The 144,179-nt window shown below is 37.4% G+C and overlaps 1 protein-coding gene and 1 long non-coding RNA gene across 2 annotated transcripts; one reads left to right on the plus strand and one right to left on the minus strand.

The window, feature by feature from the left end:
* Positions 1-26,622: 26,622 nt before the first annotated feature.
* Positions 26,623-97,247, minus strand: cdh10b (cadherin 10, type 2b (T2-cadherin)). The gene is made up of 12 exons (XM_065262559.2): positions 97,025-97,247; positions 90,289-90,621; positions 55,875-56,169; positions 47,370-47,489; positions 45,708-45,875; positions 44,704-44,891; positions 43,768-44,021; positions 38,224-38,360; positions 35,757-35,875; positions 35,546-35,654; positions 34,047-34,298; positions 26,623-27,804 (listed from the first exon to the last, which is right to left on the minus strand). The coding sequence occupies exons 2-12, from the start codon at positions 90,484-90,486 to the stop codon at positions 27,314-27,316; spliced, it is 2,331 nt and encodes a 776-aa protein (XP_065118631.2). The 5' UTR covers positions 90,487-90,621; positions 97,025-97,247; the 3' UTR covers positions 26,623-27,313.
* LOC135758884 (uncharacterized) lies at positions 80,796-82,874 on the plus strand. Its single transcript, XR_012337928.1, has 2 exons — positions 80,796-80,900; positions 82,381-82,874. It is a non-coding gene; the product is annotated as an uncharacterized lncRNA (long non-coding RNA).
* Positions 97,248-144,179: the final 46,932 nt, after the last annotated feature.

Here is a 144,179-nt window from a genome sequence, read left to right on the forward strand (position 1 = left end):
TATCACTCGGGGGTTTCACTCGGCCGGGGCTGAGAGAGATGCTATCACTTGGGTGACCTTGTAAAAGTTTCTCAAGTCACTTTTAGGACACTTCTGTGTAAGTTTAGGCATTGGATCAACTTGATCGAAAAGTATAAAGGCACATAATAGAATACAGACCGGTTTGTGTTGTTGTGACCCTGATGTCCCTCTAGAGATTGACTTCAAGCTAGGATGCTTTGAGGCTCACGGGGAGAGGTGCTCTCCTATTGCCTTTGAAATGACAGGGGGGCAAACTCTTGGTTAAAAAGCATCCTGTATTTTCTGAAACCTTGCAGGGAATAAAGTGATGGGCTTTTATTTTACTAGAAGAATTCGTCTTTTGATGATCCCCTGTCTAATCCTGAAGGATTGTACATATGATAACAGTAAAAAGATTGTCTGATCTTTTTATACGTATTGCCTTTGATTATTTTCATAAACGTCCAGTGGAGTTTACTGAAACTCATCAACTATAAATGTGTGACATGTTTTAAAAGAGAATCATTTTTCTAACATGATTTCGAGATCAGATCTCTGCGTGAGCCATAAAGTCCATGCGGTAGTACTTGTTCATACAAAAATCACAATTATTGCAACAAAGATTTCATGCAGAGACACTAAAGCAACATTTAATTATGTTTTTTTTTTATGGAAGGCATCTAATGCCCCCCACTAGTAACTTTATTTAATTATTTTTTATTATTATTGCATGCTTTTTCGTGACGTAAAACTCTTGTTATAACATTACATCAGTGAAGCCCACAGAGGATTTTACAGTAGATTAAAGGGCATTAAGAGGTGGAGTACACTGTAGGTTACAGATCTGGGATGATATCCAATTGCTTGCAGGTTCAGACATTACAGAGGGCATTTTACTCGCCTATCACCATTGCGTCCTTGAGTAAGACACTTAACCGGGTTGGGACTGCCACTGTTGTAAGCCTGACAGTACAGTAGTTGCTTGGGATAAAGTCTCTGCTTAATAATAAATGACTATTCCCTGTGAGATAAATTAAGCACACCACGTAGTGTTATCACATTGCGTTTTTTTTTTAAATCACTAAAAATATAGAGAGATAACAAAACAAAACAGGAGGCCTGGCGAGTTACTGCAGAAGAAGCAGCTGTTGGCACCTCGCAGAAAGCATAATTTCTTTTCAGCCTCGATCCGTCAAGATAAAAGACTGTCATAACCCATGGCCATGGCCCCTTGAACCTTTCAAGTTGAAAGATTGCAGAGCAATATTCATGAATGGTTGGGCACAAATCTATTGAGGCACTTCATGAAATGAGAGACCTGCTTTCTAGGTCAAGGAGAAACCTAAATTCATTCTCATCAAGGCGGTGATACTAGAAAGCCATCAGGAGGTCTCCTAAATGTCTGCTTTAGAAAGATTTAATTGATCTATTTTTTGTCATTAGCCATTAATTTCTCTGAGCGGCTTTGTGTGACTTTCATTGTGACAAGTTATTAATTTATTTTAATAATCACTATTCTGTCAAAACTGAGAATGTTCGTCACTGTCACATGAGAGTCGGTCTGGGTTTATGACGTTACAGATGAGATGATCTGCCGGTTTGTGTGGGTTTTGTTAGCAGAATTTTAATAATTATAAAAAGCAGTTTTAAAAGAATTTTAAAACACATGTGGACGGAAGGATGGATGATGAATAGGTAGGGTGGTTTTGGAGTTGGGTAGGCAGACAGACAGATATTATAGGCAGGTAGACAGACAGACAGAAAGACAGATTGATAGACAGATTGATGAATGGACGGATGGGTAGACAGACAGACAGAATCTATCTGATGGATGGATGTTAGGTAGGCAGACATACAGATAGATACTATGGATGGATGGCTGGGTAGGCAGAAAGACAAACATACAAACAAACAGACAGATAGACACAACGGATGGATGGATGGATGAATAGGTGGGGTGGTTTTGGAGTTGGGTAGGCAGAGAGACAGATATACAGACATATATTATAGGTAGGTAGACAGATAGATAGACATATTGATATTATGAATGGATGGATGGGTAGGTAGACAGACAGACAGACAGATGAATGGATGAATTAATGAATGGATGGATGGCAGGTAGGCAGACAGACAGATAGATACTATTGATGAATGGATGGGTATGCAGAAAGACACACAGACAGACAAACAGACAGACGGATAGACATGATGGAATGATGGATGGATGGATGGATGAATAGGTGGGGTGGTTTTGGAGTTGGGTAGGCAGACAGACAGACAGACAGACAGACAGACAGACAGACATAGATAGATAGATAGATAGATAGATAGATAGATAGATAGATAGATAGATAGATAGATAGATAGATAGATAGATAGATAGATAGATAGATAGATAGATAGATAGATAGATAGATGGATGGATGGCAGGTAGGCAGACAGATAGACACAATGTATGGATGAATGAATGGATGGCTGGATGAATAGGGGGGTGGGGTGGTTTTGGAGTTAGGTAGGCAGACAGACAGACAGACAGACATAGATAGATAGATAGATAGATAGATAGATAGATAGATAGATAGATAGATAGATAGATAGATAGATAGATAGATAGATAGATAGATAGATAGATAGATAGATAGATAGATGGCAGGTAGGCAGACAGATAGACACAATGTATGGATGAATGAATGAATGGATGGCTGGATGAATAGGGGGGTGGGGTGGTTTTGGAGTTAGGTAGGCAGACAGACAGACAGACAGACAGACAGACATAGATAGATAGATAGATAGATAGATAGATAGATAGATAGATAGATAGATAGATAGATAGATAGATAGATAGATAGATAGATAGATAGATAGATAGATGGATGGCAGGTAGGCAGACAGATAGACACAATGTATTGATGAATGAATGAATGGATGGATGGCTGGATGAATAGGGGGGTGGGGTGGTTTTGGAGTTAGGTAGGCAGACAGACAGACAGACAGACAGACAGACAGACAGACAGACAGATAGATACAATGGAAGGATGGATTAATGAATGGATGGATGGATTAATATGTGGGGTGGTAATAGATGGATGGATAGATGGACAGATGGATACATAGATATAATGGATAGAAGGAAAGATAGATATTATGGATGGATGGATAGATGGGTAGATGGATAGATGAAAAGATAGATATTATGGATAGATGGGTAGGTAGGCAGATAGACAGAAAGAGAGATAGATAGACACTATGGACAATTTAAGAACGTGGATTTATCTTGTTGAGTTAATTTTCTCTGTATAGAAAGACACTGATGTTTTTTATTATTTTAATTATACTTACCCATTCAACATGTGTATGTATATTTTGAATTTAATATAAAATATACATGGAAGTCTTGAATGTGTGATACTGCAACAACATGCGTATGGCATTTCATTTTGTGCAATTTGCAAAATATTAATAAACCTCAGTCAAACCCAGGAAATGAGATTAAATGATAAATACTGAAGAACTTTGTCCAACAAAGTTTGAAGATGTACCAGAAAGCGTTTTAACATTTAGCCATATGTCAGCAATGTTTTAAATCATCTTCAACAGCAATAGCCTTCATTACCTGTCTGTGATAATCCCAGCAGATGTTAATCGATACAAGAACGCTGCGTTCTTCTGATAAAAGCTCAACAATTGATTTTTTTGTCGTTTTACTTGAATGCCAAGTTACTGAAATGACCGGAGAGTGTAAGTACCGCCCAGGACTCGGTAGCGATGTTTCCAAGATGTTTCATCATCTGTGTGGCATTCTCTCATGGTGCCAGATGTTCTTGTGTCCTTGGTAAAGTCTGCATTTGTTTGCACACCAACACTTCTTAAGACGCATTCACCCTAATAGCCAACGCTGAACTCAGCATGAGAATTCAAGGACGTACAAATCTGTTGTGTGCCTTGTATTTTAATGCAATATTTGTTCCCACTAAATTATAACAAATCCATGGAAATGTATGCAGGTTAAAGGGTGAAAATAACGTGTGGTAAATGTGATATATTGAACAATTACAGAATATAAAGTTTCTAAAGTAAATGATCAGATAATGTGCATGTAGCACTCCAGTATTGATAGTGTTGTTTACTTTTACATTCATTCATTTAGCAGATGATTTTATTCAAAGCAACTTACAAATGAGAGAGTGTTTAACATTTTTGTCTAAGAAGCCTATACTTGGTAGTAGATAGATGGACAGACAGACAGGCAAGCAGACAGACAGATAAATTGACAGACAGACAAGGTAGCAGGTAGAAAGCTATGTAAATAGACAGGCAGACAGTTAGGTAGATAGACAGTGAGGCAGGCAGACAGACAGACAGACAGACAGACAGAGAGACAGACATACAGACAGACAGGAAGGTAGGCAGGCAGGCAGGCAGACAGACAGACAGATGGCTAGGTAGATAGAAAGACACACAGACAAGTAGACAGACAGAAAAAAAATAGATAAATAGGCAGGCAGTCAGGTAGACAGACAGACAGACAAGCAGACAGGTAGGCAGGCAGACAGGTTGATAGATATACAGACAAATAGGTAGGCAGGCAGTTAGGTAGATAAATAGACAGACAGACAGACAGACAGACAAATAGACAGACAGACATGTAGACAGACAGACAGACAGACAGACAGACAGACAGACAGACATGTAAACACAGACAGGTAAATAGACAGACAGAAAGGTAGGCAGGCAGACAGACGGCTGGGTAGATAGATAGACATACAGACAAGTAGACAGGCATAAAGAAAAATAGATAAATAGGCAGGCAGTTAGGTAGATAGATAGACAGACAAGCAGATAGGTAGGCAGGCAGACAGGTTGATAGATGCAGTATACAGACAGACAGGTAGGCAGACAGACAGTTAGGTAGATAAATAGACAGACAGACAGACAGACATGTAAACAGACAGGTAAATAGACAGCCAAAAAGGTAGGCAGTCAGACAGACAACTAGGTAGATAGATAGATAGATAGATAGATAGACAGACAGACAGACAGACAGACAGACAGACAGACAGATAGATAGATAGATAGATAGATAGACATACAGACAAGTAGACAGACAGAAAGAAAAATAGATAAATAGGCAGGCAGGCAGTTAGGCAGTTAGGTAGATAGATAGATAGATAGATAGATAGATAGATAGATAGATAGATAGATAGATAGATAGATAGATAGATAGATAGATAGATAGATAGTTAGATAGATAGATAGATAGATAGATAGATAGATAGATAGATAGATAGATAGATAGATAGATAGATAGATAGATAGATAGATAGATAGATAGACAAGCAGACAGGTTGATAGATATACAGGCAGACAGGTAGGTAGGCAGGCAGTTAGGTAGATAAATAGACAGACAGACAGACATGTAGACAGGCAGACAGTTATATTAAGATATATACATGTAACCAGACAGATAAATACACAGACAGACAGGTAAGCAGACAGACAGGTATACAGACAGACACACAGACAAGTAGACAGATAGACATACAGATAAACAGGCTGGCAGGCAAACAGACAGACATACAGTTAGATTGATATATAGAAAAGCCAGACAGATAAATACACAGACAGACAAGTAAGCAGACAGATAGGTAAGTAGACAGAAGCACACACAGACAAGTAGACAGATAGACATACATAGGCTGATATGCAAGCAGACATGTAGACAGAGATAGAGAGAGACAGACAGACATTTAGACAGATAAATAAACAGACAGATAGGCAAACGGACAGACAGACAGATAAGCATACATGTAGACAGAAAGACAAATAGACAGAATGAAAGGTAAGCAGGCAGACAGTTAGGTACAGTAGGTAGACAGACAGACAGAACGAAAGACAGACAGACAGACAGACAGACAGACAGGTAGGCAGCAGTTAGGTAGATAGTAAGGCAGACAGACAGTTAAATAGACAGATAAGCAGACATGTAGACAAACAGATACATAGACGGACTGAAATGTAAGCAGTCAGACAGTTAGGTTGGTAGCCAGTGAGACATACATATAAATAGGCAGGCAGGCAGGCAGACAGACAGACAGACAGACAGATAAATAGACAAACAGACATGTAGACTGACAGAGAGAGAGATAGACAGAGAGATAGACATGTGTGCTCTGTTACTAACTTCTACAGCTACATTTCAAAGATAGGACAGAAAATCTTCACCACTAGATGGTGCTATGCTACCAGACATCAGGAGTTGTGTTGTTTCTAAGGGAAATAACTGCAATAAACCATAAACCATTTAAAGACTTTGTCTTTACATTGACACACACACATAACAAACAAAGACATGTCTGTATTATCTAAGTGGAAAATGTTGTCAAAAACAAATACTCCAGCACACTCTCTATGTGTTCATAAAGCAGGTATCAACATAATAGTTTGACTTCCATGACATCTAATCCATTATTTAAGATGCTTAAGGCTTTTAACCTGTTGTAGACTGCGTACGCACTTTTACTTAAGACCCTGATGTTTCATTTATGAAGCCATAGCCTCGCATCCGTTTAAATCCCACAAAGGTGTATCAAAATAAAAACAAGCTTTGTCATCTCAGAGCTATTTACCTTCTGCTGTTTGCGAAGCCCCCGCATGTGCGTAAGACACTAATGCCAGGCTTCGGTTTGGCAACCGAGACTGCAATTATCCGAATCAGACCTTACCACAGTCTTCTCCTTCCTAAACCTCCCAAATTACGCATGGAGGAGAACGTGCCATCAGCGGTGAACTGGGACTGACATGACTGGCACCTGCAGCTCTCGTAATCACGGGAGAGATATGATGGATGCGTATTACTGCTGCTCAAAAGAGGCAGGCAACCCGCATTCAAAAAAGCCAATTACAGTTTTCCCCCAAGAAATTCACCCAGATGGAGACAAAATATACAACAATTTGCGCAACCATTAAGACCTCCCAGAATTTTGCCTAAAATGGCCCTTACAATTATACTGTATAGTGCGGTGTACGCTTTCGTTTTAAATGTTCAACGTCATTTTGGGGTCACACGATTGCTTTCACATAAAATGATGTTTTGATGTGGCTCATTTTTTTCTTTTTGTATAATGAAGCTTGTGATAACATAAGTGCTGTGTGTGACTAAGACTTGCCAAGGTTGGGGTAGATGGTACGCTCTTAAAAACTGAAATACAGGTTTTCTCATACATATTTTTAGACGGTACTTTCATCCACGGAGTAGGTCAGAATCTAGTACCTACGTCAAGGTCTCCGAGACCTCACAAATCTACTAAAGTGCCAAATATAAACTCTTTTTATGTGCTAAGCCAGATAAAGTTACAATGCTTTCTCACTTTGGCAAGCGGTTCAACCGCACGTTTTATGGAGACGCTGAGTGCTTTATCAAAATGCATTTTCGCCAGTGCTCTCTAAGGGTCTGCATCCACTGAGTAATTGCCAAGTTCTCTGTAAATTCAATTTATGGACTTTTATGGAATAAATTGCATTTTAAAATGACCACGGTACGATATTATCGTAACGTTGTGTCTTCAAAGGCGTTCTATTGCATTTAGTTTTATTTTACATGTTTTAAACGTATCACTTATAAGTCGACAACTCTTAGCGGTGCCCACAACAAAACCGCTACTTAGTGCCAAGAAGAAAAAAATTTAACAGTCTGATATGAATGTATAACCGCTAGACCTTTTTGAGAGTCTGAAAATCCATCAAGCTGTTATCCCAAATTGGTTCAGAATCCCACAACGGCATCACCGCAACCTGCCGTGCCCTGTGTAGCTTGTTAGGCTGCTATCTTCATATCACTACACCTCCAGAGCCCCTACCTGACTATAACCCTCACGGTCTCTGGAGACCCGCGCTGCTTTTAAGAAAGATTTTAAAAAAGCAATAAGTACATCCTGTGGGACATTTGTGCCTGTGACTCAAATTATTAATCGTACATCTGGGTGTTATTTCACTCATCACGTCCTCTTGAGCTCACACTGAGTACCTGTTTACTGCCTGTGGCACGACCCTGTAAACGTCACAATCACTTCTTTAATCTTTCATTTATTGTCTTTTATTTCTCGTGAAGATACCCGTTTCGTCGTGGGTGACTAAACTGTCTTGACACATTAAATAAGACTTGCATTATGTATCTGTAATCTGCCTCTGCCTTCTCCGTCATCATTGTGTGGTAACGTGCATTTTTAAGACCATCCAGCAACACGTGTAGTGGTGTTTAGCAACATGTGCACCTTTTACTGTAAAATGTTGGGTAACAATCTCATTTACTTGTGTACCCGATGCAAACAAGATTGCAATTTTTAACAAGGATTAAGTCTGGGTAGATCCGTAAAAAGCTTTTGTGTTGGGCACGCTGCATTCTGGCATCATTTTAATCATTTTCTGGCGTGGCGCGGCATGTGGAGGCTGCATATTTTTGCTCTTGAGAAACGCCCTCAGAACAGCATTGTTATTGATTTTTCAAAAATATCCTAAAGAAAGACTGTATTGCTCAAATGTTGCTCTTTTTGTAACTCAGGAGAGACATAATGGGGCTTTCATTTGTCTCTTTGAAGAATCAGCGGTTTTCTAGATGAAGAGAAAATCATTTTAGGAGAAAAACGAAGTGACATATAATACAATAAGAAGATAAGTTAATGTGAAAGCAGATGATTTGGTATGATGGTCTGATATCTCAATTAGGGATGTTCTTATTGACCGGTTAACTGTTAACCAAAGGTAAGAATTTATGACCAATTCATATTATCATTATCAGTTCAAAGAAAAAAAAATATGGTAACACTTTACAATAAGGTTCATTGGTTAACATTAGTTAATGTATTAACTAACATGAACAAACCATTAGCAATACATTTGTTACAGTATTTATTAATCTTTGTTAATGTTAGTTAATAGAAATAAAGCTTTAAATTGTTTGTTCACATGCATTAACTAAAGTTAACAAGATTTTAATAAAGTATTAGTAATTGTTGAAATTAACGTTAACAAAGATTAATAAATGCCATATAAGTGCAGTTGATTATTAGTTCATGTTAACTAATGTAGTTAACTAATGTTAACTAATAAACCTTATTGTAAATTGTTACCAAAACATTTTGTTTACACACAGTGCGTGTCGACACAAGCCTACAGACATTACGGCACTTTTCTGTCCTTACTTTGTGAATGGCCTGTAAGTGACACAAATTATTGCTGCCCTAAAAATTTGTCATTTGTATTGCATATATTGAGTATGATTTGGAAGCTGGTGTCCATACCCATCTCGCACGCGTCCGGGCAGACCTTGGTTGATCGCCTCTGTCCTAGACCCTGACCATAAACATCTCTCTTTTTGCACAAATAGAGAAAGACGACGCATCACTGTCAGAAAAAAAAAAGGTACAAAACTGTACCTTTTTTGTCGCTGGGGTGGTACCCCAAGGTACCGTTTGTACCTTTACAGGTATATAAACATAATACAATGTTGTACCTTTTGGGGTACATTACTGTTCCTTAAGGATTGATTGTGTACCAAATGTACAGTTAACTGTTTTGTACCCCTAAATGTGAACTGGTACAAAATTGTTCCTTAAGGTACACAATTGGTCCTTAGGGTATAATATTGTACCGCATAAGGTGCAGCATTTTAATGTGTTGTATACCCATACAGGTACAAAAAGGTACCTTTTAGGGTACCTCCCCAGCGACAGAAAAAGGAAGATCTTTGTACCTTTTTTCTGACAGTGAAGAGCAAAACTTTTTGAAATGTGTCCTGCTTTAGAAAAGGCCACTGTGGTAGATAAAAAAGAGACAATCCGCCCTCTTAAGATATTAATCTACTGGATTTATTGGGTGCTCTTTGATAATGTATGAATCCTGGACCTGTTGTTGATCTGTTGCTGCTGTCCGTCTGTTTATCTGTCTGTCTACATGTCTGCTTGTCTGTTTATTTATCTGTCTGTCTGTCTTACTTGTCTACATAACTGCAATGAAATTTGGCTCCCCTTGTGATGTCAGAAGGGGATAATACCACCTCTTAATCTGCACTATTGAACCACAGCACTGCCATTTAGTGCATAGAGAGAGAGAAATAATTGAGTTTCAATTTCAACAAACCACCATTATGGTGATCAGTGTTTGCATTTCATCAGTTCATTTGCATTTAAAAGAACACATATTTTTGCTAACACCTTCAAAGTGGCAATTTTAACATGCTTTAATACATTATCTATATGAGTTAAAACTTCATATACATACTCTGGGGAAACCAAAATTTATTTTACATTAAAAAAATTGAAATGTCCCCTTTATCAGATAATGTTCAGTTAACAAACCTCAAGTGACGGTCGAAAAAAAAACTGAAATGAACATCCTGAATTTCAATATAACTTGTAGACAATGTAGACTAGTATATTGGCAAATGTACTGTAAGCACAGTGTTACACACTGCTGTCTCTTTTGAAACTCTCGAGGACACACATGATGTGATATCAGTGGGTTTTATATTTTTATGGAAAGAAATCTGTCACTTAAGAAAGTCACTTAAAAATTAAAAACACATCTTTGATCAAATTTCTTTCCATTGTCACATAGTGTCTCCTGCAGGTTTTTCAGTAATAAACCATTATACAAGAATAGTGTTTTTAAACATTCCTTTTATAATGCAGGCAGTGAAAAGTTTAACTACAGTGAAATATTCATGTTCAGCAGAATAGTTGTATTTAATGCCTCAAAGAGAAAATCCTCAAAACGGTAGCAGATAGATCCAGCGCATCTTACATCAGAGCCTGAAGCCTTTGAGATGAGAAGAGACATTGTATGTGAAACGCTGATGACACTGTTTTAAACTTAGGCAATATCAAAGAGATACATGTCAATCGATCTCTTTATAGCCTGATGGGTCACGACCGCACACCTGCCGTTTCAGACATGCTTATTTCGAAAAGAAATAAAGCTGACGCTACCGAATCCCGTAACTGAGCAGAGACGATATTCGCTTCACACGTTTCTGTCCTTGCTGACTGAACAAGTTATAGCAGAACTCCGAAATGGCCTCCAGTAATGGAAACCTACATTAAATCTAATCCTCCAATCAGATTACGGCTTGCCATAATTGACATCTTATTGAACGCGTTTGACCGTCTTTAACTCTGGGACTACCGACGCCACATGAATGAAAAGTCTTGATGTTTTATTCCACATGATGTGCCTCTCGGGAACAAACAATATACAAGCCGGTTAGCTTTGTTCCAGCGCGATCTCTCCCAGCGCTCTCTAGCGTCGAAATGATTGATGTGTGTGAGGATCTTTCATGCTACGTTTTGGAGACCACGCAGGGTCCCTTTGGACCGGAGGCGCTTTCCCACAGTTCATTGCAGTCTATGGGTCATTGGTCTTTCCAAATAGCTCCCCGTGTGAGGCTCGGTTCCCCGCTCACAATAAACACCACGATTAAAGAGTTTCTAATACAATAAGACGTCGAGTTTTACCCAGTCAGTGGCAAATATCCAGAGAAATCAAAAAGTCGTGACTTTGACAGGCATTCATGTGACGTAGCCTAACGGCGTCTTTCTCTTGTGATTGAAGAATTAATGATTCCACCACATGTGTTTTAAAAGCTTTTAATGTGACACTGTCTGCTGCTCGATATCATTAAGGCTCATTTAAAACGTTATCGAAGACAAATGATCTCAATTAGAGACAAAATTTACGACTGCAGAACTTTCCCTGTTGTCATTACGTTTAAAATGGTCTCGAGTCTTATTCTGGCACTAGACTGTTCGATGATTAGGGGTTCATGAGAAATAGACACGGTCGGCGTGAGCAGAGAGTCACATTCCAACATCCATTATAAGCACATTACCTTGGAGCGCTGCGGAGAATGGCTGTACCTCTTTGAAAGATAAGGGCACAAGAAGGAGGATGTTGCTTGGTCATTTCAGATTTTAACGACACATTTCTGGCACCAGACTGCCCGATAGTTCGGGAACGCTCTTAGATCATCGGTCGAGGCTAATCTTCGCTGACAGCCTGTCTGGTTTGCGTTCACCTTGACCTCGGGTTTAATTTACAGATATGGTCGCGTCAGGTCGCCGTGTGCCCTTTACGAGCACAAAATACAGTTCAACCGCACAAGCAGAATGCACCAACAAACCCTCCAGGTGTGACGGCTCTCTCGTGACTCATTGGTCACATTCAAATGTTGTGCAAGGGTCAGGCATGCTGTGTTTTTTAATTCGGATATACGGTTTCATTATTTCCATAATAATCTTGTACCTTTTACAGCAATGGACAAATGTTTTGCGGGCAGATTAACGTTGCATTGGTATTTGAGTCAGAACATTAAATTGCAATGATATCATGTGATTTGATGAAATGGCCTCCATTAGTATGATTGTGTTTAAAGCCTGCTTGCCTTTTCACGGGTTAAGAAGCACACTGAGACATCCAATTCGGAGGTGTCCAGTGGGGTTAATAGTTTGATAGTGTTTTATGATTACATTAATGAGTTGGAGATCTCGGCGAGGATAGTGGAGACAGGGACCGGGGCAAGTTGTCACATTTAACTCCAGTAAATACTTTTCAGGGTGGAAATGCGGGAGATCCACTACGTAAGCAATATACAGTATATATAAAATAAACATTAAGAACTACTGTATTTAAAGATCATCTAGGAAATATTTTGACACAACCTATCCTCCAACCCCTACAACTGTCTTGGTCATTGGATTCCCCCAAATACGATCAACAGATGCGTTTACTAAATTAGCACCTCTATCAGCACCAGGTGAAACTTAATATTTTAGGGTATAAAATTATACATTGGAATATAATTTTGCAACAATGACATGCATTGCAATATGATTTTCAATTTAAACCGCCAGGATTCATTGTATTTATATTACACATTACATTATTCAGGCTTTTAGGGCAAATAATGTACCCATTTATTCATTATATGATACGAAACGGGCAAAGCTTTTTCAAAATTACTTAAAATATTTCAAGTGTACGGAAATCAAATTACCGATTTATATGAAGAAAAGACGCTATCGTTATGACAATCTGCTGTAAATATCAGATCCGGGTAGGCTAGACTTGTTCAAAAACTGCACAAGGAAAAGTGATGATTCACCATCTTTGATTGTGAATTAGCACTGGCATCATTACGTTAGCTAAGAATGTAAAAACGCTATTGGTTGTTTTGAACGATTGCGTCATGCTCTAATGTTCCGGTTTATGTTTGAATGACATCTGATTCATTAATGATGGGAGAAACAAAGCTTTTCGAAGCTTTGAATCAATTGAACCAATTGCTTCGAAAAATGATTCACTGTTTCGAAGCGCTCGAAACACCTAAATTTGGCGCCACCTGATCTCAGTCCAAACACTTTTTATAATGTAATTCAGAAGGTGTTTCTAAAAATACGTTTTTAAGAAAAATAAATCATTTAACTTACATAAACGTGCATAAACTACAACAAAGTGCATTCTATGTTTTATCACATTTGTGATCAAATCCCCTAGTGGTGAACAATCAGATTTTTCGGAACGTTTCAAAACAGTTAAGGGCTGTTCACATTATAAGTTAACTATAACGATAACTATTTTAGCATCCACATTAGCAAACAATAACTTTGTTAATTTTCTCACGCGTGCGGCAGTCACGCTACATATATTTTATATATTGTTTTCTCTTTTTTTCCAATTTTTAAATCATTGTCGCTTGGGGTTAGATTTGGAGTTTGGAAAGTTTTTTTTTTTTGCTTTAAAACTATTCTCACCTGGAGTTGGGGTTAGAGTTGAGGTTTGGGTTAGAAATGTGATTCTAACCGCAACCCCAAGTGACAATGGTAAGAAAATAGGAAACAACTCGTAAGAAAACAATACGTAAAATGAATAAAAAAAGAAAGTCGTGCATCTGACATGAAAAACTATTTATAGAAATTCATTCAAGTGACATGAAAAAGACATTTATGCTCAAGGCACATATTTTCATATTTTTTCATGCCTTGAGCATGAATGTCTCTTTCATGTCACTCGTGGACACAAATAAATTTAATTTTGCATGGCTATAACACGACTTTCCATGAGATCGCTCTGCTACTGTCACAGTATGCGATTTCAGTTCTATGTGTTCATTTACTCTAGCAAAGCTTTGGGTTAAAAGGATAAACCCAGCCGTTGGGTTAAACTAACCCAGAAAATCTTTCTATTTGACACAATAATGGTTTAAAATGACCCAGCATTTTGGTTAAAAACAGCCCAGCATAGGTTAAATTACAACCCAATGAGATCCTCTCATCTTGAAAATAACCCAGTATATTACGCACGTCTCTGAGCGAGACGTAATTCTATACAATGGATGTTGTAAGTGGCTCTTTCTGTGAAATGGATATATTTCTGCATTTCTGTTCAATTACGACTGCAGGGGAGATTGTTTTTTTTTTTCAAGAGACTGCAGAAACACAAGAACACTTTACAACTAAAACGGCAGAGCCGCTCTGTGATTTTGCCGAGAAAATATGTTCACAAATGGCCAGTCAGGAGTTATTGATCAAATAAAAAGTTGATCTTGTTTAGTGATATCACGCTTTTGATGCATTACTGGAAGTGAAGTGAAGCTAGATTTACATCTCCTGCCAAAATTGAGTTGTGGAGAGAGTAGAAGAGGTAAATGACTATCGCGCCTCCTAAATCTTTTCACCGTATGTGAGGCAGGAGTGAAGATGTGCCGCTACGCACCTGCATAAACCTAAGTGCACCTGCAACCATGCACAGCATGTCATCTAAGAATAGTGACCGGGAAGAGCAAAATATTTTTTCTAATGTATTTTTTTATTAGCTCCCAATTTAAATGTCCTAAATATGCTGTATTACCTGTATCTTGTTACGAGGAAAATGCCTGTTTCCACACAATAATTTAGTCATCAGCGAGTTGTTAGGGCACTCTTAGGGTAACCCTTATGTTTTTGGGTTACCTACAATAGACTGAAATAAAAGCAGCATTAGTTTGGGGTTGTTAGTCGTAATCGAACTTTAATACAAATATTAATACAAAAAAGTATAAGGTGTCACTGGGCAGTACCCTTTAAAAAGATCCTATATATGTACCATTTAGGTACAGACCTGTATACATTTGGTACCAAAATGTACCTTCGAGGTACTAATATGACCCCAGTAACAGCATTTGTACTTTTATCTGAAAGTGCACCTTGACATCATGTGAACAAGATACTAATCTAGATTAACCCTTTCATTTTAATACCCAAATGGTCGTCATTATTCTGAATCATTGCTTTTGTTGTGCTTACACTGTACCACCCCAATCTAATGATATAAATGCTGGTCTTTTAACATTGTGGTGAACTTAAATAATATCATTGACCTTTACAGACCATGCATTCTGTCTTAAAAGCTTCTGATGTATAATAATGCTTTTCTGCCTTTTAAGCAATCCTCCTTGTATTTGAAGGGCGCAAGTAGTTTCACCAATAGGAGATCGGGGAGGTGAACTCGGTGAACAATGTTTTGGTATGAAAGGATAAAAGCGTGTGGCTCTGCTACACTATTATGTGCAAGCGCAAGCAGAATGTCTTTATTTCTGCCGCTGCTTCTCTCAGCAGTTTTAAGCTTTCTGTGCTTTCATAATTAGTTTATCACACGGATTGTAGGGTAGCTTTTGTCTTTCAATTCGGTTTTTGGTTTGTTTCTTATATTTGTTGTATTGTGAAGTAACTTGCACATGTACTATGAACCTGCAAACTACATTCAAGAAAGTGGAAGCTTTGTGTCATTTCATTATGCATTTTTCACAGCACACAAATGGGCCATTTAAATTTTTTACTTTTCAGCAAAGATTTCTATACACTGGGAATTGCCGGTTACCAAATAGACATGAAGGTCACAAATTTTACAGTTCCTCTGAGGGAAAAGCTGAATGTGGGAAATGCTTTGGCATTACAAAAAGATTGTAAGTTACATTGTCGAAAGAAAGATTTTTATTATTGAACCTTTCAAGGTCAGAATGTAAAATAGGGCAGCACTGGTTCTAATAGATGCTTATTTCTCTGTTAACCTTACCCGTGTAATAGCGGTCTCGAGTTAATGAAATAAAATGCCAATTATATTTTGCCTGGGCTCGGGCGTGACTGCAGTCAGAGGTCTTTACACACCGATGAGAATGGACATGCTGGAGCTTTGCCTGTGGATAAACTGATATCACAAACTCAATCTTTCATTTCATCGTTTAAAATGATCTCATGGCAATATGTACATATTTTGAGGTTTCTAATTTGTATGAATTCATGTGACCAAATTAGTTTTTCTACAATTTGCTTTCACCCCCCCCCTCTTTTAGTAGGTTTGGGGCATTTTTTCTAATAATTCAGCTTAATCTCTCGAGAATTCGTATATATATTTACCAGTTGGCTAATTTGTATGAATTCATACGAAGTTAAGTGTGCAAAAACTTTCGATTTTCATAAAAAAACCAACAACAAAACCAAACCCCTAACCCTCGCACCTTACCCCAACGTCACAGGGGTCATGGCAAATCGTACCAAAACATACAAATGTGGTCATATGAAAATATGTACGAATTCTTGTGAGATAGCGTTGAATAATCATACGTTTTACGTAACATTCACTTCGTACAAATGTATACAAATACTCGTAAAATATGTACGAATTCCTATTAGATTAGGCTACATAATTTGTTAATTTCTTAACAAGAATATCATTTCGAAAAAACAACAAGCATTTAAATGAAGCTTTAAACACCAGGTGGATGCCAAATGTGGGTGCTTGCAAGCGTTTCTTTAGCTAAGCGCTTTGGTTGCTATGATACTTCCATTTTGTTTATTACCAGTTGGTTTTTGTGATATTTGTCCCACCCCTCATCCACTGTGATTGGACAAGTAAACAGTGACATTGACGATGTGAGCGTTTTACCCAAAGTTGAACATGTTTCAACTCTGGGCGCTCAGCGCTAAATGCGTAAAAACGCCGAGCACTGGCACGGACAAAACCTGCCAACTGCTTGCGTTTTGGAAAAGTGCCTGATTCAAAAAAACTGCGCAATTAAAACATTGCAAATAACAACAGAAGTTACAACTAGATATGCAATTCCCAAGGAATTACCAGTGCATGAAAATGCAAAAAGTTGATTGCCAGAAATGTAAAAGAAATTTAGTCTAGTAGTTTACCTGGCTGTTGACATGTTTTAGTGTGAAGCTAGCATGATTTAAAAAAGTTATCATGATGAAATATGATGCTAGCATGATTAGCATGATTCAGCATGACGTTAGCATGATGCTAGCATGATTAGCATGAAGCTAGCATGAAGCTAGCATGACTAGCATGAAGCTAGCATGATGCTAGCATGATTAGCATGAAGCTAGCATAAAGCTAGCATGATTAGCATGAAGCTAGCATGATGATAGCATGATTAGCATGAAGCTAGCATGATGCTAGCATGATTAGCATGAAGCTAACATGATGTTAGCATGATTAGCATGAAGCTAGCATGATGCTAGCATGATTAGCATGAAGCTAGCATGATGTTAGCATGATTAGCATGAAGCTAGCATGATGCTAACATGATTATCATGCTGCTAGCATGATTAGCATGATGCTAGCATGAAGCTAGCACGATGCTAGCATGAAGCTAGCAGGATGCTAGCATGATTAGCATGAAGCTAGCAGGATGCTAGCATGATTAGCATGAAGCTAGCACGATGCTAGCATGATTAGCATGAAGCTAGCACGATGCTAGCATGATTAACATGAAGTTAGAACGTTGCTAGCATGATTAGCATGAAGCTAGCACGATGCTAGCATGATTAGCATGAAGCTAGCACAATGTTATCATGATAAACACGAAGCTAGCATGATTAGCATGAAGATAACACGATGCTAACATGATTACCATGAAGCTAGCACGAAGCTAGCATGACTAGCATTAAGCTAGCATGATGCTAGCATGATTAGCATGACGTTAGCATGATGCTAGCATGATTAGCATGAAGCTAGCATGAAGCTAGCATGACTAGCATGAAGCTAGCATGATGCTAGCATGATTAGCATGAAGCTAGCATGATGCTAGCATGACTAGCATGAAGCTAGCATGACTAGCATGAAGCTAGCACGATGTTAGCATGACTAGCATGAAGCTAGCACGATGCTAGCATGATTAGCATGAAGCTAGCACGATGCTAGCATGATTAGCATGAAGCTAGCACGATGCTAGCATGATTAGCATGAAGCTAGCACGATGCTAGCATGATTAGCATGAAGCTAGCACGATGTTGGCATGATTAGCATGAAGCTAGCACGATGTTAGCATGATTAGCATGAAGCTAGCACGATGCTAGCATGATTAGCATGAAGCTAGCACGATGCTAGTATGATTAGCATGAAGCTAGCACGATGTTATCATGATTAGCATGAAGCTAACACGATGTTAGTATGATTAGCATGAAGCTAGCACGATGTTATCATGATTAGCATAAAGCTAACATGATGTTAGTATGATTAGCATGAAGCTAGCATAATTTGCATGAAGGTAGCATGATGCTAGCATGATTACCATGAAGTTAGCATGAATTTAGCATGAAATTAGCATGATCCTAGCATTATTAGCATGATGCTAGCATGATTAAGATGATGCTAGCATGACTAGCATGAAGCTAGCATGATTTAGCATGAAGCTAACAAGATTTAGCATGAAGCTAGCATGATTTAACATTAAGTTAGCAAGATTTATTATAAAATTAGCATAAAGCTAGCATGAAACTAGCACGAAGCTAGCATGACTTAGCATGAAGCTAGCATGAAGCTAATATGACCCAAAGACCCAACCCCCATGTCTCTATGATGTCCGGATCCAGAGATATAAGGCTTTGTTTATTATGTTGCTAGGCTGCTCATATTTGGTTGCTAGGGGCGTGGCTTAATACCTCAATAAGGATGGTGAGAGACTGATTGGATGCCTGAGTAAAATGAGCCCACCCCCATGTCTCTGTGACACTGTGCTGCAAAGATATCCATCTGGGCATTTTATAATGGCAGTCTATGGGAGATGTTGCTAGGGTGCCCAAAATGGTTGCTAGGGGCGTGGCTTGATAGCTCAATAAGGATCCTAAGGGACTGATTGGATGCCTGAGTAAAATGAGCCCACCCCCATGTCTCTACGACACTGCGCTGCAAAGATATCCCATCTGGGACGTTTTTATTTCCTTATATGGGCATGATTCCTGCCCCATTATAAGTCTATGGGGAAATTTGGGGGCCTCTTACACCCCAGGGGTACAACTTACACCCCATTGTGAGGTATGTTCTTACAGAGCCTGCCAGCCTCTTCAAATGTGGCAAGTCACAAGTTTCTGTGAAATTCTAGGTCTGAGCTACGACTCGTCAAAGTTTGTCTCCATGTTAAGTCAATGGGATTTTTCGGCTGCTTTTTCGCCCCTGGGGCGAAGACCGTACCCCCGATCGCTTATAAAAGTCATAGCCCACTATTCCCGAATAGTCCGCACGTTTGAGAGTTTGAATGAAGTTTCTAAGTTAAGCGGTTCGAGCCGTATTAATTGCCGAAATTTGGTTGGAAGAATAATAATAATAACTAGATATGCAATTCCCAAGGAATTACCAGTGCATGAAAATGCAAAAAGTTGATTGCCAGAAATGTAAAAGAAATTTAGTCTAGTAGTTAACCTGGCTGTTGACATGTTTTAGTGCGAAGCTAGCATGATTTAAAAAAGTTATCAAGATGAAATATGATGCTAGCATGATTAGCATGATTCAGCATGACGTTAGCATAATGCTAGCATGATTAGCATGAAGCTAGCATGAAGCTAGCATGACTAGCATGAAGCTAGCATGATGCTAGCATGACTAGCATGATGCTAGCATGATTAGCATGAAGCTAGCATAAAGCTAGCATGATTAGCATGAAGCTAGCATGATGCTAGCATGATTAGCGTGAAGCTAGCATGATGCTAGCATGATTAGCATGAAGCTAGCATGATGCTAGCATGATTAGCATGAAGCTAACATGATGTTAGCATGATTAACATGAAGCTAGCATGATGCTAGCATGATTAGCATGAAGCTAACATGATGTTAGCATGATTAACATGAAGCTAGCATGATGCTAGCATGATTAGCATGATGCTAGCATGATTAGCATGATGCTAGCATGAAGCTAGCACGATGCTAGCATGAAGCTAGCAGGATGCTAGCATGATTAGCATGAAGCTAGCACGATGCTAGCATGATTAGCATGAAGCTAGCACGATGCTAGCATGATTAGCATAAAGCTAGCACGTTGCTAGCATGATTAGCATGAAGCTAGCACGATGCTAGCATGATTAGCATGAAGCTAGCACAATGTTATCATGATAAACACGAAGCTAGCATGATTAGCATGAAGCTAACACGATGCTAGCATGATTACCATGAAGCTAGCATGAAGCTAGCATGAAGCTAGCATAATGCTAGCATGATTAGCATGAAGCTAGCATGATGCTAGCATGATTAGCATGAAGCTAGCATGATTAGCATGACGTTAGCATGATGCTAGCATGATTAGAATGACGTTAGCATGATGCTAGCATGATTAGCATGAAGCTAGCATGAAGCTAGAATGACTAGCATGAAGCTAGCATGATGTTAGCATGATTAGCATGAAGCTAGCATGATGCTAGCATGACTAGCATGAAGCTAGCACGATGCTAGCATGACTAGCATGAAGCTAGCACGATGCTAGCATGACTAGCATGAAGCTAGCACGATGCTAGCATGACTAGCATGAAGCTAGCACGATGCTAGCATGATTAGCATGAAGCTAGCACGATGCTAGCATGATTAGCATGAAGCTAGCACGATGCTAGCATGATTAGCATGAAGCTAGCACGATGCTAGCATGATTAGCATGAAGCTAGCACGATGTTAGCATGATTAGCATGAAGCTAGCACGATGCTAGCATTATTAGCATGAAGCTAGCACGATGCTAGCATGATTACCATGAAGCTAGCACGATGTTATCATGATTAGCATGAAGCTAACACGATGTTAGCATGATTAGCATGAAGCTAGCACGATGTTATCATGATTAGCATAAAGCTAACATGATGTTAGTGTGATTAGCATGAAGCTAGCATAATTTGCATGCAGCTAGCATGATGCTAGCATGATTACCATGAAGTTAGCATGAATTTAGCATGAAATTAGCATGATCCTAGCATTATTAGCATGATGCTAGCATGATTAAGATGATGCTAGCATGACTAGCATGAAGCTAGCATGATTTAGCATGAAGCTAACAAGATTTAGCATGAAGCTAGCATGATTTAACATTAAGTTAGCAAGATTTATTATAAAATTAGCATAAAGCTAGCATGAAACTAGCACGAAGCTAGCATGACTTAGCATGAAGCAAGCATGAAGCTAATATGACCCAAAGACCCAACCCCCATGTCTCTATGATGTCCGGATCCAGAGATATAAGGCTTTGTTTATTATGTTGCTAGGCTGCTCATATTTGGTTGCTAGGGGCGTGGCTTAATACCTCAATAAGGATGGTGAGAGACTGATTGGATGCCTGAGTAAAATGAGCCCACCCCCATGTCTCTGTGACACTGTGCTGCAAAGATATCCATCTGGGCATTTTATAATGGCAGTCTATGGGAGATGTTGCTAGGGTGCCCAAAATGGTTGCTAGGGGCGTGGCTTGATAGCTCAATAAGGATCCTAAGGGACTGATTGGATGCCTGAGTAAAATGAGCCCACCCCCATGTCTCTACGACACTGCGCTGCAAAGATATCCCATCTGGGACGTTTTTATTTCCTTATATGGGCATGATTCCTGCCCCATTATAAGTCTATGGGGAAATTTGGGGGCCTCTTACACCCCAGGGGTACAACTTACACCCCATTGTGAGGTATGTTCTTACAGAGCCTGCCAGTCTCTTCAAATGTGGCAAGTCACAAGTTTCTGTGAAATTCTAGGTCTGAGCTACGACTCGTCAAAGTTTGTCTCCATGTTAAGTCAATGGGATTTTTCGGCTGCTTTTTCGCCTCTGGGGCGAAGACCGTACCCCCGATCGCTTATAAAAGTCATAGCACACTATTCCCGAATAGTCCGCACGTTTGAGAGTTTGAATGAAGTTTCTAAGTTAAGCGGTTCGAGCCGTATTAATTGCGGAAATTTGGTTGGAATAATAATAATAATAATAATAATAATAACTAGAAATGCAATTCCCAAGGAATTACCAGTGCATGAAAATGCAAAAAAGTTGATTGACAGAAATGTAAAAGAAACTTAGTCTAGTAGTTTACCTGGCTGTTGACATGTTTTAGTGTGAAGCTAGCATGATTTAAAAAAGTTATCATGATGAAATATGAAGCTAGCATGAGGTAACATGATTTACCATGAAGTTAACATGATTTATCATGAAGCTAGCATGATTTATCATGAAGCTAACATGATTTAACATGAAGCTAACATGACGTTAACATGATTTAGCATGATTTAGCATGAAGCTAGCATGAAGCTAGCATGATTTAACATGATGTTAGCACGATTTAGCATTAAGCTAACATGAAGCTAGTAAGATTTAGCATGAAGTTAACATGATGCTAGCATGATTAGCATGAAGCTAGCATGATGCTAACATGATTAGCATGAAGCTAGCATGAAGCTAGCATGATAAGCATGAAGCTAGCATGAAGCTAGCATGAAGCTAGCATGATTAGCATGAAGCTAGCATGATTAGCATGAAGCTAGCATGATGCTAGCATGATTAGCATGAAGTTAGCATGATGGTAGCATGATTAACATGAAGCTAGCATGATGTTAGCATGATTAGCATTAAGCTAGCATGATGCTAGAATGATTAGCATGAAGCTAGCATGATGCTAGCATGATTAACATGAAGCTACCATGATGCTAGCATGATTAGCACGAAGCTAGCATGAAGCTAGCATGATTAGCACGAAGCTAGCATGATGTTAACATGATTAGCACAAAGCTAGCATGATGTTAGCATGATTAGCATGATGCTAGCATGATGCTAGCATGATTAGCATGAAGCTAGCATGATGCTAGCATGATTAGCATGAAGCTAGCGTGAAGCTAGCATGCTTAACATGAAGCTAGCATGATGCTAGCATGATTAGCATGAAGCTAGCGTGAAGCTAGCATGATTAGCACGAAGCTAGCATGATGCTAGCATGATTAGCACGAAGCTAGCATGATGCTAGCATGATTAGCATGAAGCTAGCATGATTAGCATGAAGCTAACATGATGCTAGCATGATTAGCATGAAGCTAGCATGATGCTAGCATGATTAGCATGAAGCTAGCATGAAGCTAGCATGATTAGCATGAAGCTAGCATGATTAGCATGAAGCTAGCATGATGTTAGCATGATTAGCATGAAGCTAGCATGATGTTAGCATGATTAGCATGAAGCTAGCATGATTAGCACGAAGCTAACATAATGCTAGCATGATTAGCACGAAGCTAGCATGAAGCTACCATGATTAGCATGAAGCTAACATGATGCTAGCATGATTAGTATTAAAGCTAGCATGATGCTAGCATAATTAGCACGAAGTTAGCATGAAGCTACCATGATTAGCATGAAGCTAACATGATGCTAGCATGATTAGTATTAAAGCTAGCATGATGCTAGCATAATTAGCACGAAGCTAGCATGATGCTAGCATGATTAGCACGAAGCTAGCATGATTAACACGAAGGTAGCATGAAGCTAGCATGATGTTAGCATGATTAGCACGAAGCTAACATAATGCTAGCATGATTAGCACGAAGCTAGCATGAAGCTACCATGATTAGCATGAAGCTAACATGATGCTAGCATGATTAGTATTAAAGCTAGCATGATGCTAGCATAATTAGCACGAAGTTAGCATGAAGCTACCATGATTAGCATGAAGCTAACATGATGCTAGCATGATTAGTATTAAAGCTAGCATGATGCTAGCATAATTAGCACGAAGCTAGCATGATGCTAGCATGATTAGCACGAAACTAGCATGATTAACACGAAGGTAGCATGAAGCTAGCATGATTAGCACGAAGCTAGCATGATTAGCACGAAGCTAGCATGATGCTAGCATGATTAGCACGAAGCTAGCATTATGTTAGCATGATTAGCACGAAGCTAGCATGATGCTAGCATGATTAGCACGAAGCTAGCATGATGCTAGCATGATTAGCACGAAGCTAGCATGATGATAGCATAATTAGCACGAAGCTAGCATGATGCTAGCATGATTAGCATGAAGCTAGTATGATTAACATAATGTTAGCATGATTAGCATGAAGTTAGCATGATTAGCATGAAGCTAGCATGATGTTAGCATGAAGCTAGCATGATGTTAGTATGATTAGCATGAAGCTAGCATAATTTGCATAAAGCTAGCATGATGTTAGCATGATTACCATGAAGTTAGCATGAATTTAGCATGAAATTAACATGATGCTAGCATGATTAAGATGATGTTAGCATGATTAGCATGAAGCTAGCATGATTTAGCGTGAAGCTAACAAGATTTAACATGAAGTTAGCATGATTTAGCATCAAGTTAGCAAGATTTATTATGAAATTAGCATAAAGCTAGCATGAAACTAGCATGAAGCTAGTATGACTTAGCATGAAGCTAGCATGAAGCTAATATTACCCAAAGACCCAACCCCCATGTCTCTATGATGTTCGGATCCAGAGATATAAGGCTTTGTTTATTATGTTGCTAGGCTGCTCATATTTGGTTGCTAGGGGCGTGGCTTAATACCTCAATAAGGATGGTGAGAGACAGATTGGATGCCTGAGTAAAATGAGCCCACCCCCATGTCTCTGTGACACTGTGCTGCAAAGATATCCATCTGGGCATTTTATAATGGCAGTCTATGGGAAATGTTGCTAGGGTGCCCAAAATGGTTGCTAGGGGCGTGGCTTAATAGCTCAATAAGGATCCTAAGGGACTGATTGGATGCCTGAGTAAAATGAGCCCACCCCCATGTCTCTACGACACTGCGCTGCAAAGATATCCCATCTGGGACGTTTTTATTTCCTTATATGGGCATGATTCCTGCCCCATTATAAGTCTATGGGGAAATTTGGGGGCCTCTTACACCCCAGGGGTACAACTTACACCCCATTGTGAGGTATGTTCTTACAGAGCCTGCCAGCCTCTTCAAATGTGGCAAGTCACAAGTTTCTGTGAAATTCTAGGTCTGAGCTACGACTCGTCAAAGTTTGTCTCCATGTTAAGTCAATGGGATTTTTCGGCTGCTTTTTCGCCCCTGGGGCGAAGACCGTACCCCCGATCGCTTATAAAAGTCATAGCACACTATTCCCGAATAGTCCGCACGTTTGAGAGTTTGAATGAAGTTTCTAAGTTAAGCGGTTCGAGCCGTATTAATTGCGGAAATTTGGTTGGAAGAATAATAATAATAATAATAAAAAGCCCAGTAAGAACAGTACAGCGCATTTTCAATGCACTGTAATAATAATAATAAAAAGCCCAGTAAGAACAGTACAGCGCATTTTCAATGCACTGTAATTAATTTACCTACACATCCTAAAGATTAATCTTGTGTGACCGATGCGCTGTAAACCGTGATTTTGTAAGTAGTCAATGACGCCCTCTGCATCGTACCAAGATGGCCGCTCGAACTCGGTGCTGGCTTCACCACATGCTGTTACGTTAAGCATTCTATGCGCAATCCAGTCATTTATATAGATCAGTGTTTTTTTTATTGTTTTTATGGGACGTGGGTATTATGTGCTGTTTATGTATGCCGAACGCCCCACGTTTTTGACGGCTGCCGCAAAGTGCTTTTTTGCAAGATGTCTCTGAAAATATGAAAAATATTAACAGCAAACCAAAGTTTCAAGAGAGCTCACGCTTCAGTATTTCATTGACATGGCAGGTGCAACGGTGATTGCCTAGCAATAATAAAAAAAAAAACGCACCGCACTGCTCTTTTCTGAAGTAAATCAAATAAAGACAGTGCTGTCTTTATTTTAAAATATGTTTCATGTGAGTGGCTTTAACAACATTTTGAGAATTTGTATGACTTATGCCAAGCACTTACAGTAAATGCAACATGTTACAGTATATTTAGTTTTAATTTTATAACTTTAAACTGATTTTAAGCATTGAAACTGCTATAGAGAAATCTGTTGGTAAAAGTCATTTTAACACTGGGATTATATTGGGTGGGTTTGAAAACCATGTTTTTAATTTAAGTAATAAAGATAAACCCTCCTTTAAAAATTAATAGCCACTTTGCATAATTATGCATGGCTTATACATTATACTTATCTATAAATGATACATTTTGAATATAAATTATCCGTTGATAAGGAAACATAAAGGGAAGAATGTAAAAACTAAGCACAAATTGGAATTTTATGCATTTGGCAGATGCTTTATCCAAAAGCGGCATTGCAAGTATTTGTGTTCTCTGGGATCGAACCCATGAGCTTTATTCTTTGCTAACATAATGCTCAACCCATTGAGCTACAGGAACACAGTAAAAACCCAGTGATTTCTTAAAATTGAGAACATGCCATAAAGAGAAAAGATTTTACAAACTTTATTATCAAAATAAGTATAAAAATATAAATACTGTATAAAACAATGCAACATCATTCAAACAACATGAACATAATGACCGATAATCTACAAATACACAATTTGTTGTACAGTTCTAACTCTATGAGCTGAAATGAATCCACGGTTTGACAGAACGCATATAAACCTTCCACAGGAAAACCGCCTCTTAAACAGAGATATCAAGTAGTTTACATAATGATCATACTTGTAAAACATATTATACACATACTGCACCTATTTTAGACTTGGTCTGTAATAAAAGCTTAGCTTTTTTTAACATTTTCTTAAGATTTTATTTTATTTTTGCCATAAACATCGATAGTGTAGAAAGCTACTACCAGTCACCTTGGTTAAAAAACACATTGTCCACACCATTGATTACAACAAATTCCTACTCGTAAAAGGCATCTTTACTGATTCTTTTGATGGGGGAAAGAAGAAGAGATAGACCAGAAGTTATAAAAGACATAGAATGTAGGACCAGTAGGAGAAAAAAGGACATGTTTATGTGAAAGGTTCCCAGTATTTCAAGTTTTGTTGACTTTATATGCGTCACACAGCAGAGAACGGGGGAGATTTCGGTATGTACGTGTTCAGTTAGTGCTCTGAGATCTTTAAGTGCGCTGTGTTGCATATCCAATATTAAGTCTCTCTCTGGGTTTCTTGGCCTATATACATATCCGCCAGTTTTTTGAACTGTGGCCCCCAGTGACTCAGATATTCAAAGTCCTGGTCCCCTTCGGTGGCGGCCGATTCCAAAGAGCTGAGAGATTCGGCCAAAGAGCCGTTGCCTTCGTAGGCGTAGGTAGCCAAGGAGTCATAAGGGGGCGCGGTCGGGTCGGAGTCGTTTTCTTGTAGACGTCCGTTGATAAAGTCTCTAACATCCGTGTTGTCCTTCAGGGGGGACGAGCGGCGAAACGGAAACAGCATTTCGGGCATTATGTCCCGACGGAGTTTGTTGGTATCGATGACCTCGGGGTTGCGTAGGGTGCCGATGTCGAACGCCTGCGTGTCTTCCTCTCCGCCGCCCTCGTCGTTGTAGCTTACCACGTTGTCCCTCACGTCCTCTTTGGAGATGATCAAAGGCTCCTTCTTCTTTTGTCGCCGGAGGGCCGCAAACAATACCACGATCACTATGGAAACAGAGATGGACGAACAAAACGACATTATCAACCTTGGTGTAAATAAGACAGAACAAAACTATGTCATAGTCATGCATCCCCAAGGCCAGCGAGACATTCAATACCACGGTAAAGCATTGTTTTTCACAGTATTGTGTATTTGGGGAATTCCTGTCATACTAATTGTTTTTTTTTTTTTTGGTTGTTGCTTTAACTAGTACTATATTTATATGTAAGTTAAATCATCTGCAAGTTACGGTTTTAAATGAGATTAATTTTGTTATGCTGCTGTGGCAACAAGTATAGGGTGCACACCGAGAAACCGAAAATACTTTATGATTAAGTTTTAGTTAATTCGCTCAAGGAGTGGTCAGGCAATCGATGCACATTGACAATGAAGTTGACAAAAACAGAAGCGCAGAGTCAGCTGAAAAAACAAACAAACGGCCGGGCAAACGCTTTGGATGTGCTAGTTTTTACGGTGCTCAGAGAAGCAGATAGAGACGGCGAAAGAAAGCGTGCATAATCTCAATCACTGCAGAGAAGAAAGAGCCGCTGCAAAATCACAGGCTGTTCTTGGATGGCTAAAGCAGAGCACAGATAAGACGCCCAGTAAAAACTGCACAGCACCACAGAGAGCTTAGCTGAAGATACTAAGCAATGTTTCAAAAGGTGTCATGCGCTTAGGATACTCATGAATACAGAGAAGAAAGACGCTCTGTAATGTAGATAAAGGCTTCATAGTGCCTGGAGCGATCACCTTGCCGTTTTAAAACTGTGAAAGTAATCAAAAAAAAGGTTCCTCGTCTCTTCTCTCACACGTTACAAATTTGCAGCGCTTCAAAGGGAATGTACATTATATATATACATACACCACAGAGAGGCTTCCCTAATACATTTTTTAAATATTTTTTTATATGGTCACTGTTAGCCAAGACTTTCATCATAGCTGCGAATTCAAAGGCAATTGTACGACATGTTGAAATTGATATTTTATGAATGGACTTATTTGCATACAGTATATGCTTTTAGTGGATGCTTTTATCCAAAGTGATTTGGAGTCCATTACAAGGTACACTTATGTGTCAGTATGTGTGTTCCCTGGGATCGAACCTAGGATCTTTTGCACTTCTAACACAATGCTTCAAGCTACAGGAACACGTTTGATTTAATAAAGCTCAAAACAACAAACAAGTAATAAATATAAGGTTAAAGGGATAGTTTACCCAAAAATGAAAATTCTGTCATCATTTTCTAATCCTTATTTTGTGCTTATTTTTGTTACTAAAATTACATATTAAGGAAAGAACTATATAGGTATAAAAGGTTAAAATTCCCCCCAGACCCAGGCCGGATCTGCACTGGACCTGGGCCGAAGTCGGCAGGTCCGGAATGGATCCGGTGCAGATCTGGTCCTGAGTCGTCTGCTGTCTGTAATCGCTCCTTTGCATCTTTACCAAAAAGCATGGGGATGGTTAATGGAGATTAGCCAGACCATAAAGTCCCCAATGTTCATATTTTGAGCTAGAAGGCGGCGAGAAGAGAGAATTATGTCCATAAAAAGGGAACAGGTGCTGTAGTTTGCAGCTTGTTTTTCCTGTTCAGTGACTGCTGTCTCTTCCCAGCAGGTGAGAAAGCTCGACCCAGCCTCCCACTCAGGTGTTAATTATGAAGAAGACACAATGGGGGGGCAACACGCTGTGTTCTGCCCAACCCGGGGCCTGCGGTGCGAGCAGGGCTCATTCTGTGATCAGGAAGACTAATGCTGGTGGAAGAGTCTGGTTGTGGAAATCTGTTGTAAAACTCAAAACCTACAGTGGAGTTCAGGGGAAACCGGTGCAACGGAAACAATGTAAAACAGATGGGTAAACAGAGAGAGTAAGAAGAAAAACAAAAAAGAAATGGAAAACAGAAAGATGTGATATTTTGTTCAGCAAGCATGGCTGGAAAGGTTTGGTCGACTGTATTATAAGCTGTCAACTCAGCTCCGGTGGATGGGTTTAGGGAAAGAAATTGAAAGTGGAGAAGGGGACGGGGTAGGGTGTCTTGTCTCAGTTTGCTAAAGAGAGGATCAGTGGTGGACTAGATGGTGCCTGAGGGGTGAACAGCGGAATATGAGATGGCTGAAGAGGTCTGACACACGGTGAACAGTAGTCTACACGGTGTAATAGGTAGAAGCTGAGTGAAGCATAGGCGTACGTAAATTAATTTTTGTAGACATCAACAAAACAACTGTTAAAGGAGCCATGTTCTTTAATTTGCATATCGTTTTTAAATGCGTACACAGTCAAGGTTTTGTGACTGGAAACAGGCACAATTTATTTTAACATTAAGATTACTTTTCACCGTTATTTTCTTAGAATTTAAAAAAATTCTATAATAAGGGGTTGTGTACACCAAAACTTTTACGCCCGCGGCCGGCGCATGTTTTCAATTGTTTCCAATGGAAGCTCGGCGTTTTTCAAATAAGCCAGCAGCTAGCGGGTTTTTTCCACGCTGAAAACCGGCGCTCGGCGGTTTTTCCGCGCTCGGCGCTAAGCGTCGAGAGTTGAAAGAGATTCAACTTTGGGAGAAAAGCTCCGCTCGTCAATGTCAGTTCTCACACGGCCACCCAATCACAGTGGAGGAGGGGCGGGACATTACCACAGCAACCAACCGGCTCGCAGCTGAAGTATCACAGCTACCAAAGCGCTCAGCTGAAGAAAGCTGGCACTCAGCTGAAAAACAGCTGGCATTCGGCGTCCTCAAGGCATTTTCAGCCGCGTTTAAAAGTTTTGGTGTGTCCAGCCCCTAGTAGTTTTTATTCTATACTATTCAGGTTATGATAGACAAAATCAAGTAGGGGAGAGCGGGGGCAAAAGTAACGCGGAACGAAAGTAAAAAAAAAGATTTTCAACATTTGCATCCCAAACTATGACAAGCATCTTCAGCATGCAACCCTTGACAAAGCTGACAAATTGCATTATTTCAATTTCCAGAAAGTTGTTTTCAACCATAATAAGTAAATTCCTTAAGCGGTCATTTTGTTCTTATAACGCATTGTATTTCTTGTTTCATGTTTCAAGTACTGATCAATCTACAGGTTATTTAGTGCTGTAACAAATCCTGAAGTTTGACCTCTCAGAGTTTTTCAAAATAAAAGTATTTTGGGTTTATGTGTTAGGAGATCCTGTCGGGATGAAAGTAACACTTGTGCTAATACTGTTGTATATGTTGAAAATGTATATTTTTCTAATTTGATTTAATTTAATTTTCATAGTGTTCAAACTGTTGATTTTTTTTATTCTCTAACAATTTAAGTTTGCACTATTGGTTGCTTTTGAAACATTTGATAAAACTGAAATTTAAAATGAAAATGAAGTTTTATTATTTTTACAAAGATAAATTACAAAATAAGTTTACAGTTACATATTAATGAGGTCATAGTCATGTATATTTAATATAAACAAGTGTAACACAAAAATCTATCTTGTTTTGTTGTGTTACTTTCGTCCAGCTGACAGGATCAAAAGTAACAATTTACTACTTATGTTCAAAGTGAAATTATACTGAAGTCATTTTACATTTTTACAAAATTCCACCTGGTATTGATACTGTAGACTACACTTGTGAGTTACTGACCACAAACAAAAAAATATCTCTGTCTAAAACATTATCATTTAAAATTAAGTTTTTCTGAGAATTTTTACTTTTGCCACTGCTCTCCCCTACCGTCCCAAAATTGTTTTTTTTTCATTTGATGTCCTGTTACACTTGCGGAAATAAAATGAATTGTTAACTATGGTTGATGTGAATTTGAAGATTAGCATATGTTAATTAACTGTTTTATGCTTGGATATCACAAAATTGGATATCTTATGCATTTAAGATTAAACTTATGCATCGTATTGCGGCTTCACTTTTCACCAATGGAAGAGAGCGAACGGGCGTCATCCATCTTTTTTTTAAGTCTATGGTGAAAACCAAGTCAATTTTTAAAATGTATTTATTTTTTTTTTATTTTTACATAAAATCCTCCTACAGGCTTTAATGTAAAGAAGATTCTGTGAATATATAACCTTGATATCTTAAACAAGACTGAGTGTGAAATCAATTTGTGAAATTAAACTTTGATGCCCTAATCTCATTATTTTATTACAAGGCTTTAGCCAGGATTTCACAGTCTGGGTCAAATATTATGGGTTTAAATGCATAAGATTTAAATCATGTTTTGTTCTTTTGTGATATCCAAGCATAAAACAGTTAATTAACATATGCTAATCTTCAAATTCACATCAACCATAGTTAACAATTCATTTTATTTCCGCAAGTGTAACAGGACATCAAATGAAAAAAAAAAATGTTGGGACGGTAGGGGAGAGCAGGGGCGAAAGTAAAAATTCTCAGAAAAACTTAATTTTAAATGATAATGTTTTAGACAGAGATATTTTTTTGCTTGTGGTCAGTAACTCACAAGTGTAGTCTACAGTATCAATACCAGGTGGAATTTTGTAAAAATGTAAAATGACTTCAGTATAATTTCACATAAGTTGAACATAAGTTCACATTGAACATAAGTAGTAAATTGTATTTTAAAAACAAACACTTGAATTTACATTAGCGTGATAAAAATTACAGTAAATGACCGAAACCAGCTTCGGAAAAAAGATAATTGAAGTGTAATTAAATTGTTTAGCTGGTCTCAAGTCCCATTGAATAACATAGGGGAGGCGGGTTTATGACCAATACTAGGAACACTTTTCAGTGCTTGTGCGGCACACTTGGTTTTATGTCTCCCAAATGTCCCCCAAAATACCTTTCCACAAATCAAACAAACCGAAACTGCTTTGGCCAACATAAATAATGAACAGCCACATGTTTCTAAACTTCCTTAAAATCATGCCGTTTAGGTCTTTCATAAGGAGGCAGACAGACGAAAATGTTAACGGATTGCTTGGGGTTAGATTGGGGACACGAGAGATGCACTCAGCAGTTTCAAAAATTACTTATTGATGAATGTTTTAACTTAAGCACAACATATTTTTCCTTTCCTCAGAAGCAACGCAGACGCACGCTGTTTGTGACCGGCCGTTTTTGAAAGCGCATTACTTTACAAAGAAGCACAAGTGGCGTTTACGACGTCAGGAAGAAGCGAGCGACCTACTTAAACCTCCGAAGAACACAAAGGCCTTTTTGTCAATTGCATACATTTAATAATGAAAGCTATTTTTCCCCATCGCTGCACTTTTCGAGCAAAGAGGCAAAGAGAGCACCCACAGTATGTAATGTTTTAATGGAGTGGCCTACTTTTGATTGTCTGGAGGAAATATTTGGACAAATTTACCAAGGAAAAATGAATAAGTAACAAAATATACAACAGAAAGGATGATGCGCAGCCCACACTGTGCTGTATCATCACAAAAGCAGGACTTGAGGTCAAAACACGTTACGCCCGGCTCGCTCAACGCTGTACAATGTACAGTGTTTATTTTTGGTTCACTGCTTCAAAAAATGTTCTCGCTGTATCTTTGTGTGTGGTTCTGAGATGACCAAGTATAAGAACTGGGAGTGCAAACAGCCCATGTTGGCCTAGAAAATAAATCATTATTATCCATCGTGTCACTCTCTTTGAAAGAGTGTACGCCTCCAAATTTTCCAAAACTTTACTCCTCAAGGCTACATGATGTAGTGTAGGGCTCAGCTGGAGTTACTAACATATTCTTAGCTTTAGTTACAGTCAGACACATTTCTTTTTTAACCATTGCCGTGCTTAAGATGCGATTGGGTGTGATCAGATTTCTGCAGGTTAACAAACACCTGTCATATTCAATTGAGACCGGCAGCACTACCACCTTTTTAAAACCCTTTTCCACGAATTAACTTGTCAATTAAGAGAAAACGCTTCGCTGACAAAGACGAGATTTCCGGCCCCGCCCTTACGTCTTTCTCGTGATCAGGCTTTATTTACCCACCCAAAAACTTAATATCAAAGCCAGCCTATAGACAAGCAGAAAGACCTTGCAATGTTAAAAGCAACACGCTTCATATGGAAATTCACACAATATATCAAGAGATGTTAATGGGAGAAATTGTGCAAAATGTGGTTGGAGGTTTCAAATCACAGATCACAGCTAATGCGTCCAAACAGTGCTGTAAGATCAAAGGTCCTACAAAAGATTGCATAAAAACATGGCCATACATTTTTTTTTTTGCAAAGACATAGAGACAAAAGCGAGTTAATGCATAGGACTCATAACATGCAAGTCAATACTTACTAAGAAGTATCAGAATGCAGAGCAATATGGCTACCAGAGCTCCTGTGCTGAGACCGGCAGATAGCAGCAGGGCTTCTGTGCTGCACGTCTGCACGTTTCCACCGCTGTCGCAGGCGCAGACCCTGACCGTCAGCGTGCTGGTGCTGCTCTGTATAGGGTAATCATTGTCCGAGATGACCACAGGCAGCAGGTACGAGCTCATCTCTCTTCTGTTGAAGCCACCCCTGCGGGTCAGGATCCTCGCTGTGTTATCTAAAAAGACAATGAGGCGGTTACTTCAGATACTGAAACTGGTCGGTGATTGATTGTGTTATTCGCAAAGCTTAAATATAAAGTTGTTTTTTTAGGTAAGATATAATTGTTTCTCAGTAATGTGCGCATGTGGTGGGTAAAAACACGCTGCTGCTCTGGAATATCCAGGTAGTTGAAATATATATTAAAATGTAAATGCAAAATTAAATCTGAGTCTTTATTACTTTAGGAGAGGACCCAAGGAGGTATTAATACACATTTATGATAGCAACTACACCACTGCTATGAAAATAATAGTATGTCCATTTGGAAAGCACCCAATGTAGGTATCATCTGTATGTTGCTCGTCAAACCAACATGATAGTTGTCTTAAGTGTACCAGACACCAGTTGTGTCTACAAATGTATAACATTTCTGTGCAGCCATTTTCACAAAGTACAAAGAAAAATGGTAAAAAAGGTCCCAAAGGCAGTACCTTTTAAAACATTTCCTAATAAGTACCATTTTGGTATGCATGTATAAATTTGGTAGCAATATGTACATCTGAGGTAAAGGTCTTCACAGGTCCACTTAGATCTGAAAACCAAAGGTCCGACCCAAGCGGATTCGGTCTAAAAGTGTGCCTCGGACATTGGTTGGGTATAATATTAGTGGCTTCTGGTCATTTTAAATAGTTTTGCCGAAGCGGGATAAATTGGTTGCGAGGCCACCGGGTTTTCTTTCTGTCTGACTGGTGGTGCCGGGTGCTGACTGCACTCACGTCGGTGCCATTTACTTTCGAGTACAGTCCGGTTAAAATAAAGCACCACTAGCTTGGGTTGGACTAGGGTCTATTTTTGTCAATGTTTTTTGGGGGGTTGGGTCTTTCTTTACAAAAAAAAATCATTATGTATGCATGTCAGTTTTGGGTAAAAAGAAATTCGGGTCATTTTGGGTCGTGTATATTGCTTTAAACCAGAGAACACCTCTAATCTGGGATCCTAATAATATTAAAGGTGTTTTTTTAAAAGGGTATCAGCAGCATACTATCCTTTAATCAGACAAAGATATAGTGCCGCCCCCAAACTCATGCCATTGGTTGAGTCAGTGTTGCTTATCCTAACTAGTTAGAATGCAAACAGAGCAATAGTTTAAAAGCATTGATTGATGCCTCACAGTCTGCTTTTTAAGCTGAAATGGGGGAAAGTAATTTAACATTGACAAATTACACACGTCAAATTTCATTATGTGTATTCCTGCTGAAGTACCTTCGTTGTCGAAGACGGTGAAGTTTGGATTGGCGATGCTTAGGCTGAAGACAAACTTGTGGCCGACGAGAGGTTCATCCGTATCCACTGCGCTTATGGTCTGGATGAGCTAGAAACAAATTACAGACAATGATTTATTTCTAATTCTATTTTCATTTTATTTTATTAATTTCACACAACAGTCTATGAAACAACAAATAAGCCTGCATACCTGACCGGCTCTGACGTTCTCGCACACGAAGGTCTCGTAGTACATGGCGAACTCGGGCGCGTTGTCATTCACATCTCGTACTTTGATAAACACCGGCACTCTGGTTTGCAGGGCAGTACCTAGATGTCAATGATAAATGTGTTTCAGCAATCGAGGGAGATATTCAGTTTGCATTCAAGAGACTAATTTCACGTCTCTAAGTTTGTCTGTCAGCTCTTTACCTCAGGCGTGTGTTCTTCTACACAGGACGTAGAAAACATGAATTAAACCACAACCATGATGACAGTTTGATTTCTGTCATCAGTCATTTACAGCCGTGCTGCGATTTCAGCCGAACGTCTCGAGGCTTTAGAAGTTTTAGTCCATCTAGGATAAAGTTATCGCATTGTTTTTAACCCTTCTCAGAGACCCGAAGGCCATTTTACAAGCTTAAAAGGTTTTTCGTCACATTTATGTATCAAGGTTTGTGTACCTTCATGACTTTATAATATTATTATAGCCATGCTACAGTATAAGCAACATTCCAAGCTTTACTATTTCATATAGGGAGACAAAACATGCAATGCAATTAATCTTTACTTGTGTAGTGTAGAGATACACTCCTCACAATTGTGTGTATATATATATACACACACACATACACACACACACACACACACACACACACACACACACACACACACACACACACACACACACACACACACACACACACACACACACACACACACACACACACACACACACACACACACACACACACACACACACACACACACACACACACACACACACTCACATTAAAGATTATTAGGAACACCTGTTCAATTTCTCATTAATGCAATTATTGTATCAACCAATCACATGGCAGTTGCTTCAATGCATTTAGGGGTGTGGTCGTGGTCAAGACAATCTCCTGAACTCCAAACTGAATGTCAGAATGGGAAAGAAAGGTGATTTAAGCAATTTTGAGTGTGGCATGGTTGTGGGTGCCAGACAGGCCGGTCTGAGTATTTCACAAACTGCTCAGTTACTGGGATTTTCAGGCAGAACCATTTCTAGGGTTTACAAAAAATGGTGTGAAAAGGAAAAAACATCCAGTATGCTAGAGGTCAGAGGAGAATGGGACGATTGATTCAAGCTGATAGAAGAGCAACTTTGACTGACATAACCACTCGTTACAACCGAGGTATGCAGCAAAGCAGTTGTGAAGCCACAACACGCACAACCTTGAGGTGGATGGGCTACAACAGCAAAAGACCCCACCGAGTACCACTCATCTCCACTACAAATAGCAAAAAGAGGCTACAATTTGCACAAGCTCACCAAAATTGGACAGTTGAAGACTAGAAAAATGTTGCCTGGTCTGATTAGTCTCAATTTCTGTTGAGACATTCAGATGTTAGAGTCAGAATTTGGCGTAAACAGAATGAGAACATGGATCTATCATGCCTTGTTACATCATGCCTGTGCAGTATGGTGGTGGTGGTGTAATGGTGTGGGGGATGTTTTCTTGCCACACTTTAGGCCCCTTAATGCCAATTGGGCATTTTTTACCTGAGCATTGTTTCTGACCATGTCCAGCCCTTTATGACCACCATGTACCCATCCTCTGATGGCTACTTCCAGCAGGATAATGCACCATGGCACAAAGCTATAATCATTTTAAATTGGTTTCTTGAACATGACATTGAGTTCACTGTACTAAAATGGCCCCCACAGTCACCAGATCTCAACCCAATAGAGTATCTTTGGGATGTGGTGGAACGGGAGCTTTGTGCCCTGGATGTTCATCCCAGAAATCTCCATCAACTGCAAGATGCTATCATATCAATATGGGCCAACATTTCTAAAGAATGCTTTCAGCACCTTGTTGAATCAATGCCACGTAGAATTAAGGCAGTTCTGAATGAGAAAGGGGTCAAGTATGGTTTTCCTAATAATCCTTATTCATATTATTATTATTTGTTATATTTGTACCACAGTTGGGATTTAATTGACCCATAATACTACTGGAATTGATTCGGTCACATTTCTAAACTAGTGTTTGTCTATTCAATATTAATTTACTTCAATATTATCTACCTTGGTTCAGAGTAACATACAAGCAATAATAAAATGTTAATTTTGAATTTAGCATTATTTTAAAAAGTGCATTTCCTGGACTTCAGACAAGAAAACAGTGCAACTAATCTAAGCAGAACAAGATATTTAACAGCTTTAAGTATAAAACATTGAAAATGCTTTATTTATCAGGCCCGATTTCATGATCTAAATTCATAAAACACTAAAAGGGAAAGATCTCTTGGCATTGCTAAAAGTATGCTTTGCAACAAAAGGGAACAAAGAGAGAACAATTTGGCTGCATTGAAACGCAGATTACTACCCAATCAAGGGTGAACATTGTCTCATTTCAAATCAGCAGTTATTCCTACTGATCCAACAAAAGCTCACAATACAAACTTACTGAGCTCTGTGGCCAGAACGGAGATGTTGTGCCATTTGGATGTCTCTCTGTCCAGAGCCTGGAGTGTGCTGATGGTTCCATTGTTGGAATCGATGTTAAACAGCCTTTCCAGGTCTGTGTGCCGATCAATGGTGTATCTGAAACGAGAATGACTGTAATGAATGCGAGACAATAGAGAGCTGATTATGCCAAGAAACAAGGACGGAGCGTTCTGTGTTATAAGACGTTGTAAACACTGCACCCAGGCAGTAAAAACGGGTACTCTACACACCCGATAATAAACACAACCTGATCAGACAACCATATAAATTAGCACAGAGCAGTTTAATGGGCCTTCGGACTTATTTCGACATCATTAATAGGAAACAACTTTGCAACTTTACTTCATCAAATGTATTGAGGTCGGTGACCCGGCAAGCACAAGAACCCGGACCTAAAAGTGTATCTCCGGCAAGGTACGTCAATGGCAATAAGTGCCAGTTTTTAAGTAATCAATTATGCGTTATACATCGAACATCCAGCTGCGGCGAACCGCGTCTTAGCTCAAGCAACTATCAATTATCTATAACCACACATTGCGTGTTGTGAATTCTGAAGTGGTTGATTTGAAAGAGGCTGAATGCTAATCGCTCTGTTGATCCCCTGCCTTTTGTTTTCACGAAATAAGAAAAGGAAATCTTTCCTATTAAACCCATTTATCAATGTCAACTTACATATTCCACTGACATTTAAATATGCAACTGAGTACGGTGTGCTTGAGGGAGCCAGACGGACGGGCTTTTCAGACGATCGCTCATAGCGCGAATGCGGACAGGAGATGAGAGAAAAGGCAGAGTCTTTCGCATCAAGATTTTGACTTATAGAAATCAGAATTGAGAAAGGGTGGGGGGGTGTAAAACAGCGCTTGTATTCATCTTGCCTAACTTCCGCAGGGAAATCACCAACTGAGGCCACATGAATAATTTGCTTCCCCCTGCTTATACACATACATACACACACACACTTGCACTTTTGGGGACATGTTGATGGATTAGATTTAACCGAGCACAAAACATCTGATCAGCAACCAAAATGTAAAGGGAGAAGATACGTTATGCTTGATTCTCTTACTAGGATGAATAGGTATGAGAATAGCAATTCTTGGATTATGTTTGATAGAAAACCGTAAATTAAATCTATTTTAGCTATGTTAGCTATGAGGGTATCTACTTTGGAAACATTTACATATATGCATTTTGCAGATGCTTTTATCCAAGGTGATTTACAGTGCATTGTTTGTTGAATCAAACCCATGACCTTGAATAGCTGAATTGAAACCCATGAATAGCAAATTGAGCGTTTCCGCGGGGAAACGTGCAAGTTGAAAAAAGTGAACTTTGGTGTAAAAACGCGCCGCGTTAACCAATCAGGAGCTTTCTCTAGTAGTGACGTAATTACAGAAAGCGAGCAGAGTTGCAGAAGCCCCTCCCATGACGCAATTTTCGTGTGAATGTCTCGATAACTAGAATTTCACGTGTGAATAAAGCGCGTAAACTCAATGGGCCCTATTTTAACGATCTGAAACGCAAGTGCGAAACGCAAAGCGCAAGTGACTTTGTTGGCGGATCTTGGGCGCTGTTGCTATTTTCCCGGCGGGAGAAATAACTCTTGTGCCAGGCGCAAATCAATAAGGGGTTTGTCTGAAGTAGGTTCATTATTCATAGGTGTGGTTTGGGCGTAACATCAAATAAACCAATCAGAACGCTATCCAACATTCCCTTTAAACGCAAGGGCGCAAGTTCCATGGCGGGTTGCTATTATTATGACGGATTTACCAGGCGCACGCCAGGAGCGGTTCACAGCCGAGGAGACCCACGTTCTTGTAAGAGCAGTCAAAGACAGAGAAGTTGTTTTGTATGGGGATAGGAGAAACCCGCCCAAATCAGCGTAGGTTAAACAGGCATGAGAGGAAATAGCCACAATTGTATCATCAGCTGGCATCCCCATCATTGTGCCAAGCGCTACAATGATGTCAGGAGACGGGGGAATCCCAAACTTGCCAGCATAAATCGGGCACGCTGTGTAACGGGAGGTGGATCTGCCTCTACACAGGACCTGACGCCAGCAGAGGACATCGCTGCGTCCACCCTCACCGCTGAAAGGGTTTGGGGGCTTTGAAATCGGACCCAAGAAACGCAAGCAAGGTCCAACCCCAAAGTACACTTACAAATGAAGTTCATATACATTAAGGTTTCTTATGAAAACATTGTAATTATTATTTACATAAAATAAACGCAATACAGCCGCACAACAAACTTATGAAAATATTTTAATCGTTATTTGCATGAGAATTTTTTAACGCAGCCACAAAATAAATAAAAACTATCCCCACAATGCTCACCACTATGATTCCCCTTATCTCATGTGTTAATATTTTTATTGTAACAATTTATGATTTGCAAAAATAACTGTTGCATCTGTGTAGATTAGATAAGCAAAGTGTGTGCGTGTTGTGCACGCTATAAATTATGGTCAATCATGCGCCCTTAAAATAGCATAATGAACCCACAGTAAGACTAGGGCTTTGGTTTGTCTTTACTTTTTATTTCTTCCAGCTATTTTGGCATTAGAAAGAACCAATAAATATAATAAACAAATATTTTTCTTTGAACATGAAACAGTGTAATTGTCCACGTTTGTGTAGAACAGGTTCCAGTTACACAGAATAAGGTATTACGATGCAAACAATAACAAAAAAACGTGATGTTCACGTATGTGGACATCCATGTCTTAGGAAGTTAATTTAATGTTTCGACTGAAACGTCACAGTTGGTGTTATGTTGACATTGGTCTGTTTTCCAGCGGTCTTTGCATGCACAAGGTTTACATAAGAAGGAGGAAACAATCATGTTTGAGGTTCATGATATGTCATTACCATGTTCAGAGCTCTTATTATTAATTTATGCCTAGGTAAATACATTTGTATGTTCTACGGCACCTTTAAATAATAAAAGAGAAAAATATGCACATCCAGATAATCTTCAACAGCTGCAGGATGAAAAAGTATTATTATAGACAAGGGAAATCCACACACAGACATTTTTTAGCTCCCTTTGTTCTTTAAAAAAATAAAAAATAGGACAGCATCTCCTTAAAACCACTGACAAGCAGGTAGCAAATCACGACTCGTTGCTGTTATGTAACTGAAGCCTATTTAGGCTGTTTATAAAAAGGGATCCCGTGATTTATCAAGAATTTGTGAGGCTTTATTAAGCTCATTTCTTTGCGTCTGTCTTATTTTGCAGCGTCTAATCTTCTACTTTCATTTCATTTAGGTCAGACTGCAAACTAACAACAACTTTAAGTTGAATTTTCCTGTTTTCCTGTTTTGTTTGACTGTCTCACATTTTTATTTGCCCTCGTAGAGAAAAGACCCATTTGTTTTGTTAGCTTGATATTCAAAAGCATTTAATTAGCATGTCCCTGTGTTTAAATCTCTACTGGACCGTTAAATTTGCTGTTACAATAGCCATGATTATCTGTTGACAGAAGCTTCCCTATTAGCTAAACCAGCCTGGAGTTGGTAATGAAACTAATATAATGAGTGCAATAACATTGAAAGCGAGTGCAACACAAAGCTGGTATAAACCTATCAATTTCACAACATAAAAACATTAAAGGAGTTATATCCTTGATCTTTCAAAATCATTGATCTATAAAAACATGAACTTTCTTAACTTCTTCCCCAGTGTAATTGAGTGTTTACTGAAACCGAGCTGCAATATGTGAGGCATAAAAATGATTTTACTGTAAAAAGAAAACAAAAATTGTAAAATCAAATGATTTGGGGGTTTATATGCTTCTTGCAAAAAAATAATAATAATAAATAAACACACTCTCATATCTCGGTAGCTCGGTACACTCTTAGAAGAAAAGGTGCAAAAGCTGTCACTGGGGCGGTACCCTTTAAGGGGGACATTTCACAAGACTATTTTAAGATGTAAAATAAATCTTTGGGGTCCACAAAGTACATCCAGTATGTGAAGTTTTAGCTCAAAATACCATATAAATAATTGATTATAGCATGTTAAAATTGACACTTTGTAGATGTGAGCAAAAATGTGCAATTTTTGTGTGTGTCCTTTTAAATGCAAATGAGTTGATCTCTGCACTAAATGGCAGAGACGTGGTTGGATAGTGCAGTTTAAGGGGTGGCATTATCCCCTTCTGACCCACATGGAAAGAACCTATATGTGGATATATGTGCATATATGAAACCTATATGCAGCTTATATGCACATATATGCTGCATATATACAGCATATATGCGCATATATGAAACATATATGCAGCTAATATGCACATATATGCAGCACATATACAGCATATATGCACATATATATAGCATATATGCACATATATGAAACCTATATGCAGCTAATATGCACATATATGCTGCACATATACAGCATATATGCCCATATATGATAATATATATGCTGCATATATGCAAAATTGAGGTGCATATATGTGCATATAAAGGCCATAAATTATGTGAATTATTAAATAAAGTTATGATGTCTGCACATTTAAAACATTTACAAGATCTGTCTAGGACATGTATAACAAAATGGTTTAATTTAACAGCTACTGTTCAGTGTTATTTAACAGCGACAGTAGTGCAGATGGTAGAGCAAGTTGTCTAATGATCAGAAGGTTGGGTGTTCGAATCCCAGCAGTGGCACGTGGGATTGCATTTTTTTTGGTGATCGGAAGGTTGGAGGTTTGAATCCTCGCTCCTGCAGGTGCAGACTGTCATTGGTTGGACCTTTATTTATGTTTAATTTATTAGCAGCTACAGATTTTAATAATTTTACCAATATATAGGTTAACATATATGTGCATATATGTACATATATGTACATATAATATAGGAAAACGGCCAATTTTATATATGTCACATATATGTAAAACCTATATCAAAACCTATATTGAAACATATATGTTTATATATGTTTTTTCCATGTGGGGACATCACAAGGGGAGAATGGTTTATCAAAACTTAGTTACTGGGTTGATATTTTTCACATTTTCTAGGTTGATAGAAGCACTAGGGACCCAATTGTAGCACGTAAACATTGAAAAAGTCAAATTTTTTAAAAATGTCTTCTTATAAGGTACCTGGAAGGTAGTATTTATCTGTGAGGTACTAATATACTTTCTTTAGGAACAAAATGTGTACTTTTTGACAGGTTACTGGCCCTGGTTGTACTTTTTGGACAGTGTTAAGCTTTTTTAGCTTTATAATGGGTTCGATCCCATGTATCCCAATGTACCTTGAATGCACTGTAAATTGTGTTGGATAAAAGTGTCTGCCAAATGCATAAATGTAAAGGTCTACACTTGGCCATCGCTTTTGCCTGCATGATGTTTACTAATTGCCAAAGCTAACCAACTAAACTGAATAAAACCAGTTTGGCAAAAAAGTATGCTATGAATCCATCAACATCAATATCTATTTCAGTTTATAACTTAATTTTAATAAATCAACCAATGGTTACTCACTTGACCAGGTGATTGATCATATCAGGGTCTCGGGCCATTACACTGCCAACCGAGCTGCCGGCAGGGGTGTCCTCATCGACCTCAAAAATGTACAGGGCTCGACTGAAGACCGGAGGTTCGTCCACGTCCGTGACTGTGATTCTGACCACCGCCGTGTCGCTGAAAGGGCCCAGGTGCTCGAAGCGTCGATCTATGTGCGTGTTGGTCACCTGCACCCGCAGCGAGTACAACCTCTTACTCTCGTAATCCAGTGGCTGAATGACAAAAGGTCACACGAGAAAAGATAAGATGTTAGGCATGTCCTCGTGTCCTGTTTGAATAAAAGGAAGGCTTACATTTCAGATCTGTTTCTATTCGCTCCCGGATTAACAACGAGCTCCGGCTAAACTTTGCTGAATCTAAACCCCATCCGTTTTCGATACTTTTATTGAAGAGCGCTTATCACTGCCCCTTTTCTTTCGAGCTGAATGTCTTTTTAATAAAGGCAGAGCATCGTCCATTTAATGCAGCCTTTTAATTATGAAACGATTAAAGGCTCAAGGTGTGATCTTTTACCTCTCGTCCATTCAGACATGCTTCCACAGCTCTCTTTCATTCCAGTTTGAGCAATAAGATTAGCATAATTGCCTAAGTCTCATCAAAGCCTGACCCAACAGAGAGTGGATATAAAGCTATAGGCAGATTTCAGCTGGCAAATAGATCCCGGCACTACACAAAAGGGACTTTTCGGAGGTGAATAGAATTAAGCACCTTTGTAAAGTTGATAGGACACGAAGGCTTCGATTTAGGGGATTACTTTCTAAGCACGTCGCTTTGTACCAATGCAAAGTGTGTGTTTAGGGAGAATGAAAAATAAGAAAACGACGTAGAATGGTGCGGATTTTATTTAAAGTTAGAGAATTTGATGTATAAAACATGAGATATAGGCCTGTTTACCCGTTTTACAGTTATAACCCCTTCCTGGCTGGTTCCGTCTGTGATTACGTTGAAGACATCTTGGCCATCTCCATCCAGGATGGAGTACCACATCTCCGCATTCTCTCCGACGTCCGCGTCGAACGCTTTAATCCGGCCCACCGCCGAGCCGATATCTGCCGACTCGGGAGTGGAGAGATGGTAAGTACCTGGAGACGAGGGAAAAATGGATCAATTGAGTAAACAGTCAGGTGTTTGCACGAACTCTTTGTTCTCAGCAGATGCGTTTCGGCGTGTATTTGTCTATTTATTTATCCGCCTCTCGGTGGTTATTCTTTAATAGAATTTCAGCTCCGATGAGGCATTGGAGGAGGTTCCTTTTAAACCCAAACTGTTTCTGATGTGGCTCTTGTATTGGATTTGAGACCGTGGCAAAAAGAGGGATTATCACCCCGAATGAAGCTCCTGTTGTGAGCTCGCTCTCTGTCTTCATCTCTTTCTAGTTTTCAGCCTCCTCTCCAATTCTAAAGCCTCTTTTTGTAGAAATGTTGTTCTGGATTCATGTTGTGATTCAGCTCGGTCAGATGAAGTAATGGCCGTACATATTAGATGAGTTTGCGCTGTACTGTGTCCTTTGAAACATAACACAGAAATGCAAAACATCCAAACAACTTCATTCAACAGTCTAATTCCATATGCAGATGATGCTGATTTGATGTCTTTTTTCAAGCGTTGTGGAGTACATAAACATCTTGTCTGCATAAATAATCAATAGTTTGACACATTTGATATAGACCTTGTTTTAAAGCATCCATTTTCCATGCTTTTGGTAGTTTTCTTATCTGACAATGTCTTAATACTTTTATTAAAAAATGGGTTCAAAAGTTACCAATGGGTTCAAATCCCAGGGAACTCATGACAGCCAGTTCCTTTTGATAAATGTGCTTGCCAACAGTGTAAATGTAAAATAAAATGCTATACCACCTTATGACACAGCATGCGCATGAATCGAAAGGTTTTCTTACTATGGGGAAATCGAGGAGGACTGTTGTTGACATCCAACAGGGTGATGTTGACTGTAGCGGTCCCAGAGAGACCCCCCATCTGTCCGGCCATGTCCTTAGCCTGAATGACCACCTGATAGTGCTCTCGGTTCTCTCGAATCATGTTTGGAAGGGCCGTCCTTATGACGCCTGATAAAACGAATGGACACAGGTTTTGTTAGGTGCAATTTAATGAGTTTTCTGTCTTCATTATTTATATGTTAATGTCACGCCAAAAAAAGTCAGGTGGATAAGGAAAAAAGCTAAACCATGGAAATTAATTGTATGCCTTAGGGTATTTTAAAGAACGAGTTTTAATTGAGTAGGATGTCAATCTTTAAATCAAGGTTTTGATAAGATTATTAGTGGAAATGACATCACAAATCTACACCCCGGTTTCCTACAATAAAATAATTCACCGCCAATACCAGATTGATAAGAATCGGCTTAAAAATATATCTTCCGCGAACACCTCACCTCCTAATATCTTTTCTTTTTTTCTATTCTTATCTTTACATTCTCTGTAAAAAATGACATACCCTTGGCTATGTATACTGTGTTAAACTTGATGAGTTCTAGTGCACTTATGTATTGCTGTTCTTGTGTTGCTCTAATTGCTTCTATTGTTACCTCATTCGCAAGTCGCTATGGACAAAAGCGTCTGCTAAATGACGATATGTAAATGTATTTAGTGAAAAGTACCCGGATGACCTACAACTTCTGGCAAAATCCCAGAGTGTTCATTCAATCAGCACTGTCTTTGCTATAACGTGATCCCCAGTAGAGAAGTTATCCAACGAAGACGACGACGGAGGGGTGTTGTTTTATTCAAAAATCCAGAAAGCGGTAGAGCAGCTCTATTCAAATGCAAATACATATATTAAATAGCTGTCTCTTGTGTCTTAACCTTATGAAAATTAACCATGGCTTTATTGTGGTAAAAGTATAGTAACCATGTTTCCAATTCCAAGTGAATTGTGCTTGTTTATGGCGTATGTCACGTGATGTATCAACATGGCGGATGTAGTACGTTCGAATTCATTCATACCATCCATATTCATAAAATATAGCAGTGGCGGCTCATGACTGCTCATCCGAGGGGCGCAAATTCAAAATAAGTGTTCGGATTGTCATGTGTGTTGCTTGTGTTTTCCACATATGTGTTTGTTGTGTCATGTAAACCATGTGCATCACGTGTTTTGCCAAAATAAGTGCCTGCTGCACACGCGTCAAAACCGTTTATGATAAAAGAGATGCTCACGTTCACAAAAATACACGCAACACACTCCCTTAACAGTAAACTCTGATTACGCATGAGATGAGCAAACGTGAGCGTCTCTTTTATCATAAACCCTTTAGACACATCTGCAGCAGGCACTTATTTTGACAAGAAACGTGATACACATCGGATCACTCGACGCGCAGAACACATATTTTTTTAAAAAAGGAACCACGCACATGACGGGCTACATACATCTTGTGACGAACTTCGCATTGAGCGCCCTCGGAAAAAGTAAGTCACCTGCCACCACTGCTACAGTATATAGTACCTACTATTCAACGGTCAATGTAAATGTCCTTCATCTAAACAGTACGCGAATTCAGACCCAAGTATGCTTGCTCTCTAATATCTGCTCAACTTACCAGTTTCAGGTTCAATTGAGAAATACGGCTGGCCCTGCAGTATGCTGTAAACCAGCTTGGCACTGTTTCCATATGCTTCATCATCTGCATCAGTGGCAGTGACTCTTATTACAAATGCACCTAAAGAAGAAAGAGACAGAGAATTATAGAGATAGATTTAAGTTATGCACAAACATTACCGGATTTTCAGCACCAGTAAGCCCCAACAAATCTGTAAAACATGATTCATACATGATTCAATATCAAAACCTGAACCTTGATTGAAGTAATCCATCCTAACGGTGCACCATGAACCACATGTATCTAAAATATGGGTTGTAAAACATATGAATATATATATATATATATATATATATATATATATATATATATATATATATATATATATATATATATATACAGGGTGCGATTTGTGAAAAAAACAGAGGGGGGGATGTTTTCATAGGCGTTGATTTGGGTGACGGTGGGTACCCACCATATTTTGTCATGAGTCATTTTGTACCTACCACTAGTTTTAACTTTTTTTAACTGTTTTCAGTGATTATGAAGAGCAATATAAGAGAGAAATTTGGTAATCATTGTCCGACCTAACAAAAATCCATTATAATATTATTATTATTTTATATATAATATTCAGAAATGCGCTCTCCGCTCACGAGCTCTGATCGGAACAAACCCGAACCTCACTGTATGCTGAACTTGCGCAGAAACATCAAAATATAACCAGCTTTTTAAAATGATTTTAAAACTAAACATTTAGACTATTTTAGCACAAATTATGAGCTTATTGACGATTGTTTTTATAATTCTTGACATAATGCGTCTCTGTCCACAGCACATTTCAAAACATTTTAATTCATAAAAATAAATCATGAGAACTTGAACTCATCACTGCATTTGCAGGAATTGTAAAAAAAAATTCTTATTAACTCATGAAGCAGCCTAACGCAAAATTTTTACTCTAATAGCTTATTTTTCCCCACACATATGAACTGTGATCATGCACAACGCAAAAACACGCAAGAATTAAATCTTGAATGGCAAAACTATGGCACAACGTAGTGTCAACTTAAACATAAATATGAACAATGGATTGGTTGCAAAGTTAAACCATTACAGTAGAAACAGTTTTACTGCTGCTTTTAAAGTTATAACGTTAATTTTACACCCCGATGGTGAGCTACAGTGAAATTATAGAAAAAACAGATGCATTATTTGTTAGTCAATTAGCCTCATTTGTGCGAACTGGACGCGCCCGCGCCTCGCTAAACCATATGTGTAACTTCGGCCATTCTCAGTGGTGTGACTGGGACACTAACTCTGGTTGTCATCATAAACAGATAATCAGATTGTGATGTTTATTCCCGCCTTATTGATATGCGCCTGAATAATATGCTGCTGAATGCTGCGTTCCTTCGTTTGACACACAGATCCACAACCATCTCGCAAGTGTTGATAGGCTATTACTCGTGAGGTGTAACCGGGTGTGTAACCAATCAGATAGCGCCGTGGGCGGGACATTGAGCAAGTCTTCAGAGTGGTGAATACAGAGAGGCTGCGCGGCAGCTGTATCAGAGCCAGCTAAACTAGCGCATTTTAAAATAAAATTGACTTTAATCACACCACGGATCTGTGATAAGTTTTGTGATGCGTCTCGCCACTAGTGTAGTAGCACTGATCACTTTGAGGGGGGGATACATTTATCCCCACCGGGGATAAAAATAATTAAGCAGAGGCAGGGATACATTGACCAGAAAGGGGGAAATCCCACGCATCCCCCCCGGCAAATCGCACCCTGTATATATATATATATATATATATATATACACACACACACACACACACATCGCCATCCCCCAAAACCCCCAATGGGATCAAGGGTAATGCATGATCACTCCATGTGTTTTCATCTTCCTTATCTTAGCGTAGTTCTTATCTAAATCCTGTCTCATAATTACTCCAGCACCACGGTGGGATGGATGCGTCTTTAATTGTAGGTTTGCTTCTGCCGGCTCGCTCGTTGGGTCATCCCATTCATTTTCCGCTCTGATGGAATCTACCTTATGTTACAGAGAAACTTCAAGCTAATAATCCCCTCAAAACACACTATAATTACACAATTTAATCCAAAACTAACATGAATTTAGGAGGAGGGGGTTGTTTTCAGGTCGAGACTACTTTGGGCTGCTGTAGGATGACGTGTCTGTGATTATAAAATGTTCTTCCAAATTTTACTGCAGTTTAAATGTAATGTTTAAATAAAGTGATAAACCATTACAGTGCTAAAGGGAACAACTTATATATATTACAGTAAACATGAAGTGTTCCCCTAGCGAACAATTTTGTGTTTAAAAGATGTCTAATTGATGTCCAAACACAGCCCAGACGTCTAAGAACAAGGCAAAATTTGGGCTGGCAGTGAAAATGTATAAGACGTCTAACCATAGTCAAAAATAAATAAATAAATGAAAGCAAACCGCTTGTAATCACTGTTGACTTTGCTTACATGTCGGAATGTCATACATCTCACAAGTTATTTTTGACAAAAATTGCATTCAAGTTTTTTTTGGCTGGGTACTCATAGCTGGACTTTATAGTATCTGGTCTATAGTTAATCTAGACCAGGGGTCTCCAACATTTTTGTGAGCAAGGGCTACCACAATGGATAAATTTTTATATAGTCTACTCAAAAAAAATTTACCTGTTTATTTTATTTTATTGTTGATATGTTTTATCATTGCATAAAAGAAGCCAAGCTAATATAAAAAATATGTAATAAATACTAAAATTGAGGCTTTTAATATAATGTGCTTTGGCGGGCAACTCATAGGCTATTTCTCAACAGACTTGCATTCTCGTGGAGATCGGTCTTGCCAGGCGACCTTGGAAGAACCAACTCAGAAGGTCGCGAGAACACAGAACGCACTTGTGAGAATTGAGATTTGTGCGAACTTCCTCTTGGTCACCTGATCTCCGCCATTGTTTTGCCGCAATGTCTTCTGGGGCATAAAGAGATTACAGCATGCAAGTCTGCACTTGATGCATCCTCGATATCAAGAACGCATCCGGGTATTTGCATGCGTTCCCTGTACTTGCGTTCTTGAGAAATGGAATTAAACTTTGATGGTTAATGATGACGTAGAGCAAGAACACAAGGAAGCAAGATCGCTGAAGAACGCATATTGAGAAACAGCCATAGACTCTGTGCTGGCCACTGAACTAGATGGTGAAATCCTTTTTGGGACACTGTGAGGTCATAGGCATGCTTGTATGACAATGTACAACAATTTAAAAATGAGCCTTATCCATCCAATCAGATATTTGCTGAAATGTGAGATGCTTCAGCAAGATCCTGAAGCATCAAAAAATCTTTAATGATTTTGATGTGTTGTGTACAGTACCATGTGTAACAACAACTGCAGTTTGATCTTGTGCTGTTTATAGATAGAAGAACTTTTGTCCAGCAACGTCAAGGACAAAATCACTCCGCATTCCTGTTTGCCAACAGCCTCGCTTTCCATTACAATCACGGCTTTCTCGGGTCGCTTCCTCCGAGGTCGCTCTTTATTTCATTTTTGTACTACTGACATCTTACTGTTGTGTCTTCTGATTTACTTTAGAGGTGACTTTACGTTTTCTCATTCTGACCTTTTGAAGGTGGACCGAACGCCCGTGTTGTTTCTGCCATGGATCAGTGGCGTCCTTGGCATCGACAAGACCTCAGACGAGCGACGTTCGCTCTCCGAACAACTCTGAGAATACTAATGAATGAGGAAACATCTGTCTCCCTCCGATCCCATTTAGAAAACACGGAGAGAAACGGAGTCTCTGTCTTCATGGATGGCCAGACCTGATTAACGGCAGGCACGTTCACAACACATGGCCAGTTTGTTCGGTTTAAATGTGAGTACCACCGTGACCCCTCGGTTTGGCAAGCAGAGGCATTCGCGAAATCATACACAGCCGGGAGAAAGAAAGAGGCAAAGTGTCAAATGAGCACAGCGTCCCATTTATGTTTGAGGACCGTGGATGATGTAACTTTGAACCCAACAGAGCAATGAAAGGAAGAACAAGCCTTCCGGAAAATAAAGACGTAGCTTGGGTTTCAAAAGCCTTGGGGGGAACTGTGGTCCGTTTACAAGCCTTCTTTTTCCAGATTGTGTTGAATAAATAACGCCTCTACCCAGAGTCGAAGATGCAGTAATACTCCACGCTTTTACGTTTGAGGAAAATGAGAATCAGTAGTGACAGTGCAGGAATAAATCTGCCATTTATCATGATAAGAATCACTGCATGTAGTCAGCTTGTAAGACACAGGTACTTTAAGAAACCCAACGGAGGAGATCGGATGCTGTAATGTAAGAACCAAACAGAAAGTCCCTGAAGCTTGAGGGGTCTGAAAAGATGACGTCTAGTGTTTCAAGCCTGAGAGATCTCTCTTTCAACAAAAACGACAGCAATAAGATCTACTCTCCAAATAGAGATTTTATTGAATTATAAATACCTCTTGGTTTTAATGAGGATGTGTGAAATCAGAAGTCTATTTGATTTCCCCAGAAAGTGTAAACAGTGCTGATCTGTGGATAGAAATCCAATTTGATAATTCACCAAATAAATCTAGCAACAAACTCAAAAATTGAAAGTATCTGAACATATTAATTTAATTTTGGCCAACGTTTCACACAGGCTTTGTGTCAAGCGTAAAGCGTCCTCGAAAAAAGCCTTATGAACTGACAGACACAAAAAGGTTCACCAAGATATACACAAGCACTTGAAGCACAATTTCCTTGTGATTAGTCTTTGATTCATTTGCCGGTCAAAATGATTAAGATCCACAATGATTATCTTATCATAGCACAAAATCTTTAATCAAAACCGGCTGCCTTGTTTTTGTCGGAGCCGCAAATGAGTTTTGATTCATTTGAGATAAACCTGCGGGTTAATTTGTTGCTCCGTGAAGAGTAATTGATTTTTACTCGCAACATCCCGTTCATTTACTTTCGCTACTGATTCTCTCTGCTTCTCTAAATGGGGATAAATGCGCTGATAATTGAAAGAATTTAAACGGAATATTGCGAGATCTTTATCCTTTCTGCAAATCATTTGAAGTTGTTCGTTTGTCATAGTTATAATCAGCGCTGATTAAGTGGCTGGGTAAAGTTTTCTTCTCAACAAGCAATTATTCTGAATTATCCTCTGTGGAAGCTTTTCAGCCCGGTTTGTCCAGAGCTACTTCCATTCGGCCTGGATGTTTACGTGGCATAATTTGGGTTCTTGTGTGAGTGAGTGTGTGATTGATGTTAATGATGCAGTACACTTGCAAAAATAACTTGCACCTAGGTCGATGTAAAAACACGACATAAATGTTTTATGCAATAGTTGCACTACATGCAAATTGTCATTAAAGGGATAGTGCACCCAAAAATGAAAATTCTGTTATCCTAATTACTCCCTCTCTTGTTGTTACAACCTGTATAAATGTATTTGTTCTGATAAACACGAATGAAGATATTTTGAGGAATGTTTGTAACCAAACCGATCAGTGGCCCCATTGACTGCCATAGTAGGGAAAAATAATACAAAGGAAGTCATTGGGGTTCGGACTGGTTTGGTACAGGTTTGCAACAACATGAAAGTGAGTAAGGGGCTGTTTACACTTGGTATTAAGATGTGTTTTTGTCGATCGGATCACAAGTGGAAAAACGTTTTGAGCTCGTCCACTTTCAACCACATTCAGAGGTATATGAAAATACTTTTGATCTGATTGCTTTTGTGGTTTAAACGCGCATGTGGTTGAATGTGTTTAAACAGCCACATGGACCGCCTTCTCCCCGCCTACTTATGTAATCTGAGGTACTGAATACATGTTTTTACGTCTTTTTGAATTCTAGCACGAACACACGGTGTACAGCGCTATCTTTAGGCTTTCATTGTTACATCTAAAGCGGCTGATCTCCGCATCTGTCATTAGTTTTACTTTGCGAGCATGTGAAAGTTGCGCAATCTTATTTTATGAAATGCGCTGAAAAATCGGAGAAAGCTCTTACATATACATGAACAAAACACTCTGCAGCATGTTTACTAACAACACAAGCAGCGGACTCCGACATAATATTAATTATGTCTCCACAGACCCTCCCCCCAAAGTCTCCACAGAAAATCCCCAAAAAGTAATCAAGACAGAAGTGGACGAAAGTGGACAAAAGAGACGGATTTAAATACCAGGTGTAAACAGAATGTGTCTCTCTCGTCCACTTGTGATCCAATCGACGAAAACACATCTTAATACCAAATGTAAACAGCCCCTAAATGATGACAGACTTTTCATTTTTGGGTGAACTTTTCCTTTAAAGGGCACATACTTCATTGCTAAAAAACTGTTATTGTGTGTATTTGGTATAATACAATGTGTTCGTGTGGTTTATGATAAAAAAACACATTATTTTCCACATACCGTACATTATTATAGCTCTACACTGCAAAAAATGATTTTCAGGAAAAAAAAAATCTTAGTATTTTTGTCTTGTTTTCAGTAAAAATATCAAAAAATAGCTTTTTCATGATGAGCAAAACGACCAAAGAAAATAAGTCTAGTTTTTAGACCAAAAATATAAAATTTTGTGCATAAAACAAGCAAAAAAAATATATATATATGCCAATGGGGAAAGCAAAAAATCTTGAACATTTTTCTTAAACACTAAATTCAAGAAACATTCAAGAAAAATTAGCTTACTCCATTGGCAGATTTTTTTTGCTTTTTCATGGATAATATCTTTTTGATATTTTTTGTGTAAAAACTTATTTATTTTCTTGGGTCATTTAGCTCATCAAGAAAAAACATCTTAATTTAAGAATTCTTTTGATATTTTTACTGAAAACAAGACAAAAATACTAAGATTTTTTTTTCTTAAAAATAATTTTTTGCAATGTACATTTTGTACAAAAGTCATTGATTTGAAAAGCACTGTGTCCCTGATTGGCCAGCTAATCTGTACATTGGGATTGGTCTAAATACCTTTGACATCAGTGTGAAATCTGACGCTCCTTACCATGTTCGAAAGATTCACACACAATGCAATACTGACAGGAGTTAACCTACAGGCTGTGAGTCCGAAGGGGAGGAATTATGATAATGTCGGTCTTGTCTACATCACCAATCCCAGTAATTAAACTGTTGCCTACAATCCGTGTGTTTGTTGTAGTCCAAGAAAAGCGATTTACTTTGGAGACTCGTACTTTGGGGTATGTAACTTTTGCATATCATTAAGTAAGGGATAATGTAGAGGCAGCCGGTAGTTATCGGGAAATAAGCCCCGACAGTGTGATCAGGACCCGACGCGAAGCGGAGGCTACTTATTACACGGCTACTTGTCACATAAGAAAAAAAACTGGACATGAATATGAATTTGAAACATTTTATTGGCATATTTGTTTTAAATTAACATTTTTATCCTTCCGCGAAACTTTGCACAGATGCATAAAATGATCGTAATACCTTATTAAGATCCTCTGCTTCATACTTGTCTGTCTCCATTTTTTTCTCTTTTAGCCAGTCTTTGAGAAGTTTTAATGCCCATTCTGTATTTTTTTGTGTGTTGGCTTCGTAGCTGTCATGCTCTATTTTGTCAAGTTCAGTCTCAGTAAGCTCTCTGTGTCTTGTCGTGGTTGTCCAGTGTTTGTCACAAGATGGCGCCAAACAAACAGTAATCTTTATTGGCGCGGAGCGATCTTACTCGTAAAAGTAGTACCGGCTATGCGTAATTATTTTGGAGCGGTTATTATTCGAAAAGAACGAACCTGCAAATGTCTCAACTGACCAATCAGAATCAAGCATTCCAGAGAGCCGTGTAATAAGTAAGGGATAATGTAGAGGCAGACGGTAGTTATCGGGAAATAAGCCCCGACATTCTTAATTGTGGTTGTCCAGTGTTTGTCACAAGATGGCACCAAACAGTAATCTTTGTTGGCGCGGAAGGATTTTAAACATACAAGTAGTAACGGCTATGCGTTATTACTTTGGAGCGGTTATTATTTGAAAAGAACGAACCTGCAAATGTCTCAACTGACCAATCAGAATCAAGCATTCCAGAGAGCCGTGTTATAACATGTAATAATACACACTAACACACCAAAGGAAACGTACAATCGTGAATCGGACCCTAGGTGCCCTTTAAGAAGACACTTAATGTAAGCTATTCCCTAAACTGTAAAAATGCACAATTTTGTTAAATCAACATATACTTTTATTTTACTTTAACTTAACCAATTAAGTTAAATTTCAACTTGTAATGTCAACTGATCACAGGTCAACACTTAAAATAGTAGGTGAAATTGACTTGCAAAACCAAGTTGTTTTAACTTCATGCTAACGTAACTGTTAAGGAAATTGTTCAATCTGGAAAAAAACTACCCTAGTGTCTATTCCCAATACTAAAACAATAAGCATTTCTAGAAAATGTAAGAAAATTCTTGAACCAATACGCAAAAAATCTAATTTCCACTCACCAACATTAGACATCTCTGATACACTGGCCACATACGTGTCCTTGGCAAACTTTGGCTCATTGTCATTAATGTCGTGAATTTTGATGACGAATTCCGAGGCCCTTTCAAGATCCCGTCCAGATGTTTTGTTAACGGCTTTGGCGCTAAGAGTGTATGAAGACCTTTCTTCCCTGTCCAGCCTTCTGGTCGCATGGATATCACCTGAATTCTCATCGATCTCAAAAACGGTTCCAGCCCCGTCTCCGGTCAGCACGTACTTTACGCTACCATCTTCAGTATCCATGTCTGAGTGGAGCTTGAAAAAAAAACAAAGGAGAAGACGTAAAAATTGACATAATCATTATAGTGGAATTAACAGTTCCTAAATCTACTGTTTTCTTAGTGTGTGACTGGCAAATTGTTCGCAAATATGTTCAGTCTGTGTAGTCGAAATGTTCAGCTACCGGCCTTAAATCTTGTGCAAACAGAAGCAGAAGTTAAACCATTTGCTAAACACAGTTAAATCCTTTCTGGTGGAAGTCAGAATGTGTGTCGTGAGCAATGTTTTTAAATGAGTTATGAATATGTGAATATGAATTTGCTCAAAGGCCTGGACGGTTTAATTTTCTTTGTGCGTAAAACTAGTGTTTCATTTGGATCGGCATCAGTAATAACTTCAAAATTCTTCTGGCTGTCTACATGGGTTTTCTTTTTTGTGTTATTCCTTTTGAACGGCAAACACAGCACCGAATGGTGATCAAGTCATTATCTGCAGAGCACAGACTTGAGAAAAAGCAGAAAGGCCCGTGCTTGCTATGGTTGATAGCATACGCCAGATATCTCTAAAAACTGTCAATAGAATCCTGTACTTTCAGTGGAGGAGAGATGTTTTTCTTCAGAACAGTTACAATTACGCAAAACACTACTTCAGAGCAGAACTTTCATTTTACACCTGTCTCTTAGCAACAGGAGGAGGCCAGGCAGCACTCTTCATCTGATTGACTTCCTTTTTCCTGATGAGGATTTTACCTGAAGAGGCCAGACCTGTGACAGCTCATACAACACCGGACAAAATATCCAATCAGTTTAGAGACTGTACATGTGTCAGAATCAGAAATGATCAGGCAACATCAAAAGCAGGGACTCGTTTTAAAGAGCACCTATTTCATTGCTAAAAAACAATGTTATTGTGTTCGCGTGGTTTATGGTTAAAAAACATTATTTTCCACTAGGGGTGACCCCGAATAGTCGAAGATTCGATGCATTGATAGGAGAAGCCTGATTCGACTACCAATCTCACAGTCGAATCGTCACAGATGTGTTATGAAATGAGGATCATTCAATTTTTGCCGTATATGGGTGCACACATTATCTGATTTCACATATAACAGCTTTCTCACAATATATTAATATACTGCATATTATGATAATGCTGCAAATAATATATGAAGTAGCAGCTTTTAATAAATATTTTAAAAAAGCGTTAATATATCCAACAACCCCTGTGACCGGGCTACACGTCCATAAGAGGTCTCTATGTTAATAAACCATTGCCTCTTTGTTTCTACATTTAAAAGACAAAGCTGGCAAATTATATTATGCCTTTAGTTCTTTTAATAATTTCTATATTTTATTTTATTTATTAATCACTTTGGGTTATCTGATTTAACTATTTGGCTTGTGTTTTGTTTCCGTGCACTTGAGGCATTTTGCATATTTGTTCTGCACTTTGTTTTTTTTTAATTGTATTTATTATAAATGTAAATTCTGATCTAATTTAAGTATGTAAATTTTGGATAGCTTTTCGTTGTATCGATGTTGTGCTATTGCATGCTGGCCATGCTTGCGCATGTAATTTAGCCGAACGGGCTAGGTGCTCTGCGTCTCATTTTTAGGAGTTCATCAAACTAAACATTAAAAAAACGGATGTTTTTCGACGAGTATAAGTTTTTTAAATGTATTTAAAACAGAGTGGTTATCTTTTCAAAAGTTAAACTACAAAACAGGTAAGCCGTTTTTTTTTTCGGTGATGAAACGGAAACTAGTATCTGCACCGAACCTATTTCTGCTTGACACGAATGTCTTTCTTGTGATTTAATATTATGATCGGTCGGTGTTCACTTTCAAATGATAGCAAAGAGATTCCTGAAATAAATAATAGCATCCGGTCTTTCTGTATCTAAAGTGAATACAGAGATGATCAAAGTCAAAGCAAGCAAGCAGGTATTTCTGTGCTAAATAATAACGCGTAGTGTCTATAAAATCATTAATTTCAGTGTTTGTCTTGTTATAAATTAACGTTTAATGAATTGTATATAAAGATTAGTTTTTATCAATTACAGTCACAATCACAAATTATTTGTCATTTCTCGGTTTTTTTTTTGGTCATGACTGCTTTGACGCGCTATCTCCAAATTAAATAAAAACACTTAATTGTAGCCGGAGTTTCCAAGGCAGAATCACCTATGTTATTTTTTTTTAGGTTTAGTTATCAAAATGTATTTTTGTGTGATGTTCTGTAGATCGTGGCTTTAAAATGTTATGAGGAATAATTAAACAAATGTTGCCTTACATTTTACCTTAAAAAAATATATATATATATATATATAAATGCATCGTCAGTTTTGTCTTTGTTTATTACTTGAAAGACAGTTTTGATCACTTTATCAGCCAGTTGTTTATGTGTGCTGCTTGTGAAAGAAAATAAATGTTACCGATTTGTACCTGGTCTGGCCCCCTCCCAACCCATGCACACAAACATAGATGATTCGACTATCGGTCGACTATGGAAAGATTCGACAATTCTGATTTGAATATGTAAATCCTTAGTCGAGGACACCCCTATTTTCCACATTCCATACATTTATGTAGCACCAGATTTCACTCTCTTCCTGAAACGCAAAGATTTCACTGCAAAAAAAAATATTTCAAGAAAAAAATGTCTAGTAGTATTTTAGTCTTGTTTTCAGTAAAAATTTCGAAAAATTCTTAAATTAAGATGCTTTTTCTTGATGAGCAAAACGACCCAAGAAAATAAGTCTAGATTTTAGACCAAAAATATCAAATTTAGAGTTTTTTTTTTTTTTTTGCATAAAACAAGCAAAAAAAATCTGCCAATGGGGTAAGCAGATTTTTCTTGAATTCACTGTTTAAGAAAAAATTTCAAGATTTTTTGCTTATCCCATTGGCAGATTTTTTTGCTTGTTTTATGCACAAAATCACTTAAATTTGATACTTATGGTCTAAGAACTAGACTTATTTTCTTGGGTCGTTTTGCTCATCAAGAAAAAGCATCTTAATTTAAGAATTTTTAGATATTTTTACCGGAAACAAGACAAAAATACTAATAATTTTTTTCTTGAAAATAATTTTTGCAGTGTTGAAAAGCTCTATGTCCCTGATTGACCAGCTAATCTGTACGTTGTGATTGGCCTGAATACCTCTGACATCAGCAGGAAATGTGACGCTGCATACCATGTTTAAAAGATTCAGTTGCTGACAGGGGTTAACAACCTGAAGCAGGAGGAATTATGATAATGTCGGTCTTGTCTACATCACTAATCCCAGGAAGTAATCTGTTGCCTACAATTAGTGTGTTTGTTGTAGTCCAAGAAAAGAGATTCACGTTGGAGATGATAGCTCGTGTCATCGTTTACTTTTGGCGTTTGTAAATTTTGCATATTGTTAACACGTACTAATACACACTTACACACCAAAGAAAATTTTAAATCTTGAATCGGACAAAATGTGCTTTTTTAGGTTCCAGGAATCATGAATTCTTGATAACAAACGAAATAAATAACAAGTACACTGCAAAAAATTACTTTCTTAGTTTGTATTTTTGTCTTGTTTTAAGCACAAATATAAACAAATCTCAAGTAAAGAAAATAAGTCTAGTTTTAAGACAAAAAAATCTAATTAAAGTGAATTTGTGGATTAAACAGGCAAAAATCTGCCAATGGGGTATGCAAAAAATTCTTACTTAAACTTTTTTCTTAAACACTTAATTCAAGAAAAAATTTAAGAAAAAATTATTTTTTTGCTTGTTTTATCCACAAATTTACCTAAATTTGATAAATTTTGTCTAAAAACTAGACTTATTTTCTTAGGTAATTTTGCCAATAAAGAAAAAACATCTTGATTTAGGAATTTTTAGATATTTTACTGAAAACAAGACGAAAATATTAAATAATAAAGTTTTTTTTTTTTTTTGCAGTGTAGATTACCTTTTAAATCATAGTTAAAGCGTATCAAAAACGATATTGAGCTAACATTACTGTGTACAATTAATGTATACAATGTCAACTACAGATTGTCTGCCAAACCTCCCTTCACATACAGTAGCGGTGATTCATGATCGTCGTCTCATTTCGTCTTTAGAAAGTCAAAACATTTGTTCTTTTTGACAAGATATTTGGCCACTAGCCAAACAGAGACTGAAAGTTAAAGATAAAATAATCATTTCATAATTATATATGAAAATAAAAAGAAAAACTGTAATTTGTTTAGGAATATTGTGGTATTTTTTTTTACAAATTATTTATCTGTGAGCTTCATTATTTTTTTTTAAATCCATGTGCCCTCATAATCTTTAATCAAAAACGCAAATCTCCCCCCTTCTCAAAACAATCTCTCCTTACTTCCGGTCATACGGTATGGCAGGTGGTCCGGGAGAAGATCGCTGTGATTAGCATTAGCAACACGACCCAACTTCACAGATCCAATCAGATCTTCATAGACAATTTCAAATCCCACCCTGCCTTATTTTATTTCAGAAGCTTCACTCGAATATACATCACCACTGGGAAAATAAGGTAATCTCTACTTCTGTTTCATGCCGACTTTAAGCTCCGTCCAGACATGTAACCGCGACAACGTGTGTGCGAACGGAAAACATTTATTTATTGAATGTGTTATAACAACAATGCTATAAAGTTAAATAAACATATATTTACATATAAAAGAAAATTATTTTGTTAAATAATAATAAATAATATTTAAACTCTCATAAAGCTACATTTATATGATTCTTGTGTATAACATTACATATGACGGATGAACTTCATGTAGGGTGGCCATTCGTGCCATTCATGCCAGTTCCGCCGGACACGTCCCGAACAGGATTTTGGGTGCGTTTTCCGGAAGTCGCGTTGCTCGACCGCATACGTCATCAAGGTTCTCACAAATTTTGATTTATTTCTTTTAAGACATACAACCATTGTAGTTTCATTCTTACCTTGAAATGTAACAATTGCTTTTCTGAAATTGAACCTGAAATATTAAACCTTGATGACGTATGCGGTTGACTTACGTGATTCAGTTTAACAGTATTTCTGATTTGAGGGGTTTTCCAGAAAGCTGGTTATGTGACATACCTGGGTATTTTTGAAATTGAAAATGTCTTTATGAATTCCTCGTGTGCATGCATTAACTCTAGGTTACCAGTAGAAGGTTGATTCAACTAACTTTTATCAATCAGGGGTTTTGGAACCGACATGATAAGGGTAAGCAGGTTTAATCATGGAAAAATTCAGGGTTTTGCCGAAGATAAGTTAACCCTGCTTTCTGAAATACACCCCAGGTCACAATAATTTATCCATAGTTTCATTTTTAATTAATTGGTAAAGCATTGCGTTAGCAGCACAGAGGTCATGGGTTGAGCCCCATACTGATAATATGCATCATAAGTTGCTTTGTATAAAGCATCTGCCAGATGCATGAATGCAAATATTTCCGGCATAGACAAATTGTTCATTACAGTTTTTGTTGCTGGTGCCCACTTCATACTGCATGGAACTAAATATCTTTGAGAAACAGCTTTGAAATATGCACAAGACAACTGTTTCTGCAACATGTGGCAGGTTTAACATGTGTGCGTCCAGATGGTGTATATGAAAAATCCACTTATTTTGTTCCAATGTTATTAAAAGCTAGATCAGAGTTTGTTTTGTGGTTTTCATAACATATTCTGCAGAAATCTAATACATTTTGAAGAGCCTGCACGTGACAACTGACAGCCGTACGTTTATTAACATCAGTGTAGAATATTTTCCAGCAAGCAATTTTGTGTTTAAAATACTTCCAGTAGCCATCCAAACATCTAGGCTAAAACAAGGCAAAATTCTACACCCAACCATAGCCCAAAAATAAATGAAACCAAACACCTTGCAATCACTGTTGACTATGCTTACATGATGGAATTTCATACATCTCAAGTTTGCTAGTTATTTTGGCAAAAGCAACATGTAACCAAATCCAAGTTACTATATCGGATGGATCTATAGTTAACCTAGATGGTGAAATGATGGCTAGTGGTTGCTGGTTTGGTTTACATTGTTTTATGGTAGGTGAAAGACAAAATGTTGGAGTATTAAATATGTCAAAGTTATGTTTGTCTTTGCGGTTTTTACCAATGAGTCACAGCCAAATAATGCAGAAATGTATTTTATTGAAGAATATGTAATTTTTTGTGGAAAAAAATACAGGACTGCATGCAGTAACAATGGGGTAAGATTTTAATTTATTAGCAGTGTAGAATATAATTGCCAAACTAAATGCTTTGCACAGAAGAAGGAATGCAGCATTTTTGATGCAGGCACAAGCAGCAAGGGTATAAAGACGATGTCAAGCCACATATACCGTATTTTATAAAAGTCGCTCTGGAGTATAAGTCGCATCAGTCAAAAATGCGTTTTGAACAGGACAAAACATATATATAAGTCGCACTGGACTATATGTCACGTTTATTTAGAAAATGATTTCACAAAATCCAAGCCGAGTCATTCAAACTGAAAAGGCAAGTTATTCAACTAAACAATAGCATACAGAACATACCTAAGAGGCTGAATATGCTAAATTAACATGACAAGCCAAATCAAGTTTAAAAAGGTCCCAAAGTCATTCGACATCACCGAGTTCATTGAATTACATAAATACAGGAGCAGCATAGAGCGGACTCTCGCACTGTCGACGTTAATGGTTTCTCTTGGTTCATATGAAATAATTTTGATGTATAAGTCACACCTGACTATAAGTTCCATGACCCACCAAACTATGAAAAAAGTGTGACTTATAGTCCGGAAACTACAGTATTGGAAAGACAACTTTAGCAGAAACAGCCAGACTGTTCCATGCGTTCAATGTTCGTTATGTCATCGTTGCGTTTCCATCTCCCATTATTCGCGTTTACTCATTAATGCATAATTAAAAAAACACCTCAAGTGAACGTAAAAAAGTTTTTTTTTAACTTTTTTAATTTTTATATCACATTCAAAACATGCATAAAATCGTGGTGATGGGCATTTGGTGATATCACATCAGGTGGTCTGTCTCATGAATATGAATGAAGTCATGTTTATGCTACTAGGTAAGTTTCTGGACTTCCCAGTCATGTAAATTATAATTATTCATGAGCGAAAATTTGTATAGCCTGCCTTGTAGGAGTACCATGCCATGCAATATCAGACCAACGTTGTTTGCCCAGAGATTTAGGGTGTTTTCACACATGTTGGTGCGCACAAGGGTGTGGCCTCGGAATGCACCAAAATACATTGTATCATTTTTCAGTTATTGCGGTTCGTGTTCACATATGTTGTTTTTACCGTAATCGAAACGCCGCACCGTACACCATGTGACAATGGTCAGTGCTGTCAATGGTCTCTGAAAGCGCTTACCCCCATTACCACCCCCCACATTTCCACGACAACCAGCCTGACAGGAAGACCGAATCTAGCAAGATATGGAGATAAACAATGCACCTCTTTGCAAAGTTTCTTGATGCCAAATTGTGCAACTTCTCTATTAAAGCCCTTTTCACGGAGCTGTTTGCTAAAAATAATAAAAGTGTCACTATTTTTTGTGTGTGGAGGACAGCTATGCATTTATGAAATCATCTGCTCACGCCGCCAGGACACATTGAATATCTACAACGGACCAAGATGGCTTTATTTGTTGTTTACCCACAATATAACTCAAGGCTCATGTCACGACGGAAGCCTAGTGGCTCAAACATGTGGAGAACTTCCTGTATTTGGTGCGGCCTGAGGTCGCGCAGAATTCACTCCACAAATGGGTCGCATTGGAGTTGCAGAGACCACCTGTTTAGAGCAGTCTCGGAGCGGCCGTTTAGTGTGCACCAGACTGCGGCTGTTGTGTTCACATTGACTCAAACGAACCATACTCGGACCCACACGTCAATTGGGCCGAACTAAACAGTGCACGTGTGAAAGTACCCTTAAAAAAAATCACTGTGCTGATAAATACATTTTGGTTAACATATCATCATACTGCGAATATGTGTTCATAAGACATGGCTGTAATGTCATTCCCAACACTTCACAGTAAGTTACATAAAAATGATTTATTGCACTAGGTATCATTAATAATAATAACTAATATTTAAAATATATTTAAAGTCCAAATGTGTATATATTTAACCCTGTCTGTGAAATCCAGTTTAAAGTCTCATAATTGATGAGATTTGAAGCGTTTTGATTTAATATTAATTTCAATATAAATTAAATATATCAAGGTTATATTTTCACAAAATGTTATTTTAGATTATGGATGATTCTATGTAGAAAACAGTCAATCACAAAAACACAACATGTAATGGTAACATAAACAAACTTTTGAGTTAACAACAATAATGTGTAACATATATGTAACAATAAAATAAAATTACATTTTAGATCACTTAAGTCGATGTTCATTGTGATACTAGTTCAGGGGCACATGATTCATGGACATGCTGTTCACCCGGTCTATTTAAGGAACATTTTCTCCTCCGTATCTTTCTTTATAAATCTCACTTCCCCCAGCCTTTTGTAGACTTACTGAATAGGAAAGAACATGTTGCTTGTATACGGTTTGCTGTAGACAGACTATGAAATGTTGAAACGTTATTACTTTGAGGCCTCATAGCAATATAAAATGTTAAATGAAAGTAGCATGGCACACTTTATGACAACAACCTTTGTCTCTCTAGTGTCCTGGACTTTATAGCTGTAAAGCCATTGTTTTTAATCAACCCTATGTATGTTATGACAAAGCCACAGTGTTTACCATCACTGAGACAGAAAACTCCAAATAAATAAATCCAGAATTTGTCAGTCACAGAAAGGAAATGGGTTGGGGGAGTGTCTGCATTCGGCTCAAAGCAGCTAATCTATGCAAACATTAGCATGCGGATCATTAGCATGTGGTTAATGAAATGTTTGTGCGTTTCTATCTCGCGGGTCCACATCCTCCTGAGTGACAATGCGACTGAGGGACACAGCATGCCGTAAAGCCAAACTAGATATAAATAGCTCAAGATAAGATCTAATTATTTTCCACATATTTACAGGAAATAACTTCAGACCCAAATGATGTGAGGGGAACAGACTTGTTTTGGAATAAAATGACAGCATAAAATGCTTTTTGTTAATTTATTTGATGATGGAAATGTCAAATTGGTTTTAGGTCAGTATGTAGAAATGTTTCAAACACCGAAAATGCTTGTTTAATAGTTTTGGTTGGCGAACATTTGGTGCATGCCTATTTTTGAAGTAAAAAAGATTTAAACATACAAAAAAAAAAGATATATTTACCTGAGAAGCATGCATGTTTGCATGATGCAACTGGTTGTCAAATCTATCTTGAACTGAGATTTTGTTATGGCAAGTTTTTTTTAAGGTTTGAAGCTTAAAACGGAAGTGGGATTAGAAAAGCAGCGAATATAAAATTGTTATATGCTTCTTGTTTAAAAGAAGGTTTAAGTAATTTTACTTAAAAACAAAACAAGAAGACCGAATCAATGAAATGATTTGTCATTGCTTCAGGACTGTGTTGTTTTTTAGGCTAACATTTAAGACAGACAAAAAGCTGTGACAGATGACATTGGCCACAGTCTGAAATCTACCCATGTATAACCTTGATGTATCTACAAAATGACAAATGAACAGCTGGAGGCCTTTACGTTGAATGTCAATGTTTGCTATACCCACAGCTGTGTCTATGATAAACAATGTGCGCATTTATCACACATTATAATAAAGAGGCAGTGCGCAATTCCTTTTCTTTCATTCGAGAACAAAGCATACCGTACCTACAAAGCTTATTATCAATAAAACGCCGCGCTTTCATGTCGGTGTTGACCAGAGCAGCCGGTATGAAGATGTAGATTCCATTTTCGTCCCGGCTATGTATAAAATCCCTTGACAGCACCGTAATTAGTCTCTCTACGTCCTTTATTGTGAAGAAATCCTTCAGCACTGTCATGGCCCACACAGATGAGAGTTTGAAATCCATAAAAAGACATCTGAGACAGAGACATGCAATGAAAGCAGACAGCCGCATAAAGGCAATACAAACCCCGGCTTCTCCGGGCTAATTGGTATTTGTCAGGCGAGTGTCTGCTCTCGCTTAAAGGGGACACATAAAAGCATCACATTAATATATGAGGTAAACACACGCTCGAACCACAACGACAGGCTTCGTTAGGTCATTAATTTGAGGTGAACTGTGCTCGAGATGAAATTCTCCGCAGGAACGGAAGGTGATGCATGAAATATGTTTTTTTGTGCCTGTTTAGGCCAGATCTTGTGTATCTGATTTTAACAAACCTTGAATACTTTTAACAAAATGCTGGGTTATTTTCAACCTAGCGTAGGGACGAACCCAGCTGTTGGGTTAAATAAACTAGAGCCCGACTGATTTATTGTTTTGCGGATATTGGCAGATTATGAACCATGCAGATATATCTGTATCAGCAGATATGCCACAGATATTGCTCCATTGTTTGCTATTGGGTCTCTTGTTTAGGCAGCGGCAGTCAAGCATTTTTTTACACCTTGTTTTAAGATGCATTTTGGTCAACTGCATTATAAGACACATTCCCTTTAACACTTGGTGTTTTTAACCCGTCTCTTTTGTCCACTTGCGAGTTGTTAAAACGCGAGCGAGAGAAATGATGCACACTAATATTACAGTATGTGAGAGCAGGGGTGCACGGTGCAAAAACTAATGCGGGGTTAGTTGTAACACGGACTGTTTACATTGTTGCACAGGGTTGAGTGATATTTTTTCACGCTGCCAAAAGACGAGTTATTCATGAAAGAGTGTTTTGGTGGCATGTAAGTATATTTGTTCATCATATGTTTTTTTTCTGGTTTGTGAATTGAGTGTGCAAGACACCAAATCTAATGCTATGTCATATTAATCAGTGTCTTGTTGACTAAAACATAGCATCATTTTGAAATATGTCTGCAGCTCTTAGCAACTTTTTTGGTAGGTTTGAAAATATTTTCACCGAGTTGTGTTAATTGTAACGCTGTGTTACAACTAACCCCTCAGCACTTACGATATGAAAACCGCTAATGTTAGGCTACACACGAATGATTGCTGGCTGCCAACAAAATAAATGTGCCTGTCTTATCAAAAATCGTGTGTCAAATTATTTTTTTGTTCATATCTTAAATATTAATTGAATAAGGTTACGTAAAAGATTGAAATCATAATGAAATGAATGGCTTAAATCTGACTTTGATGCTCATTATCTCAAAATTTGATTTTGAAACTGTAGTATGGTTATTACAGACAGGGTTACATATAAAATAAATGTTTTGTCATAATTGTGCTGCTTTTTCTCACATATTTAAACATTTGTATCCATTTATAATTGAACTATTGTTAGAAAAGGGCTGGATGAATGAATACAGTGTGGATACCTGTCTATTATAGACAGATATATAAACAATATCCACTTCAAGTATATAGACAAAATAGTATTGAAATATTTGCCTGCAAACTTAATTTTTATCAAGTGTTACAACTAACCTCCTGCCTGTTACAATTAACCCCACCTATGGGGTAAGTTGTAACGTCTGCACTTCTGTCACATTTGGTGTAATTGTCCAAGAATGGTAAGTACTAGAAACAAACTTCAAATCTTCATTTGTAGCAGAGATGTGCGTGTTGCTTATGTAAAAATATAATTAATCAAACTCAAATATTTTTTGAATGATTGAGCCAAAACCAAAAAGCGTTAGATTGTGCCCCGCTATGCCCTGCAGCTGCTTGTGTTGATACTAAACATGCTCATTCCTCACACCTTTATTTATCAGAATGTAAGGACTTTCTCAGATATTTCAGGCCAATAACCTTGTGCTACTTTCACAACCTCACAAAATGAAACAAAAATGAAAGAGGTACTGAATAGCAGCCGCTTTAGTTTTATAAAAGTCTAAAGTCCACACAGAACACTGTGGGTTTCCGTTAGAAGTCAGGACTGATATAAAAACTTTGTGCAGTACATTTGTTTTTGTCACATGAAAATGTCGCGGGTTACGTATGTAACTGTTGTTCCCTGAGAAGGGAACGATACGCTGCGTTTCCCTTGCCATACTTCCTGCGTCCCTGCAACGCCGTTTTTGGCAATATTTCAGATAGTGAAATACTTCCTGGCTCCCACGTCACCCTGTCTTTGTCGTTAAGCCTCACTATTGGTTGAATTTGATATACAAATTTGATTACCCCTTGGAGGCGTCCCCAAAGTCTCACCGCAGTGACGCAACGTGAGTTCCCTCAAAAGGGAACTGTAACAATGTATCTTAAAAGGTAACACAATGTATCTTTGCTCTTACTTGAAATGTGTCCCCACATTTAGTCCTTGTATTAGAGGGTATTGGACCTGCAAAGTACTGTGTGTTTACTGTACTATAATATATACATAAAGAATATCGAACGATATATCGTTATAAGACATTTATTTACTCCGTAATATCTGTATCGATCCAAATAAAACATATTGGTCGGGGTCTAAAATAAACCCAGAAAATCCAATAATGGGTTAAAACATTAATTTTTAATTGAAACGGGTTGGGTTCATCTCTTTTTGACTCAATTCTAGGTTGCATATAACTCAGCATTTTATTTATTTTTATTTGATTTATTTATTTTATTTAATATGGACAGAGCAATAACATTGGACGAACCAGGTGCATTGTTTAAAGTGTTATATTTTCAACACCTGTCTATAGGAGACTTTTACAAACAAACAAAATCACATTGTTAAAAAAACAAGGCACATTTTACACATGAGAACAACTTTGACTATGTTGTTAAATCTGCAGTTATTCAGAGAATGAAGCGATGTACATTAACACTATATACCCACGCTGTTAATATCATTTACACAGTTAACACAATTCTAAATATAAAGCGCAAAAATATCAATGTTTGCCGTGTGGATTGTGTGCTTTCTTGTGCTAAATGCAAACAAATTCAGGCAGACTTGTTAAAAGCAAAGTGTGCCCTTGAGAATACAGGTTTTATATCAAGAAACAGTACATTACAGTTCAATTAACACATCAAAATTTCATTGAATCTAAAAATGAGAAACGGCTACAGCATTGCGAGGTACTCAATGTAATTGCTTTGTTGGTTGTTTTTCAGCTTTGGACGCAATTCATTGCATGTCATGTACGAACCACACACATACAATTTTTTATTGCTACAGGCACATTAGTAACTTGCCTAATTGATTGTAAACCCCGTTTATTTATTTATTTTCCAACAGGTCTGTATCACAATACGCCAGATGTGTTTTTTCCACTGCGTAGCCAATGCTTTCCATTTGGCTGCTCATTGGAAGCTCACTGGAAGACACGGGGTGTCCTAATTACTGCCAGCTCAAAAAAAAAGAAAGGAGGAAAACAACAAAAAATGGGAATTGAGAAAAATGAAAGTAACCCTCTAGGGACAAATTAAAAGCCATTTCAGAATAACACGTCTGTCGGACCGTGCAGCGGCCTTTTATAGTGACTCATGAAAAATAGCAGCAATTTGATTCGTCCTTATAGATCCTGATTCAACAGTCTTTCTGTTCATTTCAAATGCACTACAGGGAGAATGCCGCGCGTGGCTGGGAATACTGATCGCCCGCTCATTTACTCGGGGAGCACTTTTTGGCATCACACCCCACGCTCGGCGGCATCAGCAATCCTGCACAGATACCCTTTGTTTATTGGCAGGAACGTTTCTCCGGTGTGAGGTTGCCTAAATAATCTTTGCCAGTCAAAAATTCGACCAGCTCCCTAAAGAGGAAACATGGAAAATGTGTGTCGCGTGCCAGCGTTCCAGGCATAAGCGTACTTTATTTGTACTTTCTTTTTTTAAGGATGTTCTTGATTATAATGAGCTAGAATGGTTGAATATAAAGTCAGTGTGGGTTTATCCCGGCCTTGCTTTCATTTGCCTTTGCTAATTCGCGTAGCACAAAATTAGCCTTTGACTCAGAGCAGCTTTAGGAATTAAATCCCCTGCACACACACAGTGGGATTGTCAACCGAGCAGGAGAGAAATCATTGACAATTCTTGTCAGGTCGGTAGTGAACACTTGCTTACTGCTGCAGAGAGAAGATTGTGGAAATGAGAGCCCAAGCCCAGAATGAATACAGAATAATTATGTCCCCCTCCCGTTTATTTCTTTGTGCATATCTTGTGTGCACTCCGAGTATAAAAAAGACACACTCAAGTTGACTAACTCAACACGAACGCGCAGTCTCTCCAAAAACCAAAACCCTTTTTGCCGTCTCGCTGTTTTGCGTTAATCATAAGGCCTGCACGGTTCGATTGCCAGCTTTTTACTGTCACATGTCGAGGTTTACAACAGATTTCATCGCATGCAGACTCTCTGTAGAGTTGAAAAGCTCGTGAACTCAGAATCAGCAGAGCTCTCTCTATCACGCTCTCTCTCTCTAATCTCCTTCGCTGGCTGTGGACTCCGAGTGGATAAGGACACGTAGTGGAACTGCTTCCATAGCCGGATGTTCCTGTGAGGCCTGACTTTGCTGTGATGGAAAGAAAGAAACATCTGCGAGATGTCTATCGCTTTCTGGCAGACACGTTTTTGCGTGTTCCTCGGCAGATTTTCTGCACTGTATTTGCATGGTATAAAACAATCATTCAAACCCTGTTGCAGACGAGCTATAGAGAACTGGAGTGTGCGTCTGTCGATGGGGACGTTGCCGCGGGGAGCGTCGCTGTCTTTGCTTATATCTTCTTCGCCCCTGGTTTTAAAAATTTTTTTGCAGTGATTTCGCAATGAACGGCTGCTAAGAAAAAATGTTGTTAAGGGCTTGTAACAGTTTTGTATAGTCAAATCATTTCGTGTAATAACTTTGTGTGCCATTGTACCTCTTTACCATTTGGGGCTGTCTAGATAAGAATTTTAAGTTGCTATTTATTAGCCTGGGTTTCCCCATGCTGCATTGCACGCAAATTTATTTACGTTGCAGGGCTAGCATGGAAACTATAGAACTTTGATTGAAACAAGGAACCAATCAAAGACAGGGAGGGGGCAGCATGACGCCGTCTATGCGACACACCAACAAGTTTTGTTCATCCAACACGGCAGCAGACACAAAGTTACTCTTCAATGAAGCCTTAGATAGTGTTCAAAGTAGTTTAAACAATTTCATATCCAAGAAGGATGTTTGGATGGCAAGACATGATAGCTACAGAGTTTTATAGGACCAACCTGCTAGGCAGTGTTGGGAACGTTACTTAAAAAAAGTAATTAGTTATAGTTACTCACTACTTGTTCCAAAAAGTAACTGAGTTAGTAACTGAATTACTCTATAATAAAAGTAACTCGTTACCAGGGAAAGTAACTATTTGCGTTACGGTTAAAAAAAAGTTGCTATATGTCAAAGAATTTGTATTTTTTTTAGCAGTTTTCACATGTCAGTTGAAATGAGTAGAACAGACAGGTGTTCATACATAACTTTCCATATTTATTGCACGTCAACAGACAGCAAGAGTTTTATCCTACACTTCAAGTATTATCTTTGTAAGAAAAGTAAACAGTTACACCATATAAAGTGCATTTAACTTCAGCAAACTAAATTAAATAAAACTCTCTCAAACTGAGACAACTGGTCAAGTAAACAGCCTGTACTTCCAAGTGTTTTGTTCACAAAAAGTTAACTTTTAAACAACAAAAAGTGTGTTTGCTCTGTAGTCGTATTCTTAATTAAATAAATCAAACTCGCAATGTCAGACAACTGGTCTGGTAGACATTCTGTACTTCAGGTATTTTCTTCAAAAGTAAACAGTTAAATAATATAAAGTGTGTTTGCAATAACTGTAGCAAATTAAATAAATCAAACTGAGATAAATAGTCTGGAAGACATAGGCTGCTGTATTTCGTTTTCTTCATTAAAAAAGTAAACAGTTTAACAATATGATTCATTAAAATAGAGTTGCTTACAACGGATGTCGACAAAGTCTTCGCTCCCGGACATAATGTACACATTACATGCACGTTCTTGCTTTGACCACAATGAATTTGAAGTAGTGCTTATATCTCCACCTTGAAAATGCCAACTTTCCATCGGATTGCTCCTCCTGACTCGCCATCTCTTCTGCTGCCGCGAATCTCTGTTTAGCTGTTGCGTGTGTGTGGGTAAATTCCAAATGCCGTTTGTGCGCCCTTGAAGGGCACTTCGCGAAGGGGATGTAAAATCCAAATAAACAGAAAAAGACGCTGTATTTTATCACCAAGTGTATTTTAATTAGCCACACTATCAGACAACATTGCGCAACTTTATCTAGAGTTTATACATCAAGAGATTTGATCTTCGAAGGGAATAGGGCATAGTGATCATCACTTTCGATTGGAATTCGCCCTGTGTGTGTGTGTGTGTGTGTGTGTGTGTGTCGCCGCAGGCGCGTGCGCTGGCATGTGAATAACAACACTGGCTCTGATTGGCTACCATGAAACACATTACTCTGCCTTAGCCAATCATAATCGCTTATCACGTTATTAACCTACCTCCTCACTAGCTGTGTGAGCCAGGGTTGTGTTTGGATCACACAGGTTAAGTCAGTGCATAGTAACGCACCGCATTTAACGTCCGGTAACGTTAACGGCGTTGTAACGGCGGGAAAAGTAATTAATTAGATTAGCCCGTTACTGAAAAATGAACGTCGTTACGTAACGCCGTTCTTTTAAACGGCGTTATTCCAAACACTGCTGCTAGGCAACGTCGTCGACGAAGTCCATTTAACTTATAAATGGTAAGTGGTATTTATTAATATCATATTGTCATTATGCATGTACTGTGGTTGTCACAGTGCCACTAAATTGTGTTGCTTTTCAATATCAATATACAGCTACCGGTTTAGTTGCATAGCTTTCAGCTGTGTGCACACGTACCGATAAAAGTGGTTTACGTTTGAATTCATGTTGCTCTACATACGTCATCTGGTACAATTGAAACGATTGGCTATGAGCTACGTACAGACGCATTTGATAGACATTCGTAGTGCACAATAAACGGCTCTGGGCATTCGTAAACCATGCCTCAAGTACGAGAAAATGAACATATGGTTCCCAGACCACGTTTCATTCTCTATGGGACTGGTCTGGTGTTAGCCAGGCTAGCTATTTATAGCTCAACGCTTTCACCGCCATTGACGAGATATCTCGTCAATTAAGAGAAAACGCTTCCCCGCCAATGACGAGATTTTCCGTCTTTCCGCAATATCGCTTTTATCCACCAGGTGCCCTTCCGCAACTTTTTAAACCCGGAAGTATTGCCCTATGGCAAGCGGCTGCATGTCCGTGTCTGTTTTAAAGATCGCTCTGAATGGGATCTCTATGAAAAGTCGGTCACAAAAATGGAATTATCTCTGCTTTTTGCTCAAAATGTGGTGTTTTTGCAGAAACCTACCCATATTCAAAAGCTGATTACAAAAGAACCACTGAGGGTAGGATGAAAGGTTTTTTTTGTTTGAAAGCAGAGGGTCTGTACTTTCATTTGGTATATTGTATGTTTATATATTTAAAGGTGCAGTGTGTAATTTTTAAAAGGATCTCTTGACAGAAATGCAAAATAATATACAAAACTATATTATCAGGGGTGTATAAAGACCTTTCATAATGAACCGATATGTGTTTATTACCTTAGAATGAGACGTTTTTATCTACATACACAGAGGGTCCCCTTACATGGAAGCCACCATTTTGTGCAGCCATGTTTCTACAGAAGCCCTTAACGGACAAACTTTTTTACTAAGTTGTCTCCAACGATGACATGTTTGTCCGGTGGTGGCTACCGTAGCTTCTCTATGTGTTTCAAAAGCAAGAGGTGAGCAGTGGACTGAGCCGTTGGTTGCAATTTGCAACCTCACCACTAGATGCCGCTAAAATTTACACACTGCACCTTTAAAAAAGAAAATTTTCTGGAAGCCATTAAACTTTGGTGAAAATCATGAAAAACGCTGGCGCTGGCTGGCAACTTTTTTTTAAAACGCTGGCGGTGAAAGAGTTAATGGAGTTAAATTAAATAAACTTCTCTAATTAATTATTAATTTTGAGTCAGATGTTTTATTTAACTCTTTTTGAGTTATCTCATCAATTAAGAGAAAACATTTCCTTGCCAAAGACGCTTTCCCTGCTAGTTTTTACGGTAATCTGTAATTCCGCTAATATCCACTAGATGGCCTCTTACCCAATTTATAAAAAACTGAAGCAACATTTTAAACTCTGTTCTGAATCTGATCTCTAACAAAATTCCTTGACAAAAGTGCAATTATTTCAACTTTTTGCTCAAAATGTGGTATGTTTTAAGAAACCTACCCATTTAAGAGGTTATAAAAAGAGAACAAGATGCACACCAGTTAGGGGTGTGACGGTCATTATATAACCGTGAGACCGACGGTTATAGTTGAACACCGTCATTAGAACTCTACAACCGCCAAAACCGTGTTATTAAAATTAAATTAAATTATTAAAACATTTTTTATCATAAAGAATTTTTAAATACTAATTAAAAACAATTGTTAACAGTCTGTGTTATACGCCCCCTCACGTTCTCACGCAGTGAAAAATACAGAGCGGAGCAGACACTGACAACGCGCTGACATACAGGACAGACCAGGTTACTTTTCGGTTACTTTTGAGATTTAACATATTAAACAAAGTCTCACCTTTCAAATCATCTCTTCCTTCTAGTTAATTTATAGCATCAAATAAACATGAATGACCATAAGAAGGAATGTTGTTTTAACCGCGGAAAGGCGTCAGTACACTCCGCTTTTCAAGTTCAAATCCTCCCATGCTAATCTACTAACTCTCTTGAACGCACATTCACTGCTTGCTGTTAATTTTAAAGAAACGTAGAGCAAGTAGCTAATCAGTGTCTAGTTTATTCAAACGCCGGGTGAGCACTGTGCAGCGCGTCTGCGGAGAGCGTTTGCTGCGCATGGCCATTGTGCTTTTACACCGGCTGCGTTTTATAACAATCTCAAGTTCATATTACTTTCTTTTACCTGCGCTTTTTTTGAACAAAACCTCTTCAATACGATTTTAATCCACATTGTTTTCGTGCTGTTCTGGTCCGTGTAATGACAGATATAGACACAATTACAGACATAAAAAGCCCAATGCACAAATATGTTTCTCCGAAGATTATTAAAATAGATGATAGATAGAGGATTAATTTATGCTGGGCAGAGAGTGACAGCGCAGTCTTCTGGCAACCGTGTGTTTTTTTGAAATATTTCATTGCTTTCTGTTAAATTGTTCAAAGTTATTACTGTTTAAAACACACTTGGCATCACATTCATGATTTTATGGTAAAATGACACTTTCCCGTCAATCCACGAGCATTTAAACGAGCAAAACGCCCCCCACTGACGGTTATGTGACGAACCGTCACATTTGACTCACGTCATCACCAATTCTGAAACCGGCACACCCCTAACACCAGTATTATTTTTTTGTAAGGTTTGTTTGCAAAAACTACTGAAATGTCCTAATATAACTAAGGCCTAGTCCTGGACTAATCTAAACCCTGTCCGGGAAACTGCCCCTATGACTTTTAATTGACATTGACATATAGTTAGTTTGAGACATTGATGAGACCTCTTTAGAACTGTAAAATAAGGAGAGGAGCCATTACTGTTGTCTTTTTTTCTTTAAAGGGTACCATCTCAATGACCAATTTTTGTGAGATATTGAGATATTTTACCATATATTGAGATATTAGCATACTAGATATTCAATGTGCATGCAATCCAAGGTTCTTTCTCTATGTGGACTGGACACTTTAACATCCCCGCTGCTACACAAGCTCAGCAGGAAACATGTCTGCATTTACATACATTACATACGTATGTATGTATTACATATTTTTTTATAATACCCTTGTGTCATTTTGCATCGTTTACATCTGTGCTGTTTGCCTAAAATTTTCTCTTTGCACTGTTTTCCTATAACTGCATTAAATGTGTATATTGGGTGCATATACATGCATAGTTAAATTCAGTTTTAGTTAAAGGGGACATTTCACAAGACTTTTTTAAGAAGTCAAATAAATATTTGGTGTCCCCAGAGTACATACAATATGCAAAGTTCTGGCACTAAATAACAGATAATTTATTAGACCATGTTAAAACTGCCACTTTGTAGGTGTGAGCAAAAATGTGACGTTTTTGGGTGTGTCCTTTAAAATGCAAATGAGTTGATCTCTGCACTAAATGGCAGTGGCGTGGTTGGATAGTGCAGAATAAGGGGTGGCATTATCCCCTTTTGACATCACAAAGGCAGCCAAATTTCAGTGATCTATTTTTTCACATGCTTGCAGCGAATGGTTTACCAAAACTAAGTTATGATGTCACCACATCTCTTGAAATGACAATAAAGCTTACCTGAGCTTGAAAATGTCTCGTTTCCTCTAACTTTAGAGAAGAAATATTTTAGTTCATTTATCATTTAGAAATGGTGTTTCAAATCGTGTAATTAGTTGACATTTCCAAAAGTGCCCCACTGTCAGATTAGCATTCAGACACGTTTCCACTTTCTCCCTTCATCGCGTGGTTCTTCGCTCAAATGACTTCATTATTCTGGCGAGCTCTAATGAACCTGTGCTAAATATTTAAACACTCAAATGTGAGCCATCATTTTCAGCTTTTTTATTGATGCTCACGAAACGACCGAGATCGTGTCAGTCTGTTTATTTCTTTCCATTAAGGGGGAGTATTTACGTGAAAGGGATCAAAAGGCCGATGCAGAGAGAGGAAGTGAACACGGAGAGAAAAGAGGACAGTATTTGCGGGTTTATTTGCACAATGCATTATGGGGCACAAAGAAGGTTAATAGGATTTTATTCACATCAATAGAGCTGATGTAGCGCCACGCGAGTCTCTGTCCTCACATCAAACTCCTGACGAAATTCATGAAGGCCCTTCTGGACGTCAGAGTCTCTATGCGTAACAGAGCTGAGACTCCTGAACGACCCTAAATACCGGTGGATGGCCACAAGTTTCCATGTACTTAATGGGTTTTTGATTGTCTCTTTTATTAATAGATATGTTCATGCAGTTCAAATATGAGTTTTTTAAGCTTGAGTCATAAAAAAATTCTGTTAGAAATCTGTTTCTTTAATCCTTCTTGTTTTGCATTCGCGCCTTGTGCTGGTTCATGTTAAATCAAAGCAGTAGCTGTTTCTCACATGACATGAACTAAATGAATTATATATGATGGTGTACTTTGCTCTTTTTATGCTAAGATTTCTTATTTTTTTATATATTCATTTCTGTTTCAGTTGTACCATAATGTTTCTTAAAAAGACACAAACCACAAAAGTCAACATTTTGAACACATCTACTGTATGCTATACGTTAAGCCTTTTTCACACAGAGATTACAGAAATTTACAGAAAATGCGTCTGTGATTTTTCCGGGATCATTTAATTTTTGGTTCACTCACATTGCCAATGATTTTCCGGAATCTGTGCGTGGATTCACACACATCACATAAAGATCGTTTTGACAAAAGTGTTATGCGCTGTTCTGTCATGTTGGGGAATGATCTTAGCATCAACATGGACGAGATTCCTGATCTCGGCTTTAGTCCAGTTTGCAGACATTTCTCGTTGTGAAATCCGTGTGTCAAAGAGCTACACCATAATTTCTTGTTGCGATGACACGTGTGTCCTTAATATAACATGCATGCCCCTTACGGCATTGCCTCTTGTTGGAATGATTTCCGTGAATGTTAGGGCAATGTTTCTAGGTCCTCTTTACAGGAGCGATCCCAGAACTTTCACAGGACATGTTTATGTTCACAAAGAAGCCTCTCTCCCAATTTTACAGAAATGTTTTGGGGCCAAAGTGCTGTGAACACAGGTTTTCAAAATCCGCTCAACAAATCACAGCGCACCATCCCACCCATTGTAAACAACAATGGTTGTGTGTTGAATACAAACGGAATCCTAGTTTTCATAATCTACTTTTTTACTTCGTGATCAACAAACAAAAACAAAATAATACTTTTGATGGCATTGATAAACCTGTGGTGGTTTTCTGTGGTGGCGAAGAAACCTAAACCATCAACATCGAATAATTTACGCGAGAGGCACTCGGTAGAAAGAAAAATGCCGGCTGTTGTTTGTTCTCACACGACAGCATCAAGCTTCTGTCATGCTAACACATTGACCCCAAGGGGATCTTATGAAAAACTTTCCATTATTTTACTCGAAGTCAATGAAAATCGAGCAGAACCAAAACATTTTACAGCTGAACGCTGTCAAAAAAGTTTAGCGAAGACGTTCCAAGTATAACAGCGGCAATGACGGTGTTCTTAATATGTCAAAATAAGTGTTTTTATTAATGCCATTAATGTTTATTTTTTAATCGGTGTATACCACTAGTCAACTAAATGAATATAACATGGCAAAGATGAATGCACAATTATATATTGATTCAATAGATTTATAGCATTTTGAAAAAAAAAATATCAGTTCTTATAAATCTTTGAAAATCAAATTATGGATTTGAATTTTTAATGTTATTATAACCTAAAGATGCTATGTGAAAGTTTGTAACAGAAAATTGTGGTTTTCATCTTGTGTTTTCTATACCAAGAAAGTGACATTTTACCCAAAATAGTCAAAATGGATGTATTGCGCTTTGGAACCAAACTCTTCATTTGTTAATTTATCTTCATCCATTCATCTTCAGCACCCATTCATAAACGTTTGTTTGTCTGCAAAACCACACTTCAGATAAAAATTTAAAATCACAAGAAAAATCAATTCAAGTGTGTCCGGCCTTTTGACTTTTAGCTCCTTATTTCTAAACGCAAACTACACACTATAAACGCCTTGTGGGGCTGTTGTTTTATTGAAAATATTCTTTCTATTTTATGAATTGTTTCTAGCCTCACCCTGGAAAATAAATCCTCTTTAAGGGCTTGTCTCTGACAAGAGGGCAGTGGAGGTCGTGGCTGGTTAAAAATAAATACGGTGTCCCACAAGGCTCTCTAAAGGTGCTGTATTATCTTTATGAGGAGAACCATCAATGGACTTGATGGCCTCTCGCTGGGGCTTTAAGTACTCATCCATCGGGTTGCACAAGTTCTCACACGCCACACTATCTCTCTCTCACACACACAGTAGTAAGAAATAGGGGAAAGGAATACAAAAAAATTATCAAGTCGCTCCACAGTGCTCGACCCAAAACAGCATGTGGCCGTTTGCTCCCCCTCGGCCTCCTGCAGTATTTATGGGAGCCCTGTGTCTTTCTGGCACTTTAATTGGGAGCGAGAATGGACGCTGGATGAGAAGAGGGCCAAAACCATGTGATAGCTGTCATGCCAAAGAAACACAGCAGCCAGGAAAAGAAGAAGGGATAGAAAGAGAAAGAAGCATGAAAGCTGGGAAGAGATCCAGATATCTGCTGATTCTGACACTTTCTTAACCAGCAGACTCTTTGCAGTCAGGGTTGTTTTGTTGCCTTGTCACGTCAAACTTGATGCTCCGAGAGGCCTGAATTACAGGCTTTTGATGTATTGACGTCATTCTCATTGTTTATTTTTTGAAAATCATAGTATCTTGATTATTATGACTTTTGGTTCCGGTCTCTTAAACATGCATGGGTAACATTGTACTAAAAATACTCTGACAGTGCTATTCTTGATCCTGCCATTAAATAAAAACTACAACAAATCTTCATAGTGAATTAAAAAAAAAATTTTAATCATGTACAGCAGATATTTAATTGCATAAAATGTAATGTTTCTGTAGCTCAAAGCATGTTGCTAGTAACATCAAGGTCATCAGTTTGATTCCTCAATAGGGAGTGGTGATAGGCCAATATATTGCAGAGGGCGATTTATCGGCCAATATTTGGATTTGTTTTATTATCGGCATCAGCGGATAAATATTTTTTAAGACGGCCATGAATTTTCTATATTACTTAAATGTGATGTTTGTAATGAAAAGACAATCAGTGTCATTCAATTTAAAGCCAAAGTCTGGCAGACAGTTAAATGACCAATCATTATTCACTTTTGAACATGAAGTTATGTTGTGTCACACACAACATCATGCTAGTTCAACACACTTATTTAAACAGTGAGATGTCAGATCCACATTAATTATGTCTTGTAAAGTACTTTAAAATGGTATATTTATAAATGATATGCATAACAAATGTTTATTAAGTTTCACTAATTTTAGTTTGCCTCATATTTACTGTAATAAAATTTGTGTTATATCAGCCTCATATCGGGCATACAGCTTTCTTAATATCCGTATTGACCATACCCCCCCCCATATTGGTTGACCACCGGTACAGATGCATCAATATATCGGCAAATAATCTGTATCGGGCGGGGGGTTTTTTTCCACACTATCGGCTGATAATTGATAAACATACAATATTCATGCCGGTATATCCTGCACTGAAAAAAATGATTATGGCCCCAATTAAATGAAGCATAATTCAATTTAGCTAGTTTTAATTATTTTATTTAAGTTTTTGATTTTAATTAGTATATATTAATAGGTTTTAAGCGAATTGTATTTGCTTTAAATCCAAGTCATTATAATTTATTAAATTCAGTTTAAAAAAAATAGTTTGGTTCTTTGCGCATGCGCACAAATGCACATTTTCCCTGGTGCTAAAAGGAGTTTCCAGTTAGTTTCACGGTGACGGTGGGAAAGGAAGACGGGATATTTCAGCCCCGGAGTTTTGCTCAGTCGGTCTATTTGCACAGTAAGTAATATTTCATGTAATACAGCACCTTTTTTTACCGTGAATATTTTTATATACTTAAAATACGCCGTTTATAAGAGCTCCTCCAGGCAGAGTGCTGGAGGCAATCACAGCCGTGACGATATAAGTTAACCAAATACCACACGACTCCGAGAGCGAAATTGCTTTTATACAACAGTTCGACGGCACACGTTTGAAAAACGAAAACTAGAAAACAACAACAGAGTTATTTTAAAAGCCACTTTGTTTGGGAACTACTTTCTTCCGCCACGGATTTCACTCGGCTGTTTTGAATCTCATAACAAGCCGTTTCTTAATATTAGCGTTTCTTTGTCACAAGATGTAGTTTTAAGATTAGTTCAGTCGAGAATATATATGTATAATATTCAAATATTCAGTCGATAAGTTAAGAGAGCGCCTGTTTGAACGTTTGCTTAAGGAAGCTACGGTACGTGAGAACCAGAGAGCGGACGTCAGTGTTTACTCGCCCCACTGACCACCGCCCTCTCTGGGCTACATCTCTGACAGGAATTCCCTGGCTCTGATGTTGGCCTTGTCTGTTATTAACTCGCTTAATATGAGACTTTGTGCTTGCCAGTACTATATAAAAGTTTTTTTAAAAGTGTCAGAGAGATGTTTTTGCATGCTGCTTATAAATATATCAGTGGCGATATCTCATAACGTGTTTTAATATTCACGTCACGATAAATTCGTTATCAATTGTCCAAATTTAAAAGCTGCAGTGCTTACCTGCAGTTCCACTATGTTTTCGCTTTCTCTGAGTTGCTTACACACACACACACACACACACACACACACACACACACACACACACACACACAAATATATATATATATATATTTGTGTGTGAGTGTGTGTGTGTGTGTGTGTGTGTGTGTATATATATGTATATATGTGTATATATATATATATATATATATATATATATATATATATATATATATATATATATATATATATATACGCACACACACACACAAAGTGCCCTTCATAAATATTGGGATATGTTATTACATATGTAAAAATGTATTTCAGGGCCAAATATAATGGGACAGTTCGCTTAAAAGTTGTTTTATGGACGTGAATTGTGTATATGATGTGTGTTTACAGCCACAGCGTCCAAATGCCAAACTTCAACTTTAGATCACAACATGCTTCATATATGAGGAAATTATTTAACAAATACAAAATGCATGTCCATTACAGCTCAACTGTCCCATTACGTTTGGCCCATTTAAACGACTGTAATTCCTAAATCCTAAAGACAAATTGGAATTTGTGAATACCCTCTAAATACAGCTCAAAGTGTGCACTCTGTCCCAGTATTAATGGAGGGCACTGTATAATATATGGGCAACAGGGGTGTCATAGTTTTTGTAATTACCCTTGCCTGTAGACTTGTCAAAGTGTTATGAATCAGAACAATCTCTAATAACAGCTTATTTTTATTTAAATGTAGGACAGTCAACAAGATGACTTATTGAAAGACCTGGAAAACATCACCATGGACATATGTGTAATCAAAAAGAAAGAAGGTGTTCTTGGCGACTATGACGATATTGGAGTCGTTGTTGGAGTGATGATTCTTGAGCAGCTCAAATCTGTGGCACAAGCCTGCATTGATGCTGGGTACAATCTATGTGCTTAATTTGGCGTACCCCAAAGAACTAAAATACTACTTTTTTTGAAATTTTTTAGAAATTCATTATGCAGATGGATTCTAAAGCTCTCCCCAAAAATTCAAGGACTGAAAAGCAGACATGTATGTGCATGCTCAGCATGAAATGTTAGTCCAGATGTCACAGTCTACTCTGTTTATCATTTAAGACCTGGGAATCCGTAGTTTTAAACATTTTAATAATGCTTTTAATGATTCATAACTGTTGTCTGTAAAAATGTAACACTTTTTTTAAAAATAATTATTGTGCAATGTGTGAAGTCAGCACTACTGTTTTTGACTTTTGTGCTGTTTTATTGATTCACAAACATTGTGGCCTCTTTCCATCTGTGTTTTTTTTATTTTATATTTTGTGAATGTGCAGTGAGCACTTGTTTTAAACACTTGTACACACAAAGAAATTATTGAACATGCACTACATTTGCTGAATAACATTAAACTTACCACTTGGTGTATTTGCAAAGCCATTTAAGGGTCATTTTTATATATTGTTTTTAAGGTTAGTGATTGCAAACAATTTCCTTAAAAATGTTGAAAGTTAGTCAATGAAATGTGTTTATTTAAATGTAGCTAAAATAAATTGATTGCAACCACTTACCTTAAAAAAAAATATTAAATTCAATTAATAATTTTTCATCAGTCATAAATAAATAATATACGAGAATGTAGCACAATTAAATATGGCAGAAATTACTAAGCTTTTTTATACTAGGGTTACTAAATAAAATTGATTAAGTTCAACACATTTTTTTTGTTTAAATGTAGCTTAAATAAATTGATTGCAACCGCTTACCTTAAAAAAATTGATTAAATTGAATGAATCATTTTTTTCAGTGTGTCAATTAAAAGATAACAGGCAAACACAATGAATTTGGGCTCTGTGTATAGAAAATGTAAAGAAAAATCACCAGTTTAAGGTTCGATATTAATGGTCATTATATAAATTAATAACTTTCAGAAAATTTAATCTTCAGAATTTAGGCAATGTAAGTTAATATAACTACCAAACTATCGTTATCGGCAGATATCAATCTGAATAATCAGCTACTGGTGCAAAAATCGGTGGATCTCTATTACTCAGGAATGTACTTACTGATATAGTCACTTTAGATACAAGCATCTAAGAATTAAAGGGGACATGTCATGAAAATCTGAATTTTTCCATGTTTAAGTGCTATAATTGGGTCCCCAGTGCTTTTATCAACCTAGAAAACATGAACAAGAACAACCCAGTAACTTAGTTTTGGAAAATCATTCTCTGCAAGCATGTGAAAAAAAGTAATTGAAATCTGGCTCCCCTTGTGATGTCAGAAAGGGATAATACCACCCCTTAATCTGCACTATCCAACCACGGCACTGACATTTATTGCAGAGATCAGCTCATTTGCATTTACAAAGACACCCAAAAGGCACATTTTTGCTTACACCTACAAAGTGGCAAATTTTAACATGCAATAATAAATTATCTATATGATTATTTTCAGCTAAAACTTCACATACAGTACATACTCTGGGGACACCAAAGATTTATTTGACATCTTAAAAAACCCTTGTGAAATGTCCTCTTTAAACCAATTTGGCAAAAGGCTGTTGAGGGCAATGAAAAATTTCTATCCAAAATCATTAATTGAATTATTGAAAACTTGAATTGTAAAAATAAACTATAATTATTGAAACAGAAATCCTTTAGATTCCCATCATTTTTTTCTAGTATCACAGTCTTAGGTATGTTGAATATCTGCAAAATTCTCCAAAGTCAGTCAACATACATAAAGAAGAGATGTTGATCTGTCTACAGTGCTCTCTACAACCCCTCTCTCACATTAGACTTGTTTACTTGCACAAGATAAAGGCAGCAATGAAAGCCAGCATTTTTGTCGTAAAATTGGCCGTCGACAGCCTCTGCAGCCCCCCCCCCCCACCCGCGTAGCAGAATTGTAGCTGCCGCTGTAAACTACTGCTGTCTGTGCACTTGACAAGCGTTCTCCTCTGATCTGACGCAAACTGTGAAGAGCGGTTCACTTGTCTTGATTTTAACCGAATCTCGTCTCGCCGGCAGGCCCACCTTTAAAACAGCATGTTGCACAGAAGCGAGCTACAGTACTTGGCGTGTAGAGGTTTGACTCTCGACACAGGGAGGAGCATTTGTTTTGCTTTGCACCCGATCATTGGGACTGGTTGTATTTCTCAGAGGTTGATCTTTCAGAGCTCAGGGGATTTAAAAGTTTTCAGCTATGAATCATTTTAATGGTCATCAATTTTGTCTTAGCATTTTCTGAAAAATCGTAACGCTTTACAAAAAGGTTGTTTTGGTTAACATTAGGTAATGCATTAGCTAACATAAACTTAGAATACTTCTACGGCATTTATTCATTTTAGTTCATGTTATATTCAGCCTTTAAAATTGTCATGAATAATTGTATAGGCATTTACTAACATGAACAAAGATTTATACATGCTGAAAGATTAAATTGCTCAGTGTTATGATAGCTAATGCATTTACTTATGTTAACAAATACACGCTCATTGTAAAGTGTTACCTGAAAATGTATTTGGAAGTTTATATGAGGTAACAAATGAACAAATGATGCAATTGCTGGCTGACTTAGCATTGGTCAGACAGTTTAGTTTTGGGAGGATTTAATTTGTATATCTGAGGATATTTCATATATTTGACAAAAAATTTAGTTTATTATATTGTATCTGACTTCTGAGTTCAGTCATTTGGAACAGAGGACAGTAACATGGTTGACATTTCTTCAGAAACTCTAAGGGGGTGTGCACACTAAAGCTTTTAAATGCATCTGAAACATCAGACGGACCCAGACTGACAGCTTTTTTTACATCCGACTGCCAGATTTCTTAAGCTGAGTGCTTTCGTTGCTGTGATACTTCTGATTTGTTTACTAGTTGGTGTACGATGGGCAGGTTGGTTGTTATGGTATTTGTCCCTTTCTCTTTGATGAGCTGAGCTTCTTACTCAAAGTTTAATATTTTTTACGTCTCGGCACTCAGTGCTAAGAGTGAAAAAACCACCAAGCGGCGGCTTTCAGGGCGAAAAAGCCAACTGCTGGCTTTTTTGAAAAATGCTGTGCTTTCATTGGAAACTCTGAAGTGCATGCCCCCCTAAAGCAAACCTTCTCTACAATGTCAGAGTCTCTCTCTCTCTCTCTCTCTCTCTCTCTCTCTCTCTCTCTCTCTCTCTCTCTCTCTCTCTCTCTCTCTCTCTCTCTCTCTCTCTCTCTCTCTCTCTCTCTCTCTCTCAACTTCTGGGATAAGATGTCAGTGTGGGAAGAAAGCAGAAACTTTTGGCCTTTGCTTATGCCATTCACCACTCCACTGAACTCACAAGACACAAGACAGAGAAATTTGTGTGTAATGTACTCAAAAATAGTGTAACAAAGTTTGCTAAGAGTGGCCAGAAATTGGAGTTTAGTTCAGTGGTTCCCAACCATAGGTGTCATTTACACTGGGGACGCTGGGGACATGTCCCCACAACTTTTTGAAATGGCTGATTTTGTCCCCACCACTTTTTGAAAGCATTTGGTTAAAATGTTCTGAAAAATCAAACAATACCTGTGCGACTTACACAGCAAAAATGACTTTCTCACTTAGTATTTTTGTCTTGTTTTCAGTAGAAATATCTAAAAATTCTTAAATCAAGATGCTTTTTCTTGATGAGCAAAATTAAAGTGAATTTGTGATTAAAACAAGCAAAAATATCTGTCAATGGGGTGAGATTTCTTTTTTCTTAAGCACTTAATTTAAGTAAAATTTTCCCACCCCATCGGCAGATATTTTTGCTTGTTTTAAGCACAAATTCACTTAAATTGTATTGTTTTTGTCTAAAAACTAGACTTATTTTCTTACGTCATTTTGCTCATCAAGAAAATACATCTTGATTTAAGAATTTTTAGATATTTCTACTGAAAACAAGACAAAGAAAGGCAGATTTTCAAGAAAAAAAGAATTAGTATTTTTGTGTTGTTTTCAGTAAAGATATCTTAAAATTCTTAAATTAAGATGCTTTTTCTTGATGAGCAAAAATCTAGTTTTTAGACCAAAAATATCAAATTTAAGTGATTTTGTGCATAAAAAAGCATCTTAATTTAAGAATTTTTAAATATTTTTACTGAAAACAAGACAAAAATACAAATAATATTTTTTCTTAAATCATTTTTTGTAGTGTACAACTGGTTTTGTGGTCCAGGGTCATATATGTTGCGTTGTGTGCTTATAGTGTGTTTTCTTTTACATATATAATGAATTTCATTGTAATCATTGACTTAACGTGCTGCTGTTTTCTACAGTATGGTGCTTTGGCTCTGTTCGGTTGAGCTGGTGTTTCTGGGACTGTTACATGTGCAGTCGACATTGTTAAGGGTTTTATGCTGAGTATTTTTGTGTTGTTGACACTATGCCCATTTTTGATACGCTGTTATTCCATATTTTTCCCATCCTGCTGTAATGTTTTTTCATCTGATCTTTTGTCCCCACCACTTTTCAACACAAACTGACGCCCCTGTTCCCAACCTTTTCTTGGCCTCCCTATGTAGGGGAGAGCGGGGCAAAAACTTTTGGCTTCGGCTGTATTATTCCAAAAATTAGTTAATTTAATCATTTTTTTACACAATCAACACAAACATTTCTGATACAAATGAACACTTAGGGCCCTATTGTAACGATCTAAGTGCATTGTCCAAAGCGCACGGCGCACTGCCTAAATGAGCGTGACCGATGCCACTTTTGCTAATTTAATGACTGTAAAAATGGTTTGTTCGCCGAGCGCACTGTCGAAATGGGTTGCTCATATTTTCCTAATGAGGAATGGGTGTGTTTTGGGTGTAACGTGCAATAAACCAATGAGAGACTTATCTCTCATCCCCTTTAAAAGCCAGTTGCGCTGGCGCTATGTCTAATCCCTATTTAGATGACGGACTTTATAAACTGAAAATCCAAGCGGAGGAAGAAGACCCCCAGTTTAAGAATAATGTTAAAAAAATGTGTTGTGTCATATCCACAGGTACAAAGTTATCATATACAATAAATCCGTAGGGTAGCATTAAAAAAAAAACATTTAAAAACAGATGTATTTGTTTAAAGGTGAAGCTGCTCTTTACGTCTCCTAATCGGTCTTCATTGTCCAAGAGACTCAATAATAATCTTTTACATTTCAATCCTTTTATCTTTCATATTTAAAAGCGTTTTTTTACTGCTGCGCATTCATGTATGTGATAAGCAAACCCGCTTTGTTGTCCTGTTTATAGGCGCATATTATTAACGCGCTCTTTAAATAACAAAAAAGATATTGCGCCATTGACTTTAGACCAAGTTTAATTGCCTCAAAATAGCAATTCGCCAACAATGCGCCTGAACACACCTCGTTTTCGGACCAGAACGCCCATGGGCGCAAAATTGGGCGCAAATGCATTTGCTATTTAAACAACGTGGTAACACTTTATTTCGATAGTCCACTTTAGACATTTTACTAACTATAAGTAACTTTGCAACTACTTATCAACTACCATTCTTTAGCGAATTAGTAGAATGTCTGCTTAATATCTACTAACACTTTATTGTGATGAAATCTCAACAGACATTCAACTGTCTATAAGTATCTTTGCAGGTGCATGTCAACTTATTCCACTAACCCAAACCTCTTCCCTAACCCCAACCTTTACAGTCTACTAATACACTAATGACAGTTAGTTGATGTATAGTTGCAAATTATTGAAAGTTAGTTGACATGTAGTTGCAAAGTTATTTATAGTTAGTAGAATGTCTAAAGTGGACTATCAAAATAAAGTGTAACCAACAAGGGGGCACTAAACATGAAAATGATCATTGCGCCAGGTTGAAATTAGCAAAAGACACTTGCGTTGCGCATTGGGTGTATGATAGAGCCCATAAAGTTTATTTGTGGAACCTACCGTTATTGTAAAATTACAATGAAAGTAAAAGGAGTGCAAAAGTTACAACTTACCCCATATGTGAGGTTAATTGTAACAAACAGAGAGTTCGTTGTAACACCTGCTAGAAAATTTTGTTTAAATACAAATAATTTTATAAACTTCTGTCTATAAACTAAAGGTGGATATTGTTTATATATCTGCCTATAATAGATAGATATCCACAGATTCATCCATCCATGATTCTTCATCTAACCATCATTGTTTTATGCATCAATGCATATAGATTTTATTGAAAGGGTTGCACAAAAAAATAATGTAATTGTGAGTTATTTCCTCCAAAATATTGTGTTAACGGTTTCATTTTTATTAATAGTATTTACATTGTTTTATTATCATTGTATACCTGAGGTTTAATTGTTACAGTACACTGTGTGACAACTAACCCCGCTGTGTGAAAATGTTTTCAATCCCAGCTATCAGTTACTATGAGTTGCTGACGTGTTTTAAAATGCTGTTATGTTTTAGTTAACAAGACATTGATTAAAATGTCTAAAAGGTTGGATTTGATGATTTACACACAGAAAAAAAACATAAGATGAAGAAATTTACTTCCATGCCTCCCTTCAAACTCTCTTTGTTTAATATCTTAACCAAAACACATCAAAACCTTTCACAAATTCGCAGGAGATTATCTTCTGACAGTAAAACAAAAAGACCAAAAGCACAGATTGCTTGGCCCTGTATAAATATTTAAAGTAGCTGCGTTAAAAATAACCCTGCGTTAGTTTGTGCCCCGCTCACCCCATGTATGACAATCTGAGCCCCCAAACACTCTAGCATATACTTGAATACTAATAATAAACATTTTACATAGGGCTGGGCAATATTGACCAACATTCATATCAGTATTTTTTTCCTACAATTGTTGAAAAAGCCCTAATTTTACATAAAATCCTTTAGATAATATTGCACACTTTACATAACGAATGTGTCAGGTCTCAAAAGACCAATTGAATCCCCTCTTACCACTCACATTTCACCAAATCAGATTTGACTTTGGATTTTAAACTTCACATGACCACACCCATCAATTGCTTGTTTGCGTGGTGTTGTGCTAGCCAAACTACAAAAACCTTGAGCATTTTTTTGCTTTGTCGAAGAGCCTTTCAATGTTTTTTTAGCTAAGAATTTGTTGTGTACTCATGTTGAAAGCCTGAACATAACAGTTCTTGTTATCAGGTCATGGTTGTAAGCTTCCGAGTTAATCAATCGCAACCATTTCAATTTTAGACCGTCAGTGTCATTAAGGGTTATTATTGCACTTTATATACCCCAAATTGATTAATACTAATAGCTTACATCTTTACTGATTTTGTCGTAAAACATTATCTGTTTTAATGCTAAAAGCATCATCAGCTAGGTATGAGTTCATTTGATGTTTGTGATTCACGTTTATAACTAACCCTTGGCTCATGTTTTAAGCTTATTTTGCTTTAATGGAAGTCCAACAGACATGTTACTCACACTTTATGTTGGTGTGCAACTAATTCGAGCATGGTGCTTGCAACACGAAAGGTCACAAATTCGATTGGCAATGAACACATACAGTACTGACGAAAAAATTGCAGTGGAAGTTGTTTTGGTGAAACATATGGATGTGTGTGTATCATAATTTTTATATGTTTTATGTATAACATACTTCATAAATCAGGATATTAACTTCTTTGCAGCCTTTGTAATAGCCCTAAATATTTTTTTTTATAGAAATGGCCATTACCTTTCCGACATACTGCTTTCCTGTTCCTGTCCACTCCTCTAAGAGAAAGAAACTATTCCACATCCATCCTCGTTTAGTGCGTTGCAGAGTCCGTCCATCCCGATCCGACGTGCTAATTCCAGGCACGGGACGGATCAGTGCACCGCTCCAGCCCGGCAAGCAGAACAGCAGGAGGAAAGTAAGTTGATTGATTAGCATTGTATCCGATCACTCCTGGAGAGTTCACGATAAGGAATCAATTAAGGAACAGAGCTGTGTGTTGAAGATACTGCTGAATGGTGGAACAGACAAAATGGGACATCTTATCCTTAATTTGCTTCAATTGTGTCAGGCCTGTGAAAGAAAGAGGAAAAAACATTAAGATGCAATATTAACTGCAAGCTTCATTAAAGGCATAGTTTGTCTTGTCTAGTTTGCCTTAGGGGTGGAGTTGGACAGATTAGCACAACACTTTATACATTCATGGTAGCTGACAAAACTCATTCTGGCTAACTAGAAAAAGAGTCGATAATATTGATTGAATAGCATACACAAAAGAAAGGCCAAGGATGCAAAGACAAAAGGTGTTGGCCAGCATATATTTGAAAGACTCAAGACGTCTAAGATGTTTCATTCGCACACAAACCCACGCACAGTAAAGTGACTGCTAGGCACTCTTTCCAGTTGTGGCACACTTGACGACAAGTCTGCATCTAGTCGCATTTCTTAAGCGTCTGTGACAGGCACCAGGGCTTTTTGGCGCAGGCCGATTAGCTTTAGTGTCGTAACGTGCACGCTTGGCTTGAGTGACTCAAAATTAAGAGTAGCTAGCAATTTGCGCAGACCCCGAGCTCTGTAAAGAGCCCCCAGACGCTGGGTGGTCTCTAATTGATGGACTTTATTAGCCTGAACATCTTTAAACATTTGCTTTCCTTGCTTAGATCTAGATTTGTGGTTTGCCCGGAGGATCCCAGAACGCAGGGATAGTCAAAGAGTCAATAGAGAACCCCGTGTGCGCGAAATGCTAATTACGTAAACCTTGCCGGCACAAACTCGCGTAATAAAAGGAAAAGTGCCGCTTGCTGAAACAGTCTGTCCTCTAGGAGTAGTTCTGATAGGTAATTTGGAGGGTGTATGCATAATTTATTGGCTTTGGAAGTTAATCCTAATAAATCTTTCCTCCCTCATTTGACGAGAACCCATTTTGCAGGAGTCTGTTGGAAAGGCCACAGAGTCAGGTTAGCCTGACAGGCATTCATTACGGTCCTCATCTCCAGGGGCTTCGCAAGCAAACGAGGAGCAGATTCATAATGTTGCGCCGTTTTTTGTTTAACGATCCGAATCAAAGGGAAGAAAGAAAGGGGCGGCAGGGGAAAAGCGAAAACGAAAGAAATAAAACACACAATGTGTCAGTGGGGCCATCTGAGAGAACAAAGCGATTCCATTCTTTGTCTATGAGCAAATTAGGGCTTTGGTTCTGTTTGATGTGACTGAAGCTATGCATGTAAATGAACATTATCTTGTGAATACGAATCAAATAATTTACTTAATGAGAGATGGAAGAAGTTAGGAATTATTCACTAGGCAACGTTCGTAAGTGTGCCGACTACCGCTGGAATCGCCGGCTCTGCTAATGGCGCTAATGAATCCTGTCAGCCGTGGCTGAGGAGGTCTTTTGTGCTACAATCTTCCATTTAGACGGATGTTTCAATGCAGATCGGGGTTGGCGAGTAGGGGAGAACTTTGACAGTCAGAAGGTCTTCATGAATGAAACATGAGTTTTTTTCACAAGAGCTGGCTTTGACTTCGCCATCCGGTATGAATCACACACTGGCACTTATTTAGATTGGGACTCTTAGGTTGTGTATGGAAAGCTCCCCCCACGTTTCGGTCCGGCCTGATGGTCACGCTGACGTTACTGACCACGCAGATGCATGTAATCAACAGCTGGCTTTTAAAAATCTGCTCAAGTCTCTGCCGTGACCTTGACCGACAGAACCAGATAAACATCCATCTGCCAGTGTCATGGTCCACAACCGTGTTGATTGATTTAATGGTTTCTATGACACGTCTTGCATCTGCAGTCTTGCCACAAGGGCGAGCATGGACGACGGAGAAATACAATCGAGATTTGTGCGTGCTTATCCAAACTTTTTCCAACATTGATGAAACCTGCTCAAATGATTGGTGGTTCAGATTGTTCACGATTGACATCCGTCTTATTAGAAGCTGTTTCAAAGCTCAGGCGATTTATTGAAGTTCTCAGCTGTATCAATTTTGTCTCAGGTGTAACTAAACTGGTGCAAGGCAAAGGTCATGAGCTTGAACCCAAAAGAGCACACACACTGATAAAGACATGTATAGATTTAATTCACAGTAAGTTGCTTTGGATAAGGTGTCTTCCATATGAACAATCTTGACTTGACTACGTTTCCCAATGATTGGCTGTCGCCCAATATTTTTCCCTTGATATTTCTATAAAGTAGAGAAACTAACAAACTTTTTAAAGTCATATTTTAGGGGCTTTTATGGCTTTATTTGGATAGTATAGTAGTAGAGAGTTGACAGGTAAGTGTTGGATGGAGATAGGGGAGCGGGAGCGGCAAATGACAGCAAAGACCGGAATCGAACTCGGAGGTTATATGTCAATGCACCAAACAAAGGGCTTTCAAAGGGCCAAATACAAACTTTTTGACGTTCTACTCCTAACGCTTTTTCTGTTCCGCTGTCAGACCCACGATGCAACACAGCAAGCATAAAGTTTACCTTCCAAATGAATGAATTGAAAATCCTTGCTAACCTACGCCTGTTTAGCACCAGTGGACATGTACCGTAACTTGCAGACGACTCTGGGCCGGATTGGCACCGGATCAGCGCCAGAGCTGTTGACTTCGGCACAGATCCAGAGCGGATCCGGCCCAGAGTCATCTGCTGCCTGGGATTGTTGACATGGGCGCCGAAATATTATGCACTGCTTTCGCAAGCAGTGTGAAACCGGAGTTGTCCATGCATTTATTCATTGTCCAACCATGCAAAGTCTACTCAAACGATCTGTTTGAGAACTGACAATCTGTTCCTTAGGGTGCTTTTGTTTTATTTGCCCGAAGATCTGCGTTATCAAATCACACTCCGTACAAGATTTTTACATAATAATGGAGTGCGAGGCACTGCTTATATATCCGTGGAGACATTCAAACTGAAGTGTTGAGACTTGCCGAGAAAGGAGATTGTGTATTTTAGTGATGATTGTTTGGTTTACAGAGTGACAGTAAGCCAGATATGTTTCTGTTTCTCCTGTTATCACTTGCGCTGTTAGTTTAACCCCTTCACATCAACAACATTCTGGAAAAAATAACCCAAAAATGTGCACGCCAATTTATGCGTGGTGATTCTCATGATTGCATTTTCTAATTATCATTCAAGGCTGTCCTTGAGATTTAATAGCATTCTGGATATTAATCTTTGATGCTTCGTGCCTGTTAAGCATTGGTCCAGCGTATCTTATTTTTAAAATGCCTCTTACCGAACAAAAGGAGCAAACATTTTGCCAGATGTTTAGGACGGTCACTTCATTGTATCACTTTGATTAGCGCATTATAAAGTTGTTTGTAAGACGGATAGAGGGAGGATCTGTGATTTAAATCGAATGAGGAGAAATGCAACCAGGGAATCTTCTCACATGTCCTATGAAGGGCATCTAATTAGTGTGTATATGTGAATTTAAGCGAGCCAGTTGAGGCATAATGGGGTAATGCTATATAATTATGAATTAATTGGTAGAAAACTCTCCACAGCTGACCTCTTGATCTGCGCGACACTGAAAAACATTTCACACTGTTCTAGTGGCAATGGACGAATGACAAAAGTTCAGCAAAGAGGATTTTCGTAATTTGCCACCCTGATGGACAGTGATACACCGCTCAAGTCTGCAGGATCAGACCGCTACACACAACACAGGCCCGTGACAGTCAGTCTATGTAATTGGCGTAGTCCTGTCTGCAAGGTACCGCTGTATTTCTCCTGAGATTTATAAAAGCAGTCTGGGGCAGCGTTGTCTTTAGGGAATACATCTGCCGGAGTTCAACTCGGCCTCGTTCACTCATGCTATCTGCCTCCAAACACCTCTCTCTCTCACTCTTGCTCACTTGCTCACCCACTCGCTCCCTAGTATATTCCCCCTTAGACCATATCAGACACGGATCATTTAGGGAATCTGGGTTATTTCTGTCCACACCTGACTGTGTTCTGATGAATGTCTGGAGCCATATGTGGGGTACAGCCGCTCATCTCTCTGCATCTGTTTTACTTATTGCTGGAGGAAAGTTTTTTTGTTCTGCTTCTGTTTTATGTGACCTTGAAATCTTTGAGACCTGGAGCATTGAAGGAATGGGACTTCATTCCTAAGTGGAGATCCTTAGGAGTACGTGCAACAGACTTGCCTTCTGGTACCAAAAAAAAAAGTATGTTGACTGTATAGAGTTTTAACGGTTGAAATATTGGCCCAGTATAGTCTGATATGCATTTTACACAACCATCTGACAGCAATCTGGCAAGGCAACACAGACTTTGCTGCAGTCATATAGGGATGTATGGTTGGTTTTTAAGATGTACTGTATGGTAACAGACCTCATCCATCACTTGAGAATAAAATTATAATAAATATCTACCTGGAGTTTTGCCAGTGGTATGTATCTGTATAGCAGATATACATATGTAAGCAGGTGCGTGTGTGCATGTGGATTTATTAGGGTCTTAAAGGGTTAAGACCATTCAGCTTCATAGCTGCTTAGCATTGAATTTTGTGCCACTTGGTGGAGCTAACTCTCTCTGAGAGAATACAGTACAGTATAAGTCTCTCTTTCTATCTCTCTTTCTGTCCTTTTCCTGTGTATGTGCATGCATATCCTCATGTGTCTTCATCTAAAATTATATATCGTTTTTTATTGCACTTTAAAGATTTTCTTAAATGTATAATTTGTATTTTTGCCCATAAAATACAAAAAAAAAAAAAAACATAAAAAATCACGTAATACTGTTTTTAGTGTAGACTTTATTAAAAAAATCTATAGGCATAAAGCTTTGCCTTGAGACAAAACTATTGGGAAAAGTGGGAAATTTTTGTTTAAATTTGTTGTATTTCTTAATATATTTGAACTTGAAAACAAGATAAATATACTCATTAAGAAAATGCATGATGATATGATTTAGGAAATGTGACATAATGACCCATGTTGAAATATCATACAATCTAAAATTAATATTTTTATCTGAGGTTTCACCATCATAACTGATTTAAATTCTTGTCATACAGTAACATTATAAAATTAAAAGCGCTGTTTTATATGAATGTGCATAGCATAGCTCAGATTATTTGGCCTTGGATCAATTTGGTAAGAAATCAAAAGAAGCACTCGTGACTGTTTTGTCTCAAGAGGAGTTATGTGATGTTCCTTCTCCCAAAAATACAAAGAGCCGAACTTAAATTTTTAGTCTCAATTTGCTCGCAATTGTATCCCAATGGAGAAAATATAGATATTTTAGGAGATCTAATTAATTACTTACTCATCTTTAGCCAAAAATCTATAAACATTATCTATAAGACCTTGATCTTGATTGGTGAAGTATAAAGCACAAAAATAAAAAGCTCATTGTCTGTTATTAAGGTCTGTAATTATCTAGATAAGGGTGCGTATGTGCTGTATGTGTGCCTATTGGTGCATGTGTTGTCAGTGATGGATTCAGTGTTCACGAGCTTCCGCGTGTGTTTCCAAGTGAATCGTTTTGCATGGAGGGATGTTATAACTGCGACTAATTTAGAAACAGCCATTAAATGCTGAGGAAATGTAACAGGCACTTTAGAGGTTAATCTGTGTTGGACAATAATGACTGCTCACTAATGACCTCCAATATAGAGATTCACTTCATCAGATGTATTAAGAAAGCAACACTGTGTGTGTGTGTGTGTGTGTCTTTTATGTTTGTGAAGAGTGAGTGAGTGACTAGATACTGTAGGAGATGTGGGGTAGACTCTTGCCTTGTCCAATTCAATACATATTTATGAAATATTTCAGCATCTCTTTCTCCCATGCACGCGCACACACCTGGAGAAGGAGAGTTTATCTTTGGACTGAGTAAAACCGCTACCAAATGACACACAGGTCAAGGCAATAATCTGCTTATCAGAATCAAGCAAAGCATTTGTATAATTGGAGAAATCATATCAGAGTGATATTCAAATCAAATTATAGCCGAGCAATACAGCAGAGCCTGAAGTTCACAGACTGTTTGGTTACATTAAGGATTTGAATCACATCCTTCATCCCTTACCAGAATATCAGTATACCTGGACGAAACAATAGAGTTGCAGTTTTAATTTTAATCTTATTGAGAAATTATTTTTTATTTTATATGATCCACCTTTATAAAAGCAGCAACAAACCACCTGCCAATCCGACCCAAGAAGATTTCTCGCAGGTACAACCATGACTTCTAATATCACCACCAAAACATTTAAATAATTTCAGCAGCTCAAAAACACTTCGAAGTCCACCCAGGATGCTCTGTAAATTAATCTCAGTCACTTTAAAATCATCACACTGCTCATTCTCCCTCATTACGCACAGTTCAGAAGGTCCTTGAAAGGTAACATCACAAAGAGAGACATTCACAGAAAGACACTGAATCATCTCATAGCCGTCTTTAGTGAGCTTCTCCATTCAGCCACCTGTGAAATGAAACTAATAAACCATCTACTCACACTCTTTCTATCCCTCTTCTGCGTCTTTATCAGTTGTTTTAAATCCGACTCTGGCGCACTTTAATCAGATATTTCCCCCAGCGTAAAATGTTCTCCACGGGAACCGTTCCAAACGGGACAGTAACGATAACCTTTAGATTCGGGGAGCGAGAGGGAGAATTACGTACGTGACTGCTCTCTTTCCGGACTCTGCTCATCCGTCTGAGAGAGAGCGGAGGACCGACGGCGCACAAGAGCCACGGAGCCAGAGAGGGAGGGACAGAGAGAGCGAGCGAGAGAGAGAGAGAGGGAGAGTGAGAGAGAGAGTATACCTTCATTTTCAATTTTCCATTGCTTTTTTGGTGTATAGTGGTGTATCTCACGAGCATAAGGTTGTCACCGTCTCTCTGTTTTTGAGTGAACATTGTCCTCAGGCTTACTTGAGAGAGTAAGCAGCTGTCTGCCTGAGTGACGGCTCTCCGCTGCCTTTGATATCCATTTCTCATTTCACCCCTGCCTGTCTTCTCTCCTTTGTTTTAAACTATATTTGGTCACCTTACATTTTCATTTTTTCTTTTTTTTTGTTTGTTCAATTCATTTTATCTCTCTTTCACTTTTCTTTAAGTGTGAGCTCATGATTGGCTGTCGCAGATGAAAGACGGCGGAGAAAGGAAGGGTAAAAAGAGAGAGAGGCTTAACTCCCCTGGAGCTGCGCTTTTGACTTGGCTTGCCAGATCGTTGGGGTGCATAAAAAGACACTGCCAAGGAGAGAGAGAGAGAAAGAGGAATGGAAAACGAGAAGGAAGAGGTCAAGGAGATGAGGGCCACAGGCATTAGACCACAGGCTATAGATGGCAGTAGCGATCCACTGCTAATGGACGTACCATGATAGATGGACGCATCGATGCTAACTGTCCAAAACGATCCAAGCTTGATCTAATCAGGGTTCAATGACAGTGGAATGAAGGAGAAAGAGCCCATAATAAGTAAATCAACACCGGGAGAGAGAGGTGGGAGGTGGGGTGGATGATGTCCAGGCACTCTACAGGAGTCTATCATTCTCCAGTTCATATCGCTTCATCTTCTCATCATAGATCAAACCAATGGAGAAAAGTGATGGAGTTTTCTAATGGTGGAAAGACAAATTGAAGATATTCTTGGTGCATTTGACTGTTAAAGAAGTAGTGATAGACCGATATGTCGGCTTGGAGCATTTTATCTGCCCATTTTTGGAAAAAAATATATTTTCTCTTAAAAATAAAGGTTCTCTGCAGCGATGCCATAGGAGACCCTTCAACATCTACATCTTTCACAGAAAGTTATTTGTATTTTTGAACAAAAATTGGTTACACTTTACAATAAGGTTATTATACCATATTATACATAAAATATGTTATACCACGGGTCTGTTGAATGCTGTATTCTGATTGGCTGAGAAATGTTCTGTGCATTAATTTCTGAGAACCGCACACCTAACTTGTCGAATGTCTTAAAAATAGGCACCAGAGCAATGTTTGTGGTAACCGTGGTATAAGAGAAATAATTGACTCTGGTTCTTTGAATTATTTTCTTATATTCAATTGCTCCGTCGTCAATTATTCCTTACGTAATGCATTAACTAACATGAACAAACAATCAAGATATTATTTTTAAATAATAGTACTTTTAGCATAATACATTGAATCTGATTAGACCATTAGCATCATGCTCAAAAATAACCAAAGAGTTTCAATATTTTTCCTATTTAACTCTTTCCCCGCCAGCGTTTTTTAAAAACGTTGCCAGCCACAGTGCCAGCATTTTTCACAAAAGTTTAATGTCTTCCAGAAAATGTTCTTTTTTAAATATATAAACAAACAATATATCAAATGAAAGAACAGACCCTCTGCTTTGAAACAACAAAAAAAAGTTTCATCCTACCTTCATTAGTTCTCTTTTTATCACCTGTCAAATATGGGTAAGTTTCTTCAAAAACACCCATTTTTCAACAAAGAGATAATTCAATTTTTGTGAAGGACTTTTCATATGCAGATGCAGAGCGATCTTTAAAACATACACAGAGTGATTTCTTTTTCACGTGAGGCGCTACTTCCGGGTTGTATAAGTTGCGAAAGTGCGCCACCTGGTGGATAATAGGGGTATTGCGAAAAGCCGGAAATTCTTGTCTTTTCTTAAATGACGAGTTATCTCGTCAATGGCGGGGAAAGAGTTAAAACTAGACTCTTAGTGTACTAAGACCGCTGCAAAAATGTATGCAATTTTTTTAGGCCGATATGGCTAGGAACTATACTCTCAATCTGCTCTAATAATCAAGGACTTTGCCTCCGCAACATGGCTGCAGCAGGACCATTGATATTATGCAGTGACCGAAAATAGTCCCCTGCTATTGAAAGTAACCAAAGGAACTCTTTTTGGGCACTATACACGATGTAACAACAGACGAGTCAAGTTTTAAATAGAAAAAATATCGGTACTCTTTGGTCATTTTTGAGTGTGATGCTAATGGTCTAATCAGATTCAATGGATTATGCTAAGCTATGCTAAAAGTGGTACCGCCAGACCCAGAGATCAGCTGAATGGATTCCCAAACGTTCAAAACGTTCCCAAAAAATCAAATGTTTCACTTTAGGCGAACTGGAAACTGAACAAAGTGAACAAATTCTGTGCAAACCACCATGCAAAGTTGGGTCTTGCACTGGAAACGCACAATCGCCCACTTTGCAATGATGTGATTTTGTCGCATGCTAAGGCTGTGAATATAGTAATTTTACGGTGCATCTTGATGCTAATGTGAAAGATCACTGCATCGATGCATAAAAACAAATAATCGATTATTAAAAAAGCCGTGCCCATATCTCTCTTTCTTTCTTTCGAGACACGTTAAAGATTCCACATTGCGGGATATGTGCCTTATTAATGAAGCACACGTCTCTGGAGCAGAGTTTTAATGAGCTTTAACAAGAAAGACGAGAAAGAGCCGCAACAGCACAACTGTGAGGAAGAGACTTACCTGTGCAGTGATATAAAAAATGAGGATGAAACGCATCGTGACGCATCAAGATATTGGATTGAATTGAATCGTTGACATTACTGAATCGTGAGACCAGTGACCGTTCACACCCCAACAGTGGACACGTCAAGTATAAACCAAGCTTCAGAGTCACATCTGAGCGCGGCGACTCCACAGAAGTGTGTTCAGAACCTGTCATGTGAGAGAACGGGAGTGAAAAACGTGCTGTGCAAAAATCTATTTTGATAAATGAATCTATTCGAAACACTGAAGGTATGACAACTTAATAAGGGACACATGCAAGAGCTACACAGATGTGTGAAATGAACAGGTTTGAAACAAACAGATACATCATTAAGATAAATACAATGTATGGTCTGTAACTATATGTTGCTCGGATAAAAGCATGAAGCAGTTGCATAAACATGAATGAAAAAAGTAAGTGAAAGGAAAGCAATCGAATGGATGTTTGTCTCAGAGCAGTGATGGGTCCAATTAACACAGTCTGTGGGCTTTTACACACTGCTTTGTTACATTGCCAATTGCTTTTCCTGTGTAATACACACTCTTGATGTAGGTATGAGTGTGGGTATATGCACGGGTAAAAACAGCACACCAATAAAAGTAAGATAAACCGCTCTGGATGTGTTTTTTGCCAAGATACTGTAAACACGAGGTTTATATTCACCCCATGGGAAATGTTCGAAAACCGAACAGCTCCAGAGATTATTTGTGCAGAACTGGATTTCTCTCCTGATTTTTATATACACGGTAGTTTTTAATGTAGTGGTTTTCTTTCTTGCAACTCGGCTTGTTTTGCAGTTTTAGCAGGGGTATTGTTATTTGTTTAATCCGCCATCTTCATCATCATTGCTACTGTAATATATTAACAGGTTTGGCTGGGGTTGGAGAAAAGTACTGTAAAGAAATAAGACCAAACCGGTGTATCATGCGATTATATCTTTATATGGGATGTTTCTGCTGTTTGATGTCGAATCTTTAAGTTTTTTTCAAACTAGACATTCTTATCCTCTCCTTTCAAGTTCATGTCATTAATTACAATTTTGTCTGTAGAAGACATCTCCACATCTCCAGTTGGGGGCACTATTTGGTCAAAGTTTTTTAAGAATGTCCTAAGTTTACTCACTTTCTAAATAATGACACATTATTAGGCTTTATCAACAATTAAAATATATATTTATCCATAACAGAGATGCAAAGTCCATGTTACACCAGCAGCCCACGAGAAACTGAGAGAGATGACTGAAGATTATAGATATTACCAAGAAGTGGAGGACTAATGTACAGTTCACACAAAAGTACATTTTATTACCGCTTGCCGTGTTTGTCTCATTTTATACCTGTATTCTTACAGCTTAAAGTTCGGGTTATTATTAACTTCTCAAAAGTGCTTGTTGTTCTAAGCAAACAAAGCTTGTATTTGCCAGTGTGGAAATGTCAAAGTTAGTTTTAGTCAACAGGCCGGTAAACACCGCAGCGGAGGCCAGATCCCGCTGTGCGTTCGGCTGTTTTATGTTCTTTGCTTTATGTATTTCTTTATTTATTTATGCTGAAGTGGCCAACCACGGATGAGTAGTATTGATCACAGCCACAAGACAGTGATGTGATACGAGTGAAACTCATACGCGGTGATGTCAGTGGCACAGCGGTGATCCACACCAAACATCAAGATGTGGAAAAGAGCTTTACAGCAGATTCCTGTCTCCATAAAGCCAAGATTTTAGGGTTGGGCGATATCGATCGAAATTCATATCTCAGTAATTTTGCCTTTTTTTACAAAGTGGAATAAATGCATTTCAAAGCCTCGTGTGAGATCTCACAATCACATTTATTAAAACAGCGTATGCTGAAAATAATATTCATAGTCAGGGGCTCTCCGTTTGAAAATATACAGCTGTGCGACATGCAAGCTGGTTTGAAAGCTTATGTCTGACCTCAGTGTACGTTTCTGTTGCAAAGATGGAGGGTCATATCAGACCACATCGATATCTATCCAATATCCCACTGGGAAAAAATAGCACTATATTACCAAAGTGTTGATATACTGCAGACCTACATAATACTTACAAGCCCTTCATAATCTGTCAAGCACATGCTTAATTAAGTTATAGATTTTATATCCCTTTAACTTTCCACAAGAAGAAAAAGACATTTGAAAAAAAAGTTTGCATTTCTTATCTTCTTATGTCGCGAGTTAAGACACTCAATGTATTTTTTTAACACATCCCATCATTTTTTAAATATGGGTCTCTACCAAATGGTTGATATGTCACTTAAAGGAATACACATACTATGGAAATCAGAAAATATGAACTTTAATACTATAAAAACATAATCAAAATAAAATAGTTTTGTATATTAAATCTTCTTTATTTATTGAAGTTAAAATATTAAAATGTTAAAATTAGGGCTGTCAATAGCAGCGTCAGGAAGATCGCTTTTGAGTCTTGTGACTCTTAATAAATCGTTTAACATCAATCAGGTCCCGAACTTTATCTCTCTTAATAATTATTTTATCATCAAGCAAGTCCTGCAGTCTATTTTCTATCATTTCTGCATGCTTTTAAAACGAAACCAAAAAGTGAATGAAGATGCATCTTTGCTTTAGATTATGGATTTGGGACAGTACACCTCTACAGAAACGTAAAAATAAAGATCATTTTAGATGTTTAATGACCATTTAGAGCATTGAATTCGCTAGACAAGAGCTTAATGTTCTTATTTTTATGAAAACTTCTGACTCATCTAGACAGCGTGGGTCACTTGCTGCGTATTAATTCATCTAGCTGTGGGCTAGACCAAGGGTCAAACAGAAATTTGCATGTTGCGTTAATCGCGCGTTAATAAAATTAGTGGCGTTATAATGAATTTGCGTTGATGCGTTATTAACACGTTAATTTTGACAGCCCTAATTAAAATATTTCAGGTTTTCATTTAACATAGGAAATTAAATGTTTTCGTTTTTTTAACAATAAAAATAACTAAAAGTAACAAAACGAAGATATTACAATGGCATTTTAGGTTAAAATTGTTTAACTTTTCTAAGTTTTTTCATGGCACCAAGTAACATAATTTTGTAAAGTAAGGGCTCTAGCAGTGTACTACGTCAAAAAAAAAAAAAAAACTGCATTCCTTGCAAAATTTCAACAAGAACAGTTCACATGGCAGGAGTGATTTCTTTCTCTCTGACATCTGTCTAAGAAGATGTGTTGTGACAAGTGCTGTTGATTGACACACTGACATCTAGTGGATTTTTTGACATAACATAGCTCAACCAAATAGTAGAGATGGCTCAATCAGCTTGAGTTAAGTTAGGTACTTATGTTTCCTTTATTAAAATATTTATTTAAAGGACAAAGCCACCAGCAGCAAGTAGACTATTTCATTAACTGGCTTGGCTTTTTATGTTCCATCTCTCAGTTAGTGGCAAAATGCATTTATTAATTTGTTTATTTGGTTATTCTCCATCTATATGTAGGCCCTAAGCCATCCCGATCCTGAGATTTGTATCTCTGTGTATTTCTCGCTTTGAGCCTCCATTGTCTCTTAACTTGCTCTTCTGGGATGACTCTCACAAGATTCGGTTTATCTGGAGTAGGTGTGAGTAACAACGCTAGCGAAACAGATTGTGCAGAGGCTGTGACTGTTTTGTTTATATAACTGTGTGTTGTTTAAGATACACATTGAAGACAGAGTTTCCTGTTGCTTAATTGGTGGAGCATTGCGTTCGCACCGCAAAGGTCATGGGATTCGAACCCCTAGGGAACGTGCATTGATTAAAAACAATAAAAATAGCTTGAATGCACTGTAAGTCACTGTGGATAAAAGCATCTGCCAAATGCAAAAATGCAAATGTTTTGTTGGAGTAAATGGTACTTTGATTTACGAAATTGCTGTTGCATTTATGTTACCAAATAACGTTGTTGTTTAGTGCAAACGGTTCAAAGCAATTATTGCGATAAAATCCGGTTAGATATTTTAATAATGGATTGTAAGTCAGCACACGTATATTAGCGAAAAACATCCAGTGAGTATGTGGTTAGACATTTAACCTTTGGTTAGCTCAGCTTCTGTGGATTAATGGAGAGGATTGCCTCCATGTGAGTAAACCAACCCAGATGCTGAGATAATCCTGCGAAAGACACGGTTGGCATGGCGATAGACCCTAAAGCACATCCTCTATCTTTGTTGGCTACATGTGAGAGTTTTGGTGGCTCATCACCAGATGCTTCCATGGCTGTCAAGTGCTCCAGGGGGGTTCAAAGACTAAAAATGAGTACTGCATGATTCAGTCTTAAAATAAAATGTGTGTGTTAAAACTTTTTACGGAGTTTATTTGTGATGCATGTTTGCATCATCTTGTCTTGGTTCGGGGGTGGTTTTAAAAACTATCCAAGTATCACTACAAGAGTCGGCACTACAAGGCTCTGTGTTCTAAAATACCGCTAATGCGTCTGTTTATCTATTTTGCTGTGTGAGTTGCTAATGACGTGCCTAATGCTAAATTGAGGATTTTAGAGATCTTGTGTGATTTTCAGTTGTTTAATAGCATCAGTCATTCAGCATGCACTTCCTGTGCTAAAAAATTTTGTTTTCTATGTTGTCAAGAAAACGAAATTAGAAATAAATATTGGAACACTAAGTCGGACAGAACAACAGGTACAGTAAAACCGAAAAAGAAAAAAACATATTTTGATTTCTCTAATGAAACTCGCTAACACTCAAGGAAATGCTACTTGATCAGCATTTATATGAACGCCACCAAAACAGTCCAAAATAAAAACGTTTGTCTGAACACTACAGAACATGTTTTTGAGAGATAATCATATAACCAGCCTGATCTCACAAGAATTCGTTCATATTTAACGAGTTTACTAATTAGTATGATTTGGAAACGTAAACCATAGGCTGTAAAAATACGGACATAGTGTCTGTGACGTTTGTGAAGAGCTTTTTTTGGAGCCTATAGTAGGCGGTTCCTGCGGTCTCCATCTTGGTCGCGAGTCACGGTAAAACACTCACGGATAACCGAAAATGGGTAAAGAGGCAGGACGTGGTTAAAGCTGAAGTGGCTGATTGCTGAAACCACACCCACCTAGCTCGACTCTAGTGACAGCAGTGGCAGTTCACCCTTCATGCCCTTAATTTTGCAGAACATTAAAGGAATATTCAATTTTTTTTAAAGAAAAATCCAGATAATTTACTCACCACCATGTCATCCAAAATGTTGATGTCTTTCTTTGTTCAGTCCAGAAGAAATTATGTTTTTTGAGGAAAACATTGCAGGATTTTTCTCATTTTAATGGACTTTAATAGAGCCCAACATTTAATAGTTAACTCAACACTTAACTGTTTTTTCAACGGAGTTTCAAAGGACTCTAAACGATCCCATACGAGGCATAAGGGTCTTATCTAACAATACGATTGTCATTTTTGACAATAAAAATAAAAATATGTACTTTTAAACCACAACTTTTCGTGTAGGTGCAGTCCAGCGCGTAGTGACGTAGGGAGGTCACGTGTTACATATATAAAACGCACATTTGCGGACCATTTTTTACAATAACCTGCCACAAAGACATGAATTAGTATCAGTTGACATACAACAACGTAGGAATGGTCCTCTTTCAAGACGCTTGCAAACACTGGGGCGGAGTTTCGCGTTCGTCCTCTGTGACCTCTTGACGTCATGACGTATTGCGTGGGGTCACGCTAACGCATCACGACCGGATCTACATGACGGGAAGTTGTGGTTTAAAAGTGTATATTTGTTATTTTTATTGTAAAAAATGACAATCGTTTTGCTAGATAAGATCCTTATGCCTCCTTTGGGATCGTTTATAGTCCTTTGAAACTCCTTTGAAAAAAAACGTTAAGTGTTGAGTTAAGTATTAAATGTTGGGCTCTATTAAAGTCCATTAAAATTAGAAAAATCCTGCAATGTTTTCCTCAAAAAACATAATTTCTTCTGGACTGAACAAAGAAAGACATCAACATTTTGGATGACATGGTGGTGAGTAAATTATCTGGATTTTTCTTTTAAGAAAATGGACTAATCCTTTAAGGATTAATATAATTTAAACGGATGAGTTACAAAAAATGCACCCCCCTCACAGTTGTCATGAAGGACAAAATGAGCTATACACACCAAAAACCAGACCAGACTGTAAATTTATTATTTTATATTATTTTTTTAAATGTATTTTTACTGTAAAGTTTGGCATTTTAACATGGAGTTACATGGGAATTGACTCCCTTTTGGAGCCAGACTCTAGTGGACGTTTCTACCTAACGATTCGTTCGCATGTCCCATTAAACATGCCTGTTTGAAATTGATTCTGAATCGCAAGGCTGTGATTCTTTCTTTCATTCACAGCTTGTGCATGTACTATGGCCTTTGGTTATCAATCTAGATGCTAGTCGTTTATAACGTGCATTTAAAGAAGCAACACTCGTTAAATAAAAATCACTCAAAATATTCTTTATTATCATGAAAATACCTGAAACAATTTGAAGAACAGCATTTAAATATTCCTGTAGACATTTTCTGGGACAGTAGCCGTTTCTCAATGTCAAGGAAGGATCCTCGGAAGCCAGAATTTCGAGGATGCTACGTCATTGACGTCCGTCGAAGAACTGTTCCAGTGTTGAGGATCCTCGAAATTTCAGCCAAAGACTGAGTCCTTCGTTCGAGAAATATCCCATATACAGGAAAGGATGCATATGTGTATCCTTCGCGCTCTTCACGTGCTGAAATCACCTACAATCCTATGCGCGCAGCACCGAAAGCACACCTTTCAATCACGCAAAGACGCAATGACGTGCACTTGCTAGACTGTTCCATTTTACGTGTTCTCCGAATGCTTAAGAGGAGCCTCGCCTAGCCTCTGAAGGAAGTGACTTGTAAGGACTAGTCCTGCCAAGGAAGTATCCTTGACATTGAGAAACGGCTCCTGTTTGTAATGCTACTTCTTCTGTGGCACAAAGGGAGTTTCTGCATTAGAGTGCCCCCTGGCGTTCGGATGTGCCGGGATTTCACCGTAATTCATTCAAATTCATTCATTGAGAAACGCGCATTTACACAGTTAATCGTTACACCCCTATTTCTACCAATACTTAAAAATAAACAACCACTTAGTTTAAGGAAAACACCACAGTTTTTCAATATTTTACTATGTTCTTACCTCAACTTAGACAAATTAATACATCCCTATCTTTTTTTAATGCGTGCCGTGCACTTAATCTTTGTACAGTGCGTTGTGAATGTGTTAGCATGTAGCCAAGCCCCATTCATTCCTTAGGATCCAAACAGGGATGAATTTAGAAGCCACCAAACACTTCCATGTTTTCCCTGTTTAAAGACTTTTACATGAGTAGCGCCCAAGGTCAAAGTGCTGCAAACTAAGTGCTCTTCCGCCATACAATATAGTTCTCTTTTTTTAGTTGCCATGTTTTATTTTGTGCCACCATACTTATTGGTATGATTACTCATGTAACAGTCTTTAAATAGGGAAAATGTGAAAGTATTTGGTGGCTTTTAAATTCAACCCTGTTTGCAGCCATAGGAATGAATGGGGCTATGCTAAATGCTAACACATTCACGACGCGCTGTACAAAGATGAAGTGCACGCATTGAAAAAGATAGGTATGTATTAATTTGTCTAAGTTGAGGTAAGAACATAGTAAAATATTGAAAAACATGGTTTTCCTTTAATAGTGAGAATTAAACCCTAAAGTGGGACCAGAATAATTTCTGTACTTTTATATTATTTATTCAAGCCATTTCAAGCCTATCCTTGTATCATTTACTAAATAGGATTTAGAAAGTAACAAGTAATAATAAGTAATTAAATACTATTTGGAGAGAGGATATTGCCCAAACATCTACTGTATCTTGTTTTGTTGTGTTTCTTTTGACCCACCTGTGTGTTACTTTCTTTCTGGCTGACAGAGTAACAATGAACTACTTATGTCGAAGTGAAATAAAACTGAAGCCGTTTTACATTTGTTCAAAATTCCACATGGTATTGATAGAGCACACTTGTGAGTTATTGACCACCGCAAAAATATATCTCTGTCTTAAAAAAAAAACAATGAAAACTTGTACTTTCACCCCTGCTCTCCCCTATATAACAACAAATTATTTGGTGTAACTGTGTGTAAAGCCATTTCTATTTTAACCCTAAAACTCAACATATTGACACAAGATGGAAACTAAAAAAAAATCCATGTTTTGGTGCCTGGATTGCAGTCGTTTCTGCGAATTGCAGCGCACCATTTCCTTTTTTTTTCTGGAGCTTTCAGTTACAATTTCTTTTATAACCTATTGTACAGTCAGCTGCAGAAGAGCTATTTCCTATTTTAGATGCTTTGTCTGCATTCAAACAGAACACTAATGCTTTCGTCAGATCAGATTACTGCCCAGCCTTTAATTGAACGAAAAGCAGATAATCGTTTTATTCCAGTTTTTGCATTTTTTTTCTTCTGGAGCAGCCATGATATTTTGCCACTCAATCCAACTGAGGAATGGCAAATGTGTAATCGGGTGGCAAATGTTACATATGACGTGTGCTAGTAGTGTTGCATGTTAATTTTTAACAGCGTACAGCTTTTTTTGATACTTTCATACTCTGCATTACTCAAACACCCGATAGCAAAATGCAAATAGAAATAAGCAGGGGTCCTCTGAAAACAGGTTAATTTGTCACCAGACCTATGTTTTAATGCTGCAAAGTCAAAAATGTGTTGCTTTAATCATTTAGGTGTCCATTTACAAGTAGGGAATGGATGTCAGTATATAGATAATTGATTAATTGATCTCCCAGTCTTGTATGACACAGTACATACAGTAACCAATCAGATTGTAGCATCCCCAATGTATGCTGAAATAACCTGGCTCCGGCATCGCTCTCATCTCTGTTGTTTCGTTACAACCTCCTCTGAAGTGTCAATTTGCATTCACGTAAAGCCAATGAGTGAAAGCATTGGTACCTGCCTAACTACGAATCACGTCTGACTGCGTAATGAGTCACTCCAGCACCGATAGGCTTATTTAGGGACATCAAACACAGATTGAAGAGTGGACAATTGCTCTTAAAAAAATCCAATTCGGCTTTCAAGTTCTTTAAAAGCTTCTCAACCCTACAATTACTAAAAAGGTCTCAAGAATAATTATATATTTATTGACTGATTTGACACAGAGCAACTAGTGAGCATGACAAGAAAAGTGAATATGTGAAATGTCCCTTTTATAAAATACTACGGCGTCAGTGATGATTTTTGACCATGGCACTTCTGTAAGATACTTTAAAGAACACCTTAGTATTGCTTTAAAAACATGGTATTAATAGGGTAACATGTCTTAAAAATCATTGAAATATCAAAGTAAAGTTTATTTCATTATTTCTGTGAAATACTGAGCATAAATGAGCATGAAAAATGTCCACACACATTTTCATATAGCAAAGACTGGGTTGTGTATAGCAACAGTTATGATTACAACCACAAATCAAAAGTCCTAATAACAGCCGTCTCTGAACTGTCATTATTACAAAAAGCTTCTCGTCTGCGTCTCCACGCAGTGGAGAAAATGACAAAGAGAGGTAGAGAAAGAAAGTAACGTATTATCGGCAGTATTTTTACATTTTCATTTGAACTGTGGATCGAGACTGTGTTCCTGGCACGGCACATTTGTTACAGTTATAGCTGACTGGAATATGTGGATTTTGTGGTTTGTTTGTTTTATTTCGGCGCGCCTCGTTTTTTATTGTCATAGCTGACAGGACAATGTGAATCTAGAGGAGGTGATCTATCATAATGTGGAATAGAGTCGTGAGTGTGTGAGATGGAGCTCGTACATCACTGCCATGTTTACCTGTAAATAACCCGGTTTGAGGCTTCTCATCATTTTGCCACACATGCGGACGGAGCCAGTATGACTGTTACTGCGACTGTGAAGATCTTTCACATCATAGAAGAAACTTTCTAACAAACAATGCAGTGGCAGAGTCTTCTTTTCCCCCATAGTCAATCATTTTATCCCTTAAACCTCATCGAAATGACATATTTAAACGTTTTATGCTTGCTTTATGCCTAAAAAATAGCTTGAACGTAACTCTGCACTCTTGCTTCATGTAAAAAACAAGATGCATGAATATGCAAATTAGTCTCCGCCTCCACCCAATCGCACCAGTTTGGACTACCTGATCCGTTTAATCAACACACTCACATGCTTGTTACGTAGATAGCAGGAACGGATTTAAACCACTATTTGAGGCTGTCTGGTAAAATGCAAAATACTGTTGCTAATACCTTAGCGTTTTTGAATATGGTTTGTCTTAAAGCATATTAAAACACCACGTAGGCATGTAAACAACATAAAAAATTTGATTTTTCACCACAGGGGGACTTCAAGCTTGCATTGCATTATGAGTCAAGATGGCTATAGGCAAATCAAATGTATCCAGTGAATTTTTTTATGTATAATGTTTTAGCGATTAAAAACCCAATTGCATTTTCCATCCAAGTCTTATGGTGGTGCAAGCTGAAACCCTAATTAGGGCCCTAGTGATGGGGACGAGACCGCCTATGCCAAGTTCGAGTCAAGACAGAGTCTTTGAAGGGTCGAGACTGAGTCGAGATTGGTTTTCAAATACAGTCGAGTCCGAGTCAAGACCGAGTCTTTGAGCAAGCAAGTCTGAGTCAAGACCGAGTCCTTTAGGAGTCGAGACCGGTCGAGACCAAGACAATAAAAACATGTCAGTTGTCATATTCATGATTTAATATCACCCCAGTTAATAATCAACGGTTAGGCCTACAGATTAAGCTAGATTGGGAATTGTTTAGAGAAGCAGTCTTATCGTCTTAATATGGACCATGCTTTTACTATCATGAAAAAATCCCTACCACATATTTTGCCTACTTTTCTAGAGATAAATAAACAGCTCTGATGGCAGTATCTTTGCATTGCACAATGGGATGTCATTTTCAAATAATGCCCATCAACATTGCATTTTATTATTATTGTTATGTATTGTGTGTTTTTTTATATGAACATAAAAAAATGCGTTGGTCTCAAGGACTTGGTCTGAAATTACGAGTCTTTCTCCTCCCACATTGGTCCGAGATCGAATTAAGACAGAGTCTTTGAAGGAACAAGTCTGAGACGAGTCCGAGAAAGCAGAAATCGGTCTCAAGTATGAATTGAAATTAAATTTTACATTTAATTCACTGTATGAATTAAATGTACAGCTGCAAAAGTTGTTTAGGTAAGTAGGGCTTTCACAATGATTAAATAATCGTCTTATTGTGATTGTTTGACTTCATCCCGATGATTTCAGATCACCACAATGATCACTGCAGCGCCCGTATAAACAAGACAGTATCAGATGGCGCTCCTTACAAAGCCAATTAATACAGTGGAAAATTTTAAGAAATGCTGAAAAACTTTGATAAGTATGAACTGCCAGGTAAAACATACATTTCAAAAACAGCAATTCCAAATTTAGGGAAGTGAAGGATGCTATTTTTAACTCCTTCCCGCCATTGACGAGATATCTCGCTAATTAAGAAAAAAAAAATTTGCAAAAATGTGTTCCTGGTGAATTTTTATGTTAATTTGCAATACTGTGATTATCCACTAGATGGCGCACTAACCCAATTTATTAAAAAACTGAAGCCAAAACGTTATTTACTATTTTTAAACTCTGTGTATGTTTTGATAATCGTTCTGAATCTGATCTCTAACAAATTCCTTCACAAAAATTTCAGCTTTTTGCTTTTTTTAAGAAAAATACCCATATTTAAGAGTTTATAAGCAGAGAAAAAATATAGATAGGATTAAAAGTTTTTTTTTTCCGTTTTGTTTGTTTTTTTGTTTCTTTGTTTATTCTTTGTTTGAAAGCAGGGGGACTGTTCTTTCATTTGATATATTTGTATATTTATTATTATTATTTTTTTTTTACATTTCCTAGAAGGCATTTTGTGAAACTTTTGTGAAAATCACCAAAAAATGCTGGCGGGGCAACTTTTCAGTGGAATGGCTGGTGGGGCAGCCTGTAAGGAATTATATATATATTTTTTGCAGCCACTACAGACATGCGGTCCAGTACTAATATGACCTTAGTAGGATTGGCTATTATTTAAGGCCTTATCTGGTATAGTCATTTTACTTTTATTGCATTTTTATTTTCAGTTATTCTCTATTGTGTTTATTTCTTATGAAGAATTTTTAGTTTTTGAAAGATTATTCATTATTCATTATTATTCATTAAAACAACACTATGTAGTTTTTCAACCTTTAAATAATGTCTCTAAAATTATTTCAGTGATAGAACAACTCTTAACTGGACAAATTCTACTGCTGCTGCAACCTGAGCACCCTCCTAGCTGCTACAAGCACACTCTGAAAGTGGCGGTGGAGGGTAGGAAACACAGCCCCGCCCCTCCCCCCGCCTGCAAAAGAGTGTCTGATACCACGCACTGTTGCGCTTTTCAACCATATGGGGGAGCCGTAAGTCAATTTTACATGGAAACTACATAGTGTTGCTTTAAATAATCACTTTTAAATGTGTGTCGTGTGTATTGATATTTACTGCATTGCAAAAGTTTTATTTTAAATAATCACAACAATGTGTGAAAATTATTTCATGAACAAACAATAAAATGTGTGAGAATTAAATATCAAGCAATAAAACAGACAATTAATCATCATAATCATCAAAACCCTAAAACAGGCAATTAATCATCATAATCGCCACAATTTATTGGTCAATTAACCATCAACCAACATTTTATAATCGTGACAGCCCTAAAGTTAAGAGTAGTGAGTGATTTTTATTGTTGGTGTATATTTCTGACACAGAAGTCTATTTTGTCACTTTAAGAGTTTCAATATACTGAAAAACATCCAGCTGTTTATGTTCATTCAAACAGGAAAGAAAACTAAGTTCAGTGATCATGCGTGTGTAGGGTTGCCACATTTCTTACTCTAAAATACGGGACGAAAGATGGCCTGCCGCAGCAGTGTGGATATGGTTTTGTGTATCAGTGAAGCCATTTGTCAAAATGAAAGCAAATCTCCTAATTTAATATTAATTTATAACTTTATTATTTTATAAATTTATAATATTAGTTTATTAATAGTTTGTTAATTTACAGCAGGTACTTTTAATACAATTCTTAAATTAATCCATTACCTTTAATATCTGTATATAATGGCTGAATCCAATTGCATTGTACAATAAATTACATTTTTATGCTTGGATTCCGTGATTTAGTCCATTTTTATCACATCGTGGGAATCGTAGGGCCCTACTTATATTTGTTGTATGTGTTATATAACCAGGGCTTGACATTAACACCCACCAAATGCAGGTAGATTTCACCTGTGGCGGCTAAGACAGCCACTCCCACTAGCCACTTTGGTAGGTTGAATATAATTTTTAATTGTAGTTTTCTTCAAAACCATGCGAAAAAATAAACAGTGCGCGGTGCGATGCACGAAACTTCAACTCGAATGAGCACTCCCTGCACCAAGTTCAAGGGGTTTTTTTTACCATGGAGAGCTCCAGCGGTGGTGGATTTGCGAACGCACGGGGATGCAAGCATGGCCGTAGCCAGGGTTTGAAAATTACAGAGGTCCAGGGTGGGGTCTTAAGAGTTAACAAATGTTATCCCAGGTGAAAAAAGTGCACTTAAATAAAATACGCTTTTTATGTACACTTAGTAAATGTACTATTTTCGTGCACTCATTTTGTGGCTTATATATTACATTTGTTTTTTTGTACTTCTTAAAATTAAGTTAAAACCATTTAGGTGTTATTTTGAAACATCATTTATTTCAATAAAATCTAGTTGGTGGTATTCTTTTTCAAGTAAACTGAAGACCTGCTCAAGTAGAACTTTACTTTTAATAAGTATATTTGTAGCATAACTTTACATAACTTACAAATGTACTTGCTAGTATTTAAGTACATTGAAGCATACTTTATTTTTACCTGGGTTCTAAAATATTCTGTCTCAACCTTTTTACACTTTGGGTACACACTCTGTTTTGGGGGATGGACTGGGACTGCTGGATTATTTATTACTTTTTCATGCAACACATTTTATTTTTGTAATCATTTTAATAAGCAATATTATATAACAAAAACGTCACAAGATTTTAAACAAGAACTTATTTAGTGCTCTTATTGTTTTCAGCATGACTTTGTTAAAGGTTAAATTCTAAATTAAATTAAATTAAATAACAGAATTCTTAATGCTTTAGTTTTGTTGAGATTAGCTTTACTGTTTTACGCTACGTGTTTTAACATACTTGGCATATTTTATTTAAACCCAATTCTTCTACATATTTGTACCAGAGTTATTTTCTGTTTTTCGATAGTGTTGTTGATACTGTTGATACTCTTACAGACACAATTATGATGATAACTGCTATTATCCTGTCAGCAAAAACCTGCTCGCGCTGAATGATGCGTCTTATTTGATAACTTTCAGTTTCCAGATATTAGTACGAAAAACAAGCAAAAATAATTGGCCTTAAAAAACAAAGTTCGTCCAAACCTTGTATTTCAGAAATAAATCAAAGAAATCGCTATTACTAACCTACACCTAACAAACACTTTATAGACAATGTCAAAGTGTCACATTAATTGCTAAAACACTACGTCTAAAGAGGATTTTTAACTATGGGATCTGGCAACACTGCAAATTCTGTACCCCCGCCGTCGCAGCTTAAGCCAATCTTTGTCATTTTACACTAAACTATACAGTAAACTGTGCAGATAAGAGTGGGCGTCAAGTTTTGTACAATGGCAAATTAAACCCTTAAAGGAACAGTATTTAGGTTTGTGGCCAAAACTGGTACTGCAATCACACAGCTGGTGGCCAATATACAAAACGACAACATAAACATCAGTTGAGGGCTGCAACTCCACTTTTTCATTGATAATATCCTGGCCAGACCACTGTTGTCAGTGATATAAGTATTTGAAATGAAAATTATTTCTTAATGTCTAGTGACATATCAGGGCCATTTAATGATTAATTGATATACATTTCTTACATACTGTTCCTTTAAGTAGATTTATACGTGCTGCTCACGCATCATACTGTGTTTTGTACTTTTACCCAACATGCCCTCTCAACATTTGGTCAGTAAATTAATGCCTTAAATGAAGTCTTAAATCATTTTTAAAAGAAACCATAATCAAGCTTATGAAATACAATCTGCATAAACAAGTTGACAGTAAAATTCATGTACATGTTCTAACTGAGCAGTGTTTACTGCTGTTGTTAACACATTAAAAGTGTTTGTCTAGGGTTTTTTTTTTTTGTGTGCGTGTGTGTGTGTGTTTATCTTTTCATTTAATCCTTCACACCCCTGCAACCACTTTTATTATATTCACTAGAAGCTACTCAATTTATGCATTACTGCACTGCAAAAAAATGACTTCCTTATTGCCAGTATAAATATCTAAAAATTCTTAAATCAAGATGTATTTTCTTGATGAGCAAAATGACCTAAGAAAATAAGTCTAGTTTCTAGACAAAAAATATACAATTTAAGTGAATTTGTGCTTAAAACAGGCACATAAATAAATAAATAAAATCTGCCAATGGGGTAAGCTTATTTTTCTTCAATTTAGTGTTTAAGAAAAAAAGTTCAAATTGTTTTTCATGCAGCTGAATATATGATATAATCTTTAATAATACCAGGTATATACCAGCTAATATACTCTCAATTTGGGTGTCAATCTTTAAAAAGTAATTTTAGCATGCCAAAGTCCATTTAAATCATATAAAATATATTTTTCCAACAACAAAATTGTGGCCAGCGAAAATGCTGAGTGGCTAATAACTTTGGAAAACCACTAGCCAATTTGGCTGGTGAGCAAAAAAAGTTAATGTCAAGCCCTGGTTATAATGTTATTATGGTTTGATAGTATATTGCCTCAACAACTCTTGCATAACTGTGGCTTAGGGGTGTAACGATTAACCGTGCAAATGCGCGTTTTCTCAATGAATGAATCTGAATGAATTACGGTGAAATCCGGCACATCCGAACGCCAGGGGGCGCTCTCATGCAGAAACTCCCTGTGTGCCACACAAGAAGTATCATTGCAAACACTATTCCAGGAAATGTCTACACAGGAATATTTATACGCTGTTCTTCAAATTGTTTCAGGTATTTTCATGATAATAAAGAATATTTTGAATGATTTTGCTTAACGAGTGTTGCTTTTTTAAATACACGTTATAAACGACTCCGACTCATAATGATTTTAGATTGATAAGGACTTACTCACCAAATGCCGTAGTACACGCACAAGCTGTGCATAAAACAAAGAATCGCAGCCTTGCGATTCAGAATCGATTGCATTTTTAATGGGGACCGCGATTGAATCGCGATTGAATCGTTACATCCCGCATGCAAATGTATTTGCAAAGAAAGTCGTATCTATATATCATTGAGTTTCATTTATGTAAAGTTTTGGTTATGTCAGGAAGAGAGGTGTGACACGGGGCAGACATCCATCATCGGTTAATAAGGCCAGAAAAACAAATCTATTTTCATTAAGTATGTCAACCACTATTAGTTTGCTATGACAGGCCGGATCAACGACAATCTAACCAGCCTCTGGAAAATGACACGGCTTTGTGATGAAATGCCTCTCGTGGAAATTTTCGTACATTTTAGAAATAACGTGTCCGGAATGTACTCTTCAGGGTATTTAAAAACAATGATGGATAATTTGTAACAGCATATCCACTGCATCATCATATCCTTTGGGAGCCAAAGATTTGACATAACTAGCACAACTGTGTTTACAAGACAACCAACTTTTGATTGACTGCATAGGTTACTCCCCTAAACCATGTTGGTTTTCTTTTTTGAAACATACCTGCCATACGAAAACATATCATTATTGTCTAATTTGCACACCAACAAGGAGAAAATTATGAGTGCTGTGAAGTAATACGATGTAATTGGATGGGTTTCAGTCTTCCACTCGGTTTCAATTAACTACCAATTTACTTTCATTTTGACCGAAGTGTAGATTATACACCATTGAGGTGCGTAATGCTAGCTTTGGTGCATCTCCAAATGACCCCCAATTTAACTATAACACAGTGGCTTATTTGAAGATTTATGTACAGAAATGGTTAAAAGAAAAACTGATTTTGAGTTTTATGGCTTTTAGTTCGTCATTTATTCTTTAAACCCTTAAACTGAATCATTCTGAGTAGATAAATGCATTTAAAATTATCTTTATTTTTAGAAAAAGTACCAAAAGTATCAATGGCTCATCTTGCACTACTGAAATTTTGTCCAATCAGACACTGAAATACTTTCTTACGACGCTAATTCAATGTATTGCACAAACTGTCACATCTTTAGATTGCATATAATACATAATTCAGAAAATTATTCCTTAGTATGAGAAACAGTCTAGTGGACTCGGAGAGAGAGAAAAGCGAGGGAATGAAATGACAAGAGAATAAGCCTCAAGACAAAATCTGCAATGAACTGAAACAGAAGCATTAGTGTTCATAAAGAGAACCGGAAAAGATTGCCGAAGATTAGGCTACCGCATGGTGAGAACTGTTAATGCAGCCTAGTGTGCCGGCTGACATAATGGGGGCTAGTCGGGATTTTCTCACAGCTTTACATACTGCAGGACATGATCATGTTAAGTGCGAGTATTCATGGCCTCTGACAGCTAGTGAAGTTTAAGTCCCATCAGTATTCCGGTTCAGCATGATGGGAAGGTCATTACTGAATGCAGATAAATGTTACAAGAGAGAAACCACTGACCTCGGATCAGATTTGGAGAATGAAGAAAGGTCAAATTTACATTTTATTCTCATCCCTCTCTCTCTGGCCTCTAAAATAGTATGCAATCATACGATTGCTTCGGAAAATAATTGACACTTATGGCAAGGTTATGACTGATGGTTGTAAGTTTACTGTATCCTTTGATTAAGCAAAAGTCAGAGATCAGGGCTTAAGGCGCCTCTCTCTCTCTCTCTCTCTCTCTCTCTCTCTCTCTCTCTCTCTCTCTCTCTCTCTCTCTCTCTCTCTCTCTCTCAATTTCAATTTCAATTTAAAGAACTTTATTGGCATGATTGTGTCACTTACAATATTGCCAAAGCATTATACATAAAACAAGAAACATACAATAACACAATATTAACAAACATTAAGGTGCAATTAAGCTAAGGTGCTGGGTGATGGATGAAGTACTACTGCAAAATAAAATAGAATCAGAGGATATTTACAATATAAAGTTGACTTTGAAATATAAACATATGAAGTATACAAATGTACATTTATGGAGGCAGATGAGAGGTAAAATAAAAGTACTGTACAAGATCAGGGCTGTGGATTATTTCTGATGGTGTGTAACTGATAAATGAATTTAGCAGCAGCTGATGGGTGTCTGTCTTCCCCCAGTAACATCTTCATTTGATCTGAATCTGAAGAGCTATGAAACTCTGGTATGAGCTTTGAGATTTTGTCAAAGTGTTTTTCTCTAAGCTCTTTATATTTACCACAGTAAAGGAGAAAGTGTGTCTCTGTCTCGATCTCGTCACTGTCACAATGGACACAGATTCGCTCTTCTTTTGGGAGCCATGTTTGTCTATGTCGGCCTTTCTCTATTGCCAGACTGTGATCACTGAGTCTGTATTTAGTGAGGATTCGTCTCTGCTTTACATCTCTAACAGTGGAGAGATATTCTGACAGACTGTATTTTCTGTTTAGTGCCCGATAACATTCTAGTTTACTTTGGTTTTTACTTTCATTATCCCAATGATCCAAATATAAAGTTTGACTTTCTTTAATGATTTGGTTTATTGTGGTTTGTTTGCGTTCATTAGTGCTGGTCTGAAGTTTTAGAGCCAGTTGACAGATGGGACTGGTTTTAGGTCTCTTCTCTTGGGTTTTAAGGGCTTCATACTGAAGTGTGTTCGGGGGACTTGAGTTTAAGTGTGACCAGAATTTAAGGGAGCGTTTTTGGATGTGTATTATTAGGGGATATCTGCCTAATTCAGCCCTGCATGCATTAGTAGGGGTTCTTCTCTGAACTCTTAAAATATTTCTACAGAATTCAGCATGCAGGGATTCCATTGGATGTTTGTCCCATTTGGAGTAATCTGTTAGGCATTGTGGAGCCCAAACCTCACAACCATACAGAGCTATGGGCATTATTACACTATCAAATATTTTACACCAAACTGTAGCAGGAATGTCTGTTTGTTTAAATTTGCCTTTGATGGCATAGAATGCTCGTCTAGCTTTCTCTTTAAGTGCATTTACCGCGAGACCAAAACCGCCTGATGCGCTGATTTTTAACCCGAGATAGTCGTAGTGTAAGGTGTGTTCTAGTGCAGTGTTTCCCAGAGTAAATGTGTATCTGTTATCCTGTAGTCTTGCTTTTTTCTGGAAAATCATAATTTTAGTTTTTTTCAGATTGACTGTCAGGGCCCAGTTTTGACAGTATTTCTCCAGCAGGTCCAGATGTTGCTGTAAACCTTGTGCAGTGTCTGACAATAGCACCAGATCATCTGCATACAGAAGAGCTTTAATCTCGGAGTTGTTTAGGATGAGACCGGGTGTGCTGGATTGTTCCAGTAACACTGCTAACTCATTAATATATAAGTTAAACAGAGTTGGACTCAAGTTACAGCCCTGTCTCACCCCACGCCCTTGACTGAAAAATTCTGTTCTTTTGTCACCGATTTTAACTCCGCACTTGTTTTCTGAGTACATGGATTTAATGATGTCATATACTTTTCCTCCTATGCCTGATTGTAGAATTTTATAGTATAAGCCGTCGTGCCATATCGAGTCGAATGCTTTTTTAAAGTCAACGAAACATGCATAAACTTTGCCTTTGTTTTTATGATGAACGTGTTGGTTGAGTAGCGTCTGTAGTGTGTAAATGTGGTCAGTGGTGCGGTGGTTTGGTAAAAATCCAATCTGACTTTTACTTAAGACGTTGTGTTTGGTAAGGAAGGCCTGAATCCGAGCATTTAAGATACTACAGAAAGTCTTCCCTAGATTACTATTTACACAAATGCCTCTGTAGTTATTGGGGTCAAATTTGTCTCCGCTCTTATATAGCGGGTGTATTAAACCTGTACTCCAGGTTTCAGGAAAGTGTCCAGTTTGTAGGATTAAATTAAACATTTTTAAAAGTGCCTCTTGCATTGCTGCAGGACTGTGTTTCAACATTTCTGTTCTGATGTTGTCTAAACCGCTTGCCTTTCTGGGTTTTAATTTCTTTAGTGCTTCTTTTAGTTCTTCTAAGCTAATCAGGTAATCTAAGGGGTTTTGGTTGTTTTTAATGATGGATTCCAATTGTTTTAGTTTAGTTTGTAAATTTTTTTGATCAGGTGTAAGACTATCTGAGGAGATTTCCCTGAATAGGTTTTTAAAATAGTCTTTCCATAATTCTCCATTTTGTATGGGTATGTCCTGGTTTTGTTTTTTGTTTAGGCTATTCCATTTTTCCCAGAATTGATTATTATGAATTGAGTCTTGGATTTCTTTGAGAGTATAATTGAGGTGTTGTTGTTTTTTGTAGTGAATTGTATTTTTGTAATCCCTAAGTGCTTCGCAATAGTTTTGTCTTATTTCTGGTTTGTGTGGATCTCTGTGTTTTTGGTTGGAGAGTTGTCGAAGACGTTGTCTTTTACTTTTACATTCGTTATCGAACCAGATTTCATCTCCAGATTTTACTTTAGTTTTTTTGTTTGTACGGAGTAGGTTCGCTTTGATTGCGCATCTTTCATAAATATGATTTATTTGTTGTACTGCAGCATTTACCTCGGTTTTATTAGTCATAAACTGTGTTGTTTTAAATGTATTAATTAAGTTGGAAATGTCTTTGGAGCTGACTGCGCTAATAAATTCGGTTTCAGAGTTTGGGGACCATTTAAATGTTGGGTTCAATTTGGTCAGATTGTAGGGCTTTTGTTCGCTTCTATGAGTTTGTTGTGTTCTCTTTATAAACACGTTTATTTGACAGTGGTCTGATAAGGTAGACTGTGGTCTGACTGTAAATGCTCGTAATAGGGAGGGGTCTAGGTCTGTAATGGCATAGTCAACAACACTAGCACCAAGAGATGAGCAGTATGTGAATCGACCTAAAGAGTCACCTCGGATCCTACCATTAAGCATATATAAGCCCAAACCTCGACAGAGACATACCAACTCCCTACCATTTTTGTTAACTGTACTGTCAGGGTTGTTTCGTGTTGTAGTAGTGGGAATGAGATGCATGTTTGTTTTCAGTATATGATTATTCCCATAAGTGTCTATAATGTCCGGTTCTGAGCCTGTTCGGGCGTTAAAGTCTCCACATAACAGTACGTTTCCTTCAGCCTGAAAATGGCTGGTTTCCATCTGAAGCTGATCAAAGAGATTGTCCTTGTAGTATGGTGATTCTGATGGAGGTATGTAGGCTGCACAGATATAAAGGTCCTTATCGCAGTCTATGATGCCTCTTTTGAGTTTAAGCCAGATGTGTGTTGAATCCTTTTTCTGTACAAATAAGTCATTTTTTAAAGTCTCTTTGTACCAAATGATAATGCCGCCAGAGTCTCTTCCACGTTTCACGTTGCAGTTCTTAAGTGATGACAATATAATTTCTATGTATCCCGCAGGGCAGCGAGTGTCAGTGTCTGATCTGCACCATGTTTCTTGTAGAATAATGATGTCCTGATTATTAATGTTTTTTAGGAACTCTGTTTTTAGAGTTTTGGCCCCTAAGGTTGAGGAGTAGAGGCCTTGAATATTCCAAGAGCTTATAGTAAAAGATGCCATTGTGAGGTAGAGATAGGTGTTTTGGTAGTCCAGTTGCCTTACGCTAGCATTTTACAGATAAGGTGTAGGAGATTTCTCACTTCTGTAATGTCTGAGGAGCCAGTGTGTTGTTTGCCCTTTGTAATTTCAGCATATGTGGACTGCTGTGATGGTGAGATGGGCTGTGTTGCTCCGTGGGTAGCTTCTGACTGATGGGTAGAAGTGTCCATATTTGTAGATTGACTGAGGCTGAGTGGAGAAGTACTTGGTTGGCCTTCAGTCTGTTTTGATATTGTTTGCTCTGCTCTGATGGGAGAGATTTTTGTTTGTAGATGCCTTGTTGAGGTCATATGCTGGTTACTGTTATGGCTGTTGCTCTCTCTCTCTCTCTCTGTCTTGGTCTCTCTCTCCCTGTTTCTTTTTCTAACCAGGTCATTCTCATAAGGGCAATGTAGCTGTAGTGATACTGTAAATATGCGTCACCCAAACACTAAAAGTGGCTCTAAATGTATTTTCATATCAGGATTTCATCAAGCCTTGGATGATGGAAATGTAAATGAGTTGAATATTGGATGTGGATTTGTTTACCTTAATCAATATGTTTAATTATGTTTAAAATACTATTAAATGTAGATTTAGTATTATAGTGGTCCGGTTACGAACCCACATATAATTATTTTGGCATTTACAGTAGTTTTGCTAATGTACATCTAATGAAAAAATGCAATAACACATTGCTTTTATATATATTTTATTTTCTCCATGGTCTATTAACATGTACAGTAAAGCTGCTTTGCAAGAAAATATGCAAACATAATATGCAAAAAATATGTAGAGCGCTATACAAATTAACTTGAATTTAAATAAATAGATATTTTTAGCTACTGTACTTCAATAAGAAAAACAGGCAAGATTAATTTTCATTCATTTTACCCAATACAGCCAAATTTTATTATAAATACGTTCTTTGCTGTCATTTGGGCACAACCCTTTCAAAAAATACACCTTAATCAGTTCATAATAAAACCTGAAAGGTACATATTGTAGGGCCCTATGGGATCTGTTTTATTTTATCCCAAATTCCTTTTTTTTATTCCGTGTTTTGTGTTTTATTCCGTTTTCATTTTTCTGTATTTTGGTTTTAATGGTTAAGCTAAATTTTAGTCATCAAAAAGCATTTCTTATCAACTGAAAACATTAAATTAACAAATTTAACAACTATTTACTGAACGTTTTAATTAAAATTAGATATAGACGCGGTTTCATCGGATGCATGTGCGGTGACATGATTACGTGTCTGGTCGAAACTTTACTTCCGGTTTCTGTTTGTTTAATGTTCTGCCTAGTTGCTAAACTAAACTCATGAAAAAGTACTTTGTCGAAAATAACAAATATTTTGGTGTCCTGGGTAATCTACGTGTTGTTTATTTTGCCTGTTATATAAATAAACTACTTTAATAAAAGGACTTTAGCGGACTCTTAGCAGAGTTTACCGGAAGTAAAGTTTTTGTTGTTACTGCTGAAACCGTCTATAGGGCGATATATTTTGCCTGTCGCGGTAACCACAATGTACTACAACCATGCTATTGACAAGCAACCAAATGTTTCGTTTTTTTTTTTTATCATAGGACTGTACTCATCTTGTTTAACTTTTCAGGCATCTGTAATAAATGTAAATATATTAGTTATGACATTGAAAGCAGGCAGGCTATATTGTCACTTTAAGACCCAAGCCTTTAGACTGCACTGATAAATACATCTATAAAAACATCCAACTGAAAAATCCAAAGAAAATTTTGTTCAGTTTATGTCAAACATTGCACAAAAGGAAAATGTTTTCATGTATTTCTGCCATTTGCTGATTAATGAAACAAAAAAACAGCATTTGAAAATAAGTTATAATTTTTTGCTTTTAAAAATAGCGAAATGAAAAATTTGCCAAATTCCGTTACATTCCACGTTGTACAGTAAATTCCATTTTTACGGAAAAATTTACTAATTAATTTGTATGGATTCTATGAATCATTCTGCATTGTGGAAATCATAGGACCCTAAAACTGCTATCAAATGTATACAGATCTGTACCTAAAGTGTACATATTTGGACATTTTAAAGGGTGCTGACCTGGTGACAAGGACCATTTTTTGTGTATTCAAACTTGCCATTTTATATTTTATCGCAGACAAGTGAACAAATGCCAATAAATATCAGACCTTGTGCAACACACCTCCGTGGTAAATGTCTGAATGAGTGGTAACAACAAATGAGATTTCAGTGGTAGGATGGGAATACTTTTACGATGTGTTTGACTTTTTGGAGCCTGACTGTAAAATCTACTTTCTCATTTGGTGTCTTACAGAAGACATAAGAGTGACTAGAATGGTCTGAAATGAGTTACATGGCATCGAGTGGCATTTCAATATGGCAGTAATGTTCTCGTGCCAGTCTCTCTCTCTCTTTCTCTTTCTCTCATGCGCTCTCTATATCTAACACGCTTAGTTAAACAAACAATAGTGAGGTGTGTGGGCTCCTTTGATTAGAAACTTCATTTCCAGAGTCTGAGGTTTTCCACCTTTATTACTGCGTCTTCATTTGCCGCGACTCGCTGGTACGACAATGAACAGATTATTTCCCTTGTTGCCGCTTATGATGAAAATACTACTTACAATCTGTGAAGAACTGGTATAGGAGAGGTAAAAAAAAAGAAGGAAAGTAGGAACAAAGCTCTGAGTAAATGTTGACATCCAATCGACGCGTTTATGGACATGGAGTTCCTGTACTTGCAGGAAGGAAGTGGATTAGGTTATCTCATCTTCTCATTATGACCCGCAATGTCATAAGTGCTCACACGAGATGCCGACTGTCAAGTTTATTGACCCTGCATATTGAATATGCAGAAAGATATCGGCAACTCCTTGATATAAAAAAGGTATGAATTATTCATTTTGATTTCTTATCTGATGTACTCAAAAACCGCAGAGGTGAGTAAACTCCCAACAGGGCCTGAAATCATAACTGCGCTCCAGATCAGCCCCTAAATTTTAGATGCACTGAAAACAATTAGCAGCGTTGTGTTCAGAGGTAGATTATTTATTGTGTATTGATATCTGTGGTTGGCTAAAAGCGAACAGAGGTAATTCAGTCGACCCTCAATATATGTGCGTGTCTGTGTGCCAGATTTATGTTTACAACTAATAGAGATAGTAGACAGGGAAAGACAAACATTGCGTTTGTTTAAAATCTGCACTAGTGCGAAAGAGTTTGGTTCTTTAATTGGGTTTTCTTTACTAAGATCGATCAAGTGGTTAATGTAATCAGGTTGAATGATTATTAGAGAGGATGTTTACCCTAGGGTTGGGGAAAGATACTTTACAACTGTGTTTCCAAAGCTACAAACATTTTCTAATTTAAACTAGTTAAACCTCACTCAAGAAAATGGTTAGCTGCATTAGAAGTTACTAAGAAACTATTGAAGCTATTTAAGGCAGTATTTGAAGAGCTCAGATACAAAAGCCTCCATCATAATGTATTGTTAAAGGAACCCGCCCACATTTTGTGAATTCTGCTTATTCACCGTACCCCCTAGAGTTAGATAAGTCCATACATACATTTTTTCATCCCCGCGGGTGCTGTTAATCGGTCTGACGCACCCCTGCTAGCTTAGCTAAGCACAAAGTATATTTGGGCATTATTTTGTTACTTATTTAGACCAGTATGCTAGCTGGAGCCATTTACTTCCAGTCTTTGTGCTAAGCTAAGCTAGCGGTGGGTGCGTGACATGTGTCAGACAGAGTTACGGCGTGCACGGGGATAAAAAGGTATGTATGGACTTATGCAACTCTGGGGGATATAGTGAATGAGCTAAATTCACAAATGTGGGCGTGTTCCTTTAACCAAATTTTCTTTGCATGTATTATAAGTTCATCAAATACTTTTGCTTAATCCCAATATCAGGCTATTTAGAAATACTTCTTTGTTGGCAGAATCCATTAAATGCCATGACGATTTTTCAGCAAAGTCCTTTTTTACCCGGTTAAAGAATAGGATATTAATCAAATTTTTGAGCCTTATAACCATTATCCAGAAAGGACAGTAAAGAGTGACTGTAGACTTTTTTTATTTTTGCATGCACTCACAGAGTTTTGCCACTAAATACATATTTGTTAAATACCAATGAAATTACTAAAGTAACATTTGTGACAATAAGGCATTTCAGTTACTGACTAATAACGTTTTTATTGCCATTAAAGTAAAATAGCTGAACAAAAAGAGCCTGATAAAAAACGCATATGCACTTTGGGGGTTTTGCATTTGAACTCATAGGCGGAGTTTCAAGTTTGTACTAGCAAACAAGGCTACTGCAATACTGCAAGAGAGGCTTCATGGTTTTTAAATATGGTTTAAATTAATTAAACCATTTTATCCTTAAGTTACTCAGTCTACCTATTAAATATGAAGTGTAGACAAATAAAATATGAATTCTTATACTTCGAGTTTATAAATAGTTCAGACACAATCATAACAGGCTCTGGTCTGAGGGGGGCAATGCCCCCCTGCCCCCCCCATACTCCACCTATGTCTGAACTCTTCATATATTTTTAAACATTAAACTCTACATCTCTGTACATGCAAAATTGTGCATATCTGACATACTTTTGTCCTGTTACACCGCTACTAATATAAAATAGCTTTTGAAAACAGCTGAGCTACTGTCATAATGCTGAGAAATGGATCTCATTATTTCTTAGCGTGAATCAACTGCGCACCATATGGATTACGCTGATTCATTTTTAAATCCAAGATAATTATTCAGTTAATTAATATTTTACTTAATGTTGGACAGAAGAACTGAAGAATATGCATTAAAACTACTCACAGTGGTTATTATTAAAACCATCACTGGGTCATCTCGGACCGAAATCAATTTTTAAGAGCAAACTTGCGTGATTAAAATCATCTTTTAAAATAAGAAGTGCTGAAAGTGTTTTTCTTCATTTAAATTACCCCCATTCCCTACAACCTGACAGAAATACATTTGCATTTTATTAATAACCACACTCCTCTCTGTAGCAGCCCTATATGTGTAAATATAATGAAAGTTTTAGCCAATCAGAAAAGCTTTCTGCCTGTAAGTCATTTTGTGCAGTTTGGTAATATATTTTCGTGTGTCTGAAATCCTGTACTGTGACAGTCTGTATTGATTAATTAAATGTACAAGTACAGTTGAGCTCATAAGTTTACACACCCTTCGCAGCATCTGTTCTATTTTTAAAACAAATCACACAGTGAGTTTTTAAATTAAGGTTTGCTCTCAGCAAGCTTTTTTTCATAGCAGATGTATTCATACATCCAGATCAGTGTAAAATTGTCCTCTGAGAATGTGTAAATATCTTAGATAGCTTTCGAAGGGCATTACTAAATTAAACAAATACATTAGTTCAAAGTGTTGATCAAAATGTTAAAAAGTTTACATATACCCTATTTGCTCTTACACTCGATTTACCCGGGGTGTCAGCGCCAACGCTTATCATTTATGTTGAATGGGTGACGTCACGCGTTGCCAAACTGAATTGTGGATTTGTTGGTTTTCATCACAGAAGAAGTTAAAAATGTCTTAATTTCATAAACACCAACACAGCCAATCAGATCACCTTATGCAAATAACCTAGTGCAGATTCTACCCAGTTATATTTATGCAAGACCAGAGCACATAGAAGCACACAAATGTAGTGAAGATTACTAGTATACGATACTATATATAAAAAATACTACAGTATATTATAAGATTGAATAAGAATTAAAAAATTAAGAAATTAAAGGAAAGCGGTTGATTCACTGTTCAGACATCAGCTGGGCATCACGATAATGGGAGGCAAGTAGATCAGTGGTGTGATGGGCTTCACAGCAGCAGGAAACTGGGTCGGTGTCGGGTTCGAGGACGAGACGGGGCCATCGTAACGAATCCTTTTTGCGTAGGGGCCGCTATACTGTCATATAGTATAATGGATGAAAGTGTGCTCAGTTTTGGACAAGTTATCTATTGTGGCATAAATTTGCCAGAAGAATTATGTGAATGCTTTGTTTAAGTGATATGTCTTTTGTTTAGACTTAAATTGATTGACTGTGTCTGATTCTCAAAACAATGTTGGGTAAATCATTCCAGAGGTTATGGGCCAAGTAGGAAAAGGTTCTACCACCTTAAAGGGATAGTTCACCCAAAAATGAAAATATTGTCATTAACGACCCTCATGTCATTCCAAACTCATAAGACCTCCGTTCATCTTCGGAACACTGTTTAAGATGTTATATATTTAGACTGAGAGCTTGTTGACCCTTCATTGTAAATCTATGTACGGTACACTGTCCATGTCCAGAAAGGTAATAAAAACATCATCAAAGTAGTCCATTTGACATCAGTGGGTCAGTTAGAATGTGTTGAAGCATCGAAAATACATTTTGGTCCAAAAATAACAAAAATTACGACTTTATTCAGCATTGTCTTCTCTTCTGTGTCTGTTGTGAAGCACATGCACGAGACTAAAGTCACATTACTGCATTTACGCGGATGACGTGTTATCTGGTGCGCCCCAGCTTTTTTTGTGCGCCCGGGCTTCGTTTACAGTCTGAAGGAGACGTACGCTGTAAATTTGAAAAAAAACTTTCCAAACATGTCTGAGGATAACACGTCATCCGTGTCACTGCAGTCATGTGACTTTAGTCTCATGCATGCCCTTCAAAACAGACGCAGAAGAGAAGACAATGCCGAATAAAGTTGTCATTTTTGGACCAAAATGTATTTTCGATGCTTCAGCACATTCTAACTGACCCACTGATGTCACATGGACGAATTTGATGATGTTTTATTCACCTTATTCCGCCACGCCCCTTTTCAATTCTTCGCTCTTCCGCATTTTGTCAACCGACTTCCGCTGCTAATATGGCACAGTGCATTCGGTAGCTAGTTTGGTGGTTAAAAGATTGTTCGTAGTTCACTATAACTTTAGCTAAATGACAAATATCGCAACTGCTGTAAATGTTTTGAATTAGGAGCACGGAGAAAACTTGATACGACGCTCGGATAGTCTTATAATGTCCCATCAATCGTCTCGTGGTTAGAAGATATGAAGCAGCCGCGGCAAGTAACCTATGGGACATATTTTATTACCTCGTCGTGTCAGAAGGAGTTGATGGAGCAGCATTATTAAAGTAATTATGCTTACCAATATTTACACAGTGATTTCGTCTTTTTTTAAGCAAATGTGCAACTTAGCCAGTCCAATATCTATTTCGTTTTTATGTGGTAATGTACCATGATAGAATTCATTTGCAAACTTGCCAACACGTATTCCTTCAAATCAGGAGACTTAAATCCTTTTAAGTGGAATCTACAAAGCTCACATATGGTTTAAGAAATTCCTTACAGATAATATCTGATCACACTGTAAAGGTTTATATAACTGCATGACAGGTAACATCTGATCACATTGTAAAGATTTAATATAACTGCACAATATCTGATCACAATGTAAAGGTTTTATATAAATGCATGACTGGTAACATCTGATCACATTGTAAATGTTTAATATAACTGAATGAGAAATTAACTGACCTCCTAGCATCTGAAATCTCTGTAACTTGTATGAATCACGTGAGCTACTGTAAGAATGTAATGTACTATAATATATTGCTGTCTTATCTTAAATATAAAAATACAGGTGGGCAATGAAAATCATTCAAAATAATTGCATTTTATAAACTAACGTTACTGATCTTAAAGGAACAGTATGTAAGAAATTTATATCAATTAATCATTAAATGGCCCTAAAATGTCACTAGACATTAAGAAATCATTTTCATTTCAAATACTTATATCACTGACAACAGTGGTCTAGCCAGGATATTTTCATTTAAAAAGTGGAGTTGCAGCCCTCAACTGGTGTTTATGTTGTCGTTTTGTATATTGGCCACCAGCTGTGTGATTGCAGTACCAGTTTTAGCCACACGTTTTGTGATTGCAGTACCAGTTTTGGCCACAATCCTACATACTGTTCCTTTAAGTTTATTCTTAGAACGGACATCACAAATCTAACGTTAGGCGAAAGAGCACATTAAGCTAAGATAGCTTACCTGAAACTGACCACCTTTTCAACACCCGGCGTGGTTTAAAGTTACCGGAACATCGTAGTCGAACCATTACTTGGGATTAGGGTGTTCCTCAGTCGGCTCCCCGTCCATTAAAATTGGTAAGAAACAAACATAAAGGCGCTTGAGTGAGCTTTTTAAGTTTAACGCGTCGGCTTTAGCCACTGCCTCAGCTGCTCATCATATGCAGCCGGAAGTACGTTGACAAAATGAGCGCAATGGCGCCGCCCTTGTTGTCGTGGAAAATAAGGTGAATAACCTTTCTGGACATGGACACTATACCATACGTTTATTTTCAATGAAGGGTCAACAAGCTCTCAGACTAAATATAAAATATCTTAAACTGTGTTTCCAAAGATGAACGGAGGTCTTACGAGTTTAGAACGACATAATAATGACATTATTTACATTTTTGGATGAACTATCCCTTTAAGACACTTGATATTCTAGGAATAATTAAGTGACCAGACTTTTGCAAATTTAATGTTTGTGATGGATTGTATTCTGATAGTAATTCTCTAAGATACGGAGGCAAAACTTAAAATGAGGTCTGTGTAGTTCAAAACACATTACTTTATATAATATTGTTTTATTTATTTTAAAGCAGCTGGAACTCTGTCGACAGACTCATTTTGTTTCAGATGAACTGTGCCTCTCCAACAAGCCATAGCACACTGTTATGAAATACTACAGTAAGTGCTCATTTTACACTTTAAATGCAATGAAATTCAAATGTTTGTGTTTTAACTTTTTCCATCTTTGAACCTCCAAGTGGTTTATACTAAATCTCCTCCGTACTCAATTATGTTTCCTATTTCCTATAATTCCACTTTAAGCGAATTTGCAAAGTCCTGCGAACCGTTAATAACTTCATAGGCACAATGAAAGCAAAACACAGAGAGCAGAATACGAATGGATAATTTAGCTGCGGTTATTACTCCACAACTGTGCAATATTTCCTGAACAGACAAAGTGATAATTTACCTTCCAGAATACTGCAGCATTTTATGACACAGACTGCCTTTCTTTACGGCCCATTGTAAATGTTGGAATCCACTGCCGAGCCACAAAATAGGCAGAAATAAGTTTAGGAGAATAATAGGTTACACTTACAGTGAATGTGAATTCAGTAAACACATTCAAACATGTCTTTCCAGAACCATTAAAAGACTATCCAAATGAAGACTATTATGACTTTCAAAATTATGCAGCAGACTTACCCAGAGGAATAACTTATTATACGGTACTGTATATATATATATATATATATATATATATATATATATATATATATATATATATTTTTTTTTTTTTTTTTTTGCCTAACAAAACAGTTTACTAAACCATGTTTATATCAACATTTACATTTTGGCACCGAAAGTGAATTTCTTAAACGTGTGCAGACACGAGTCAAGATCAATATGTTGGTATTGCATAAGAATTGTTCTTATTCTTTGAATCATTTTTGAGTTAAATATTTTGCCTCTTATTGTATGCCTCTCCTCGTTTGTTTGTCATTTTCTTATGTAGCTAACCATATAACCATTACTCGATGATGTCTAATGTTTGCCTGCTAAGTTTCCCCCAAAAATTTATTTTTTGGTAATATGTCTAATAGATATTTTCTCATTTGTTAATTTGTATTCTTAATGGGACAGGGCAAGGATATTCTCAAATATGAGACAATATCATATCATATACAAAATACATTTCCAGATCTTAGAATCAGAAAAGGTGTAGACCTCAGTTTTTTGATTTTACTTGAATGCTGAGCCTCAAGGGACTGGTAGATATTTTTTACTAGCTCATTATTTTTGACTCTGAAATGAGTGGTTGGTTGTAGGGCATCTTTATTAACCAGTACTGCACTGCTTTTGGCAGGTATCAATGAATGACTTTGGCTGTATGCCTGGCTTGGCAGGCTGATTAACCATAATTAAGTTAACAGTAACGAGTTGGTCTTTCAGTCCCCTAATGATAATTAAATGAGATGGAGGTCTGCGAGAGAACATACGCTGGTAATAAGGTGGCCTTTCCTTAACATTACTGCATCATTAGTACATTTCACTACGTGAACTACTATCATTACCATAATGTTCAAAATTTATTTCATTTCAGACGTTGATATGTATCAACTGGTGGTGGGAGACTTTTTCATGAAAATTTAGTCTTGAGCAGTTCATATTTAAAGGAATTGTTTTTTATATTATAAAAATAATGTAGTCATTAATAGGCCTGTCACGATAATGACTATATCGACTTATCGCATACTTATTCCATACTGTTTACATGTGTGTTTGTTTCCATAAAAATGAATGTAATTAGCATTTTAGCCGGTTTGGTGAATACATACAGTTTGAAAGAATAAATCTGACTGGAATTGGTTTTAAAGCTACAACCCGCATCTCCGACTTGAATGAGAAGTGAGGAGAGGAAATGAACATAAATGAGCTAAGTAAATGTCTACTCAAAAATAGAGGAAACAAAATGAGCTATACAAATTAAAAGTCACCTGAAACATAACCATAACATCTAGTGTTTAGATTTGAGATGTAGCTATTATAAACCACGCTTAATGACGCATACTCACAGATGCGATCAAAGTAACACTCGACTAAAGCAATAAACCCTGTGAAGCTCAAATTTACACTAAACCGGCCATTCCCAAACTGTGGTCCGCGGACCACTAGTGGTCCGTGAGGGTACTGCAGGTGGTCCGTGTAAAAGCAAAATAAAATATAAAATAATATATTTTTTTTAAGAATATGTTTTAAGAATCTGTTGTACTGATGTAATGACCAGTTATAGTTTTAGTGCTAGTAAGCCTATTTAGAGGTGCAGATAAATTCAGAACTTTGTGTAGACATATTTTATTACGAGTATTATGAGGTGGTCCACGAAAATTCTTGATTACAAATAGTGGTCCACACACACAAAAAGTTTGAAAACCCCTGCACTAAACAATGACCATTAGATGTTAAAAATGCATTTATAAGATTTATTTATGTTTTAAATATTTAGAATATATTTTTTTATATCAATAGGTCATGTTTTTCATCATAATATTCTTAAAAATCTAAGTTGTGTTCTTATAAAGAATGTACTTGCATTATTACACTATTTATAATCAGTGACGTAAAATGGTCTTAACTCCCCCCATTGATGAATTATCTTGTCAATTAAGAGAAAATATTTGCATGAAAAAATGCGTTCCTGATGAGTTTTTACATTGTAATATGTAATACCGTGATTATCAAATTAATAAAAACTATTTATTTAAAAAATAATTATTTACTGATTTTAAACTCTGTGTATGTTTTGATAATCATTTTAAATCTGATCTCTAACACAATTCCTTCACAAAAAAAATGCAATTATGTCAGCTTTTTACAATTTATATATTTTTTAATAGAAAAATACCCAGTTTATAAGCAGAAAAAAATATATTATAAATATATTTTTCCTGTTTTGTTTATTGTTTGTTTGAAAGCAGAGGGTCTGTTCTTTTATTTCATATGTTTATATATTTTTAGAAGAAAATTTTGCTGGAAGGCATTTTGTGAAACTTTATGAAAATCACAAATAATGGGTACACATTTGCACCTAAAAAATTATTTTGAGTAGCTCATAGGTGCATACTGGTACCAAAATCTGTACCTAAATAATACATATTAGGACTTTTTAAAGGGTACTGCCCCAGTGACATCTTGGGACACTTTATTTACTTTTTTTTCTGACAGTATAGATGAAACTGTAATGTTAACGTGAGATTACTTTAATATGTTTTCCTTAGCAGAAAAACAATTATGAGATATAGGAGATATAAGTCACTATCAAATCTCACTGCTGTCTATAAAAAAACTGTTGAAATATTAGACATCTCGTTTGTGTAATTCTCCTTTTTCATTTCCCATGATGACAAAACATCACATGCAATTTAAGCATTTCATATATAGTGCACCGATTTCCCTTAGGAAGTTGATGAAATGTAATGGATTTTCAGTGTAAATAACTGCTTAATATTGATTTTATTAGCACTGTAATTTCCTTACAGTTTTTAGCGAGCAACCATAACAGGACAAATATTAGCTCAGAGGAAAAGAGACCGGCAAATGAAAGGATATCAGGTTCATACGCAGCACTCCACACACACATGCTCGCATCCTTGAATTATGACACTGTTGCTGTGGGACATGAACTGCCCACTCGGGGACTGAACCAGAGATATCAACTTCTAGAGGTGCTTGTTAGCATACCCCGAATCCATACTACAATATTAGATTCCACAAAAAGAGTCAAGACCCACACATTACATTTAGATTCTATTACACCAGCGAGGCCGCTGGTTTTGTTTAGCTTGTCGCTACAATACTTTAGAACAATAAGGAAACTACAAAGAATCGTCCCTGCAGCTGTTTGTAATAGGATAGTGTTGGATATAGCAAAGTGTATATTATTATGATATCTATTATAAAAACATGGCTGTTTATATAAATGAAGACAGCAGTTAAGTACGGGGGAGCGGGCCACAAAATAATGCTTTTTGGCTTTGGCTCTATCATTCAAAAAATATTTAATGGAGATTAATCTTTTTTTTTCACAATCAACACACACACAACTCTAAATGAACACTTAAAGTTTGTTTGTGGGACGTACCGTTATCGTACAATTAGGTGGATATTGTTTATATATCTGCCTATAATAGATAGATATCCACACATTCATTCATCCATGATTCTTCATTTAACCAATAAATGCATATAAATAGATTTTTTTTAAGGGCTGCACAATTAAGACAAACAAATCATAATTGTCAGTAATTAAATTAAATTAAATTTAAATAAAAAAATAAACATTTTGATTAATAGTATTTACATTGTTTTCATTTCATTATCATTGTATACCTGAAGCTTAATTGTAACACTGTTTTACAACTAACCCTGCTGTGTAAAAATGTTTTCAATCCCAGCTGTCAGTTAGGAGTTGCTGATTAAATTAATATAAGATTGGATTTGGTGAATTATACACCCAATTCAAAAAAAAAAATAAGATGAAGAAAAGTACCCCGTGTTACAATTAACCCCACATTAGTTTGTGCCCTGCTCACCCCTACATCAGTACATATAAAACTAATGCATTATTCCTAAATGGTGGGAAAAAAATGTGTTTTTATTGTATGTCTAGTGATTTTTCTGGGAACTATTAAGAATCAACTATACATAAACCTTTAAACTGGGTTACTTTTGACTTTATTCACTTTTTAAAGTTGGTAACTCCTTAGATCCTTAGAAAAGTGTCCATCTGATGCATACAAAAAGAATATCAGCGGAAGTAGACATCCAAGTATTTCTCGCATACAAGGTTTTATGCATAATATCAGTTTAGCATTCTGTATAGAAAGGAAGCGATTTTGGAAGCAGAGTTTGTTTATTGGGGCGGGGCTTTAAAAAGAGGTTGTATGATTGACAGGCAAGTAACACACTCTAACTGTGGGTTCACACCAGCCGCGTTTGAGGCGTCAAAAGGCGTCTACCGCATCTAGTTTGCGACTCCGCTTGCTTTCTGTAATCACGTCACAACTAGAGCAAGCTCCTGATTGGTTATCGCGGCGCATTTTTCCGCCCAAAGTTCAAAATTTTCAACTGGCGCGATTGCTGCGGCAACGCTCAATTCGGGCGAACTAGACACGCGAATGAGACGGAATCGCGTCTACCGTGCCGCACTAAACGCCAAATTCGCGCCGCGAGACCTCCAGACGGGCGTCAACGTGTCTTCACATTGACTTAACATTGACTTAACTCTTTCACCGCCAGCGTTTTTTTTTAAAGTTGCCAGCCAGCGCCAGCGTTTTTCATGATTTTCACCAAAGTTTAATGCCTTCAAGAAAATTTTCTTCTTTAAATATATAAACATACAATATACCAAATGAAGAACAGACCCTCTGCTTTCAAAAAAAAAAAAAAGTTTCATCCTACCTTCAGTGGTTCTTTTGTAATCAGCTTTTGAATATGGGTAGGTTTCTGCAAAAACACCACATTTTGAGCAAAAAGCAGAGATAATTCCATTTTTGTGACGGACTTTTCATAGAGATCCCATACAGAGCGATCTTTAAAACAGACACGGACATGCAGCAGCTTGCCATAGGGCAATACTTCCGGGTTTAAAAAGTTGCAGAAGGGCGCCATCTGGTGGATAATAGCGGTATTGCGGAAAGACAGAAAATCTCGTCATTGGCAGGGAAGCGCTTTCTCTTGATTGACGAGATAATGGCGGCGAAAGAGTTAACATTGAAATCATTCGCGCTTGACGCCTCTACCTCTACGGCTGGTCTGAACGCAGCATAAGGCCTTGTCCGCACGGACATGAGTAATTTTATAACCGTGACTTTTTTTACGCGGTTCGGCCGCTCATTCACACGGAAACGCAGTATGACGTCACTGAAACTGATTTTTTTTTTTAAAAACCCTGCCAGGGTGAAGTTTTTCAGAAACGCTGGTTGCAGTGTTGTCGTGTAGACAGTACAACCAGGGTTTTTGCTTCTGATTAAGGCTTCTGATTGGTCAACATGGCTTTAGGATTAGGGTTATATCACCACCTGCTGGTGTGGCATGCTCTTGGCAGCACGTGATCATGTGTTTTGCATGTTCATGTAGGCGGAGATTTCTTTTAAACCGAGCATGTGTGGAGAAGATTTTTTTTAAACCGCAGGAGGAAAAACTCTGGTTATAAAAATACCCGTGTCCGTGTGGACTAGGCCTAAAATGGCTGAGTTATTGTTAAGCCATGTTGGCTAAATATTGGACAGAACACACTGCTGGGTTAACATTGATCCAATGCTGGGTTGTTTTAACCCAACTACTGTGTTATTATAACCCATTATTGCATAGCAACAACCTGAAATTGGGTCATTTTTAATCCAGCATTGGGTCGTTTTTTACCCAGGATGTGTTCTGTCCAAATTTACCCAATATGGGTTAAAAAATAACCTAGGCATTTTTAGATTGTACTCTAGCTGAGGCTGTAAAGGTATGCAAATAAAAAAAAATGTATTAAACATATTTATTTGGAGATGCTAAAAAGATTTATTTTATGTATATTATGTATGTATTTATTTATGTATACACCTTGGTGTACATTCATGAATATCTTATTGACTTTAGTTTGTTAGATCAAGAGGGAAAGGAAAGGTCAGTATGATCTTGGAGTGGTAAAAAGTCCTTGTATAAACTGTTGAGAGTTTCTCCAGCGGTAATGTGGCTATTGAAGCAATCACACCTGAGTCTTTACAACGACGCTCAATCAAGGCCGCTGAATGGCATCCCAAAATGCTCTCCGAATTGTTCTCCATTATTGTGCCTGTAATGGCTCCATGCGTAGCATCTTATTTTAAACCCAATTTCTCTCCCCGAAAGGAATAAAAAACACAAAACATAAAACATAACGCATCGGCATGAAAAAGGAAATAAGAATAATAATTCTCAGTACCTCAATATTCTTTGAGTAAATTTCTGTAGTTTTATGTACGCCGTAGCTCATCGTTTTCATTTTAGATTTGTCATTGCTTTCTAGTTTCAAGGGCCTGCGTGTCAATATCTTTCCTGAGTGACACACTACCCTCTCCTATCATCGGTTTCTGCCTATCCGACCTTCGTATTCCCCACCGTGAGATTATTGGTACAATTTGCCACCATTAGCAGCAGTTATATTAAATAATAGGTTCTGTGTCCCATCTTTAAATCACAGTTAATTACAACCAGGAAAAGGAATCCACTGCCAGAAGACAGAATATCCATACTTGAACGGGCGCTGGCTTATTGGCCCCAATCAGAGCGCAGAACAGCGAGTGGCTGCGGTAATGCTACGGTAATCTGCTCGGCATCATCCATCCTGTGCTCCGACGGGGCGGATTTGATAACTAAAACATCTTTGGGTGACCCTGAATAGATTAGGACTAAAAGCAGCTTTTAAATATAGCTGCAAGTAGCAATTATTTGGGTTCAGACGTAATGACCTCTTTAGCCTGCAATTGTTGTGCATATTTTAAAACAATAACTCATCTTCTGTTACAGTCATCTGTTAGAATAGAGTATTTGCACAGTAATTATATAAGTTATGTTATTAATTTCATTGTTAGGAAATTCCTGTTTAAACATGATGAGACAACACATGCATTGTTGCAGTTTAGAGACTGGTGAGATGAAGTTTTGTGAAAATCAGCTGTTGTTAACCTTATCTAATGAAAGTTGAATGACTAATAATGTTTTACGTAGTGAGTAGTACTGTACTTATCCACCTTGAAAATTGGTCAAACACCTACCCTATAAAATTGAAAGTCAATTTTGTCAGTGGTCCCATAGTTAGCCATTTAAATGTGTATCTATATACTAACGGCGCATTCACACGGGGCGTAAGCGTTAACGCTTAACGGAAGGCTTGTCTGAAGCGTGGCCAACAGCCAATCACAGGGGCTGCAGCACATGATCCGGTCTTCCATAAACGTAATTGGCTGGCTCTGCCTAGGTTATTTGCATAAGGCGATATGATTGGCTGACGCACGAGTTGCCGCTTGAAAAGTTGAGAAATGTTCAACTTCTGCTGCGAGCAACGGCACTGACGCGGCCCGATGGATCCACAATTCAGTTAACCAGCGCTTGACGTGACCCATTAAAAGTGAAAGGGAAGCGTCAACGCTTACGCCCCGTGTGAATGTGCCGTAAAGGTGAATATTGTTTATATATCTGTCAATAGATATATATCCGCACATTTATCCATCCATGATCCTTAATTTAACCATCCTTGTATTATGCAGCAATGCATATAAATAGATTTTCTTTAGAGCTGCACAATTAGATAAACCCAACATAATTGTCAGTAATTTAATTTAAAGGTGCAGTGTGTACATTTTAGCGGCATCTAGTGGTGAGGATGCGAATTGCAACCAACGGCGTAGTCCACTGCTCACCCCTTGCTTTTGAAACACATAGAGAAGCTACGGTAGCTGCCACCGGACAAACATGTCATCATCGGAGACAACTTAGTTTAAAAAATTGTCCGTTAAGAGCTTCTGTAGAAAAATGGCTGCACAAAATGGCGACTTACATGACTTTATCTACCATCTCTTTGTATTTAGATAAAAAGGTCTCGTTCTAAGGTAATAAACATAACGGTTCATTATGAAAGGTATTTATACACCCCTGATAATATTGTTTTATATATTATTTGGCATTTCTGTCAAGAGATCCTTCTAAAAAATTACACACTGCACCTTTAATTATTTTATTATAATAATTATTAATTTAATGTAATTATTATATTATAATAATTATTAATTTTATTATATAATAATAATACTACTATGAATTAATAATAATAATAATAATAATAATAATATTATATTGAATAATTGATTTTTTGTTAAACACATGAAGAAAACTAAAAAAAAAACATTATGAACTGCAGAATATTAATGATGATGTTGGTATAAAATTATTTAACAGAGTCTTAACATTAATGAGATTTTAATGACAAATTATTTGTACCACTGTAGTTGAGGTCAAGAAACATATTTATGACGCTGTTATAAAACTATATGACTATATGAGTATTAACACTTCATGACATAAATTCAATTTGTTTTACTGGTAAAAAAAAGTGGTCAGTTCTTTTGTCTTGGTAAGGTCAAGTTGTTATGACAAGTTATGATGTCTTGGTTTATGTCAAGTCATAACAAAGACATCTCAAACAATGTCATCTTTGCATTAAAAATGACACAATTGAACGAATGACACTTAATGACAGTTGTCATAAATGTGCATAAAATCTCTTTCATGTTCATAGCACCCGTCATGTCATGATTATGAAGGTGTCGTGTCAGTCTTATGAACACCAAGTAAAGTATTACTAAAATATGAATTTGGGATCTGAAAAACAAACAAATTGGGAAATCAAATGACTGATGGCGAGTAAATATTATTTTGTTTTTTGGGTGAACTATCCCTTTAATTAGATTGTTAGTCGCTTTGGAAAAAAGCATCTGCCAGATGCATACATTACAAAATTTAAAACATGTATAAATTTGTCAATAATGATTTTACTTCTTTCAGTCATTTTATCACTTCACGTTCTTGTTTTTTTATTGTTGTTTGTCGTATTCAGTGCGTCACTGACTGCAGATGGGGTTATGAAATGAAAACGAGCGGAAAGCCACGAGGAGAGCGTGTGATTTATTGTGCCGATAGAGTGACCATTTGATTACAGTTCCCATAAAAGATGAGAGTGAGTTACAGCCAAAGCTTCACAATTACAAGCTAATAGCGTCCAGCCATCATCAGTCATACTTTCAGGCCTGCCGGGGGAGCACTGAATTAAACGCCAGAATATCTGTACCTTCCCTAACACTAGATAACACACACAAATCTGATGCTGCACCCTGGAAGAGTATTGACACATTAAATATGTCAATGGGCAAATTTGATTTGCAAGTGCGTGTCACTGTGACCTGTGCTCTCTGTAGGGAAGAACACTTTAAAATAAGTACTCTGAAGCGTGGAAGGGCATTGCTTTCTTTATTTGTACATTTGAAATAACAAATCCTGAAAGCACTTTTAAGATGGGAGTAGTAGCAGGATAATATAGGGGAAAGCGGCGCACAACCTACGGCTTTTTGGTTTTGGCTCAATCATTTAAAAAATATTTTAGTTTGATTAATTATATTTTTACACGAGCAACACACACAACTCTGCTACAAATGAACATTTGAAGTTTGTTTCTATTACTTACTATTCATGGACAATTACACCAAATGTGACAGAAGTGCAAATGTTACAACTTACACCATAGGTGGGGTTAATTGTAACAGGCAGGGGGTTAGTTGTAACACTTGCTAAAAATTAAGTTTGCAGGCAAATATTTCAATACTATTTTGTCTATATACTTGAAGTGGATATTGTTTATATATCTGTCTATAATAGACAAAAAAGCAGCACAATTATGATTTTTTTATGTGACCCAGTCCGTAATAACCATACTACAGTTTCAAAATAAAATTCTGAGATAATGAGCATCAAAGTCTGATTTTAGTCATTAATTTCATTATGATTTCAATCTTTGACGTGACCTTATTCAATCAATATTAAAGATATGAACAAAAATACATTTGACACACAATTTTTGATAAGACAGGCACATTTATTTTGTTGGCAGCTAGCAATCATTTGTGTGTAGCCTATTTACAAACAATGGCAAGAATTACGCTAACGTTAGCGGTTTTCATATCGTAAGTGCTGAGGGGTTAGTTGTAACACAGTGTTACAATTAATGCCGCGCGGTCAAAATATTTTCAAGCCCACCAAAAAAAGTTGCTAAGAGCTGCAGACATATTTCAAAACGATGCTATGTTTTAGTTAACAAGACACTGATTAATATGACATAGTATTGGATTCTGTATCTTACACACCCAACTTAGAAACCGAAAAAAAAAACATATGATGAAAAAATTGACTTACATGCCACCAAAACACTCGTTTATCAATAACTTTCTGGATAAACATTATACATTTCCAATAATTTGCAGGAGATCATCTTTTGGCATCGTGAAAAAAAAAATACTTGGAATCAAAACGCTCAACCTTGTGCAACAATGTAAACAGTCCATGTTACAACAACTAACCACATTAGTTTTTGCCCCGCACACCCCTACACATGAAAAAATACTACTATAGTAGACCATTGTAGTGTTTTTGAATCTATACGATATACTATACAAAATTAGTAAATACTATAGTATACTACACTGTAGTATTTTCACGTGGGTAGAAAAGTGCATGCTTGTCAGAAAATAAAACATTTGGGTGAAATATGTGACCCTGCCTGTGAAAACCCAGCAGAAGTCATTTTTGTTCGATCTACTGTTTCTGCATAAAATCATCCTACATAATGTAAAGAACATTTTGTTAAAATATAACCTTGATATCTTTATTATTGACTAAGTAAGGTCATGGCATATCAATAAGTAAAAATCTAACTTTGATTCTCCAAACCTAATGATTCAATTGAGACTTTATATTGGATTTCATAGGCAGGATAACACACAATATAGGCTTTTGAATTTAAAATCAACTTCTTCATGTGTACCGTCTCCTTGTGTAGAGCTTGATGAAAACAAACAAACGTAAAGATGTGTAATGAATATTTCCTGTGGGGTTTACATTCTAGGTAACATCAAAAATAGATTACCTCAGATTTCAAAATCAATGGCAGGGATGCACAGCCCAGATAAAAGGCAACATGATCTAGGTGGTCATTATACTGTATGTACACTTCACTAATTGTTTTGTGGAAATGCCCTTTAAGGATTTAGTTGCTCGTTTTATTTTTATAAACCCCTATGTAGTGTTATGATCCTGCAGCGATGTTTTGGATTATTTTTCATTCTTATTAAAAAAAGTTTAATAAGTACAAAAAATATTATGTCAGAGTAAAAACTGGAATTGGTTTTATGTTAATACAGCCTGTATAGGTGTGTTCACGGGTGGCTAATGAGAGCTCTGAAACACATTGATGTGTAATCTGCGCCTTTGTTAAAGGTGTTTAATGTCTTTCTGCTGTTTTTGAGAATAGCACACTTGACTTGAAGATCTTACTGCATCTCAGGTGAGAGTGCAACTTTACGAACCGTAAAGCTGTGTTTGCAGATAGTGGCAAATGGCTGTGGGTGAATGCTTCCTCTTTTGAAAAAGGTGTAGACTGTAATATATTTATTTCCTTTCAGCTGTAAATTCAAATGCAAGTGAGTGGGAATGCATGCACAAGCTTAATCCTTTACTGTTAGTCAACTTTGAACTTTGAACTGCAAATTTGCATGGCAAAAAGACATTTGTAGAGACCATATATAGAGACCTCTTCATGCTGACAGGCTGGATTATGTGACCATGCTCCTCCCGAACTTAGTTCAAATGGGGGTTTTAATGGTATTTTAACGGTTATGTCTCTTGTTTGTTTTTATTGTTTTAGCTTTGATAAAATTTAAATTCCATAGCTTATATATTGATACATAACATTATATGTTTTATTATGGAGTTATACCCCATATAACTCAATGTACAAGCTAGAAATTCAGCTCTGTTTTTGCCCAGGCCTACTAAAGGGTTAATGGTGCCACATGGTGATCAACAGTAAAAAATGCCAAATTTGACCTCTTTGCAAAAGGAAAAACCACCAACAATCAAGAATGCATGATGATATGGTGTCATGGCTTTGCAATCAAAATATTTTGTTATAATGGAAGCCAATGAGACAAAAACAGCCAAGAACCATAAATGAGGGTGAAAAAAATAAAATCCAAAGTCAGTATTTTGACTAATCTTTGACAGCCCCAAGACTGTGAAAAAGGTAAAAAAAAATCCAGTCCACAATCACTTTTTATATTAAAAATCAGTCATTTTTGTGTGTTTTTTCCCCCTTAAAATCAGTGACATCATTTATGAACTTGGCAATTAAAGAGTTAAAATTAAAGAGTTTTGAAAAAGATTGGGACGTTTTGATCAGTACTGATGTTGACTAGTAGAAAAAATATATATTTTTAAAGGCGTAACAACACGAAAGGGTAGTACATTTGAACAATGAAAGGTAATGCACAGATTCAATCAAGATTAGAACAAAAGTGAGAATTTTTTTTATGAAGGGATTAAACAATACGTTTGTCTTTTCTGCACAATAAAAGAGCATTATATGCAATGATACCCAATGCGACTAACATCAGCTGTTTAAAACATGTTTGTGATTTGCTGTTTTGAATATCTACTGTTGATTTTTTTAATAACAAATGATGAACAGTATTTTATGCAAGTGTGCGTGGGCTGCATATTCACAGTTTAGTGTGTTAACGTTCAATCGAAGAATGTTGAAAGAAGTTTCATTGAGGTCAAGTGCCGGACCTGCTTAGTTTATTACAGTTGTTGATGCTTGATGAAATTGAGTTGAAGTGCAGACATTATTGGTTTTAATTGGCCAGACAAAAGCATATACGGTAATTTAATAGGTCAAGTGTTTTGGTGTGAAAAAGATACTTGATTTAGCAAAGAAGTCTTATTACAATCATTCATTCACTACTAATATCATACTAGATGGTTTATGTAAAGAATAATTGACGACGGGCCGTTGAAATATTCAAAAATAATGCACACCGAAGG

Source organism: Paramisgurnus dabryanus, chromosome 1 (assembly GCF_030506205.2).
Source record: "Paramisgurnus dabryanus chromosome 1, PD_genome_1.1, whole genome shotgun sequence".
Taxonomy (NCBI): domain Eukaryota; kingdom Metazoa; phylum Chordata; class Actinopteri; order Cypriniformes; family Cobitidae; genus Paramisgurnus; species Paramisgurnus dabryanus.

Coding starts and splice junctions, on each gene's coding strand:
- cdh10b (XM_065262559.2), bottom strand. CDS start 90,486: ATGCTAATCAATCAACTTACTTTCCTCCTGCTGTTCTGCTTGCCGGGC. Junction 47,490..55,874: donor ATCAGAGATGTCTAATGTTG/GTGAGTGGAAAT, acceptor TTTCTTCTTTAG/GTGCATTTGTAATAAGAGTC. Junction 45,876..47,369: donor CTCAATTGAACCTGAAACTG/GTAAGTTGAGCA, acceptor TCGTTTTATCAG/GCGTCATAAGGACGGCCCTT.